Below are 142,885 nucleotides of genomic sequence, written 5' to 3' on the forward strand. Positions count from 1 at the left end.
ATGACAGCAGACATTTAGTACAGAGTAATATATGACGGCCACAGTAAACGGGCGTAAAGTGCTGTGTGCACGCAAGAGCAACTGGCTATGATTGGAGGTGGTCAGAGCTGATCAGAGTGCAGAGATGGCACCCACTATCACCGTTAAATGAAGAGTTCACCTAGGAGAGGATGGGAAAAGTATTCCCAGCCCTTAGGAAACAAAATCAAGCAGACTTTTCCTTATAAGCAGTAGAGACCTAGAGATTTAAAGCAAGCTATCAACAAGAGCAAATCCAGTTCTAGAAAAAGAACTCTGGTGGTATCAAGGACAACAGGACTTTATTTTGCTTGTAGGTGAGGGGAGTTAAGAAGAGACCTGAAGTAGAGACCAAACAGATGACTGACAACAAGGAACCACGAGGGTCTGACTGAGGCCAAGGATAATGAATTCAAGAAATGATTCAGGGGTGGAATTAGCAGGGCCTGTACAGTTAAGTTGGAAAAGTCCCAACAATTGATTGAATCTGGAGGAGGAAGGCCAGAGATGACCGAGAGTCTCCATCCTGAGCGCCCCTGCAGGGAAGGTAAATAGAAGGCATGTCAATGAGGCATGGAAACACCCTTGGCTGTTGAGCCAACTTACCCAGCAGAACAGATTTATGACAGACTCACAGCCTCTGCCAGGAAGAACTCATGATAAACACCAATGGTTACCTTTGGCCCACTGGACTAATTTTTACTGTCCAAGGTTTTCTTTCACTTTGTCATTATGCTAAATGCCAATGCTGCTAGGCAAAATTCTAGATCTGGATGGGATCTGATGAGGACATCTATTCCTTCACCACTGAGGGCACTGTGGTAAACCAGCCAAGGGTCCTCCTGAATTTGAGTGGAAACAGACCAAACATTGATTACAGATAGTGATGAAGGAAATAAAACAAGGCAAAATCAGGTGGGGTGAATATAGAAGAGGAGGTGACACTTGCGCTCAGGACCTGAAATTATGAGGGAGCTTCAACGATCTTGGCAGAAAGACTTCCAGGCAAAGATGACGCCAAGTACAAAGGGGTTCCCGAAAGGTAGGAAGAGAGGCCTTTGGGGACTACAATGTAGTAGACCAAAGGATGAAGGGTAAGGGATGAGGTGGGCAGGGCCCTGTGGCTTGACTATGCCACATCTCCAAGACAGATCAAGTGAATAAGCCAAGAGAACACAGGAGGTCCCAGGGAGCACAATGCTATGAAACCAAACCTTGCCTATAACTACACAGTTCCAAAGAATCCCCTCTAGCACTTAGTTCAAACACTCACTAGCCACTTTGTGTTTGAGTCATGCCCGTTAACAATCCTGTAATCCGCCCCTGCATTGAGACTGCTTTTCAGTTTCCATTTCCTAACCCTGGGTCCCTTTCTAGTTCAGCTATCCAGAGTTGCCCGTTCACGTGACAGTGCTATTTAGAAATCCTCTTCTCTTGGGCACCCTGCCACCTGCCCTTCCCCAGCTGTATTCCACTAGGTGGCAGAAAAATGTAGTCGTTCAGGACTTGGAAGTCAAATTTTCTAAAAATCCAATGCCCCAGCCAGAAATGCAGTGATGAGCATGTCTCCAAACACAAACTTACCAAGAATCAAGGAGGTAGAGCAGAAAGCAGACTGGCTGGCTGGGAGGGCACCTGCCGTGCAAGCACACAGGTCTCTCTAGTAGAGTCTTCACTGAGCACTGAACACATGGTGGAACCAGTATGACAAGTGTACAAGAGCCAGGCTTGAATCCCGGTGTGACCCCTTGCCCTCTGACCAAGGGACGGCTCACTGGCTCATAATCTCCAATGCTGCTGCTCTTCCGTTGGTCCACTCTGCTGGGTCAAGCCTCTTCATAAACCGTTAACAATAAATTCATTCACTGAATTTATTCCAACTGAGGGAACCCTGAGGATTAGGAGGGCTGATGCAAAGATTAGTCTCCAAAGCTGCCTAGACACCTCACTTTCAAAGCACACAAACTCCACCAATTTCTTAGTTCGTTCATGCCCTCTTCACTTCCCTTCTCTCCGCACAGCTTTATTCTCCCACTGCACAATTCATTTTCAAAACAACATGAACATTTGTTAGTAGTTATGTAGAAACAATTCACCAGGCCTTTGAACTGAGGACCGGGTCATGTTTCTTACTCTATTCCAGTCAGCTGAATGGAAGGCAGGAAGATGGATCCTCAGATACTGGGGACCCAGACCCAAAAGAGAAGGGGGGCTCATTTTGACAGGGGTGATCAGGCAGGGAATTACAATGGGACATGAAGGCTGGGAAGGATTGGGAATCATGGCAGGTGGAAGTGTGGGTGGAGTATGGAGAATTCTAGATGAACTGAACAGCAAGTGGGAACAGCTGGAAGCAGTAAAGAGCTCAGTGTAGCTGAAGAGGCCAGAAGCAGCCAGCAAGGCTGGGGAGCCCTTGCCAGATGCCCAACTGATCTCAACAAGCCAGTGTGCCTGAGCCTCCTCTTCTGGAAAATGAAAGCCTCTGGAAGCACCGGTGAAGAAGCTGGCCCTTGTGTGGCCCAATAAGTGTCTAAACTCTACTGTGCCCAAGGACCCGTGAGCCCAATGTCAAGGTGAGGGTCCAAGATCAATACCAAGCGATGCCAACTCTGAGAAGCAAGAAACAGGTTTTGTTTTATTTTGTTTCGGTTTCGGAGCGAGGCTCCCATTCAATGCCACTGAAAACCTCAGAGCACCTACGCCTTGCCTGCCTGCGACCTATGCTGGAGTTTCCCGCCTCTCCCTTTCCTCCTCACAAGCCGTCTGCGAGCACGATTCGGGTCCCGGAGGCTTACGCTAGGAGGAAGCAAACCCCAGAGGCACGTCGACACGCCACGCGACGCGCCCCGCCGGCCACCTGCCCAGCCCCCTCCTCAGTCAGGGCCGGCCGGCCCGCCCGCCCGACCCGCGGGCTTCCTTCGCCTTTGTTCATTTCGTGGGGCTCGGCCGTTCGCTAACTTCGGGGCTCCTCAGGACGCTCGGGCGAATTGGAGACACGACGCCTAACTCCTCTGGTCGCGGGGCTACGGCGCTGGGGAAACTTTGGCGCTTCAAAGGCTCACTTCGGGGCCTCCCTCCCCGGCGGCGGCTCACTGTCATGTGAGGGAGGGCGCCTGACAGGCCGCCGGGAACCCAGTAGGCGCTCAGGAGACAGTGGCTGTCGTCCTACTAAGGCGGGGCGGCCGGGCCGGTTACCTCGGGGTGAGCGGGCGAGAGGGCGCCCCGTCACTTCCACGGGCCTTCAGGGAGCCCCCGGAGACGCCCCTCTAGGACAGCGCTCCCGCCCCCATACGCTCCCCGTCAGGGCCTCGCCCCTCGGCTTCATCCCCCCTCTCGTCAGGCGTCCCACGACCAGGCCCGGGCCCGCCGCTTACACGTGTCCGCAGGGCACCTGCACCGGCTTCTCGTACACCTCCAAACACACGGGACACGTGAAGCGGCCCAGGGGGTCGGCCTCCGCCGTCGCCGCGGGCCCAGCCAATTGCGCACCGCCCTGAAGGTCCTGCTGCTGCGCCGCCATCTTGCTGCCACTGGGCGCCTCGAAACGGCGGCCGAGAAGGAGGAGCTGAGGGCGGGGCGGGAGGCGGGGCGGGGCGCGCGGGGGCGGAGCTAGGGTGCCAGTCCGTGCGGTGAGGGGCGGGGCTTGGGGTGGGAGGAGCCACACGGGGTGGGGCTACGGGCCGTGAGGCCCCCTCGGAGGCGGGGCTCTTAGTGGACCATCTAGAAAACCTGGGAGCTAAATCCCGAGAGTGGGCGGATTGGGACGGGCTTTGTGAGTTGACTGGCACCAGTTTAAATCGTTCACCCTCCGCGGTCCTATTCCTTAATATTTCTTTTTAAATCGCGTCACTTTTTCTTTAAATTTAGGCAAATGAACTTGAAAGGGGAAAATCGCTTTTGTCTTGCAAATAGATTATCTCTTATTCATAGATGAGGACTGTGGAGATAAACATAATGAGCCCCAAACAGTATTCATTCTAGCCGGCTGCCCTTCTCCAAGAGAAAGGCCGGCTAGCGCCACACAGATTTCCCAATGCCAGCGAAAGTCATGGGAAGGACTGGCTCCTTATTTAAAATCGTGTGCACACGATGCTCACGGGACCAGTTGCGAACCACCGACTAAAGCTCGGTGGCACCTGAAAAGAGCTCGATGCCTTTTTAACCAAGAAAGGCAATGATTAATTAACTCTCCACCCAGCCCACTGCTATTGGGTTGATTCCACTCCTGCTAGAGGATTGCCAGATTATAAACCTTTAAGGGAGTCCGTAGTCTCGTCTTTCTCCCACAGAGCAGCTGGTGAGTTTGAACTGTCGACCTTTCAGGTAGCAACCCTACACTTAACCCATTGTGCTACTCGGGCTCTTTAAACCTCCAACAGGAGGGACCAAACACACAACAGCAAAGACCCCTATCTTTATGCGTCTCCACAGGACAAATGAATGGTGTTGGATAAGCCAGGATAATTGAGTACACACTTGGCCCTGTTATCCCCAACCCCCCTCTCCCAGCTCCAGCCTTCTGGGTGGATGTTGCTTGAATCAGCAGAGGCAGCAGGAGGATTATTTTTAGCTATCTGATGTGGGCATCTTTTCACAAATAAATAACTTGGCTGTTTTGGCAGCAGTCCAAGCGGGCCGATGCTGATTCTATACCATTTCTTTCTTCTGCTCCTGTGCCAGGCACTAGGTGTCAGCTATCAGCTCTCTCCCAGGCAAATGTGCCACCTGCTCTCCGGGGATGGGTGCCTCTTTGGGAGCAGAGGTGTGTGCTGTAGGTATTTACAAGGCCGGGCTTTCTACTCCCCTAGAGTTATAGTCTTGGAAACTCACAGGGTCTCTATGAAGTCGAGTTGGCATGGACTCGATGGCAGTGAGTTTGTCTGTTTGGGTGGCACTGTTGGGTAACACTGGGCTGTTAACCTCAAGGTTGGTGGTTCAAACCCACTAGCTGCTCTGTGGGAGAAAGGTGAAGCTGTCTGTTCCTATAAAGGTTGACACCCTCAGAAACCTAATAGGGTCACTATGAATCAGAAAGGACTCATGGCAGTGGGTTTGCTTTGGCTTGGAGGTGTGCTGTCCGATTGGAGACTAGGGATGGGAATGTTGGGGGCACAGGAGCCTCAGAAGTGACCTTCAGATCCCCTGATTGCACCTGATTTAGGCTCTTGGTCTGTCCATAAAGTTGTACACTCAGTCACAGAGACAAGAGGGCAAGGTTGAATAAAATATTAACAGTGTACATTTTGGTACCTACTATCCTAAACCCTTTATGTCAGCGGTTCTCAACCTGTGGGTCTCGACCCCTCTGGGGGTTGAATGACCCTTTCATAGGGGTTGCCTAAGGCCATCGGAAAACACTGCTCCTCTATTTTCTCAAGGCGGGTCCACCCACAAGCAGATATGCCCACAGACACCATGCTTCAAGACAAAATTGCATCTATCTGTCATTAGAAATAAATGTTTCATAAGATATAATTACATATTGTTTGTGATTCATCACTATGCTTTCATTATGTTCAATTTGTAACCATGAAAAGACAGCCTGCCTATTAGATATTTACATGACGATTCATAACAGTAGCTAAATTACAGTTATGAAGTAGCAACAAAAATAATTTGATGGTTGGGGGTCACCACAACATGAGGAACTGTCTTAAAGGGTCACGGCATGAGGAAGGTTGAGAACCACTGCTTTATAGGAATAAGTACTCACCATAGCCTCTACTATGATCCCTGCTTTACCACGCTGTGCACCACGACCACCACCAACAAGCTTACTGCCAAGGACTCAGTTGCACCTCATAGTGACCCTCTAGGGCAGAGTAGAACTGCTCCTGTGGGTGTCCAGGACTGTGACTCTTTGTGGGAGTAGAAAGCCTCATCTTTCTCCCCCCGTGATTTCGAGGCACAGTGAGGCTAACTTGCCCTTTTGGCATAGACAGACAGTGAGAGGTAGAATTTGAATGTGTGCCCTCTGATTTCAGCACCTGTGAGTGGGTTAAGGGCGCCAAACCTCTCAGGCTCTAGCTTGGGTCACAATCACCGGGAGGGCTTGTGAAAGGGGTTGCCTAGATCTAGCTGCAATTTCTGACTTGGGCGGTCTGGGTGTGACTCCAGATAAGGGCAGATTACCTAGTAGAATAAGCAAGGATTTACTTCTGTTTACTAACCTGTAGTGAGTTTCTAGGAAACCAATATGAAACTGCTCACTCAAGATTAGTAAGAAAAAAGATTAAAAAAAAAAAAGATTAGAACAACATGGCTGGCCCTACTATGAGACATGATGCCCCTCAGTGACTAAGGGCGATACAGGGGACAGCACCGGAGACACAGTGTGGGAATTGCACCTGACCTGATCCCACCACACCGAGGCAAATCACTGGGTGAGTGCAGCGGAACAGCAAGGGAATGGAGTGGCAAGGTCCCCAGGGAATGCTGAAAGTGGACTTTGGGGCCAGGGCGTGGTGCCCCAACAGACTGGACTGGAAAACTCTCCTAAGGGCCAGCAAACGATCCCTGAACTAACTACAAGCTTTTCTCTTGTGAAAAAAAAAATAATAAAAAAATAAAAGATTAGTAAGGAGTCCTGGTGTCATGGTGGGCTTGCCAACTGCAAGGCCAGCAGTTCAAAACCATCACCCTCTCTTTGGGAGACAGATGAGGCTTTCCTTGTTTCCTTGGCCTTCTGGGTTCTCTGCCCCTGTTGAGGATTGTGAATTTGAAAGCAGGCTTTGTGTTACAGGGGCCATGGGGTTGTGGAGAAGCCTCTCTTAAGGTGGGAGTGGGGACCGAGTTTCAGTCTGAGACCCACAGGGGAAGTTCTACCCTGTTCTGCACGGTCACCAGGAGTCAGAATGGACTCAATGGCAGTATGTTGCTTTCTGGTTGAGTGGGGTTGGGAGTTAGATGCCAGCCGGACCTAGAAGTAGAAATCTTCAGTGTATCGAGAAAACCGTGAAATTGTTCCCTGCCAATTAGGAAATAAGCACAGGTGATGAGTTTCCAGTAGAAATCCCACCCTGGACGGAGCATTTACATTTCCCCAGGGCTGTGGAAGCTGCTGGCGGTTGGGGGCCACCCTCTGAGAGTCTCTGACCTACAGTATCTCCCACCCTCCTGCCGCCTCACCACGCAGAGACTGGTCTGAATATTCCACCCCACACCCTCGTGGTTTTCATTTGTTTTTTTTAAGCACTCTCACTGACAATGTCTGCAGAGAAAAGACCTGGTGAGCTATCAAATTACCAGCCTAGGAAACCTTATGGGGCAGGTCTACTCTGTCTGTCTGTCTGTCTGTTGTTGTTGTTGTTGTTGTTGTTAGGGGCCGTCCAGACACCACCCCGTCCCACATCCCCTTCACAATTGTTCTTATGTTTGAGCCCATTGTCCCAGAGTGTGGATCCATCCGGTGCAGGGCCTTCCTCTTTTTCCGCTGCCTCTGTACTTTCCCAAGCACGGTGTCCTTTCCCGGGACCTGGTCTCTCCTGATAACATGTCCAAAGTACATGCTATATGCTTGATGAACACGTGGTGATTTGGAATTGACCCAACTGCACACAATGGCGAGTCCCCCTTGCTTGGCTTGCAAATATATTGCCGACCCTACCCGATCCCCACATTCATGCTTGCTGTTTTTTCAGCAACAAGCCGCTTCATAATGTGTGTCCGATGAATAAACCTTTCCCTGCCCCTTTTCCACAATAGTCTCTTGATTTCTTTTAGACTCTGGCAGCTGCTTTCAGAATTGCCCACGCCAAGATCCACCTGGGATTCGGATAAGAGCATGGAGTGGAGCCAAAGCCCCGCCCAGGGGATTGGGCTCTTGATTTACACCGTCAAGGGAGAGTCGTGCTTTGGGGCAGCAAGGAGGTCCCTGGTGGGCCTACTAGGTGCCAGGCTGTGGTGCAGTGAAGTACTTGATAGGGCTTTTCTAGTCTTAGTGTTGGTCATTCCCGCCGGATGATCGAGTGTGGTTGGTTGGTATTGGGGCCATCTAATCCGTTCTGACGCACAGCGTGCAACACGAAGATACCCTGCCCGGTCCTGCGCTGTTTCCTCATCATTATGGCTGCGTTTGAGCCTGTTGCCGCAGTCACCAGGCCAACCCATCGCGTGGAAGGCCTTCCTCTTTTTCACTGGCCCTTTATCAAGCGCGGTGTCCTTGTCCAGGCACTGGCCTCTTCTGCTGACCTGTCCAAATAACTGGGTAGGGCTATGCAAATATGTTTCAGCTTTGCGAAATGTTTCAATGGGGATTTCCAAGCATTCGTGGAGGCTTGCAGTAGGTAGGGCCTGTGACGAAGAGTTGAAATGCACGAGGCACCTCCCTACCCCTCAAACCATCCCCCCTGGACCTCACACCCCTGTCTCTCTGCCTTGTTTTGTTTGCTCATTAGGTGCCTTGAGACAATTCCCACTCACAGCAATCCCATCCACAACACCAGGAAGCACTGCCCACTGCCCACTGCCCGGCCGGCCCCATCCTCACAGGCCTTGTTAGATCTGAGCCCATTGTAGAAGCCGCTGGGTCGATCCATCTCACGGAGCGCCTTCCTCCTTTCCATGGACCTTTTACTTTACCAAGTATGACATCTTTTCATTTCCTTTTTTCTTCTGATGTCCTTTTCAAGGGACTGGTCTCTCCTGATAACACGTCCAAAGTATGTATGTGCACGAAACATCGCCAACCTAGCTTCTTTTATTTTTTTCAAGTAAGAATGTAACTACACACACACACACACACACACACACACACACACACACACACACACACATAATTCTATTGGGGGCTCATACAACTCTTATCACAATCCATACATCCATCGTGTCAAGCACATTTGTACATTTGTTGCCATCTTTCTCAAAACACTGTCTTTCTACTTGAGCCCTTGGTATCAGCTCCTCATTTTTCCCCTTCCCTCCCCAGCCCTGCCCCACAAACCCTTGATAATTTATAAATTATTATTTTGTCATGTCTTACACTGTCCGACATCTCCCTTCACCCACTTTTCTGTTGTCCGTCCCCCAGGGAGGGGGTTATATGTACCCCCTTTCTACCCCACCTTCCCCTTTCCCTCCTGGTATCGCTACTCTCATTATTGGTCCTGAGGGGTTCATCTGCCCTGGATTCCCTGTTTCCAGTTCCTATCTGTATCAGTGTACATCCTCTGGTCCAGCCAGATTTGCAAGGTAGAACTGCAACACATAGTTTGATTTCTTGACTCTGCTTCCATGAGCAGCCAGCCGTCTCTCTGCTTAAGGCCTCATGTAAAATACCTGTGGACATAAAACTAATTTCAGCCTTTTTTTTTTTTAGGATGGCAAAACGAATATGAGACCCTTGAAAATTCCCACCTGCACCACTAGGGGGCAAAAGAGCCCCGTGCACACTCACCTGTTTCTTGTTAATTGTCTTGGCATCCTTTCTGACTCCTGGCAATTCCATGTGCAGAGAACTGCTGTGCACAGAGAAGCAGACGACCAGGCCTTACTTTGAAGGCATCTCTGAGTGGCTTTGAACCCTCAGGCTGGTAGTCAAGTGCTTAACAGTCTGCACCACTCAGGTCTTTATTCTTTCTCATTTCTTTCTTGTTGGCCCTGGCCTGTTAAGGCTTACAGTGTTTCAGTCTCAACTCACTGCCACCGAGTCGATGCTAACTCAGAGCCATCCTATAGGACAGGGTAGAATGGCCCCTATGGGCTTCCGAGGCCATAGCTGTTTACAGGTGTAGATAGCTCCATTTTTCTCCTGAGGGGTGGCTGGTGGTTATGAACTGCTGAACTGCAGATGTATAACCACTAAGCCACCAGCGCTCCTTTGCATTTAGCCTAGGAAGCAAAGTCTAAAAGGATGTAGTCTAGGCTTGCGACACACTTTGACAGGGGAGACACTGCCGTGTTAAGTATTCTTTCACCCTAAGCCATCTACGTGCTAGGCATTCTGCTGGGGGCTGGGGACACAGCAGCGAATGAACAGCCTGGACCAACCTTGAACGACACTGGGGGGTGATTGCATAAACACACTGGTCAGCAAATCACATTTCATTAGTTGCTCTACCAGCTTACTGCTCTCACACAGTACTTTCCAGGTGATAGTTGTTTTCTCAGAAATTAATTTTTAAATTGTGAACTAGTAATATAATATTAGTAATAGTATGTAGTATTATACTAGTAATATATCAAGCAAGGGTCAGCTGCATAACCAATACAAAAACCAATAAAGGTCTAATAAGAGCTGAAGAATGGATATAAAGAAGCCTACCATTAATCAAAGCAGGTAGTCAAATCCACGATCAAGGACACATCAGAACCCATATGTATACTGCGCCTTGAGATGTTGGCTAACAATAGCATGCAGCCTTCCCACTTAGCAAGACATTTCGAAACTAAACATCCACAGGGAAGTGGAATGGTTGGGTCATTCAGTCAGTGCATGCCTACTTTTTTTTAGAAACTACCAAACCAAATCCTTCCCGCCTCATTTTCCATGGCCACCACCCACGTGAGGCGGTGCTCCATGTGGTCACCAGTGTTTGCTCTTCATTCATTGCTAGTACACTGCATTGGAATTGACTGGATGGTTTTGAGTATTTGTGTGGGCATGCAAGGAGCCCGGTGGTGCAGTGGGGTAAGTGCTGAAGGCAAGGTGGGCAGTTTGAACCCACCTTCTTCCCTAAAGTCTTGGGAATCGAGTCGATGGGAATGGACTTGGATTCTTTTGGCCAGTGGCTGTGCCGTGTGTCTGTGTATAATGGGATCTTATGGCTTTCATTTTCATCATGATTAACACTTTGAGCACTTACCTTTTTAATGTGAATCAGGTGGGAGGAGTTAGATATCATTTTTGCATTCAATAACTTAAACGTCTTCGCAAACCTCCAAATTGCTGCCCCATCATTGCCCCACCTCCACCCTCTCATACAGGATATTACCTACTCTTTCACCCAAGTTAACCCCTTCTACCCTCTAGTCTGACATCAAATGAGGAAGACCAGACAAAAGGCGATGCATTTGAACTATGGTGTCGGAGAAGAATTTTGAAAATATCATGGACTGCCAAAGCCAAGAAGATCTGTCTTGGAAGAAGTACAGTCTGGATGCTCCTTAAAAATCAAGGATGGTAAGGGTTCATGAGGGAGAAGGGAGTGGGGAGCGAGAGGGGAAATTGAGGAGCTGATATTAAGAGCTTGAGTAGAAAGCAAATGTTTGAAGAATGATGATGGCAACAAATGTACAAATATGCTTGACACGATGGATGGATGGATGGATTGTGATAAGAATTGTGCGAGGCCCCAATAAAATGATTTTTTTTAAGCGAGTATGGCATGGCCCTGCTCAATCATCAACTTCATGAGATGATTACTGAAGGCAAGGGTGCTACAGCAAAGTGTGGTGAAGAGAGCAGATGGTGTCTGGCTGTCACTTGAAAGTGCCTGGGGTCTTGGGGGGCTGCATTCAAACAGCCATCCAAGCAAGGAGCCAGATAAGTCCACCCAGAAGAAGCACTCCAGCCGGTGTGATCCAAAGATGACAATTACAAAATTCGAATATGGTGAAAAGTATCAGAGCTAAAATTATGAACGCCTAATTTGTAGAAGGCTGTGGAGGACAGTGGGAGCCCAGAACCCATCTGCAGAGGACCTAGTCAGAGGGAGCAGATCCACTCTAGCCAAGAGTCCTGAACAGCCTTACTATCAGGTAGAGACCACTGTAATCCCAATTACGCAGGATCGAGCTCGGTACCGGGCCAGTTGTCCTCCTTATAGAGACGTCTTGAATGAGTACTGGGTGTATCTCTTAGCTATCCCATGACAGAAATTTCTCTCTGGTGTTTTGGATGTTGATGGGGGTCTTCTCCCTCTTACACATCATTTGTATTTTTTCCTTTTCACGAATATGAGACTCATCAATTTGTCCTGCACTGTTTTCTTTTGGGTTTCCCAGCTGTGAGGCACAGGAGACATGGCTGAGTGATGATAACTGATACAAGGAGTTGTAGGGAATGCACGGGTGGGGGTGGGCGATGGGGAGGGGATGGTGGGAGGTGGGAGGGAGCCCTGGAACGGACCTGTTCTATTGGGCTGCATATCTAACATCGTCTCAGTACCAGGCTGTGTTAGCAATCATGGCTATGGAGTAGGTTTGAGGTGGGAAGTTAGAGAGAGCTCTTCTACTTTTGTCGTCTTCTTTAGTAGTGCTTTGCTTATCCAGGGTTGTTTTTAACTGGAAGGTCAGCAGTTTGAAGTCATCAGTGGCTCAGAAGGAGAAAGACAGGATGTTGGACCTCCGTAAAGAGTTACCGTCTCTGAAACCCCCGGGGGCAGTCCCCCCCTGCCCTGTAAGGTCGCTATGAGTTGGCCTCGACTCGATGCGGTGAGGTTTTATTTGTTGCTGACATGTTTTCCTTTGTGAAGTGTCAGCTCAAGCCTTTTTGTTTGTTTTTTTAATGGGGTTGTCTTTTTAGTCTTCAACTGAGAAACGTTTAATATTTTATTTTTGTTGAGAATATATAAAGCTGGACACTGACTCAGGGACCTGATGACGTCAATGGAGTTGCACACCCACCTCGTGTGTGTCCTTCTTCCCCCAAGAGCATAAAGTCCCTCACAAAATCCCCAAACCAAACTCACTCTCATCGAGTCGGTGCTGACTCATAGCAACCCCCTGTGGGTTTCCAAGGCTGTAACCATTGATGGGTATAGGAAGTTCCATCTTTCTCTTGCAGAGCTGCTGGTGGTTTTGAACTGCTGCCCGTGAGAATCGACTCGTGACCACTACACCACCTGGGCTTCCAATTCACAGCTAAAAGGTTTTCTTTAGTAACAATGGCTCTGTCTCCCATAGCACTGTTGCTGTTGCTGTCTCTCTCTAACGGCACGCTTGACTTTTGTGACTGGGTTCGAGAATTCACTGCGATGGCCGCACACAAGTCACAGACCATGGTCACGATGATGGGGTTCATTAGCGAAGGTCACAGGTTGCAGTTCAGGTGAGAAATGCTTAGGATACAGTTGCTCAGTCAGGACACTTTTTCTCTGCTATACGTGCAGGCAGGTCACTCACTGGCCCTCAGCCTCTTGGCCTGGCCTTTGTCCTGCTTGGTCAATGTTACAAAGATCTTGTAGAGCTGCCAAAAATGCCCAGAGGGCATGGCACTCTGCTATAAGCTTCATCCTGTAGGCACTCAGCTCCAGCTCCGTGAATCAGCAAGCCCAGCTCCCCCAATGAAGTGCTCAGAGGCACCTAATCCACATGCCAGCCTCCTGCCCCAGAGCACTCCGCTTTACTTACTGTGGGGGCTGGGAAGTTCTCCACTCTGTTCACGCTGCCTCCTGGTTCTGCTGCTGTTCCTGCTCCTGCTCTGCTCCTACCTACCAAACTCACTGCTGCTGGGTCACTTCTGACTCATGGTGGCTCTATAACACAGGGTAGAACCTTGTCTGTGAGTTTCTGAGGCTGTCACTCTTTACAGCAGTAGAAAGCTTCATCTTTCCTCCGCTGAGCGGCTGGTGGTTCCGAAACGCTAACCTTGAGGTTAACAGCCCAACTCATAATCCCCTAAAGACACCAGGGGTCTTCGGGATCAAGAGCGTTCAATCTACAGGGATCTCAGGGCTTAAAGGGTGCATTCCACTCCTGGCTCTTCCCTCTGACTTCTCACGAGATCCTCATTTTCTGCTTCTGAGATGATTCCTTTCTTTTCTAGTTAATTGATTGTTTAAAAGTCATTGTCTTGGGGGCTCTTACAGTTCTTATCACAATCCATCGTGTCAAGCACGTTTGTACCTAGGTTAGAGATGGCTCCTTTCATACCCACCTGGCATAAAGGCAGGGTGAGCAGGTTGGTAATAGGAACCCTGTTTACCAGTCACTCACAGCTGAATCCTATCATCCACTCGGTGCCGCTTCCCCACACCTTCCAGCCATTTGGTGGGAGTAGCACAGGCTATGGCTTGTTGAGGCACAGCAAATCATCCTCTGCCTTGCAGCAACATAATTCGTGCAATGCTTTAAGAACACTGCTGCTATAAGAGGGTTTCCACAGGTGAGCGTTTTTAACAATCAGACGCTTATTTTCTCACAGCTTAGGTATCGGCTAGAAGCTCAGATTCAGGGCACTTGCTCAAGGAGAAAGCTTCCTTGGTCGGCTGGTTCGGGAGAAAGGTCGTCTCTTTTGAGCTTCTGTTCCTGGATGATCTACGTGCGGCCCGACATCTCTCTTCCTGGTCTCTGCCCCTGCTTGTTTGATGAGTCTCCTTTTGATCTCAAGATGGCTGTGAAACACACCTTACACTAACATGGGGCTCGTTCATATAACGAAGACCCCCACCCTTCAAATGAACCCATCTCTCGCTCACCGCCATCGAGTGGGTTCCGACTCAGCAACCCTGAGTCGAGAGCCTCAGGACAGTGCATACTTTTGGGGACACAAGGCAAACCATACCACCCCTACGTGTTCTGACCCCAAGTCCTCTTCCACACACTTCTAGCACAAATACTTTTTCAACTTCTGTGGTTTCCCGATTGATATGATCAATAGCGGTTCTTTCGATGGCACACTGTAAACCTTGTTACTGTGGAAAACACTGAGCATGCACAAATGTCACGAGCGGAGATGGATGAATGCACCTGTACCGATGCCCGGCTTTCACACTTCCAGCTCACCAACTGAGTTTTCGATGCTTGAAGTCATCTCTCCAGCTGCCACCAGTATTACTTTGAAGCAAACTTGATATCTTTTGATGAACAGACATTTAAAATCTTGGTGTGGAGGTACCATCAAGGCTACCAGACCAGCACATCCTTCTGAGGTGCAAGCCCCCCTCCCCCCACCAAACTCATGCTATGTGCTTCAAGTGCCCAGGTCACTGCCAAATGGACCAAGGACCAGAGTCAAGTCCACCCAGATTACTGTAACATCCTCTTCTCTGCCTCCCACAGTCCCTCCTTGGTCTGGCCTCTTTCTCTCAGCTGCCGCTATCCTATCCGACTGTCTCATCCTGTCACACAGACCTCTCTCCTCCACAAGCTCACTTCTGCCTCAGGCCCTTTGCACCTACTGCCCCTTCTCTCAGATTTGTATGTGACATCTTCCGGAATCACCCACCTGGTCACCTTCCAAGGACACTGTCAGGCAACCCACATCCAACTCGGAAAGGACCTCTTTACTTTTTATTTGTCCCCTCATTTACCACCGCTCTCCCCCTCATTAGCCTGCCCACATTCCCCTGGTTGCTGCCCAGCTGCAGTGCTTGGCATAATGATTGGCTGGGTGACTGGATGGATCAGGAATGGCTAGGGAGTCTGGGGAGCAACTCAGCCCTCTTATGAAGAGTCTGCCCATCCCAGTCCAACTTCACTCTTTGGAGTAGTGCAAAGGCAAGGTGTCCAGAATTGACCAGAGTCAAGTCCCAGGCAAGTTCCCCCTCGCTTGAGACTCCTTCAAGACCCCAGCCAGGCAAGCCTCTAGAGCAGAGGTTCTCAGCCTTCCTCATGCTGCGACCCTTTCACACAGCTCCTCCTGTGGTGCTGACCCCCAACCATCACATTATTTTCGTTGCTACTTCATGACTGTCATTTTGCTACTGTTATGAATCATCATGTAAATATTTGATATGCAGGATGCTTTTTCATTGTTAGAAATTGAACATAATTAAAGCATAGTGACTAATCATAAAAACAATATGTAATTATATATTGTGAAATATTTCTTTTTTAATCACTTTATTAGGGGCTGATACAACTCTTATCATAATCCATACATACATCAATTGTGCAAAGCATATCTGTATATTGATTGCCCTCATCATTCTCAAAACATTTGCTCTCCACTTAAGCCCTTGGCATCAGGTCCTCATTTTTACCCCTCCCTTCCCACTTCCCCCTCCCTCATGAACCCTTGATAATTTATAAATTATTATTTTGTCATATCTTGCCCTGTCCGATGTCTCCCTTCACCCCCTTTTCTGTTGTCCACCCCCCAGGGAAGAGGTCACATGTAGATCTTTGTAATCAGTTCCCTCTTTCCAACCCACTCTCCCTCTACCTTCCCAGTATCGCCACTCACACCGCAGATAGATCTGCCCTGGATTATCCTGAAGATATCATCTGCCCTGGATTCCCTGTGTTTCCAGTTCCTATTTGTACCAGTGTACATCCTCTGGTCTAGCCAGACTTGCAAGGTAGAATTCAGATCATAATAGTGCGGGGGGGGGGGGGTAAAGAAGCATTTAGGAACTAGAGGAAAGTTGTATTTTTCATCGGTGCTACATCACACCTTGACTGGCTCATCTCCTCCCGTAAACCCCTCTGCAAGGGGATTTCCAGTGGCTGACAAATGGACTTTGGGTCTCCACTCTGCACTCCCGCCCTCATTCACTATGGTAAGATTTTTTTGTTCTGATAATGCCTTATACCTGGTCCCTTTGACACCTTGTGATCACACAGGCTGATGTGTTCTTCCATGTGGGCTTTGCTGCTTCTGAGCTAGAGGGCCGCTTGTTTACCCTCAAGCTTTTAAGACCCCAGACACTATATCTTTTGATAGCCGGGCACCATCAGCTTTCTTCACCACATTTGCTTATTCACTTGCTTTGTCTCCAGCGGTTTTGTCGGGAAGGTGAGCATCATAGAATGCCAATTAAATAGAAGAAAGTATTTTTGCATTGAGGGAGTACTTGAGTGGAGGCCCAGTGTTCTTCTGCTACCTTAATACTAAACCTAAAAATATATGCACATAGATCCATTTCCCCATCCTAATATAAAAATATATTTGCATATGTATATGTCTTTATCTAGACCTCTATAGATGCCCTTTGCCTCCCAGCTCTTTTCTCTATTTCCCTGTCTTTCCTCCTGTCCCATTATCATGTTCAGTCCCCACCAGGGTTTCAGCAATACCTCTTCGCTACATTACCCTTGATCATGCCCTACCAGGCCTCCCACACCCACCTCACCACCAATTTGGATCAATTGTTGTTCCCTTGTCCCTGGGTTTGTTAACTCCACTTCCTTTCCCCACACCTCCCCCTATCCCCTCTCCCCCCCGGAACTGTCGGTCTCGTTGTTTTCTCCTCCAGATTGTTCGAAATATTTATTTCTAATGACAAATAAATGCAAATTTGTCTTCAAGCATGGTGTAGCATGGCTATCAGTCTTCAGGCTGGCTGGGTACTCCTCTGTGGGCGTGTCTGCATGTGGACAGACCTGCCTGGAGAGAGAGAGGAGCCATGTCTTGGTTCCTAAGACCATCGGAAATCTGTTTTCCGATGGTCTTCGGTGACCCCTGTGAAAGGTTCTTTCGACCCCCAAGGGGTCAAGACCCTGAGGTTGAGAACCACTGCTCTAGAGGATGGGCCAAGAGCAATCACACATTGTGTTGGGCGCTGCCTGGGGTGTGTCCCAGGCTCTGTGGATTCGCTCATTTAACCCCTGCATTCACCCTCCCTGGTAGTTAGTCCTATCCCTCCCATTTTATTGACGAGGAAACAGGCCAACAAGGAAAAGAGTAATAGTTTGTGCAAAGCCACTTCCCTTTCTTGCCTACTGGGAAGGTCCTGTTGGGAAGTAACCCAGGACTTGGGTGGAGCTGTCCCTGGTAAGCATCAAGGAAGTGGGAACCTTCTTGGGAGGGCCAGCACTGTAAGAGACTGGAGCCTGTGACCTCAGGTTACTCTTTCAGGGGCAATTAAGAATTATGCAGACAGAAGCTGGGCTCTGTTATATCCCGCCCCACCTGCTGTGTCTTCTTGGAACCGGGTGGGGCAGATCCCGCTAATCACAGCCTTCTGCCAGCCAGGTGACCTGCCCACTCCTAGCTGGCTCCCACTGCACAGCGGAGGCATTGCAAGGCCTGGTTGCTGGGTTTCTATTTAGGGAGGAGAGAGGAAGAAAACCTTTTTTTGACTGATGGTGGAGAAACCTGACAGCGGCAGCCTGCATTTTAAGACCTGCCTTCTCTGGGGTTCTAAAGCTCCTTGCAGTCCGCGCCCGTGGGAGGTTGGCATGGAGAGCCAGACAGAATCCTCAGCTCCCAGCAAACCCGCACTGAACTGTGGCAGCAATCACCCGTGCCTCCAGCAGAGCCTCCAGCAGGTTTGCGCCCTTCCAGGCCCCGGACGGCTGGTTAGTCCCTTTCATATGCCTTTCCAAGAAGCTGCCGTCATGGACTGAGATACATACCGGGGGAACTGAGGCTGAGAGAGGCCGGGTACCACATGCGGTCTGTCTCTAGTCTGTGGGCATTCACTAGAAGAACAAACTGTCTGACAATGCGATTCAAAAGATGCTCTTGGATCAGACTGAGGATCCTGGAAATAAATCAATATCAGGAAGTAAGAGCCGGTGGTCAAAGACATTGTAACATTTCATTCAAACCAAGGGAAATCCAATAAGCAAGTCTCTGGCAAAGTGCCTCTGGGGGTCATACGAGGCCTGAGTAGGAGGGAGTGCTAGTGCCCGTGTCCCACATCCCAACAGGGGACAATTGCTAGCTCCCCTTTCACAGAGAATCAGGCACAGAGGTCAGGTTGCCCAAGGTTAAGAGTGATGCCCAACGATGCCCAAGGTTAAGAGTGATGGTAAGAAGCAAAGCTAGAATTTGAACCCAGACATTCTGGCTCCAGAGTCCACGTTCTTTTTTCTCCAAAAACAAACAAACCTAATTGAGTGGGGAGCTTAACATCTCAGACCACCAACTTTGCATTCAACTGTTCAATCCCCCCCATCATTACCCCTATCCCACCCCTCTCCAACCTCCTCTAATTTCTCTTCTCCCTCTGTGGTCCTCCACCCTCCCTTTCACGGAGCCCTGGTGGTGTAGTGGTTATATCTCGGGCTGCGATCCACATGGTTGGCAGTTCAAAACCACCAGCAGGTTGGAGGGAGAAAGACTGGGCTGTCTATAATCAGTCTTGGAAACCCACAGGGGACGGCTGAGTCAGCACTGACTCGATGGCAGGGAGTTTTCCTCCTTTTCCCCCAAGGAAACCCCTGTGGGCCCTCTAGTCCGTTGCTTCAGCTTCCCTCCTGATAACCTCCCCAGACAGTTCCCTTTGGCACGCAAGTCTTTGTCCTGGTGTTTATCCGTATCGCAGAGGTCCCATGCAACGCTTGTCCTTTGGTGATCCACCAGCCTCACTCAGCAGGATGAGCTCCAGGCCCCTCCACGTCCTGAGGTGCTTCGTGGTGTCCTCGTTTGCTAGTGATGTGTGTGTGGGCCAAAGCTGCCCTGTCCGTTCCTCTGCTGGTGGGCATTGGGCTGTTTCCAAGAAGAGAGTACACATCTGTTCATGAGATGGCTCTTATTCCCTGAGGGGATGTACCCAGCAGAGGTATTGCTGACTCCTACGGAATTTCTAGTCCCAGTTCTCTGAGGGCGTGCCATATTGTTTTCCCACCATGGTCGCACAGAGTCCACGTTCTTAACCACTCTACCATGCCATGCCGCTGTCGCTAGCTGCCATGAAGTCAGCTCCCACTTCCCCAGCTGTGCAACCCAACAAAAGATTGCCTCCCCGTTGTTGTCTGTGCAGCCCATTGTCGCAGCCACTGCTGTGTCTTTGCCGGCCTCCCAACCCGGGTGGGGGTGGTGGTGGTATCTTCTAGTACTAGAGCTGATGATATTCTATGGGATCCAGAGGGTTTTCAATGTGAAAGCAGATGCCTACACTTTATCCTGGATTATAGGCTACAGTACCATTTTTCTTTTTAATTGCCAGGGAGCACTGAGTAATTTATTTTCTGAAAAGGGGGCAGGAGGCCAAGTAAATTTGGGAACCTATGCTGTCAATCTTTAAAATATATATTTTTAAACTTCGATTAGCTTTTATTTTAAGCTTAATTTTCCCCCCAAACCATACGTTTTTGCTTCTTCACTTTCTTCTGGGGCGTCTTTTCCTTCTGTGCAACCTCCTCTGGCTTTGGAACAGTTTGTCCCTTGTTGGTAAGGGTCATCTCAAGGTGGCAGGGGAGCGCGTGTATGGGTTGACCCCACCATGAGCTCTAGTTTAAGTCCCTGGGCGCATCTTGGGGGCTTTGTTCACCTGGGTGTGCTCAATGACCAGAGAATCCATATCTAGACCCGTAAGGTCAGCATCACTCTCTGCATCCTCAAGCACATGCAGCAAAACTGCAGCACTCGTTTTGGGCCACCAACCCTGGGTCCGACCCCACTGTTTGGCCTGGACACCCTCACCAACTCCACCCTTGTGTCGTCAAAAGGGCGCACGTGGTTGCTGCAAAGGAGCATGGTTCAAATACTTGGTGGCTTCCTGGATAGGCACATGCTTGATGGCCTGGGCAGTCTCACGGGTGTTCTTACAGTGGTACCCAAGAGTCAACCCTCTTGGTTTGATGATGTTTCCATGACGTTGTGGGGTTTTGTGGGTCAAGTGAGTAGCGAACCTTTTTGGCAGATCACCTCACTGTGGGAAGAGGAAGAGCGATCCTAGATCCCCTAGAAATGGATCTTAGAAGAGCACAGTGCCCACAGAAACTGTTTTTACTACTTAGCTAAGTATTGTTTGGATTTAAGGAGGCTTTTGGATGTGCTCAATGATTTGGTTTATGTGACAAATATTTTTTGGCTTAAGGGTTAAAGTTTATCTGAGGACAATAGTTTCAGAGGTTCATCCAGAAAGTGTGGAGTCCATGAGAATTTGAAATTCTGTTCTGCATTTCCCCACCACCCACCCCGCACCCCCCGTTTTGAACAAGATTCTGCTATAGGATCTTCGAGCAGAATGGTCAGTAATGGGCGCACCATCCAGCCCTTCTGCTCTTGGCGATGGAGGCCGCAGGCCACGGAGGCGACCAGTCACACGTGCCATAGCCACCTCCCCACCGCGTCTCTTTCCTTTGTTACTCAGGCAAGCTGTTATACCTTGGCTGGCTGCTTGCACGCTTTTAATATCCCAGGCACTACTCAGTGAACGAGGAGTTTGACCAGAAACAAGAAAGACATCATTAGGTCAATTCACTGTGATGTTCCATGAAGCCATGACCCCAAATCCCCAAACCCAGAAATCAAATCCCATGCGTGAGGTGCTTGATGTGGTGGCACAGCGGTAAAGCACTCTGCTGTCAGTGCTTGGACCCAGTGGTTGCTGTGCAGGAGAAAGTGGGGGTGGTCGGCCTCTGTAAGGACATGCACAGCTTGGGAGCCTCTCTGGGCCCTAGAGGGTACCTGTGGGTTACAATCAACTCAGTGGCAGTGGGTTTGGTTTTTGGTTTTAAGCAGCCTCAGTAGATACTTTTTTTCCCTTTGTAAAAATATTTACCGTGAGTTTTGGCAATTCAGTATTTTACAGGTGTGCACCTTATCGACAATTATGTTAATCAACCGTCCCGTCTTCCCCTAATCAATGTGGTTTTCCCATCATTGTAAACAGAAACTCAGTACTCCATAAGCACTAGAAGCCCCCTCTTTCTTCTCCCCTCCTACCCCTAGTCACCATTAACCAACGTTGGTCTTTATAGACATTTGCCTGCTCCTGTCTCTCTATATAAGTGAGGCCATACAGCATCTGTCCTCTTGTGATTGACCTTGTCCACTCGACATAATGTCTTCAAACTCCATCTGTGTCGGAAAGGATTGGTTGCTGGGAACACGCAGCAGAACACACACCCCTTCAACAGTTCCTACCTGTACAACTCAGTGACACGGTGGCATCCTGAGTTATGCCACCCTGCTCCCCCTCACGCACATAAACTCACTGCCCCCAAAGTCTCTGATTCAATCTTTTGAGTTGTGGTTGTCACTTGGGTCCCACAGACACGGGTCTTAAAAGAGCATAATGCTCAAGGTCTGGAAGGGCTTGGATTGGCAGTCTCCAGGCAAAGGCAAAGTCTCCTAACGGTTGCCAAAGGAGAACTTTGAGTTGTTGCAAACACAGACGTGGTTGGGGTGCGGCCGTTTTCCTCAGCTGGAATTCCTGTAAACATCTTCACCTTGCAGGTGATTACAAGAGAGCAGCCTAAATAAGGGCTGACCAATGGCCGACAAAGACCAGGAAAGGGGGGGGGGCAGGTGAAACAGATAAATATAGTAATTACTCGTTTGAAAAGCAGGCTGATGACTCCCTCTCTGACTCCTCACACAAGGCCTTGCCCACCACCCTGTTCCTCATCCTGGCTCAGAGTGAATTTTGCAAGCAAGCCTATTGGCCCCTTCTGGCCAGCATGTTCCACGGTCAGCGGGGAGAGGGGAGAGTAAGGCGTTCTGGACCCAGTGGGGATGTCAGGTTAAAAAAGAGATACTCTACCATGAAAGAGGTGAGAAGATGATGAAAGGCAGTGTTGTGGGGGTGGCCTTTTCCTGGAGAAATCAGAGGCAGCTTCAGAAAGGAAGTGAGGACTGAGCTGGGCCTTGCAGCCAGGAAGGCACGGAAGAAAGAGGGGAGGGGAAGGACATTCAGACAGAGGCTGAGGGATGCTTGTGAAGGGAGTCAGGATCATGTTGCAAGGAAAGAACCTGGCATAGAGTGGGCGTAGGCCTTCAATAATTCGTAGGTAAATCAGAGAGTGGGTGGTTCGATTGTAAATAAATCCAGCAGAATCTGATTTTGTGCTGGGCACTGTGCGAGTGCTGTAGATTCGGTGGGGAACTGGCAACAGCTGGGTCCTGGGGAGGGTCATTCACAGGCTAGGTGCTGGGTGGGCGTACAGACAAACCTATTAACAGCTAAGGGACAGACTGCCAGGGCTGCTGCTGGTTGCCTATGCAAACAAGGCAGGTGCCCTCAGTCCAAGGAAGTGGCCTGGGAGCGCTCTTCTGGGCTGGAGCTGCCACATGGGGAAGTTGAGGGTACAGAGCGGTCATTTCCTTTGAGAACCCAATTTTAACATGAGGTGGTTACTATATGCTGCCTGCAGCATCAAGCGGTTTACATACACTCGCATTGACTCCTAGGTGATGCAAATGGTTAGCGTTTGGTTCTCGACTGGTGGCTAAGGGAAAGGTTGGAGGTTCCAGAGTTAGTTCACAATAAAGACCTGGTGATCAACTTGCCGCCATTAAACCACCATTGAAAACACAGGCCGCACAGTTCTTTCTACGTGGAGGCATACAGGGTCGCCAGGAGTTGCAGTAACCACTGGACAGCAGTTTTTTGTTTTGAAGCTATTAACTCACTTAATTCTCATAAAGGTCCTATGAGGCAAGCACTGTAACAGCAAAACCGTGACTCGGGACTGACCAGGTGGCACTCTTGGAAAAACCTGAATAAGGGCACATTTATTAGCCCAGAGGAAGTAGTGTTCAGGAAGGTCTGGGTCCCGAATGTGGGGTGAGCCTAGCTTTTATACTTTACACCAGAAAGCAAGCAGGGTTACATAAGCAGAAGAGGCGGGGTTCTCTAGTGCAGAAGTGGCCGCTAGGGCCCGAGGAAGTGGGGTTGAGGGATGGGTGGACTTCAGGATTGAGGAAGTACATGGGGAGAGGCAGTGCGTTGGGTTTCTTTTCCCGCGGTTAAAAATTCCCCGAGGGTTTTCCTTACAGTGTGCTGATTCCATTTTACAGCCGCGCAAACTGAGGCTCAGCGATGGAAAGGCGCTTGCCCAAGGTCACACAGAGTGTGAGACAGAACGGGGACCCGCATTCTTAATCCAGGTGTACCCTCCAAGGGTTCCGTGATCTTAGTGGGTTCACGGGCTCTTGGAGCCTCGGCGTTTGCGTCTGTCAAATGGGGTTAAGGCGTCCGTCCAAAGCTCCCGCTCAGACGCAGGAGGAAGCCGAGTTCGGGGATCTCAAAAAAAGAGTGCGGGAAGCGTACGAGTCTGCCGCCCTCTCCCCCTCCCCTGCCCCCCACCCCCAACTCGGAATCCGTTTCCATGACAACCCGGCCAGCCACCGTGGCCCGGCCTCCCAGCGTGCGTCACTTCCGCCCGTTTATTTCCGGGTGCCGGCTCCAGTCGTGCCCCCTGGGGCCCGAGAGCAGCCTCCGGGCTTCTTGGCCGGGCCGTGTTACTCCATCTCCTTCCCCCGCCGGCCGGACCGCGCCTCCGCCGGGCTCCTGCGCCGGCCTCTGCCCAGGCCCAGCGCGCAGCCGCGGCCCCGCCTCCTTTAGGCCCGCCTCCGCGAAACGTCACCGCCGCGACGAGTGCTTCCGGGTCACTACTGGCCCCCGGGTACTGGGCTCGGTCCTCCGCAGCCAGCCGGAGCGGGGAGAGCCCAGCCGGGCCGGGCTCCGGCGGCGGCGGCGGCGGCAGCTCTCTCCGTCTTCCTCCCCTCGTCCCTACACCTGGCGGCCTCGGCGGCAGTGTCTGAGGTGAGTGCGGGGCGGCCGCAGCGGAAACTCCCTCCGGGGCTTTCCCGGCCTGGGGGTGCCCGGCGCGACCGGGCTCGGCGGGCTCGGGGTCCCAGCGGCTGGAAGGGGCGTGTGGCAGCTCCGCGCTCTCGGCGCCTTTGGGGCCCCCAGCGGTCCCCTTCCTCCGGGGGGCTGTGTCGCCGGCACTTGGGACGGCCGCGGGTGGCCACTCCTGGATCGAGGCGTCCAGGAGGAGGACACCCCGCTTCCAGCGTGAGGCAGCGACGACCGCACTGTGGCCCCTCGCCGAGGCGCTGGGGCCGACCTGGGTTTGTGCTCACCGTGTGACCTTGGACAAGGCACTTCATCTTCCAATCCTAGGTTGCTTCATTTGTCACTGACTTGGAGGTGATTCTACCCTCTAGGATCGGAGCGGAGGTGAAATGGGGAAATGCAGGTGAAACGCGGTACCTGGCCGCCAGTAAAGGTCGCAGCTGTTGCTTGATTCACAAGCTGGCTTGGCGATTGCGCCCTCCGAGGCTATAGGCATGAACCCAAGATGGGACGCCGCCCGCAGCTTCTGCCCTTGTAGGGAAACCGCTTTTCCCCTTCAGAACCCCTCCAGGGCAGACGGCTCCCGGCTCCGCGGAGGTTGGTTTCCGAGGTCTGGAAGGGCCCTGGAGCCTAACTGGGGTGCGCTCAACCTGGACCCACTCGCGTCCTGCAGGTAGTTGAAGGTGCCCTGGACGTGTATGCCCAGCTGTGGGGCACAGAGGGGCTGATGTTCGGAGGCAGAGGGGACTTCTGAGCTGCCTGGTTTGGGACAGTTCTGCCGCCAAGACGGCATCCTCTGTGCAGGGGGCAAGGAAGATGGCTTCAGAAGCTGATGGAGGAACCTCGTCCGCTTGAATGGGTTTACTGAGAGCAAGCCAAATCATTGTTCATACAATTCAGTGGAAACACACTGCTCTGAGGGCTTTAAAATGTCAGTCCCATAGAAGCCACCCCTCCCCCTCCCTCCTAGGCTGTGCAATCTCTCAGCCTCTTCCTTGACCTGCTGTCCAACAGGGCCCAGATTGCCCACACAGGAGGTGGCCAACAGGGCCGTGGGCTCTGGGCACCTGCCTGATGCTGGATTAGGAATGTTCACAGTGCTGTGTGTATGTGTGTGCGTGTGCGCACGCTGCTGCCAGACTGGCACGCCTTGGTGTTCCAATCTTGGGTTGCTTGGAGAAATTAACAGCTTCTGTCACTGGGCTGTCTTGGTCTGTGTTTTTTTTGCAGAGAGTATGTGTTTTGTTGTTCTTGCAGAGTGCTGCGAATAAATTGCTGCCTCTGCGCAGAAAAGGCAACAGCTCTGACCAGCTACAAGGCAGGCTGTGTTTTCAGAAAATGTATTCAGCAGGGATGATGTCAGCTGCTTCTCCACTGGCCGTTCTCGGGCCAGCCTCTTCCCTTGGCCCGTGCACTTACATCATAGAGAGATTTGTGGCTCTTCCAGCCCCAGTCTGTGTGGGAAGCTGTGAATTTTGCTACTATAGGGCTTTTTAACACTTGGCTGCATTTGCCGTGCCGTAGAGCAGTCCCCCACAGCAGAGCCCGTCTGGTGGAGCGGCCCAGCAGATGCAGCAGGGCTGCCAGGTTGAAGCAGCAGGCAGTTGAAGAGTCCACTCTGCTTCTTTGAGCCTGTGACTTGGGGGGAGGGGCATAGACTGTCTGCCCCCCTGTCTCCTTCTCCATCTGTGAATGAAAGTGAATTTTCTAAGTAGGTAGCAGAGGGCCCTGGCATTCTGATCCCTTGCTCCATGGTACTGATTGTAACAACACAGGTATACCTTGTTTTATTGTCCCCCAAAGAGACGGCATCTTTTACCTTTGACAGTTTGTGGAATCCAGTGTAAAGCAAGTCTATGGGCACCAGCAGCATGTGCTTGCCTCGTGACTCCGGGTCACATTTTGGTCATCCTCACAACACTTCAAGCTTTCTCATAATGCTCTTGCATGCTTAATAAAATCCAAAACCAAACTCACTGCCATTGAGTTGATGCTGGCTCATAGCTATAGGACAGGCTAGAACTGTGCCTGTGAATTTCTGAGACGGTAACTTAGGGAGCAGAAAGCCCCATCTGTCTGCTACAAAGCCGCTGGTGGGTTCGAACTGCTGATCTTGTAGATTGCAGCCCATTGTGTAACCACCACGCCTCCAGGGCTCCTTAATAGATGACAGTGTGGCAAAAATCATAAAACTTTCTACCCACTGGGAAACCACACACTTCCCGTGGCTCATTTTATTGAGGTACTTGCTTTTGATTGTAGTGGTCTGGACTTGGACCCTTCACATCTGCGGGATCTGTGTAAACCAGTGAGTGAGCCCAGTAACACAAAGCCTTGCTCCAAACCCAGCTCCGGCCCTTCCAGGCTCTGTCTCCGGGCAGCTTGCTGGTGCAAGTGGCAAGTCCTGTGCTTAGCACAGAGGGGACCTAAGGGAACTGCTCTTTTCTGGCTCCCCTTCCTTTACTTCATCATCAGCCAGCATTCACTTCCTGTCTCTCCTTACCTGCCGACATTGGTTCAGTGCTGTTTTAGGCGAGTTTCTCATCCTTCACCTCGAAATGTGTTGGGAGTTTGAGCCTCCGCTGGGCTGGTGGTGCCCTCTCAGTGTTACCAGCAGCAGATGAGACTGGGGGCTCTGGCTCTCTCCAGAGGCACTGACGCATGGTGGTGAACTTTGTAAAGTTCCGGTGCCTTAGGTTCCAGGGTGAGCCTTTCTTTCTTTCTTTTTTAAAATTGTTTTATTAGGGGATCATACAACTCTTATCACAATCCATACATACATTAGTTGTGTAAAGCACATTTGTACATTCATTGCCCTCATCTTTCCCAAAACATTTGCCCCTGGCATCAGCTCCTCATTTTCCCCCCTCCCTCCCCTCTCGCCCCTGCCTTATGAGCCCTTGATAATTTACAAATTATTATTTTGTCATATCGTTCCCTCTCCGACATCTCCCTTCACCCACTTTTCTGTTGTCTGTCCCCCAGGGAGGAGGTCACATGTAGATCCTTTTAATTGGTTCCCTCTTTCCAACCCACCCGCCCTCCACCCTCCCAGTATCGCCACTCACACCACTGGTTCTGAAGGGATCATCTGCCCTGGATTCCCTGTGTTTCCAGTTCCTATCTGTACCAGTGTACATCCTCTGGTCTAGCCAGACTTGTAGAGTTGGGATCGTGATAGTGGGGGAGGAGGAAGCATTTAGGAACTAGAGGAAAGTTGTATGTTTCATTGTTGCTACATCGCAAGGGTGAGCCTTTGTTAGAGAGAAGTTGCAGCCCTGTTTAGGAGGCTGGGCCCCATCCCTCTGTTTAAATGGCTCTCAGAGGCAGGAGGGTGGCGGGTCCAGTGGGTCCTCCTTTGGCAGGGTTGTCTAGGAGTGGCGTCTTCTGGGTGGCAGTGCATTGTTATTTGTGTTTTCTGTACTGAGCACACTCCATTGGGTCCCAGCTGCTTTTACAAGCACTGAGAACAGGATTTCGTCATCTTGACCATAGCCCCTCCTCCCCTTCTCGTCCTTCCCCTGCTGCCCGCAGCCAAGGCAAAGAATAGACACTGCAGCCTACCTAGGTGCCCACACAGGCCTGGCTAGGGCACTAGCAGGAGCATGAACTTAAAATCTGAAGGCCAGGCTTGGACTTGGGGTCCATGGCCTAACCCTGAGCTCCATACCTCACAAGGACATCAATGAGACACTGAAGGGCCCAGGTCATTCACTTGCCTGTTTCTCCAGCACCTGCTACGTGGAGCTTACTGGGTAACGGGAGACCTAGCACAGGCTTACGTAGGACTTCCCTTTGAAACTGGGGAATTAACTCTTCCTCACACTTTCTCCTCCACACTTACCTTCACTTGCTGTTTGTGCAGTTTCACGTGCAGCTAAAGTAAAGCTAAATTAAGCATCCGCACCTGTTCTGACTTACCTCCATGTGCCACTGAAGGACACACTGGGGAACAATCTCCTGCCTTGGGGTGATCAGATCATGAGTCCCAGGATGGTGGCTCTCGAGGGCCTGGGAAGGTGTGAGTCCTTTTAGCTGACTTAAGTGGCCGTGGAGCGCCTGATGAGAGAGAACCCGAGAAAGAAGTCCAGCAGCATGTGTTAGGGGGGGACTGACTTCAACTTGGGGCTCCCTGGCGGGAAGACTGCACTGAGACAGGAGTACAGAGCCCAGCCGTGTTGATTGAGGCCTTGGCCTTGGTCGGGAGGAAGGACCTTTGGCTGCATGGGTTTGTGTTTCCTTCATGCTGCTGCTCACCTGTGTGTGTGCCTGAAGCTCTGGGCTGCCATAGCAGAACCCCGTAGGGTCAGAGAAGGTGACGTCACTGTTCCTGGGCCTGCATATCTCTCCCCTCTTCCATCATAGGACCCTGGGGTCTTCTAGGCACTGTGGAGAAGCTGCGAATGTGCTGGATGAACTCTGAACTGAAAGTGCTGTTACTGACCTTGTACCACGTCAGCATCAGGAGCCTTCACGATGCCCTGAGCTGCCTGCCCTCAGCTCTGGTAGAGCCACAGCCAGCAGGTCTCTGAGAAGCACCTGAATGGCCCAGGCACCGTGCTCACTTTGCTGAGTAAGATGGTTCCTGAGCTGCGCCCACGGGGCTGTGGTTTGGGAACAGGTGGGTGTGGAGGTGCTGTGTCTGCCTCCCGGTGGGGGCACTTGCCCGTTCTGCGCACTTCCTTGTACATTCTTCCCATCTTGGGGCTTAGCACCCTCCAAACAATGCGCTGCTTCGAGAACTCCGAGCCACACTCTGTGAGGCCTCTTTACCTGGTCACCTGTGGTCCTCTAGCCAGCCCTGGACTAGACAGCATGTCTTTAACTTCACCTCCATTGTTCAGAGGCAGAAGGCAGGCCCAGAGGGCTGAGTCGTTGACTCAGTAACCTGGGGATGCAGAGCCTGGCTGCTCCCCGGGCAGTCTGGCTGCCAGTCTTGTGCTCGGCACCCTCTTCCTAGTGCTGGGCCGAGCGCTTCGGCATCATGACGCGCTGCTCCATTCATGCTGCTAACCAGTGCCTCCACAGACAGCGAGATGGTTTCAGCCCCAAGTGCCCCAGTTCTGAGTGCCATCCCTCCTCACCGTGAGCCGGCGTCTAAGGTCAGGGGAAATGCAGTCCTTGCAGGTGTTCCAAGACAGGTCCGTGTACATGGCTGTGGAGTAAAAGATGAACGCCCGAACCTGCTCTGAGGCCTCTGGGCTCAGGATGTCATGGTGGCTGTAGCTTCACCTCTTGCCCCTCCCTCTGTGCTCACTCTACCACCCCAGTTTCTGCCTTGGGAAGGCAGAGTGCCAGGTTAAGCGCTTACCTTACCAGCGGTTCTCAACCTTCCTCATGCTGCAACCCTTTCATACAGCTCCTCCTGTGGTGGTGACCCCCCCAACATAACATTATTTTCATTGCTACTTCATCACTGTCTTTTTGTTACTGTGATGAATTGGGTGACCCCTGTGAAAAGGTCGTTCGAGACCCACAGGTTGAGAACCGCTGGCTTAGACCTTGGTGCCCGGCTACCTGGGCTCAGCCTCTTAATGGCTCTGTGACCTTGACCGTGTTTCTTGCTGTCTTCATGTTTTAGTTTTTACATCTGTAAGAAAAGGGATTCATTTGATGGCAGTGGGCTTGGTTTTGTTTTGGAATGGGCCTGTTAGGAGCGGCACATGCGCATGCATGTGAGGTGTGAGGGGAGGCTTCCTGTCTACAGGAAGTGCTCTGAAAGTCCTGGCTCAGGGCCTTGCTCCCCGTAGATGCTTCAGCTGGTGCACCCTCCGCCCACCTATCTCCTGACCAGCTCCTCGTCCTTGGGGGCTGACTGGACATCACCACCTCCCCTCCCCCCCCACTCTGAATGTTCCTTCAGGAGCATCTGTCCCTTTTTATCTGAGTGCGACACTGAGGCTGCCCTTGTCTGGGGAGCTTGCTGAATGGCTGGGCAGCAAGAGGCCGGGTCTGCTGGCTGGTGAGCCTCTGCAGGCAGGAGCTGCGAGCCCTGCGGATGACGCCTCTCGATGCCTCTCATTTCTGCCCTTTCAGAGTGCGCCGCGGGCCCAGGCAGGCAGCATGGCAGTGCCCTCCACCCTGGCCCCGCCCCGGCCCCAGAAGCCATGGAGGACATAGGGTAGCCCATTCCGCAGACCGGATGGGGAAGCCCAGTTCAATGGATACAAAATACAAGGATGACTTATTTCGGAAGTACGTGCAGTTCCACGAGGGCAAAGTGGACGCCCCCCCCAGCAAGCAGCGGCCAGGCGGCGATGAGTTCCTGCGGGTGGCGGCCTCCACTCTGCTCAGCCTGCACAAGATCGACCCCTTCTATCGGTTCCGGCTGATCCAGTTCTACGAGGTGGTGGAGCGTTCCCTGCGCTCTCTCGGCTCATCCAGCCTGCGGGCCCTGCACTGCGCCTTCAGCCTTCTGGAGACAGTGGCCGTCAACCTCTTCCTCTTCCCCTGGAAGAAGGAGTTCAGAAACATCAAGGTAAGGAAGGTCGAGTGGAAGCTGAGCAGTGCTGCACGCTGCGTGTGATTGTGGGCTCCTGTCTCTTCACCCAGATCCCTGGCCGTGCGGTTGGGAAAGTGGGCAGCCCTGAGGCTGTAGGGCCAGAGCCCAGGGCTGGGCTTGAGTCAGGCTGTGGCAGTGCCTGGTTGGCATCTGGAGGGGGGTGGGGGGGGGCGCGGGCAGGGGTCAGGCAGGCCTGTGTGGGAGGCAGGCAGCTTTGAGAGGGGTGAATTTTGCCTCATTTCGCTGGCTCAGCAGAGGGCCCTCCAATCAGGCTCGGGAGTCTAACGTATTACCAGACCCTTGTGGGAATGCCAGGAGGAAATAGCCTCATGTTCTTCGGGCATTTGACCAACAATCTGATCTTCAGAGGGAGCAGGACTTGCACGCCCCTGTGACCTCTGACCTCAAGGAAGCCACTGGAGCTCTCCTTCCCCCCAGCCCGTGTGCTCCCTCACAGCAGTGCTCCTTGCTCTCAGGAGACGTCAGCTCTGCCTTCTGCACGGGGAGCTGGGAGGTCACCCCCTCCCTCCTCGCCCATGTCCTAGCACAGCCCAGAGGGAAAACCCTGCCCCCTCTCCCTTCCTCCTCCTAGACCTACACAGGCCCCTTCGTGTATCACCTGAAGTCGGCGCTGCTCGAGGAAGACATCCGGGCCATCCTGAAGATCATGGGCTACGTGCCCGAGTTGGGGACTGCGTATAAGCTCATGGAGCTGGTGGAGACCCTCCCGGTGAAGATGGTCTCCTTCGAGCTCTTTCTGGCCAGGGTGGAGTGTGAGCAGATGCTGGAAATTCACTCACAAGTGAAGGACAAGGGCTACTCTGAGCTGGACGTTGTGAGCGAGCGCAAGACCAGCACTGAGGACGTGCGTGGATGCTCCGATGCCCTGCGCTGGCGCGCCGAGGGCAGGGAGCACCTGACAACCTCAATGGCCCGGGTGGTGCTCCAGAAGTCGGCCAGCGAGAGGGCAGCCAAGGACTACTACAAGCCCCGCGTGACCAAGCCCTCGAGGTCGGTGGACGCCTACGACAGCTACTGGGAGAGCAGGAAGCCGCCCTTGAAGGCTTCCCTGAGCCTGCGCAAGGAGCCCCCCCTGGCAGCAGACTCGGGGGATGACTTCAGGGACGAGATCATCCGCCCGTCCCCCTCGCTCCTGACCATGTCCAGCTCCCCCCACGGCAGCCCGGATGACCTGCCGTCCCATTCCCCCAGCAACGGCCTGCTGCGTGGCACATACTTCTCCACTCAGGATGACGTGGACCTGTACACAGACTCGGAGCCCAGGGCTGCGTACCGTCGGCAGGATGCCCTGCGGCCAGACGTGTGGCTGGCCCGAAATGATGCCCACCCCCTCTACCACAAGCGTCCGCCCCCCGCCAAAGAGCCCGCCCTCTCCAAGTGCTCGAACTGCGGGCTGGCGAGCAGCGCCTCCCTCTGCCAGCGCTGTGATAGCCTGCTCGCTGGTCCCCCACCTGTCAAGCCTGGCTCCGGCTCCAGCAAGGCCTCTGCCCACGAGGGACTGGCCCACACATCGCTGCGGGAAAAATACTCGGGCCAGACTCAGGGCCTTGACCGGCTGCTGCCCCTCCACTCCAAGTCCAAGCCCCCTGCCACGGCCACCTCCCGCTGTGGCTTCTGTAACCGCCCAGGCGCCACCCACACCTGCACGCAGTGCTCAAAAGTTTCCTGTGACGCCTGCCTCAGCGCCTACCATTACGACCCCTGCTGCAAGCAGAGCGAGTTGCACAAGTTCATGCCCAACCACCAGCTGAACTACAAGTCCGCCTCGTTCTCCCACCTCGTGTACAGATAGACCTGACCCAGCCCCTTCCTGCCACAAGGGCTACACCACTGACCTGCTTTCCCAGTGACCAGGGCCTACCCTTGCACACACATGTAGGGGCCAGGGGCACACGGGGGTGCCACGCCACGTCATGTCATGCCACGCCATGTAGTTCACTCAGCTACCGGTGACTTCAACTGAGGCTGCTTTGTCATTTGACAAGGGAGAGAAGAGAGGGTGGCACTTCCGTTCAGAGTCATTTTTTTTTGGCTTATTACTCCTTACTCAGATTTTGTGTGTGGTTGTTGCTTTTTGTTTAAGAAGAGGATTTTGATCTCTGGGCCTCTCTGCCCCTCCCCGTCTCTCCGTGAAGCTACCTTGGACTGAGAAGGGCCCTTCAGGTCACTTCTGAGTGACCACCTGGGGAGTCGAGTTAGCTAGAGGCCTGCTGGCTTGTGAAATGAGCCCTCCTGCCACACTGGGGCCTCTTCAATGGCTCACCCCTTCTCCGCCCAGTCCTGAGCCCAGCACCCTGACCTGGCCTCCCCGCCCCGGGCTTGAGAGGCCGCACAGAGCTCAGTGTTACCGAAGGTCCTGCTGTGGCCCGCTCAGCTGGTAGGTGCCCCACATCATCAGGTGGACTTTCCACCACAGGATGAGCTCGCCTCCTCCCATTGTTTGCACATCCTAGTCTTACTGTACTGTAAATAGAGGTTTTTGAAATTTATTTTTAAATAAATATTCAACTTGCCGCGTGTTTCAAAGTGGTTAAGAAAATTAATGATGTAGCTATTTATAAAGATGCCCTGGGTTCTTCTGTCTTCCGAGCGAGGGTCTCCGCCCTCTCGTATCATAGCCTCCACTCACTGCAGCCCGAGAGTCAAGGTGAATAATGGTTTGGGGCTGGGGAGGACCTGAGAAGATGTCCCTTTTTCTTGAGCTGGTGGAGCCACTCCGTCTCCCTTCCAGTAACTATACACCTACCTCCAGTGTGCATGGACCCTCAGCCTCGGTCCCAGCCTCTCCAGAGTCCTGGAGTCTTGTCAGAAGAATCATTCGAGATTCCCTCCACCCCTCCACTCAGCCCTCCTCTCGCCATGCCCGGGACTCACCTGCAGCAAGCTTTACCATCGTTTTGCACCAAAAGTCAGGAGTTGGCGTGCGTCCTTTAGTGAGACGTCTCAGACACAGAACGGAGTCTCAGACACAGAGCGGAGCGTAAGCATTTCCCGGCCACCACCTCGGGTGAATGAGTGACCCGGGTTCCCTCCTGGGGGTGCAGAACAGAAGTGAGGCAAGAGCTTGAAAAGAGAACGGCTCCCTGTAGACTAAGAAGAACCGTGTTCCAGCACTCGGTGCTCGTGACGGACAGCATGTCAGCGGAACTCATGGGCAGAGGGTTTGCCAGTGGGATGCGGCTGTTTCATTCTGGAGCAAGTTCCAATCGGAGGTCACTGCTCATTTGCCCATGTCCTCCCAACTCAGCCGAATGATTTTAAGATTTCTCAGCTCTTCTATGGCTCTTTTAACTCTCATCTTGTAGAACATAACATGGGAGCCCTGGTGGCACAGTCTTTAAAACATTTGGTGGCTGGCCTAAAGGTTGCCAGTTCCAACCCATCAGCCGCCCTCCGGGAGAAAGATGGCAGTCTGCTCCTGTTACGGTGACCGCCTTGGAAATCCTGTGGGGCAGTTCCACTCTGTCCTAGAGGGCCATGCTAAGTTGGCCTCCACTCGGCTCGACAGCACCAGCCCAGGTCGAGTACCTATAGACACACAAGGTGTACACACAGCTGAGTTTCAGCCAACTTGATCACGAAGACCAGCTCATTGCAGGGGACTCATCTTCGATGGTCGCACTTTCCATGTTCTTGGAGTGCCCATGCCTGTCCCGCTCCTGAGAGCTCTAGTGCCCTGGTTTTCCACTTTGTTTGTTCCTGCAGCACCCCTCCGACTCTCCCTCCCACCTGGAAGCCACGTAGCTCACAGTGACCAGCGCAGGAGTGAGGAGAGAACTCCAGCTGGGAGCGAGCAGAGTGCCCCATGCCCACGGAATGCTCTGACCACCTCCCTCTGGGTGTTTAGCTTGTTGAAGAGGTCGCTGTGATCGAGATAGTTAAATGTATGCTCATTTTAAAATGCACATGTTTTACATTTGGTTTATACCAATAGTTGCAGTGTTGAGATGATTTAAAAAACAATAAAAATGTCTTCCATTGTTCAACACTGGGTTTGGGCATTCTGTTCCTGCTTCTCCGTCGTGCTTCCTGGTTAGCGTCGTGCCAGCCTGCTCTCGTTCCTGAGTTGCACGACGCACGTCTCCTACCGGGTGGGACAGAGTAACCTACCAGCCAGTGTGGACGGCTGACTCCGCGCCAGGCTCCGTGCACACTGCGGATCAGCCTCATCCCCTGTCCCTGATTCGGTCATCCTGGGAAGCAGGAGGGGCTCTGGTGGCACAAGGGTGAAGCGCTTGACTCCTAACCAAACGCCACACTCCTAGCGGCTCCACCACTCGAGCAGCCTGCTGCCATCGGCTCCCATAAAGATCCCAGAACCAGAGAAACCACCCTCTCTGCGCTCCATTCACTTCCGGCTCCGAGCCACCCTCGAGGCCCAGGGAAACTGCCCCTGCGGGTTTCTGAGGCGGTGAATCCTTACCAGAGCAGAGGCCTCATCTTTCCTATGGCAGTTCTGCTGGGTGCCACGGAGTCTCTGGGACGGCAGGCGGGCCGGGATGACAAAGAAGCAGGTCTTTCCCTGCCTTAGCTAGTCTCCTTTTCCCAGTCCTCCCTCCCCCCCACCCCCGCTGGCTGGCATGAGAGGTGGGTCCTAAGTCATGCTGAATGACAGTTGGCGCTATAGAAAGATGGATTCCATCTGTAGTTCCGATCCACTTCACGGTCTCCCGAAGATGCCTCTGTTTACAGTGCTTTAATGTGGAGAGCGTGGCCTCAGGCCCCCCCACTTTGGACAGAAGGTTCGCCAGCACCTTGATTCACGTCTCCTCAGGGCAGGCCAGCCTGCATTTCCCAGCCCCACAGCGCCAGGGATGACTTTGGAGAACCAGTGTAAGGTGAAGGTTCACTAAAAGCGAATGAGGGGCAGGTGTCCCCTGGCTGGCAGCAAGGGACCCAGTCTCTTCCTCCAACTCCTGTCGTGACAGACCCAATGTCCAGGCCTGGGCCCACCAAGGCCAGGTGCTGGGTTTGGCTGACACTGGCATAGGAAATGGTGTCTGTGCTCTCCACTGCTGACCCCAGGGCGTCTGCTCAGACAGGAGCCTCCTAGTGATGAACCCAAGCTGAGAGCATATGGTCTCATTTGCATGTGTAAATGACACATATTTAAACATCATCAGGCCCACCAGCTTACTGCGCTGGCACTGGCCCTGCAGACTGCTCTGAGCCCCAGCCCATGTACCAGCAGGCTGTGTCTGAGGGTGGGGCGGGGGAGTTGAGAGCTGGGGCGGACACTGCATCCCGATCTCACTTAGCCCTGCTTCCTTGGGCAATAGGAAGCCTGAGCTTTGGTCGGAGACAGGCACCCCGACTCAAGACTGCATTTCCCAGCCTCTGTGCACCCGACCCAGCTTGTCAGTCTCCCCCAGGATGCACAGGGGGAGGGCAGGCTCCCTTCCTGGCTGTGAGGAGGGTGGAGCCACTGTCTGAAACCTGAGGGAGAGCCAGGTGAAGAGGATGTGGGGGCTCTGGGGCTTCAGAATGTTCTTCACTAAAGAAAAAGCATATATGAGCAACGAGGTGTTAAAATGACCCATCTTCAAAGAGAACCCAAGTTAAAACATGACACCTGTCCTTCCAGTCAGTTCTTCTTCCCTGTCTGTGAAAACGTGCCACTCAGCCAGTCAGACGCAAAAGCCTGCCACTCAGCCAGTCAGACGCAGTGACCGGTGTAGGGCCCGGGCTGTCAGTCTTTACCGACTCAGGCAGCCTCATCCGTCCACTGTGGGGCCCAGTGCATATCTCCGAGCCTGGGAGGCCGGCACGGGGTTTTGAAGTCTGCTCCTCTGACTCCATGTGGATATGTCAGACTCACTGTTGTCAGAAGGTAAAAGCCAACTTCTGGAGACTGCTTGTTTTCATTTGTTGGGGTATGAAAACCAGGGCAGATGACCTTATGAGTCATCAAGTGGCGTAAGGGCTTGGGGGGAGGGGCCACAGAGGTGAAGGAGATGATGCCAAGGGGTCCATGTAGAAAAAGAATGGAAACCGATTGTGGCAGCAAATGTACAATTCTGCTGGACGTGATTGAACTATGGGATGATTTATGTATTAACCCCAATTCATTAAAAATAAAGTGTAAAATGTGAAAGAAAAAAGCCAACCTCAAAAACTGAAAACTCACCGCCAATTCTGACTCGTAGCTAGAACGAGGGTAAAACTGCCCCTGTGGATTTCTGAGGCTCAGTCTTTACAGGAGTGGAAAGCCTTAGTTTTTGCTCATGGAGAGGCTGGTGGTTTCAAACTGTTGACCTTGCAGCTCAACATGTAACCCAGTATGACACCAAAAAACCCAAAACCAAATTCATTGCCATCAAGTTGATTGATGTCAGCTCACAGCACCCCTTAGGACAGGGCAGAACTGTGGCTTTCCGCGATGAGCTGTTTACAGTAGTAGAAAGCCCTGACTTTTCCTTATGGAGGGGCTGGTGGTTTTGAACTGCTGACCTTGCAGTTAGCAACCCAATGTGTAACCACTGTACCACCAGGGAGTTTTTTTAAAAACCCAACTGGAAACAAACCCAACTGGAAGTGGTGTGAACAATAAGGGCGTTTATTGCCTCACATGTGAACTCAGGAGGAAGGCAGTTCTGGGATTGGTTAATGCATTGGTGCTACCCCTGGGACAATCTATTTCTGCAAAGTTGGCCATGGGAGCACAGCCGTCCTGACACACACAGGGCCCGGGAATTGGCCTTGGGGGTCGTTTTTTAGCCTTCAAGACCAGAGGCAGGAGCGTGGAGAAGGTGGCATGTGGTGCTGATGGGTGCCCCGGTCAGTGACCTGTGTACACTAGGAGGAAGCAGCCCGGTCCCGTGCCGTCAGCACAGCTGCTCTCCCGTGGGAGCCATGGGAGCAGGGGAGTGTCCAGGGCCAGCCAGGACGTTGAAAGGACCTGCTACACAGCGTGGGTTCTCTGAGCGAAGGCGATGACCGGCACAGGGAGAAATATGGCCGGTGGACAAGTAGCAGGTCTGCCACATTAGGGACTCATGGGCGCGTGTCTGGGGAGAGCTGTGTGAAGGCTGAAAAGCCACCAAACTCACTGCCGTCAAGTTGGTTCTGACGCACCGCGACTGGATAGGGGAGGGTAGACCTGCCCGTGGGTTTGCGAGACTCTAAGTGGTCACGGGCCAAGAGGGTAAGCACTGTGCCACCGTTTGATTGCTCAGCCTTTCAGAGGGTGAAGTTCTTGTCTGCCAATAAGGTGGTGTGGAGCTGGCCTGATCTAGATGGAACCTCGTTAATAGCCAGCCCATGCTCTGCCCTTCCTTATCTGTCACCGATCCTGTGGACGGGCAGAGATGCTCTCTATTTTCCACCGTTTCCATGGGCTGCCAGGGTAACCATTTTGGAGTCAGGCTTTACATACCTGTCATCTTGCCCTCAGAGTCGGCTCCCGAGTGGGACTGCTACACCCAAACGGGTCCCAGCATTTGATAGGCTGTCAGGTCACCATGCCGACCTCTGGAAAGTTTGAACACGTGGACCCTGCCATAGTCAACCCAGGGTGTATTTGTGTGTGCACGTTTGGTTGATAACCAATGACCCAGTGTCTTCCCGACTCATGTTTGGATGAAGAGAACCAGGTCTGTCTAGACTGAGGGCAAAATCCAGGGTTTCCTGTGTGGCCTCCCTGAGCAGGGAGGGTTGGCAGAGGCCAGCCTGCTCTCCGGCAGGCCCATGAATAGCCATTAAGAGGACCCTCCCACTGCCCACCAGCTGGCCCTCTACCGTTGAGATTGCCTTTGATCAACAAGAAAGGCTGTTGAGGCCAGAGAAGGGAGGTACCTGCTGAGCGGGGTAACAGTCTGAGCTGGACCAGGACTCAGGTGGCCTGGGTTCTGGCTTTTCAGTGGCCTCACAGTGACAGGAGGAGGTCACATAGTACATCTCAGAAAGGGGTCTGAGGCAAATGCTGGCTGGGAATTCTCCCCAGCTGCCTCTGCAGAAAGCCCATCAGGGTGGGAAGACAATTTCGTGGACCCCCGTTTTGCCATCTTTAAAATGGGGCCTTGACTAGCATGCCTCCTGTGAACCACCCCTGAAAGATTCTGGCGGACCCCTACTGCCAGGCCCTGCTGGCCTGGGCATAAACCCTGGCAAACTGCTGCTCAGAGCAGTGTGGTCCAGCCGCCCCGCCTCTAGGGCAAGCATGGCAGCACTCGGTGCTCCGAGGGCCTCACAGCATCACTTGGAAAGCAGGAGCCTGGAGACAGGTGCCCGCCGTGTCCCCCAAGGACGGCCCTGTAGCTGCTGGCTATGGGGAATGACCCCAGAAAGACCGTTAAAAGGAAAACCATGCCGGGGGGCAGCTGCTGGAGGGGTGGGGAGGGAACTGGCTGGAGGGGGTGGGCAGACTTTACATGGCACACCCTGTTCTAGGTGTTTCAGGGGACAAAAGACCCCAAATCTCAAATAGGATTTAAGGAAGATATTAAATCTTAACAGGGCAAAGGCACGAAAGACTATCCCCTGGAGGAGGGAGACCATTGGCACGGGGTCTTCATTGTGTCCCAGGATTTCCAGAAAGTCGGCCCCAGGTGGAAGGCAATAAACTGCCACGAAAGCATGACTGACAGCTGAACAAGAGGTCATGTGGCAGGCGAGACCGCCACAACCCGGGAATGAGACCATGACTGGGACACACGCATGATGTTAGACAAGAGCTTAGAAGATTGGTCCAAGGCCCTCTGACCAGTCAGGAGTGACGACCATGGGACCCTAGCACCCTTCTCACTAGGGGAACTCTCTGGCAAGTCCCCAGACCCTGGTGGTTTTCCCCTGGCAGTAGTCCACTGTCTGAGAGCAGAGCCATTGAGACTGCTGGTTCAGGGTCAGAAGGAATTCAACGGAGGCTTGAACGTATGCGGAGACTTGAAAATGGATGAAATGTAAGCCACAGTGACCTGCAAACTGAGTGCTCACAAATTCAGCCCTAATTCAAGGGCACCCATTGCTTCTTACCTATTGAAAACGGAGAGCCTACAGCCCTGGTCTCAGCCCCAGGCTGTGTCTTTCTGGGCTCTGAAGGAAGGTCTTAGGTTTTTAATTTTTAGAAAAATGAATTAATTTACTTAAGTGTTTGCGTGCGCGTGCGTGTGTAGACGGGGTGTCCCAGAGGGCCTGCTCCACCAGCCAGACTAAGGTCAAGGATCACGTGGCCATTTTCCCCCTAGCTCCCCTATGGGCTGACTCATCAGTGACCCTCTCCAGACTTCCTGGCCTTAGGAAAACCCTCCTCCCTCGCTAGCACTTTCCACGAGGCTCTCGGAGCTGGGAAGATGGATGTGTGTGAAAGTACCCAGTTCCCTCTGTGGCAGGCCAACTTCCATCATCCCTGACCCTAGCCTCCCTCGTTGCCAGCACCCCCAACACCCCCTCAAGTCTGTGTCATTGTCCTGCAGTTTCTTGGAGCCCTGGCCTCTCAAGTGAACATGGGCCACTGGCTCCCGTGGGCAGTGTGTTCTCCTGAAGAACCTGTGATGTGGCATCAAAGTAAACTAGGAAGGCAGACCAGACATGGACGGAGCTATTTGGGAATTGTTGGTTAATGAACATGCACACCACACACGGCGCTGGAAGCAGAGTGGCCCATCTTCACCCAGCCCTGGGTCCCCTCCTCCTGCTCCTACTGACCCACCTGTGGAAAGGCAGGCAGGCAAGCAGGCTGTGCGCTTCCTGCGTTGGCTGTGGAAGGGGAGGCAGCCCTGGAGGGTGCCTGGGGCAGGATGGGGCCTTGCTGCTTTTACTTTGACTGCCTGTGCCTTTTCTGTGTTACTGCGAGCAGCTCCAGACATCTTCTGGGAGCATGGGCTCTCAACAAATCAATGCCCCGGTCATTGGATGGTGCAGCCCTGTGGGTCCAGTGGGCAGGTCCCCAGGGGCTGAGGGCTGGCCCTTCCAGCAGGGGCCAGACACAGGTGGGTACTGCCCCGAGCCCCTCTGCTTGATCTCAAGTGCTCCTCCCAAGCCTGCTGACCCACAGCCGGGCTTCTCGTCAATGCATGTTGCTGGGGTTGCCCTCTCAGCTGGCCTGTGCAAGGTGCCCTGGGAACTCGTCAGCGCTCGTGCCTCACGGGCACTGCAGCTCTTACCAGTGAGAAGATAGAGACGGGCGGTTCTGAACGTTCACTTTTATTCCTAAATAAATACATAAATACCCAGTGGCACGACTGTTCCTTCCAGTTCTGAAAGCTCTCCAGATTCAGAGTGACTGTGTCCGCAGTCATGTCCCGACTCCAGCTCACAGGCCAAGGGGGGCACGCCTGCTTACAGGTCCGTAAAACAGTACTGTAAACAATCCTCTCCTCTGACAAACAAACAAAATACCCAGAAAGGTTCTGACTGACCTTGTGGACAGGTCAAGTTCTGCGGGAGCCATGTCGGCAGGAAGTGACAAGTCCTTTGGTATAACTGAGGACAGTCACCTGCCCGGTAAGGAGCTGCCTCAGGGCTAACGGCTTTCCTGAGGGCCCATCTACATGCATCTGCATTGTCCACAACCTCCACCCCCAGCAGACCTGAGACCTGCACACAGGCACCTGCAGCGGTGTCCCCTGCAGGGGATGATGGGGAGTGGGTGAGATGATGGTGGGGGGCAGGAAAGGCTGCAAACATCGGGCGAGGTCATGTTTGCCTCAGCCAGCTGCCTGGGCTATGGAGACTGGGTTCTTGGCGGGCTCTGTCAGATTCCCTTTGCCTTTCCTGCCAGCAGAGAGCCTGAGGCGCAGGGGGAGAGGCAGGGGTGGGGGTGGCAGCTGGGCCTCCCTACTGCCTTTGAAGACCTCCTAGGCAGAACTAGGGCTCTCAGAGCCCCTGCTGGGGACCAGCTTAGAGCAGGTGCCTCGCCAGTCCCACTGCACTCAGGCTGTGCCAGGTGCCAAACCCCACGGAAGCGTGGGCCTGGATTCTGATTCTGTGTGGTCAAACCCTGCTGATGGTACCCTGATGTAGGTGGAGGAGGAACCCCATGCCCCAGCCCTGCATTCTGCTTGGCACACAGGACCTGCCTGCCACCTGCCAGCCAGTCAGGGCCAGCTGGCGCGGGTAGCACTCCCAAATGCAGAGCCTGGCAGGTTTGGGGGAGAGTTGGGTGTTGTTTTGCCCCTGGGCTGGGTGTCTGAGCTACCCAGCCTGGCCCTGTGGGCAGTCAGTGTGAGGCCACACACCTTCAACAGCCAGACGACAGAATGCTACTCCAGGGGTTCCAAGTCACAGGACTGCTGTGGTAAAGAGGCCAGCTTTCCCAAAGGCCGAGTGGCTTCTCCACGCCCTTCAGCTCCCCAGCAGGCTGCCTCACCCTTACTGTGCGCTAGAACCCCTCCCACGGCCTAGCCTGAGTCGATGGCGGCCCTCACATGACAGATTTCCTGGGCATGCTGACGGTGGATGGCAACCAGTTTGGATCTGCAGTCAGATTTTAGAAATCCACCAGCAAAATAAGTTGCTGAGGCCTTTCCTTGCAAACCTTTAAAGAAACCCTCCTACCTGCTGCTGAGTCCGCACTTGGCCAGCAGAGGGCAGAAGAGGCCTCTAGGAAGGTGCCCACAGCAAAGCCCAGCCCACAGTGACACCTGGCAGCACCCCAGACCCTGGCCAAGATATAAGGGGGACACAAACCTAACAAGCTAGTGAATTTTCAAGGCCACTTCCATCTCTGAGATCATCCCAACAGCAAGTGGCTCCTGAACTGGCCTGTGGGAGAACAATCCCGAGGACAGGCCTCCTACCGGGCAGACTCTGCCCCTGCCCCCAAACCCACCTGGATCCCCTGCGATGGGGTTCTTCCCCCACTTCTTTCTTCTGAGAGGACCTGGTGGAGACCCAATTATGACTTCAGGTCCCTGAGGCGCGGGGTTGGGGATGGGGTGTACACGTGGGAGGGAGGGGGGCAGCAGGCATGGCCACTGTCCCAGGGCTGACCTCTGCCCAGCGCCTTGTTGAGCTGGGCTCCAGTCTGCAGATGGCCGGGTACCAGACAGCAGCTAATGGGGCAGAGGAGGACGATGAAGGAAACCCCAATGAACCGAGGCGGTGGCGGCAGGCCAATGGTAGACAGCTGAATAATCAAGAACACTTGGACAGGGGACAATCGTGTGTGTGTGTGTTTAGGGGGCAGTGGTAGAGGTGTGTGATGGCTGGGCACGGGCACGCACTACCACATAAACGTGCAAGAATGTGAACTGGATTGAGAGCAGCTCAGACCTGCAGGAGTGCTGTAGCGCTGGCATTTCCCTCTAGAGGGCGCTCTGACCCCACGGGCCAGGCGCTCTCCTCCAGTAGGTTCTAGAAAATGCCAGTCTGCCATGCGCCCTGGGTTAAGCCAGGATGAGCCTTCACAGATTCACAGAGAAAGGCTGCCACTTGGCGAGCCAGTCCGACAGAGTTGGAAAAGCCACTCTGTTGTCGTCCTTGGGAGTGTGAGGGCTCGAGGTTTCTGCGCCCCTCCCAGCTTGTTCCCACAGGGAGGTGCCCTGGTGGCACTGCGGAGGGACTCTTCCTCTCTGCACCCCAGCACCCACACAGAAGCCGAAGGCAGCGTCTGACCTGGGTCGGGGTCGCCCCAATCTGTGGGCTGCGTGCGAGGTGATGCTGAGAGCAGAGACCAACCTGACCTGGTAAGGATGGGGAGGGGGCGCTGGCATCAGAAGCCCCTGACTCCACAGGCCTGGGGGCCCGTGGCCTTCCCTCACTGGTGCTGTCCCTCTGGGCAGAGGCTGCCTCCCGTGGTCCTTGCAGGCTGGCTGTCCAAGGGCAGCACGCACCCCTCTTGGGAGCGGGAGGGTGGTGGGGGGCAGCCTGTGGCCCCGGCGACCGTGGGTCAGAGCAGCTCCTGCTCGTCGTCCTCAGAGCCCGAGGGGCCCTGGCGCACCTCCTCGTACCACTTGTTGGTGAGGGTTTTCATCTGGATGCGTCCATGGTGGAGGTCCTGGGGCAAGAGACACAATTAGTGTCCGGGGGGCAGTGCCTAGGCAGGGGGGAGGCCTGGAGAGGGAGGGTGTGTGGGTGTGGTGTAAGAGTGCGAGTGTGAGAGACAGATCTATGAGGTGCCGGGGGTCGTTAAGAAGTTGAGCCTGGGCGGCAGGGTGGTGTGGCCTCAGGAGCACGCTTCTAGTACCAGAAGGGCTCAGCCTCAGTTTGGCAGTGTGACCTCGGGGGACTCCCTCACCTCTCTGGGTAGCATGGGCTGTTGGGAGAATTAATGGAAGCCACCAGTGGGTGGGGAGATGGCAGCTGGGATAGTGCTGACAATGTGCTCTGACTGCCAGCAGCCAGGGAGGCAACGTTACCCCCTTGCTTCCACCCAAGGTAGGCTAAGCATCTGAGCTAAGCTTGCCCTAGTTTGGCCCTGTCCCTGCAAGGGACATCAGTCACTGACACCCAGAGGGACAGACCACCAGGCCCAGGGCCCTGGCTAGGCTGGAGAGCCCTGGGACCCACATCCTAGTGGGTCACCAGGAGAAGCACGCTGTGCCTCGAGAGCAGGCGCCCTTTCCCCAGCACTGAACAGGGCAGTCAGGGAAAGCACCCACCTCCTGGGTGAGCCTCCGGGTGAAGAAGGGGTTCAGGTACTTCACGTCCAGCCACATGAAGCCTTTGAGGTCCTGCCGCCGGATGTAGTGGGCCTCGTACTCCTCCTCCGTGAGCTCTGACAGGTGCTCCGCCTCCACAGTGTTGCCCTGAGGGGGGTTGGCAGGTGTCAGGCATCAGCCGCCAGTGCTCTGGCCTCTGCCTCCCCACTTCTGCTGCTCAGAGGAGGCAGTCTCCTGGCAGGCACCATGCTCCTGGAATTGGGAATTGGCCCCGCCATCAACCCCACCCCCCATGCTTCGTTTGGGTGCCGCCGACGGCAGAGTTCTGCAGGGCCTCTAGCTCGAAGCCAGGCCTGGCCACTTTCTACCAGCCCTTTCCCAGGGGCAGGCCTCTCAGACCCTTGGCTCAACCAGCACTGGTGTCCCCTCTGAGCGGGGTGTTTGAAGATCAAGGCCCTGCAGGGGTGGAAGCAGGCAGGGGTGAGATGACTGGGTGTGAAGACTGGGCCCAGGCCTCCACGCCCCACCTCTCTGCTGTGAATGCTTGCTGTAGTCCTTTCTAGGTGGCTCTCCACTGGGGGGCGGGGGGCGGGGCGGTGTTGAGGTGGGCAGGGGAGGCAGGGTGACTTCTGGCCTATGCCAGGCTCATCATGGGAACAGACTGTGGGGCCCACCCACAAGGTCTGATTCTGTCGGTGGGGCGGGGCCCACTGCATTTCTGGCCAGTTTCCTGGGATGCTGTTGGCCCAGGGGCCTCACTCAGCAACCACTGACACAGGACACGGCTGGTGCGGGGCTCAGCAGCCTTGTTCTGACTGCCACCGGTCAGCTCTCTGGTCTGCAAAACTGGGGATGGAGGGACCCCTACTTGCAGCAGGTTGTTGGGGTGACTGGAGGCAGTCCAAGTGCCAGCAGCCCAGAAGACAGCTAACAGTAGCCACTCGTTCAGAGTGACAGCAGGGCTCAACAGAGCCTCCTTGCTCTGCCTGACGGGACTGCAAGACCCACAGCAGACGGAGGCAGCACCTGGCGACTCAGAAGCCAGGTCCTACTGGCGGCCAGCTGGTCACTGTGGTGGCCCAGCAGTCAGGTGGGCCAGATGACCCAACCGGGGGCTTGAGGCTCGAGCTATGGTACAGCAGGGTTTGGGGGCTGCTCTCTGTGTGTGTGTGTGTGCGCGTGCGCGCACATATGCTTCCGACAGGAGGCAGATCTGTGGGGACAGGCCTGGAGGGTGAGCCTAGGGCTCTGTCCAGCCACCGCTGCGCTGCCCGTGGGCCGGGCTGGCTGAGTGTCAGCAGTGTCTCTTGTCAGAAAGCTCACACCCCTTCCTCTCAGCCTCTTCTGGCTGAGGAGCTCTGTGCTCTCAATCACGACCGACACCACCAATGATCTCGAGTGACTGAGATGCACTGTGGGAGTGCCCAGGTGTGCAGCAGGCAGGCAGGTGAGGGCCTGGCCCAGCACGTGGGGGCTGCAGGTGGCAGGGCAGCTGGGAGAAATGGGTGGGACGACAAGCCTCAACTCCAATCAGTCCCAGCTAGGCCCTAATCATGCCCTTGCCTGTGTTCAATGGAAGGCACTTCTTGGGGACCCCAGTCACTACAGGTCCTGTCCCCTCAGACCTTCTACTCCTGGGGCCTGAGGGCTCCCGGCAGGGGAAGAGTTGGCTCTGAGCCCCCCGAGCCCCAGATGAACTGGGTGCCCACCACCCATGGCTTTCTTGGCTCCAGCCCTACCCCCCACCCCCACCCCCACTCGCCATCTTCTCTGTCTTGCTGAGGTTGACGTCCTTCCTGTTCCTGCGGCGCGCCTTGGTGTCCTCGATGTCCACGAGGCGGATGAGCGGCATGGTGCTGCCGCCCAGCAGCAGGATGGTGAAGAGTACGATGACGATGGTGGTGGTGCCGATGAGCTGCCGCTTCTCCAGCGGCTCCAGGTCCAAGTGCAGGCTCAGCGCATAGGGAATGGCTCCCCGCAGGCCTGCGGGCACACGGGGCCCCACTGTGAGCCTGGACTCACCCACGAGGCTCTAGGCTGGGAGAAAGGCTGGCTGCAGAGAAGTGGGGCTGGCTGCAACTCACCTCAGCACTTGTGTGCGTGTGCTAACTAACCCCACCCTCCCATGTTAGAAGTAGCAGTGGGGTGTGTGTGTGTGCACCAACCCCACCCTCCCATGTGAGGGGCAGAAGGGGTGTAGGCATGTGTGTGTGTGCCTGTGAGCAGCAGCAGTGGCAGCAATGCTGTAGCAGACCCCATGCTGAATGCTTTACATGCCTAATCGCACACGACCTTCACAGGTGATCTTACAAAGCAGGCATGATGATTCTCCACTTGAGTACACCTGAGGCACTGAGGCTGGGTGGATCCAGCACCCGGCCAGAGCCAAGCAGCTCACCCAGGGAAGTGGGTGCCTCCCCAGGATTGACTGTACCCTGGCAGGGCAAGAGGCTTCGAATGCACCATCAACTCTCACTGCACAGTGCTGCTGGGCTCAGAACAGCAGCAGGGCAGTCCCAGCCCTGCCCTCTTGGTGCTCCCAGGGAGCCTGGGAGACTGCGTTGGCATCTGTTTGGAAAGGCCAGGCTGGCTGGCTGGCCGGCCGAAAAATACATGCTGGGCATCTCAGCTGAAGCCTCAGTTCAGCCTGGGAGTGGGGTGGGGGCAGGAGACCAGCATTCCAACCAGGAGCCCTTGCTGCTCTTCACAGAAGAAAAACAATTTAGGAATTGGGAAACACACACAATTTTTTTCTTCATTGGCAAAGAAAATAAAAAGCTTTCAAAGAGAAGATACATTGGAGACAAATTTACAGATCTGCTGCTGGAGAGAACAGCTTTAGAAAGCATGCTCTTATACCCCAACCCATGTGGAAATACTTTAAATTATAATACTGAAACGGAAAGCCTGGAGAACTGTCGCATATTGCTCACAAGTAAAGTTACCTACGGATGCGGGTCTCCAAGCGCCAAAGCTTTCAGCAACCCTTCCCACCCGGAAACTCCCACACAGGCAGCGGCCTTCAGAGCGGCAGAGCTGCCTGACGGGTCAAATCGGCCCTGTCCAGCACGGAGCAGGAAAGGGTCACACGCACACATGCCCCTGGCTGCTCTGAGCAGTCCAGGCTACACCCTCAGACCACGGAGACAGCCAGGGCTCAAAGCAAGCCCGCTCCCTTTGGAAGCCGGGGTCCATCCCCCTGGAAGAGGCCTGCTGTGAGGGTTGTTGCCTGCCAGGCCTAGCCCAGGGCCTGCTGGATGGGGGCCAAGCAGGCGAGTACCCCTCACACTGCTGTGAGGGTTGTTGCCTGCCAGGCCTAGCCCAGGGCCTGCTGGATGGGGACCAAGCAGGCGAGTACCCCTCACAGTGGTCCCGCAGGACAGCCTAGAACTGCCCCCCTGGGCGGCCACGACTGTACATCTTCCTGCCTCTGCGTGGCTGGTGGTGGGTTCAAACCACTGACCCCGTGGTCAGCAGCCCAGTGCTTCACCTCTGTGCTACCAGGGCAGCTTTGCTTATCATGAACCAGCCCACACAAAGCCCGCTCCTTAGGTTTCTGAGACTTCACATCTGGATACGGGAGCGGCTGGGGAAGGAGGCGTCCTCGCTGTTTGGGGTTCATGTGCGAATCTGTTGTGGAAGGGCTCCTCCAGAAGGCGTGTGGAATGCGGTGGAGTGTGTATCCCTTCCCGGGCTCTATGTGTTTATTTGAGATGGCACTTACCACTAAACCACATGATGAACATCATCTTCGGAGTGATTTTATGATCCCGGAAGAAATTCAGGAGGTAGGAAAGAGGGAAAATGTTCACCGCTCTGCCAAACAGGACGAGCACCTGGGGACAGCGACACAGCCAGCCTCAGACGGAAAGCTCTTCAAGCTGCAGCCGGTACAGGGGCTGGACCACACCAGCGTGGGTTTCCCAGTGCACGCGGCGGTAAATGCGGGCTCACTTACTACTCTGTCCTGGACAGCTGCACTTGAAGTGGCAGAAACACATGAAACTGCCCAACAAAAATTACTAGGGAAGCACAAGTCAGCCTATTCTTATCTGGCTGACTGGGGATGCCACCCCTGTCGGACTGTGCGTCTGAAAGAAGGCTTTGATTCAATCTACAGGGAGGGACTGTGAGGTCAGGGGGGAGAGAGATGCCAGCAGACCGGGAAGCAGAACCTGGGTGTGGAGAAGCACCATGAGACTGATCTTGGCAGATGCACGAGTCAGTCTGTGCTTCACGTTACTGGGTCGCCCGACAGTGCTAAAAGTACTCACTGAGTGCTCTGGCGATGGCAGGAAACGAAGGCCAAGGCCAAGCGGCCCACACTCCTGAGACTAATTCACAGTCCACCTGCTTCACCCTGGGATGGGGCTGTGCTAATCATCCTCAAGGGGCCAGCTCTGAAGGGACAGGGCAGGTGTTACTGCTCCGCCGGGGCTCTCTGTGCACTGGTAGACGCTGCTCACTGAGCACATGGCACATGCCAGATGGGGGCTAAAAGGCCCCATCCTTGCCTTGCCAGTGGCTGGCCATGGCCTTGGTGACTTAAATAGGCGACTGTGGTCAATACGTGCAACTCGTAACCCCTCTCCCAGGGGCTATGGCTCTAGTCCGGAAGCCTGTCTGCTGTCACGCTGTGGGACAGCATGAGTGTAGGGGTGTGTGTTTTAAGCCAACCACCTTTGAGCTATTAGGTAGAGAGAAGGCAGCAGAGATGGGGAAAAAGGGCACGCTCCAGGGAGCAGGGATCACAAGAGGCGAGGGCTTTCCCCCAGAGCCAACGGAGAGAAAGCTTTCCAAGGTTGGTGCCCTGGTTTCAGACGTCTGGTCCCTCCAGGGAGGGACGGCGTCTGTCTGAGGCCCCACTGTGGAGATTCTGCGAGAGCAGCCCCTGAGGACGACCGAGAAAGGCTTAGCAAGAGAAGGCTTCAGGTCAAGTTTCATGCAGATGATCCAAGGGGATTCTTAAGGACCATTAAATTAATCCTCCTTCGTTTCTCTGACGGGGACCATTTGAGAAGCCTCATGTGCCTGTGCGCGCTCTCTGGGCATGGATGGAGCGGGCTTGGCTGCCTGGGGAGACCTAGTGAGTAACAATCTGTGACGTCTCTGCCTGCGGCTGTGCGGAGCGCTGTGCAGACACCATCTTGTGAATTTCAATCCCCGCAGCGCTCTCAGGAAGCTATGTATGCTTGTCCCCAGTTGATAGACAAAGACTGGAGATGGACGTGAAGTTTCCTTTCAGGACGGCCCAGGCAGGAAGTGGCTCAGACCCAGAGCCCACACTGCTGCCCGCGGTGCCACTGGTGCGACGAGGAGTGGACGAGTCACTGTTGGGTTTACTTTCCTCCCAGCCCCAGGCTGAGACGCCCTGGAACCCAAGCCCACACCCAAGTTTCTGGAATGGCTACCTGGGGCTCCTCCCACCCTGGGACCCCTCTGAAGACCATGACACTTGCTGCGGGTGGCTCATCCCGAAACCTGAGTTTGGAGGACAGACAGAGAATGGGGACAACTGACAAGGAGCTGTTGGGGACTGAGGGGGGGATGTGTCCAGATTTTCCTCAGGATTTCTTGCTTTTCCCTGCTTCAGGCTGCCCACACCCCCACAGGTCGGCCTCGCTGTCTGTTGTGGTCGGTACAACACGGTTCCTTCCAAGAGTCGGGTCTGCTCACGGGGCCGGGGCCCTAAGAGCCGACTGAGGATGAATGACGATATCTTGGCAAGACAAGGTGCGCCTCTGAGCCACTGTCACCCAGGCAGTTCTCACTCACAGCCGCCTGCCCTGCCAGCACCTGCAATCTGCAGAGGGTCTGAAGGGAAAGTAGATCCCAAGGAGATCCAGGAGAAAGGGAGGCTCTGCAGCCATGTGTCAACAGCAGGGACAGAGCTGGGAGGCAGTAAAAAGGAGGCTGAGGGAGGAACGCAGACCAGAGGCCTGCGCACACCACAATCAACAGCCATTCCGGGGGGCCTCGGGCCAATAAGATGCCAGAGAGCCCAGGCAGGGCCTCATTCATTTTCTCTCCATCCCAGTCCCCAGACACGTTTCTCTACTGCCAATGCGACTCCTTGTCCCTTCTCAAAGGTCTACTTTAATCCTGTCTGTTCCCGCACCCCCCAGTCCACTTAGAACACTGTCTCCCAGACTTTGATCATGAGAGGCATCTGAGCAGAGATTCCAGGGGGTCCTTCTGGCTCGACCCCCTGCCAACAATTTGCCTTTCCACCCCAGAGAGAGGGAGCCAGAAGCAACACTTTAACAAGGCCCCCAGGTGGTTCTGACGTGTGTGTGTGTGTGTGTGTGTGTTCAGTTACAATGATCATTCCGATTCAGTCTTTCCGGAGTGGGAAGGTCTGTCTCTGGGATGAGTCCCCTGGGTGGGTCTGGGGTGCAGGCAAGGGCCTGCCAGTCTTCACTGTCAACACGTGCCCAAGGTCACATGGAGACGCACTGAGGGGGGCAGGGGAGCAGAGCAGTGAAAACCAAGCGAGCTCATTATGAGTTGTCCCAAAGGGTGGGAAAGCGCGATCTGTCCCACAGTTGGCGGTTTTGCGCAGACGCATTATCTTTGTTTCTGTGCATGATTCTCTGACATGAGATGACCCATGACAAGACTCATCTAACATGAAAACACAGGAGGCGTGCACACATCAAAGCAGATCCCAACGTACCAGCACACTGGAAAATTAAAAGCCAACAAGAATCCTTTCCGAGGGCTCTCCGTTCACTCATTCCCTTCTTCCCCTCCCCTCCACGTTTATATGTGTATGATCCCCCCCAACAAACTCAGGTTGAGCAGAAGGTCTATGTATCTGTTGACTCTGAACAGGAAGCAGTTACAGAAATGAATCAAGAACATGTGATTATCAACCTACAAGTAAGTAATTTAAATAAAAAAAAACAAGGCAAATACTTACTATGCACCAGATGACAAAGGAAATTTCAAACTTGTGAGGGAAACTGAAAATGGACAGGCCAAGAAAGGCGAACACACACGTTTCTGAAACAAAGAATATGTATTATGCAGACCCTGCCACCTGTGCCACCCCCCCACCCCCCAAATAGGGCATGACGTTGTTAAGCAGGTAAGCATTCCGAAGGAAGTTGGAATCCACCACAACACTTGGCTTATTTTCTGAAAATCTTGCAACCAGTGTACTGGGACCCTCTCCTCTGCTCTTTAGAACCTCCTGGCTGAAGGCGACTTAGGTAAGCAAATGCCAGCTGCCCAGGGAAGATGGCGGCGACAGCGATCTGCCCATTGAGGGCTGTTACCAGCTTTCTTGCCAGTCGGAGTGCGCAGTGAGGGAAGACACACGCCTGCCAGGCTCAGAGCGGGGCTCCCGCCCAGGAGTGACATGAATGTAACTTTCTGGAGGAGCGAACATGTCCAGTTCTTGGCTCGGGCTGCAAGCGACAGTCTGGTGGATTCCACTTTGCTGTAGGAGTCACAGGTGGATTTTAAGAAGCGCACCTTGTACGTTTCTGATGCCACGCTCCCTGCTCAAATGGTGACATCCTAAGTAACTAGAGAGGGGCAAAGATCGCATTTTAAAGTAGGCCATCACCATAAAACGGTAAAGCGGCTGTTTTGCAAATGTCTGTCTTTTTAACGAGGAGCCGTGATGGCACTGTTAATTAGGGTCACGGGTTGGGCTAACTGTGACCAAGGTCAGCAGTCAGAAACTACCAGGCGCTCTGCGGTGCAAACAGGCGGCTTTCTGTTCCCACACCGAGTCACAGTCTCGGAACCTGTCCCACCGGGTGCCTGGGAGTCCGACTGACTGGACAGCAGTGAGTCCTTTGAACCAAAGTGCAGACGCTGGACCACGAACTCCCGTCTCTCCCTGAGCTTGTCTCTTAGCTAATACATGTGTCTGAGCACTGTCAGAGGGGCCGTAGGGGTTTCCCAGGAGGCGTCTCTACGCCCTGGACAATTTACCCATCCTCAGTGAAAGGACTTTCAGCTTGTGCCTGGTTCTGCTATCACCACCACAAGTAGCTCAGACCAAGGGAAGATTCCTGATGGGGGGAGTTGGGGTGAAAGAGCCAGTTCAGACAGATGGTACCAAGAACCTCCCACCTGCCCGATTCGGGATGGTGCCAGCACACACTCCCATCCGCACGACCCGCTGTGCACACACCCTGGCGGGAGGGGATATCGTCAAACTCAGACTGCGCCAATCTGGTGGGTAAATGTCTGATGCACCTTTTGCTTTACATTCTTTTCATGGTGAGGGTCAGAATCGCTAGGCCTGGTTTGTTTCCTTCGTTCGTAATGTGTTTGCTGTGTTGAGATGCCCCACAGAACATGTCTGTGTGCAGAATCCAGTGGCCACGATGACATCTTCACCCATGCTCCTCGTCTGAGCGGTCTAAACCTCTCTCCTCCCAAGTGTCCTAGCTCGTCTTGCCAGTCGGATGTGGTCAATTTGATCCCCGAGAGACGTTCCTCAGAGAGCACAGTGCTCAAGGCAGACTTTGTTTAACTAGTTAGGCCAGACTTGTCTGGTTTACAAAGACACTGTCAAGGTTTCAGGTTTGGGGGCACCCTCCAGCTTCTGTGGCGCCAGAAAGTCTGAGTTCCATTAGCTGTGGCTTTCTGAGGGCCGTGCTCTGACGAGATACCCACGTGACCAGGCATGAAGAGACGGCTTCCAGCGGTGTCCCTTGGTTAGGGGACCGTGGGTAGGCAATTCGACTCCAACGCCTCAGCTTCCCTGTCTGCAGGTGGGGCCGAAACCTCTGTGTGGCCTGCCCCCTGGACACAACAGCAGGGAGCTAGCGCTTCAGAACTGGGCAGATCCCCCTGCGATGCCAGGGGACACTGATGCCCATAGCGAGGACCTAGTCACTTTGGGACCAGCTTAAAGAGACAGTGTGCGGGTGGCTCCTCCACGCCCAGGTCTGAACGAGGGAACAAGTGCCTGTGCACACGTGTGCGCAGGAGGGGAGTGCGCTCAGGTAACGGGGGTTCTCCAAGCTAGGCCCTTCAAGATGCTCTTGTGAACACAGGTAGGGCCTGTAGACAGGTTTGGGAAATGGTCTCACCAAGTCCTCAGAAAGGCACACGCACAACCTTCCCGCTGATAAACTCATTCCGCTTCAGTTAACCCAACGTTCCCCAGGCTTCTTTCTACCCCCACCCATAGACTACATTTTTTGGGATTGTTACTCTACCACTCGAAAAATGCACGCACCTCAAATGTTCCTAACTTGTCGTTCTTCTTGGCTCTGGTCTTAGAACTGGAGGCGTCTGTCTACAGCCTCAGGGGTCACGGTTAAGAGGAGCAGACAGAGGACGAGAGTGAGGATTTCAGGTGCCTGCTAGAAGCCCTGGCTGACTCCTACGGGAGGCGAGGAGGGAAGGTGAGCCCCGCCGGGGCAGCACTCACCACACATGAAGGCCACACTCCGCAGGGTCTGCTGCATCAGGATCTGGGTGACCGGGGAGAGGTTGTGGTGTGTGTAGTGGGACATGACGATGCCGGAGAACAGGATGGCCATAATGCCTGGGGGGGACATGGGGACCAAGAGCACAGATGTGAACAGTAGGCCAGCACCATCACGAGGCACCAACTAACACCTCACCCTTCTTCACTCGGGGAGCAAGTGTTTTACAAACGTGAAGAAGGGACTGCGGCCTGTGGTTCTCCCGGGGGCTTCAGAGGAAGGTCCAGGGCCTCTCTCTGGCAGCTTCCTGGACGGCTGGGTGGCCCTGAACCGACCGACTGCCCCTCTCCAGTCCTGTCCTGTACTTCGCCAGAGAGGCTGGCACAGAGGGACGGACTGGCCACTTGCTCTGCTGCCCTAGGTGGTGGACGGGGATGAAGGCTCCTTGGTGGGCAGCCACCTGTGGGATTGGAGGCCTAAGGCTGACCAGTCTTATTTCTGTTTTTTTAAGAGATGCCAGAGTACGTTTCTCATGGGCCACCTCCCAGCTCTCAATGATAGCAGCCAGCTCAAGTGCTGGGATGTTCCTGGATAGATGCACACCCCCTCTGGGTGCTGAGTTGGGACCACGCTCTCACTTGTGCCCTGGACCTACTGGTGCTAGAAATGAACATCTAGCCAAGCACACACTATCACGCCCCCCAGGCCTGTCTGGAGGTTAGGGCACCTCTCAAGTTCTGGGGGTCAAAGGAGAGAGTCAGGGGCAGTCGTGGGTCCAGAAGTCTGAGGAACAGCTCCAGGGTCTGCCCTCCATGCCCTCCCCGAGCAGAGAAAACATCTCCATCCCCAATCCACCTTCTTCCACTGCAGCTGCCATGGAATAGGCCACCGACACCACAGAAGGGTCCCCGGGCAACCTGGGCATTTAAAAACTGTCCTGTTAGGAGGCATTCCTGACGTGTCTAGCTTTTGAAGAAGGCACAGTCACTCGGGCAAGCAGGCAACAACAGAGTCAAATGTTCAGCCTTCTGGAGGGGAGGAGGGTGGGAGTGCATCCTTGTCTCTAAAATAAACACACCCACCGACTCGGGCGACCCTGGACTCGGGCCCAGGGGGTTCCCAGACCAACTCTTTACGAGAATAGAAAGCCTTGTCTCTCTCTTTAGGGGTGACTGGTGGTTTAGAACTGCTGGCCCATCAGTTATCGGCCCAACCTGCAACCACTATGCCACCTTGTAACTTCTTTAACTTTATGTGTAAACTTATCTAAAGTCCCCTTCTAGTTGCCGTGTCACGACAGAAGCAGATGCCAACCACGACACGGTGTGCTTACCACTGCCTGCGCCACTCCCCGGGGGACCTGCCAGTCTCGTCCCAAGCTTCTGATGTCATGCACACTCATCCTCTGTCCCCACACGTCCTGTCCTCTGTCCTCCACTCGATAGCCACTGCCCGCCGGCCCCTGTGTTTATAAAGCGGTGTCTGCACAGGGCCAGGATGGAGTGGGGACACAGCGAGTCCTCTGAGCCAGGGGCAAAGTGGCCCTCACAGCCCCTTTATAAAGGACTCAGCCGGTACAACCTGAACAATGATTCTGAGAAGAGGCAACGCCTGCTGGGCAAGAATTCGGGAGATGATCGAGAATTTTCTGTTTTCTAAAATCGGGACATTTTCAGGGTGAAAGGCAGTGTTGCTAAGTTACTAAGCTAGAACGAAAGGGGCAACCAGGGCAGGTGCCCGAGGGGATGTGGTCACCCTGGTGGCACGCCAGGCACTGCTGCCCCTGCCGAGTCTTCCCCACACCAGTGCCTGTGCGCCTGCACACTAGGCTGGCACTTTCACGGGCTCTACTGTATAGGAAGAAGTGGTTAGGTCTGTTGCCGGAGGTCCTGTAGCCAAAGAGGCGGGGCTGGGACCCAGACCTGCGTCTGTCCGGTTCCACAGCCTCAGTTCATCACCACGGTGTCTCGAGCATGTGGTTTCAGGTGAGTGAGTCACAGGGAGGGGGTGCCCAGCCTCCTGTGACCATCAGAAGACGGGGGCAGGGGACACACAAAGGCAGCAAGAGCACCATGCTCTCCCATCTTTGTCCTCGTCCCTCTGGGAGCCTGCGTGCCTGTGTGCACTCCGGGGCGCCCCCAGCAGGTACAGCCACGGTCCCCAAGGAAAGGGACAGTCTCAGGACAGGACCAGCAACATGCTCTCGGTGGGCCTTCGCCACCAGATGTAGCTTCACCTCAGAGTTCAGAAAAACATGAAGTGACAAAAGTGAGGCTAGCCCAGTGACTCACAAGTAGATATATATGTGAGCACCACAACTCAGTACAGACAAAAGGGAACTGGATGCAGCTACTGAATGAAACTGCCCTGGCGATGACCTGGTTTGGGATTTAAGCCCAACAAAACCCTGAGGTGTACAGAGGGTGCTCACTTGCTTACTCACTCGCTCAGGGAGCGGAGACTGGCCAGCTGCCCTGGGCTCCCTGCGAGCGGGATCTGCCCACAGCGCCCCTGACGTGACGGAGGTGGTGAGACGTGGGAAGAGAACACCCAACCCCGTCATCTGAGCACCAGCTGGGCCTTCCACTTGGCCCATGAAGGACCCCATCCTGCCACAAGCAACAACAAAACCGGAAGAAGCGATGGAACAAGACAGTTTCCCCACACTAGCCACCACGCAGGGTTGCCTGGAGATGCCCAACAGAAGGGGACCCACCGGAACCCTGGAGGCTGAGGCTCAGGGAAGGGAAACCAACACAGAGCTGGGCGGTCTGTCTTGCTGAGACAGACTGAGGGATGGGTTCCAGCTGCAGGAGGCCAAGGCTGAGAAGAGCAAGCGAATCTCCCTGAACCTGTGAGCACTGAGTCCACACACGTGTGGGATAAAAATCCTGAGGAAGAGCCACTCAAAAGGAAATTGGCCAAGCAATTCCCCACACTCTGGTCTGGCAAAGGGAGTTTGTGTTCCCACAGCCTGTAATGACCTCGCAGGACACTGGGGCCAGGGGAGGGTCATCGGAAGGGCACAGTCACCGAGCAAGTCGGTGTAGAAGTCTTGGACTACTCTGGGCATGCCCAACAAAGCTAATAAATGAGCCCGGAGAGGATTCAACAGCTTCTAACAACAGAGACCAGAGCTCTCCAAAGGAACACAAGCAAATCTCGTGCTTAACAATCTAAAACTCCCAATCCAGTCTCTTCCAGGCACAGCACGGGGCCAGAGGATTTCCACGCACAAAAGCGCCAGGCTGGCCTCCTAGCTCACTTCATACACAAAAGTTGACTTGGAATGTTGTAAGAGCGACAGCCCTAAAAACCCCAGGAGAAAACATCGGAGGAAGTCTTTGTCGATGGGTCCCTAGAAACAGCACCAAGAGCCCGAGCCACACAAGAAAAACATGGGTGCGCTGGACGCCATCACATTTACAAACCAACCAACCTGTGAATCCAAGAGCATTATTGTCAAGCAATGAAAGGGGAGCCCACCGAAGAGGAGGACTCGTACAGGAGAGTACTTTCCAGAACTCTCAGGGCCCCACACCACAAAGCTCCAACATGGCCATTTAGAGCTGATGAAGCACTTGCACAGCCACTTCCACCAGGGAGGTGCACGAAGGGCCCACAAGCACAGGAGAAAAAGGCTCGACACCATCTGCGCTCAGGGAGACGTGAAACAAGCCCCCAGGGCAAGGCACTTCCCTCCCCCAGGGTGGCCCTTAGACAACAAAACTGAACACCAGTGCTGGCGCGGATGTGGAGAAACTGGGGACTGAGTATGCTGTGGAGCGCTAGGGTGCGACTGCAATGGGAGGACCTAGAGTGTCCACAGGAGAGGAGGGAGCAAACGACGGCGGCAGCAGTTTCAGGACTGGGCAAGAATGTATTCCATTTGACGAGAACTCCGTACAAGCATCAGCCGTCCACCCACCCAAGCAGCTCAACAAACCACCAACCGACCGTAACGAGAGGCACTCGGAAGCACAGTATCACGGCATTCCATCAGGACAGCTGGCTTACACAGAGGGGAAAAGCAGCGCCGGGAGGATGAGGAACATCGGCACTCCCTCGGACATTCCGGCCGGGGGGGATGAATGCCAAACGGCATAGGCCCTTTGGACCAGAGCTGGCAGTTTTTCCTTATCCTATGACCTAGCTACCTCACGCCTAGCATTTACTCCAGGCTACGGAAAACAAATGCACACATGTTCACAGCTGAAATCCGGAAATAACCCGAAGTCCACTGACTGGTGAAGGGGCGAGTGTCGCGGTATTTGAAAAATGTCTGTAACTAGAGGTACGTGCAAGAATACAAGTGAGTGAGAGGGATCAGATGCTGAGGCTGTGTGCTACAAGATTGCCATTTATCCGGCTTTGGGGAACGTGCAAACTACAGTAACTGAACACCGAGAAGTGGGGGTCAGGGCAGGTAGGGCTGAGATGCAGCACAGGGACAAGGGAATGTTTAGGGGAGGGAAATGTTTACCTCTTGACTGTGGTGGCAGTCACATGACTGTACCTGTGTCAGAAGTGCAACTTAGGATGAGTGCACTGACTGTAGGTAGATTAGCCCTCAACCAACTTTATATAAAATCGCATAGCAGAGATCAAAATCTCACTGCCCAGAACAAGGTTCTGCCCTGTGGTGTAGTAGGTTACGAGCCCACAAGGTAACCCCACTCAGCAGTGTGGGCCCTCCAGCTTGCTCTGCAGAGGAGGCTTTTCGCTCCGGTAAAGATTTACAGTCTTGGCAACCCACAGGGGCAGTTCTACCCCGTGACTGCACAGACTCACAGGAGTCACACTGACTCGATGGCAGTGAGTTTGGTTTCTTTTGTTGCTGTTCTTCACCGACGGGAAGGGGTCAAACATGGAAGGTCAGCTCCCTGTTCAGCGCGGCTCCCTCCCTCCCTGTTGGAGAAGAGTCCAAGCTCCACATCCCTTCTGTTTCAGGCCGCTGCCCTCACCACTCAACAAACCAGAGAAACTGTCGACTGTGGGCAGGAAGACTGAAGACCAGCTGAGCCAAGGCTGGCAAACAAGGGTGGGGTGAATGATTGGGGTGGGGTACCCAGGAACCATGACTCTTTGAGTGGCCCCTCCCTCCCCAGCCCCGATTTGGGTATCTTCGCTTGTCCTGTGCAAGGCCCTCAGTCCGCTGGGGAGCGGCGGCACTGGAGGGTGGAGTGGGGAAGCATGAACTAGCTGGAATGCCAGGTCCATCCCTTGCAGCTGTGACCACGGACCACTGACTTGGTCTCCCTGAACTTTGGGTTCCTCACTAGTAAAATAAGGACCTTCCCAGTCCCTCCCTCCTCAGACTGATGGGCGGGGGTGGGAGTGTCGTCAATGACAGACACGGTTTTGAATGTCTGGACCCCACCAGGCCTGAATCCAGATGCTTCCTTAAAGAGCCAACAGAGCCCCCTAAGGCTTAAGCTCTTCTGGGTCTCTGCTTCCTGGGACTAGAAACGGCCTGATAGAACCTCCTTCACCAGGCAGGACAACACCCCCCACCCCCCAACTGCCACTTACCCGAGAGGGAGATCCCTTCTGCGAGGCCATACGGAAGATACGCAAAAATGATCATCATGCCAAACTCCAAGGAGGGCGTCTTCCTCAGGTCAATGTGCTTCAACACGTGAATGCCGTGGTCAAGGAGAGAGACGCTAGGGACAGCTGACGAGAGACTACGGAGGGCACAGGACTGCTGCCTTCTGGTCTCCAGGGGAAACAGTGGGGACAGGAGGTGTCAGGACCCAAGATGATGGCTGAAAACGCGTCACCACCAGCTCTTCTTTGTTGGGAGCCTGACGCCACTCGGCAGGGACTCTGCTCTGGAGATGTCACCTCCTCAGTTAAAAATGGGGAGGGGGGATCAACTCCTTAGAAATGCTGGCTTGGAAACCGGGAGTGGACAGTCCCCCTGCCAGGCACCTGGCTTTCCTCAGCAGGAAGTCACTAGTGGGCACCCGCCAACCTGTTTCTAGAACTCTGGGGCTGGGGGCAGGGCACAAGGCCCCATCAAAGAGCCCTTTCCTGTTCTTGGAGACGGCCGCACGCAAGCCCTTGAAAGGAGAGAACAAGCCACTCGTTCAAGTGTCTTCTTCGCCTGCCCGCTGAATTCGCTTCATTCAAATAGGTGATCCTTTCCCTTCCTTTGAAAAGGGCAAGTAAAATAGGGTGGCAAATGCTGAACTGGAAACTGTCCTTTCCCCCCACCCCCCATTCTCCCATTCTGTTGATCGGTACTGTAAGAGAAGCTGTGAGCCAATTCAATAGCACCATTAGGCTTCTGGACAGCAAGGTTTTTGGGAAACGGAGCAGGATGGCACAGAGCCTCTTTTGGCCAAAGGCGGTGGCTCCCAGTTCCTATTGTAAGTGCGGGTCTGTCTCAGTGGGGTTGGCCTTAAGAGGGAGCCTCTCCCCTGCTCTAGCTGGGAAAGCTCCCAGGTTTGTTCAGTATCAAACTCGGCAAGTCAGTGGGAAGGAGCTGCCTTTCCAAAGTTCCTTCTCCAGCCCTGCCAGATACCCACTTTGGTGTGATCACCATTTTCTCAACTTGACATTTTCGGAGAAAACTAACTCCCAATTTTCAGAGTGTGAAAGGGAGGGGCTGCCGTGGCCGTCGCATGACCGAGGTTCTCGGTCTGGGAACTGAGAGCCCCTCAGAACCAAGGTTGACAGCCAACAAGGCACACACTTTTAAAGCCGGGGAGAGTCCTTCACGTTAAACGAAGAAACTTTGAGTTTCCACTAACGTGTTCCAAAGCCAAAACCGAGCATACCACTCCCACTCTTCTCCGAGGAAAGCCCTGACCAGTCAGCCGGTCCAGGGACTGAAGGTGGCGAGTGGGGCACATGGGTCAAGGACCATCTACGCTGCCAGGCCTGTGTCCTGGTGGTTCTGTCACATGAAAAGGATATTAATGCGGAAATTAAGCCCGTGAGAGTGCCGAGAGCTGCCGAGCCGAAGAACATTTTGAGGAAGTAGCCAAGGGCTTGTAAAAACGTCTGCCACCCACTGACATCTGACATGTTTTTCCTGGTTAAGCCTTCAGCTGTGCTAGGAAGTCAAAAAGAGACAGGAGTTATGATGTTACAGAGATTGAGACCATTTCCTGTGAGTGTGTGTGTTCATTTATTTGTCCTGCCGGCCGGCTGGCTAGCCAGCCCCACAAGTAACTGCTCACCGACTGCACACAGCCACCGCCATTCCTGTTTGCTGGCTCAGAGACAGGCGCGCTGTGACTGCCCTCAGGGAGCGTCCCAGAGCCTCATTTGGGTGCCTAACAAGGCATGCACTGATGGCCACTGGGTGGCAGGCAAAGGGCTGTGCAGACACTGGTTCTCCCTCAAGCTGAAAGGGCGTCTTGATGGGCTAGGGGCTGGGTTTCAGCTCACGACAAGGCGGAGTGCCCCAGGCGATGAAATGAGGCGGCCAGGTAGAGGGCCCATCACATGCAGAGGAGAGCGGGCAGGGCCCCGCACATGGGGTGCACTCTGGAGCCCGTCAAGGACACGGGTCAGAGAAGTGGGGGTGGGTGGGGAGCGGGAGTCACAGCCGAGACAGTGGCAGGACACAGCTAGAGAAGCAGGCAGGGAGCAGCGGGTGTCTGGTGAACCAAGGTGAGGAGCAGGCCTTTCCTCTGCTGGCCCTGGGGAGTCCGTGCGTGTGCTCCGTGGAAGACACCTGGGAGAAAACCTGAAACAGAGGCTACAGCCTGAGGTCAGGTCTGAAGTGAGCTACTTGGAGAGGAGGGAGCTGGGACCCCAGCTAAGGGTGGCTCCGGGAGGCAGAAGAATGGACAGGACTTCCTTTTCATGACAGCAGAACACCTCTGAAAGGTCAGATGCCATTATGTTCCGTGGCTAGTTTTATCCTCAAAGAGAAAACCAGGACACCGTTCACATCAGGGGCTATGCTCATTAAATCTCCTCCGATCCAAGTCCCACCATGTTGCTTCCTCCAGTCCTGAGCTCTCTCCAGACACACATTTAGGCTTCTTAGAAACAGCCCTGGTAGTGCAGTGGTTTAGTGCTCTGCCACGAACCAAGAGGTCAGTGGTTCAAACCGCCAGCAGCACTGTGGGAAAGATTACAGCCTAGGGAACCCCGCTGGGGCAGTTCTACTCTGCCTATGGGATCTCTGTGAATCGGAAGGGATGCCATGCCAACCAACAGGTTAGTCTTCCTGTACGAGTAAGAAAATAAGGTGGGAAACACTGAACTGAAAGTTCCCCCCGCCACCCCAATTCTCTAAGAGAAGCTGTGAACCACTTCAATAGCACCTTTAGACTTTTAGGCAGAAAGGATGGGAAACAGACAGGACGGCACAAGGCCTCTTTTGGCCATCTTTACAACTAGCGGCTGGAGGCCGCGGCGTGCCCAGAAGCACCGGTGCCTGTTCCTACTGTGAGTGTGGGTACGTCTCGGTGGGGTTGGCCTTATGAGAGAGCCTCTCCCCTGCTCTGGCTGGGAAAGCTTCCAGGTTTTGTTTCAGCACCAACTGGGGCAGTTGTTAGAAGGAGCTGCATTTTCCAGTTTTGTCTGCGACCCTGCCAGATAGCCCCTCTGTACCCGAAAATACCCCCTCACCTTTTCCTCACAGTTCAGTCAATGCCACTTCCTCAGAAACCCCTGCCTGGACCCCTTTACACAGGCCGACCCCTTTCAGAGGGTCTGCTGCCCACTTTGCCCCTGCAGTGCCGCTGCTACAGAGCCCTTTGTGCTGGGCCAGCAGGGGCAGCATGCGGCCATCTGAGGGCAGGGGGCTAGGCCAGCCACAGGCAGCTGTCAAAGCAGCACACCATTGTCATCACGGTCCTGAGAAGTCCCGCCCAGAGCAAAACTGACCTTTCTGTACAATCTCCTCCTCTAGCCCTGGGACGACGTGCCGCACCATGAGGAATGCTGGCAGTCAGCATTCCAACTCTTAGGGAAAAATGCTTTCTTTTACTGGACCAGATCACCGTAGCACACAGGAATGCGGGCACAAGCCGGGGCTGGAGCTAGCAGTCTGAAAGTCAAGGTAGTGAAAGCAGAATCCAGCCTGAGCCGGGTCTGTGTCATTTTCCCACATTTTTCCCTCTGGGGTCTTGTTTGCTGCGCTTCCATCACCGCTCTTATTATGCCGGTCAATGGTCACAGTGACAAATCTAAGCTGGAAAGACTTTCTTTCACAAGTGAATGAAGACACAGGACAGGGCACTGTCCGCCACTTGGGATGGTGAAAACATGAAACTGGGATAGTGCACACACTCAGCTGCCAAAAAGGGGGAAACAATTTTTTATGAACTCTCAAGACCATGGCGGACTTGACCTTCTAACCAAGGAGAGCTGACACAGCTCCTCCCAGGGCTCCCTCTCTGCTGCTCAAGGCAAAAGGGAGACAGGTTCACACTCCCCCCACCCCACCGACCCTCAAGGCCCAGCTCAGGGGCCAACTGGTCTGTCCTTCACAGGGGTGTCTTTGCGTTGCAGCGTGTGTCTCAGCACTTGATTTCCTAGAGGCTGGGGTTCACAGTAGGAAAGCCTAACTCACTCCTTTTTGAGCCGTAATGTAAAATCAGTCTCCACTGAGTTCACTCTGACCTTTGAGCGGGCAGTGTGGAAAGCTTTGTCCACAGATCTCTGGGACCCCCTGGCCAGCCCAGATAGGGGCACGCTCACCTTCGGGGACTTGCCTGGGTGTTCGCTTGGCACCTCACCACCTTGTTTAGAGGACCCCAAACAAATCCTGTGTTTCTCTTCAGCAACAGTAGATGAATCTGCTGCTAATCACGATCTTGTCACAAATGTTCCTTGTTTTCTCTGCTCTATAATCAGCCATGTGGCCACCAACCCTCTGGACACCATGGTGGCTTCAGGCTGATGGCCTCCCTCATCAGGTGATCTCTCTCCCCCTTGTTTAAGACTTAGGACAAGGGGTATCTGTAAAATCCACTTGAAATTGGGTCTTTCTCTCTAAGAGTACAGCACCCAGCTCTTGCTTACTTCTCAATCAGCATCTTTCTCCAGCTTCAGTTTCTGTTCAAATCCACGTGGGGCTGAGTCCACGCCCTGTCCCCACCCTACTCCCACCCCCAGCAATATCTGGCACAACAAATGCATTGCCTTCACAAGTCACTTCTGACTCACAAGACCCCACAGGACAAGCTGAACTGCCCCTGGGGAGGGGTTCCAAGATGACAACACCTTTCTCCCTCAGAGCAGCTGGTGGACTGGAACTGCAGACCTTGAGGTCAGCAGCCAGACGCCTCGCCCACTACACCACCAGGTCTCGGAAGTCTGGCACACACACAGGGCCAAATGTTGATGGCTTGATGGCAGGCTGAGTGGCCTGGCTCATGGAGAGTTCAGGAGGCTGGGCTGGGTCTTAGGTTAGTGACATCCAACCCACTCTGTTACTAGCAGCAGTGATGGGAGTGGGGACTGGTCTTCAAAACCCAAACTAGCAATGACTCCTCCATTTTCACTGAAAAATATCTCCTAATCTCTAGCCTTTTTTTGTAGCAAAGGAGACCTGGGAAAATGTAGACATCCTCCTACCTCAGACAGATTTTTTTCTTTAAATAACTCAGAGACAAAGCAGCTGAGTTTCACTCTTAATATATAAAAATAGCTCAAGATGTCACCCCCAAATTGGGCAAAGTTCACAAATGTTCACTACGTGGAGCCAGGATGCGAGATGCAAGAGAAAAGCAGAAAGGGAAGCAGCCTTCAGCACGGACCTTAAATGAGAGAGACCAGCGCCGTGCAGCTTGGGCGAGGTTGGACGTGCACCGGGTGTGTTCACTTCTCAATGAAGGTACAGAAAAGACAATAATGGGGAACTGATTAAGTCAATCCACGAGAGGGAAATTTCAACAGCGGAATGGTGCCACCGACGAGCATTTTATCAATTCTGTGCAGCAGAAAAGAAAGTTACAGTCTGCTGTACGAGTGAGGTGGGGGGGGGGTGGATCCGCGGAGCTGATTCTGGCTCCGAGCAGCCTCATGTAACCTTAGGCTGTAAGCCTGACCCCGTTATTTGGAAGCTTCTCAGTTAGTTCACTTTAGGATAATACGCATTGAAAAAAAAAGAAGATGGAGAGGTCCCTGGGTTGGCATGTATATGTGTGTACATATTCTTATTCTGTACCATGTTCTGAGCCCAACAAAGGTAGAGATTTGAGAGATGAAGCATGTTTGTTGAGGAATCAAAAGTGCAGACCTGTGATTTCCTATGATGGGCAAGGAAGGCCCAGACAGACTGCGGCCTCCTGTGTCGCCTCACGGCTGGGACCAGTGTCCTCTGTGCGCATGAGATCTGTGCACAGGCTTGCTAGGAGTCAGCATCTCACAGCATCATACCGCCAGCCCTTTCCTCCCCACGGGAGCCACAGGTGGGTTGGAACCACAGACCTTTTGGTTAATTAACCACTGCCCTACCAGGGTGTGGGGGGAGGTCAGGTGCTTGCAGGCATCCTCTGTGAGGGCGGATCAGTTGCCAGACTGCAGTGAGCCCGCTCCTTGCAGTTAAGGAAATGGACAAGCCTGCTATCATCGATTTGGTTCCTGTAGGTAGGGCTTACATCCTACTGATAAATGGTTGCTATGGAGATCCAGGAAACAGATCAAACCGGCTCCCTGACATCCAGTTATGCTGCCATCCTGAATCTAGGATCCACCTATCTTGTCACATGTATACCCCCAATCCCTCCTCTTCCTATTAAGTGTATATCCCTAGATTGTCCCCCTCTGATTGCTGCATAACCTATAGTACAGCCCCTTCCTGTGACGTAAGTCTGTACCTGTAATTAATGAGCTTGCACGCCCCCAAAGGTATATAGGCCTGGGTTAGCAATAGAGACCTCTCTCTCGGCCCCTCCCTTGTCCTCTTTTCCCCTGTTCCCTTTCCCCTTGTCCTCCTCCTCTTCCCCCTCTCTCCATGTGGACCACCAAGTGGGGCTGAGGTGAGCATGCTACCATGAAATGTGTCTGACTCCATTATTTTAACATCTCTTTTCTCTCTCATGCTCTCTATGACTTTATTATATCTCAACCGCACAATTGTGCCTATCGGACCCGTGATTAGTGGTGGGGGGCTGGCACCCACACCTCAAACTACACCAGGGCTGAAGCATACATCTGCTTCAACCACACATGTATTTAAATAGATTCTCTGTGTAAATATGCCTTCTAGTAATGGATGATCTCTGGGTAGTGTGATTTTTAATTCCTGTTAATTTGCTTCTGAAGTTTGTTTTCTAAATTGTATGTGCAGAAAATACGTATTCCTTTCAGGATAACAAATGCCATTTCTGTACGTGTGACCATCAGGTTGGTGCTTCCGACCTGGCTTGGGTGGGTGAGTGGTGCCCCTACCCTGGTCTGCACAACTGCCGAGCACCCCTGGAAACGCAGCAACATTGGACAGGCTTTGGCCACAAGGGTGTAGTGTTCACAAAAGGCCACCAGGGGAAACAGAACCTGGGGCCACCACAGAAGAGGGCGGGGTGTCCAGCTGACTGCTGCTGGGGCCTTTTCACATAGTGTCATCCTTGACAATTCCTGCCTCACCTCTAATCCTCGGGAAGGAGACCCCTGTTTCCATTCTGGCCAAGGAGCTGGCCCAGGGCACACAGCTGTGAGACAGCACTGGACTCAGGTCAGTCTACTCTGAAGCTCGGGCCCTCAGCCGAAGGCCGCTGTGTGTCCCACAGTCCAGCTTTGAGGAGGTCACCAGTTCCCACAGGGTGAGTGTGCTCAACAGCGATCCCAGCACAGAGGCATCACAGTGGCACGGAGCGAGAGAGCAACTGTGGAAATGCGCTTCTCCAGCAGAAGCCCCTACCCCGGGCTCCGTGCCCCAACCATTGCCATCTCCGTTTGTTGGCATGGCTCTCTAGGTTGCTTGCCCACACAGGGCAGCAAGCAGTGCAAACAGAGTGCCAGAGAGTGGCTCTGTACCGCATAACCGCCCTTGAGAGGATCTCTGTCATTGAAGGTGAGTCATCAAACGGTCAGCGTTGGTCGGAAAAGGAAGCACATTTCTGATCCTGAAGGTTTACCATTTCCAGAGTCTCCTGAGAAGGTCCACACTAGTGGATATTAAGGCGGGGACACCTATTTACCCCCACTCTGTATGGTGCAGCTGTGACAACAGAGGCAGAGGCCAGAGCCAGGTGCTGGGTGGGGGGTGGGGTGGGCTGACTCCTGCTTTGGGCTACAACAGCGTTTCGTGTGGATTCCAACTCCTGGCGGCCTCGTGCGTGTCAGAGGAGGACTGTGCTCCAGGGGTGTTCAGTGGAGGGTTTCCCAGGAGCCGAGCACCAGGCCTTTCTTCTGCGACACCTCTGGGTGGACTAGAACCTCCAACTTCTAGGTCAGCAGCTGAGCACACCCACCGTCTGTCTGACCAAACTCTGATCCCTCAACCGGCTGCTGCTGCCCAGCGTCTGAGGAGCTGAAGAAAAACACCCCTTTCTGGGGCTCCCCCTAGACCATGCATCGGAGGCTCTCAGGGTGGACCTGGGAATGGTGCCCTCAACAAGCAGCCCAGGGAGTGCCAGTGAGAAGCCAGGTCCAGAAACCACAGCAACAAGGGACATCTCTCAAGGTGGCCTCTGCTCTCCTAATCACCCCTGGTCCCTGACAGCATTACTGGGGCAGGTCATGGCTCGGCAGGACAGGAGATCACAGACAGTAGTAGGTACATACTCTATCAATTTGAGCAAAGGGGTGGAGTCTAGCCTGTTAATCAGGTCGCAACCGGATGACCTCATTTGGGATAAATAACTCACGGGAGGTCAGACCCACTCTCCGCCGTCCCTTTCCTCTTACTGAGTCACTCGGAGAGCTGGTGGAGAGCTGTGCCCGTGCTGGGATGCTTCCACCGCCACCAGACCCACGAGACTGTCCACCCACCGGCCTGTGATCATCCTGCACTCGGCATCACTGCATGGCTGCGTGAGTCTAGAGGAATTTACGGGCTAGTATCAGACTTATGGCTAATATCAGACTCATCGACTTGATCTGGAGTGGGCTGGGATGTTTTCTCAACACACAATTGTTATTTTATAAAACTCTTTCTTATACATATATGAGTGTCCATGAAGTTGTTTCTCTAGTCACCCCAGATGAACACGCGGACAGACGGCGATAAACCAGTCCCCCAGGGGACAAGCTTTATCTTCTGGGAAGTATTTGCCCCTTTGTTTGAGACCCCACACTCACTTAGTCAGGACAATTGACACGGCATCGTTGAGAATGCTCTCCCCAAAAACCAGCATGTTGAGCACTGGGTCCACGTGAAGGGCGTTGAAAATCGCAATCGTAGCCACGGGATCGACAGCAGATATCAGGGAGCCAAACGCAAAGCTGGGGGCACAGAAAAGGCAGGGGGAGTTCTGTAGCCTGCATCACTTGGTCTAACTATCGAGAACAGTAAGGCCAGACACCGTGGTTATAAAACATAGCTGAAGAAGCTACAGAATAAGGTGTCCTTCTCTATGTGCAGTGCCCGCTCACTGACACTGTGGGTGAGATTGAACTGGGCCAACGGTGGGCTGGTGACCCCAGGCCGATTTCTCTGCTGCAGCCTGACCAACTGTGCACAACCACCGTCTATTAGGGAAGGCAGGGCCTGCACAGGGGCAGAGAAATGCTAGCTGGCTCACTCTCCCCTCGTCCAAGGCAAGTAATTCCTAGTTACGTGAGCCCTGAACATCTCCACCGTGGGCTCAACTCAATCTCACAGGAACAGGTCAAGCATGTGCTGTGTCGCCAGCCACCTGCTCCTGGATGATGCCCGGATGCCGGGGTGCCGCTACCCTCCATGGGGCTAGGAGCTCTCTTTTCCCCACAAGCTAGGCCCAGATATGCTCGGCTGCCTTTGGCTTTCCTTCCGGTCAATTTGTTCATATGTCAAAACAATCTCCCAGCACAAGCTCCAAAATTTATGTCCTTGGGAAAACAGAAATGGGATTATCAGAGGCTCATCCATCTCTTCAGGAAAGGGCACTAAGAATCTAGTTTCCAAGGGGCTGCTAGAGACTACGGAAAGACTTAAGGAAAGACCCCGGGGCTGAGCCCTGGGCCTTACCACCCAGCACTGTCCCAGCAGATAGACAGACAGAGATCGATAGGTATCAAGAGAATAGAGAAGTATGATTCTCCCCACCCCCTCGGTCCTCCCTCCACCCCCACCCAAGAGGCAGTACAGAGAAAATGCCCCAGTCTGAGAAGTAGGCACATGATCATGAAGACTTTACCTGTCAGTCATGTTGAGTTTAGAGATTACATCGGCCTGTAAAATAAAACACACGAACACGCACATTCAAAAAAACCCCAAAACTTCTTGGAGAACAGCCAAGAATATTAAAATACCCATTAGTGCCTTATTTCAAACTAATAAGGACATTAATCTTCAGTCCCCAGACCAGTTGGAAAATGAAGTCCCCAGGCTTATGCGTTTAAACGTGCGTTTCATCATCATCATCTGTCAAAAGGAGGGGAAAGAGTGCTACATTGTTTAAGCCCAATCAGCTGCCGTTTTCTTCTCTAACGTTTACTCCTATTTGCTACAAGGAGATGAGCAATGAAGAGGCCAGTTCCTTTTGTAGCCATATATCGAGGCACCAATAAAGGTGACAATCACAGGAATGGGCTTCAGGGGATACAACGCCAGGCCTGACGCACATAAGAAAAGCCTGCCGGCTGCCCAGATGCCAGAACCTCCGAGTCAGCGAATTTCCTGTCCTCGATGGTGAAGCTGAACCACCAGGCCTGGAGTCCCTTCAGGCACATTTGGTTACAGTGAGTTCAGACTCACTTGAATCCATGTACTGGGCATTTAGCGGACTGTGCTGGGAAGCGGCTTAGGAATGGCAGAAACCCTCAGAATCAAATCACACAGGTGGCCCGCCTAGCACCGAGTGGGCAGATTCAGAATCTTCTTTGGCTTTAAGAACATTTTACTACACTTGATCTCTGCCAAAAGGACGAGAAGCGATAATATACATTTTAATGAAAAAATTACAACAACAAAAAAGCCACATTTAACCCTGATTTGTTAACCTGACAAGTGATGTCCTAGTTTGAGAGGGTTTGTGATATACATTTGATTTCCAGCTTTTCCAACACTTTTGATACCACTGGTTTTCAATGAAGGTAAGAGATTTTTAGATAACAGAAAAGATTCCCTCAATTCCAGATGCCATAGTTCTGGTGGGAGCCTGAGAATCCATTCCCTTGTCTCTACTGTGGCTGGATCGCCTTCCAGGAGGGTATTTTAGCCCGACAGTGCAGCTCAGGCCCTGTGGCCAGCCAGCCTCTCCAGTAGGTGGACAACGCAGGATTGCTGAAGTTATTCAAAGCTGGCTTTCTTACCTGACCCAGGAAATAAATGCCCCCACCAACGACAAATGCAGAAATCGCTGTGCCAAAAACAGCAAACAGGGTGATGGAGCCAATGTTTTGGAAGAAGTTACCCTGTTTGAAAGAGAATAAAAAAAATCGTTGAAGAAGCTGGTTCAGTCGGCAAGATGAATGAACTGCTTCATGTCTGAGCACGGTGCAAATCCTCACCACAGTGTACATGTCAGTTAATTAACATGATGCCCCGTTAAAGAGCGTGTCAAGGGACGAAGGTTAGAGTGTACTGGAGACTTCTTTTTGCTGTCTAGGTGTTCGAATCGGTCTTCTGTTACACCGTTAGTATCACCATCAAATAGAATGGATGACAGTACTCTACACCTCACAACACGTAAGAGGAAACAGCTCCACACCTCTGACCCCGGCCCCTCCTCCCTCTGCATGGTGAACTTCAATCATTGTGGGCTTTGGGATCATTTTCAACTTTCCTTGGAATCAGCGGACATTAGGCTGTTCACTAGTGTCCTGGGGACTCCATTGGGAATAGCTGTCAAGGAGCCTGGGTGATGGTAGGTGATGGGTGCTGCCACGGATGCCTGTCTTTTGCTCAGAGTTGCTCAGAGTTGCAGACACGCAGGGTTGGTAGTCAGCTGCCTTCCACTCACAGCCCCACGTGCCTCGCTCCTTTGCAAGTTCCTTTGCCGCGGCCTTTACCCTTCTGACTGAGCTGCCCACAGTCTGACATCCTGGCCTTTCCTTTGGCCACAAGGAACGTCAGCAGAAAGCAAGGTCAACAGAGTGAGCTGTGATTTTTTTTAACCAAATGACTTTCATGTATTCTTTTCTTTAAAAGCATGGCCTTCATTTTGTGGCTGTACTGTGGTGGAAGCCGCTGTTCGCGTGCGCTGCAGTTGACCCCACTCGCGGTGACCCTGGGGGACTGGGGAGGACGGTCTCCAGAGGCTCCCAGGGCAGAAGCAGCGGGCTGCATTGTTCTCCACAGCGCAGCTGGTGGGTTTGAACCAGGTGCCTTTTAGTGAGCAGCTGGACACTTACCTACTGTGCTACCAGAACCCGTTTCGGTCTCCGCATGGGATCTAAGGTTGATGTCTGCTAGCAAGCCTGGGAGAAAGCTGGGCGGGCTTTCTACTCCCGTGAAGAGGTTGTCTCAGAAATGTGCAAGGGCAGTTCTACCTTGTCCCACAGGTCACTATGAGCAGCAATGAGTGTCCCACAAGTCACTATGAAGGCAGTGAGAGAGTGAGTGAGTGAGAGTGAGTGAACGAGTGAGAGTGAGAGAGTGAGTGGGAGTGAGTGTGTGAGAGTAAGAGAGTGAGTGAGAGAGAATAAGTGAGTGAGTGAGAATGAGAGTGAGAGAGAGAATGAGTGACTGAATGAGTGAGTGAGAGTGAGAGAGTGAGAGAGAATAAGTGAGAGTGAGTGAGAGTGAGTGAGTGGGAGTGAGTGTGTGAGAGAGTGAGTGAGAGAATAGGTGAGTGAGAGAGAGTGAATGAGTGAGTGAGTGAGTGAGTGAGAGTGAGAGAGTGAGTGGGAGTGAGTGAGTGTGTGAGTGAGTGAGAGAATAAGTGAGAAAGTGAGTGAGTTAGAGAGAGTGAGTGTGTGAGAGTGAGTGAGAGAGAATAAGTGAGAGAGTGAGTGAGTTAGAGAGAGAGTGAGTGAGTGTGTGACAGAGTAAGAGAGTGAGTGAGTGAGTGAGAGAGTGAGTAGTGAGTGAGTGAGTGGGTGGGTGAGTGAGTGAGAGAGTGAGTGAGTGAGAGAGTGAGAGAGTGAGAGTGTGAGTGAGTGTGAGAGTGAGTGAGAATGAGAGAATGAGTGAGAGTGAGTGAGAGTGAGTGAGTGGGAGTGAGTGAGTGAGTGAGAGAGTGAGTGAGTGAGAGAGTGAGTGAGAGTGAGAGAGTGGGTGCGTGAGTGGGTGAGTGAGTGGGTGGGTGAGTGAGCGGGTGAGTGAGTGGGTGGGTGAGTGAGTGGGTGAGTGAGTGAGCGGGTGAGTGAGTGGGTGGGTGAATGGGTGAGTGAGTGGGTAAGTGGGTGCATGAGTGGGTGGGTGAGTGGGTAGGTGAGTGAGTGGGTGAGTGAGTAAGTGGGTAAGTGGGTGAGTGAGTGGGTGAGTGGGTGGGTGGGTAAGTGGGTGGGTGAGTGAATGAGTGAGTGGGTGGGTGAGTGGGTGGGTGAGTGAGTGAGCGGGTGAGTGAGTGGGTTGGGTGGGTGAGTGGGTGAGTGGGTGAGCGAGTGAGTGGGTGGGCGAGTGGGTGAGTGAATGGGTGGGTGAGTGGGCGAGTGGGCGGGTGAGTGAATACAGAGCCCTAGTGGCCCTGCTGTGGGGTAAGTGCTGGACTGCTAACCACTCATCAAACTTACAGCTACTCTGAGAGAAAGGAGGCTGGCTGACCCCCTGAAGACCCACAGCCTGGGAAACCCTCTACAGGGTTGCTATAGAGGTGCCATCTACTCCTACTCCGTGACAGTGCGTCAATGTTAACATAATGTACGTAGCTGGCTAATATTAATCTAGATCCTGAATTTGCATACAAATTAGTTACATAAAGCAACTGCTACACAGAGCACAGCAACATCTTGCTGGAGACAGAGAACAAGTGGTTGCCTCCCTGCTATGCGCCTATTGATGCGAATCTGACCCATGTTTGCACTCCACACCCAAATACACACAAGCAAACACAGCAGTATGAAACAAGCTAAACATTCAAAGTCAACTACTGATCCCCTCTGGAGGGAAGGAAGTAGGAAAGGCCTCTGAATTGGTATTTCCCAACATGATCCTATTTTTTGCTGGAAGGTCATCTTCAAAGATCCCCCCCCCCCCCCAAGAACCGGTTGTTTTCCTCAAACGTTGAAGAACTTTCTCTCTACCTCCTTCCAGAAAAAAACAAAGTGTAAAAACATTACCGGTCCTGACATAATATTCCAAACATCCAATACATTTAGGTAAAAATCGAATCGATGAGCTCCACATTGTTGCAAAATATCTGCATAATTTTCTGTTTACTGCTCTAAGCCCAGGAGACGTCCATTCCATTCAGTTTGACCTGTTCCCTCTAAGGCTTAGCTGAAGCCGTGTGGTCTGTAAGACCTGGAGGGTCTTTGTTTTGGTTTTAATGTTAAACTTCCTTTTCATTATCACGTAATAAAAGAAGCACTTCAAAAAAACTGGATTCAACATCTCAGAATAATTTCTGCTTTAAGACCCAGGCAGACAATGAAAAATTTAATGTGTGTGCTTTTAACCAGCGCTCTCTTGACACATTTAATTCGCAAGTTTAATAAGCGGTGATGTCATTTTTAAGCAAAGCAACAAGACAATGTTCTCCAGTATGCGCCATGTGGCGGTGCTGCTCAGTCCGTTCTACCTTCACAAGCAGCTTGCCAGACCCACAACACAGCTGCTGATTAATGCCTAATTTAGTTGGATCACTTTTTACTTTAAAACTTAAATACGATTACATTTAAAGAAAACTCGTAGACAAGGAAGCCCCAAGACACAAACACATCACACACACACAACCACCACCCCTCACACACACACTGTCAAATGGGACATTCTTCCACCTAAGGCCGTGGCGCCATTGGGATTGGTGGTGGGGCACCGGAGGGCCCGCGGTGCCACGTTCCAGGGCCAGGAGCAGTCGTGGGCAAGGCTACGAGCGAGGCACTGGGGGAGGAGCCACTGTAAGGGGGACGTAAGCTGGGGCAAGCAACGACCCAGGGCGCATGTCCTGCCCGCCAGCTCGCAGGGTGTCCTCTTCCTCTTCCTGTCAGCCTGTAAGGACCCTAGGCAATCTTTCTGGGCAAAGCACCCCTCTATGGAACACACTGACAGACTACACTGCCCGGCACTGTGAAAGCAGCCAACATGCTTACCTTTTCCCAAAGTCCAGCTTCTGTCACGCACCTCACAGACGATGCCCTTGTTGGAAAGAACCCAGACCCCAACACCAGCCTGTGCCCGAGCCTTACCTTGTGCAGGGAATAGCCCGACTCGAAAATAATGGGCGGCAGCAAGAGGAGAAAAAACATATTTGGACGAAACATTTCTTCTTCCTGCGAAGAGAAGACGAGCTCTCAGCCGCGGGTCTGTGCAACAGAGACCGACATGCCTCCGGGGCACTATAGAAGGTCCAGATGGAATGGGAGGACACTGGAGAATGACAATCACATTCCTACATCAGCCCAGGCCTCCTGGGCTGACAGGGCCCGGGGGAGCCCAGGAGACTCTATACTCAGAGAACCTTCGAGCTTGGGACTGAAGCGATTTCTCTGAGGTTGCCTTTTCACCAAATCACAGCTTGGTTTACAAATACTATCACCGTGAGTGATGCGCCCCCTTAAAACAATCAGCTGTAGGAGACCAAATGGTCAGCATTCACCCCAAAGCAGAGATGAGGAAGGGGCAAGAAGTGGAGGGAAGCTTGGTCAACAGGAGCAGAACAAACAGATCGGAGCCAGGCGGCGGTGGCGACCCCTTGTGAACACCACAGCGCAGCCCCTGGAGCGCAGCGATTCGTGAGAAAATCGCTAAGCGGGGACCTAATTTGCTGCATAAGCTTTCACCTAAAGTACAATAAAGAGCCCACATGGAAGAAGCACACCAGCCAGTGCGATCACGAGGTGCCAAAGGGACCAGGTATAAGGCATCATGCAAAAAAAAAAGATATATGTATGTATATGTATACGTGTGTGTGTGTACATACACACACACACACACACACCATATTGAATGAAGGGGGAAGTGCAGAGTGGAGACCCAAGGCCCAAGTGTCGGCCACTGGAGATCCCCTCATAGAGGGGTTTAGGAGAGGAGATGGGTCAGTCAGGGTGCGAGGTAGTACCGATGAAGAACACAGCTTTCCCCCAGATCCTGGATGCTTCCTCCCCCCAACTACCATGATCCGAATTCTACCTTGCAGAGCTGGATAGGGCAGAGGTTGTACACTGGTGCATATGGGAGCTGGAGGCACAGGGAATCCAGGGTGGATGATACCTTCAGTACCAGGGGTGTGAGGGACGATGCTGGGAGAGTGGAGGGTGAGTGGGTTGGAAAGGAGGAACTGATTACAAGGATCCACATGTGACCTCCTCCCTGGGAGATGGACGGCACAGAAGGGGGGGAAGGGAGACTCCGGATAGGGCAAGATATGACAAAATAATGTATAAATTACCAAGGGCACATGAGGGAGGGGGGAGCGGGGAGGGAGGGAAAAAAAAAGAGGACCTGATGCAAAGGGCTTAAGTGGAGAGCAAATGCTTTGAGAATGATTGGGGCAGGAAATGTATGGATGTGCTTTATACAATTGATGTATGTATATGTATGGATTGTGATAAGAGTTGTATGAGCCCCTAATAAAATGTTTTTTAAAAAAAAGTACAATAAAGGGTTATTTTAAAAGAAGACAGACACACACCAACAAAGATCGCACGCCACTCCTTGAGGGCTGGCCCCGTGGAGCCGAGCGCTGTTCCTATTGGCCAGCTATCTGAGAGTAAAACGGGGCAGACAAACAAGCAGCATTTTGGATTGTAGCACACGCGATTTTCACAAAGGTAACCGGCTAAAGCAATCCCTGCATGAGCAGCTTCCTCTTCTGTGAAGAAATTCGCTCCGACACAGGGACAAACAGAACATGACAGAGAGCGAGCCTTCCCACCGGGACTCTCCCAGAAGGCACGGAAGGGTAAGCTCAGTGACAACCCACTCTGCCAAGTGCCGGTGCCAGGCGCCTACGGGGCGATTCCAGGTCACGGCGACCCCACAGGTTGCCAGCGGCTGGTTTTCCAGAAGCAGATTGCCAGGCCTTTCTTCCGAGGCAACACAAGGTGAATTAGAGCTGCCCGGTACTCGGCAAGGCTTCGTAACAGAGTCCCTGCCTGCCCCCAGACAGCTCTGGTAGTCCCCTAAACCAGACAGCGATGAATGTTTCCCCACCGGTGCCACTGCCACACGTAACCCAAACACAAAGGGACCCCTCTGGCTGGCTCTCTGAGTTGAATGTGCAAGTTCCATGAGGAAACGGGCATCTGGAACATGGCCATCTCTGGGGTCAATGAAAAGGCGGGAAGTTCATTTCCCACACTAACAGAACCGACTCCATGGCGGTTGGCTGGTGTTGCTATTGCTGGTGGGATCTGGAGCAAACACGTACCGGCCCTCAAATCCAAATGACTGCCTGCAGGACGACAGAAGCAGGTCGTTTTTCATGTGAGCGTTGTCATGCCACAGTCTCGGCCGTCTGATTTCCTGTCCAAGCCCCTTTCAAAAGAACAACTAAATGTATCCTTATAAATGTACAGCTGCCACCACTAAGACTGAAATAACATTCAAAAAAGTCCTAAAATAGGAACAAATGATGACTTCTGAAAATGCCTTACTCAGTTTTAAAATAACTGCACGTGTAACAAGCACATGACTCAGACTGTGGTCCTGGGAAAGCAACGGCTCGTCTCGGCTTTGTGGGGCAACGTCGTCTCAGGATTTGTGTAGACCCCTTTGGAGCGATCTTGGGATAAGGAGAGCCAGCTGCCCCCCTCCCCCCCCCCCCCCCCGCAAGGGAACATGACTTCAGAAAGGTTCCCCTGTGGCAGTCTCTTCTGCGGTGGTTTCCGGTGGTGTTGGAGCAGTGGGTGTCCAATACTGCTGACCCCACAGATGGAGAGAGAGCCCCTCTTTCAATTCTTTTTCAGTCCCAATGAGATCCCAGGCAGGCAGGCGGTGAACACCCCTCTACTGCGCTGGCCTCCCTCTCTGAGGCGGAGAGCAGCCGCCTGGATCTACTTACGTAAGTCAGAGCTTCCAACTTAGCAGAGCATTATAATGGTTCCTCCCCAACTGCAGGCGTCAGACAAGACGCATCTTGGGAATTCGTGTGATACACAGACCACTCCTCGGATGGGCTCTCTTTTTCCTTCTGGACTCTCAAAGGCATGGTTTGCACCCTGAGTACACTCCCGTTTATCCTAGCGCCCGGCCTAGACTACAGCTGTGTGAAGTACAGGGGTGCACGCGCGTGGCTGTATGCTAGCCTCAATCTCTTACTTTTTGAAACTGGCCTTATAAGCGACTCCGATTTGTTTCCTATAAAATCAGCTTGTAATAGCCATGCTAATCTCTCTCTACTCAGTGCGACGACTCCAGTGTCAATTGATATTCAAGACCTCAGACCACACGGGCCAGTGTGTGCAGCCGCACGGCGAGGGCACACCGTGGTCTAGGGACTCGGCCAGGTGGACGGACACCGTGCTTCTGGGAGCCACGGTGTCTTCCTCTGGTAAAACAGACCAAGATGACCCCGCCGCCACGAAGACGCCCCGAGAGACAGCAGAGCAGGTGCTCCGGGACCCTGCCTGGCGGAGCACGCCCTCGCTGGCCCCAGCTGTCCAAGCAGTAAACACTGGGGAAGGTTGAGTGCTCATCAGTCTCCCTGGCCCTCCTTGAAGAAGTGGATTCGACTAGGACTGCAAACATGCAAAAATCATGCCCTTCTCTCTCTTTGAGAATATTTGAGGGCCTTATACAGGTGTGACTCGCTGGATTTCCACCTGTTTGGGGCCATCGCTGGGGGTGGGACCGGGAGTTTTCATTTGCAGAAATAGCATCTCAAACACTACATGGGACTGGATTCTCAGCATTTGACAAGCTGCGTTTAAATTTTAGATGGCTGGCCCTTCCCCTCCACATGGTAATTCCCCAACAGTCAGTGTTGCCGAGCGTGCGCGCGCACACACACACACACACACACACACACACACAAAGACAAGACCATGGAACGTGAGGCCAAGGGCCCCACGCTCACTGGACCCAGCGTGAGAGTAAGTCGCGCTTCCCGAAGCTCCGGTGTGGGCAGTGTAAAGAGAACAGGAGAGCGGGGAGTGGAGGGACGGCAGACATGGATAACTGCGCCAACAGTCAGCCGAGCCATCCCCATTACTGACATCTAGAACCAACAAGACGTGGAAATACGCTGGACGTGAATGGCTGGGCAAACCTACCTTCCAATTTGCCAGTTTCTTGAACTCTATAATCTTGATAACTGCTCCCATGAGAATTCCTAGGAGAGAAAGGAAGCCGGTGTGAAAGAAGGGAAAGACGACCCAGGTTGGGTCTTCTGGGGAAACGGAACACGCCTCGTGCCCCTGATGGCTCTCGTGGAGTTATAAAAACACAAGGAAGGGAGTGAGTGTGCCGTTTCATGAGTCATGTGGTCCTTTGCTTGTGTCCCAGGCAAACACGCTATCCTCAGTCTACAAACATCTGATGGGGCCGGGGGAGCTGTACACAGTGACCCCGGGTTAGCGCCGGCCTGTCCGGGCACCAAGGAGCTGGCTCTCACATGCAGGCCGCAGCTCCCCACAGAACTGCAACCCCCGTGCTGCCAACAACCTCAAGTGAAAATTCTGTGAAAATCCTGGAACTGAGCCGACCATCCAAGTTCAGGCATGTTTCCATAAAGCCGACAGGCTCATTATTCTCTCATAAATTATCGACCAAAAATAATTCTCCCAGAAGCACCATGGGGCCAATTTATGACTGCTCTGCTACTCACTGGATAAATGGCTTCTAACTCTGCCAGCACCGCCGGGTCGCCATGGGAAGAAGTCCAACCAGCACCCCAGACCTGCTGGGTCACCAGGGGTGGGGTGTACGTGACAAAGCACACCAGAAGGCCACCTCCACAGACCCTTTCCCCAGCCAAGGAGGAGCTTTCCTTTCCCCGTCAGCATGCAAAAAACTCCCCTCCCCAAACTCTCACTGGAATCCAGTGGATTCCAACTCATCGCCACCTCCACAGGGCTGCGGGAACGTCCTTCATTGAGACATGGGAGTTTACAAGTCAAAGGACCTGCGCATCAGCATGAGGTGTGTGTGTGTTTGGGGAGGGGGGAGAAGCCGGGTGAAGAGAGGAGATAATATTTATTTTTGCTACAAATCTCTGTACTATTTGAATGGTTCCATATTAGTAAGACAATAATACAATTTTTTTTTTCATTTTAAAGAGACCAACTTCACCTCACTGCTTGTGAGATTCCCAGAACTTGAAGGTAACACCAGGTTTGAGCACTTTTACCAAGGAGATGGGCAAGATGTGGTACTTTCGGTTTCAAACTGCACTTTCTTGAGTACTGTACTGCTAGGGAAGTGGGACCCCTTTTTATGGTTTCTGATTTCATTTTTAAGGCTAGTCTTTCTCTACTTAAAACCCCACTTTTCAGTTTCCTCTTCCTCTTGTAAATGAATAAAAGCAAACCTACTGGCAATGAGTCATAACAACCCGACAGAACAGAGTCAGACTACCCGCTTCGGGTTTCTGAGACTCTACCTTCAAGAGAACAGAAAGTCCATCTTTCTCCAGAGTAGCTGGTAGCTGCGAACTGCTGACCTTGCTGCTAGCAGCCCAAACATGTAACCTACCATGTCACCAGGCTCCTCTGGTAAATACATAACCTCCACAAAGGCAAACCCATTGCTGTGCAATCCACTTTACCCTGCAGCAGCGCTAGAGGGCTGCCATCCCACGGGAGCAAACAGCTGTCCCGCGCTTCTGTGGAGCTGCTTGCTGGTGGGTTCAAACCAAGTGCTTAACCCGGGAGGCACCTCTGGCTACTGTATCTGTCATCACAGCAGGCGCTGCCAGTTCGATGCACAACGGAACAAAACCCTGCCTGGTCCTGCCCCTTCCTCAGTCACTTCAGAGGGTGAGCACATTGCCGCAGCTACTTTGTCAATCCACTTCCTTGAGGGGCTGCTTCCTGTTGCTGACCCCTACTTTACTAGTTGGTCCCTCCTGAGAGGATGTCCACAATACACGAGATGGCGTCTTGCCATCCCTCCCTGCTGAGGAGCATTCTGGCTGTACTTCCTCCCAAAAAAATTTCTGTTCTTTTGTTAAAATTTTTACTGGGGGCTCGTACAAGTCTTATCACAATCCGTACATACATCCATTGCGTCAAGCACATTTGTACGTTTGTTACCATCATCATTCTCAAAACATTTGCTTTCTACTTGAGCCCTTGGTATCAGCTCATTCCCCCACCCCGCTCCCCACTCCCTAGATTTTTGTTCTTCTGGCATTCCATGGTATAGCTAATATCCTTGGCCGACACAGTAACTCAAGGACATCAACTCGTCATTGGTCCTCCTCATTTACTGTCTGGTTTTCACAACCCAACTTGAATGTGATGATTAAGGCTTTTGTAACTACGCATCAAGCAGTTACACTTGGACATCAGTGATCAGTCTGGGGCTTAATGTCTGTTACTATTTATGACACACAAAGAAGCTTTGCAATGCATTGTGACATTCTTATTTATTATTATTACTTGGGAAAATCTTTTGATGCCCAGCGCTGAACTATGGTGTGGCAATCAATTGGGAAACGACTCCTTTACCTTTCGAAACGGAGGTTCACTGCTAGGGCACATCAATCTGCCCACCAAGGAAATGAATTCATGCCCACACTGGCCAGCCACAGGGAATGATGGCCCACGTACAAGGGGCTCCAATTTTGTTAGAAAGCTGTACCTTCCAATCAGTCAAAGAACTGGAGCAGTTTTATATATATAATTAATAGGCAGCCAAGTCAAAAAATCTTTGTTAAGAATGGTGTGGGTACAGTGTCTGATCTCTGACTTTACAGGAGGGAAAGGAGAATCGGACTCAGCATCAGCCCAAGGTGGACTGCTGTGAGAGAGAGGGTTACACATGCTCTGCCCTCCAACCTTCTTTACCAATCCTGATGCCACTGCCCTTCCCATCGCACGCTCTCCTTGTCTGCTGGGTTCCAGAGTAATCCAATGCACGGGTCACACCGAACTCACAGGCCACACTCAGGATTGAGGAATTCATTTGGGAAGTCAGCAGGTGACAAGGCAGGGTCAGAAATGTTCAGGGTACAGCCCTTTGGTCGAGAAGGTCTTCTCAGCAGTGCCTGAAAACACCCCTCTCTCTCGGCGGTCCCTGGCCCTCCAGCCCCTTGGCCTGGGCTTCTGAGATGTAAATCTTTTCTGGCGTAGAAAGCCTCCTCGTTCTCCCATGGAGCAGCGGACACTTCTGGGAGTCCACAGTATTTTCAATATTCTTTTCCAATAACTTAATTCAAATGCATCAAGTGCTCTCTGCTCTTCCTTCTACTCGCTGTCTGGCATTCACATGAATAGGAGGTGATTGAGACACAGGGCTTGAGTCTTCAAAGTGATGCCTCTGCTCTTTAACCCTTTAAAGAGGCCTCGTGCAGCAGAGCTGCACAATGCAGTAAGTCATTTGATCTTGCCTGCTTCGATGAGCACTGATTATAGATCCAAGTAAAACAAAATTCTCAACCACTTCAATCTTTTCTCTATGAATCATGATGCTTTCTACTGCTCCAGTTGTGAGAATTTTGGTTTTCTTTTCAATGAGTTGCAATCCATACTGAGGGCCACAGTCTTTGATTTTCATCAGCAAGGGGACCACGGGCAATAAATAACTATTGAGCCCCTTCTTCCAGGATAAATCACATCACATAATTTCTAATCCTCCAAAGAAGGATGACTCGGAGTTTCTTGTTGGAGGGCACATCAAGCCTATCTGGGGTCTAGCAAGTGACCCTGGACTGATGTGAAGTGCTACTTCTTACTCCATTCCATTCGGGCCTTTGCTTGCTCTGCAATAAAGCCTGGTTAGAATAAGGTTAATCTACTCCTGGTTTTGCATATACAACAGGTAAACTGGGCAATTTGATTCTTTCTTTTCTTTCTTTTTTTCCCTTTTGCTCAGAGTTCTGTCCAAGGTAAGAGGGAGCTTCAAACGTTCATGGAAAAATGGAATTAAATGATCGTGGAATTTCCCCCAAAATGTTCGAAGCCCTCTCTTCTGTACCAATGGTGACTCAGCACTATATAGTCAATGAGAATAAATACGTGAACTTAAATAATACAGGAAAAAGCACACACCCCCAAATTCAAAGTGAACCAACCATCCAGTCATCTGCTATAAAGGTGAGTGTCTGCACAGGCTCCTGAGAGAAGAAGCATGATTAAAAGGAGTTAAAGCATGATGAAAAAAGAGCTGAGAACTGGATCTTTCTTTCTTCTGTCTAGTTCTATAGGTGTGTAAAATCATTATTTCCAGAGGAAAAATAACGGGCCCAAATTACAGAATTCCATGAAGCATATAAAGTTACTGAGAACTCTGAACAAGGGCCAAGGAACTTGATTTAGGGCTTCAAGTTAAGGTTGGGTTTGTCTAAAGGAAAATAAAAAGCATGCACATCCATTTGAAGTAACAACGCAGTAGAAAGGAAAACGGAAAGTACGTTTTCAGAGCAGACAGCCACTGTCTACATCAGCACCATCTGAGGAGCGGGGACGCTCGGCCAGCACACGGCTTGCCACTGCTGCCTTTCTGTGACTGCGGACGGAGAAGCACCTCCGGGCTGCAAGAGGAAGGCTGCGAACACGCACTCTCCCCAAAAGAATGAAAAGCCCACACTGCTCTGGCAGCTCCATCTGGGTCCCTTTTCAGCACAGAACTTGGGAATTCTTGGAACTGTGGCTCTCTCACTATTTTGTTTCAGTGTGCTCCGCGAACAGCTGGAAGTTTCTCCTTCAATTTCCAGAGCTCAGTTGAACCCAGAGCTATTTTGACAGCTCTGTCAGCATTTCAAAACTCCAATGGAATGTCCTCTAACTGAATTAAAAAATAGCTTTTGGACACCAGCTTGCTTTCCATGGAAGCACTCTTAGCTTTCCAATCCCCTGAGTTAGCAGCGATCGTATCTAAAGCAAGACCCATTTTCACTTCCAACGCCTCTCGTGGAGACTTGGCTATTTGGGCTGCAGTAGTTCCGCAAACCTATGGCCTGGGAGCTCTGGCTGCTGCCCCAACATTATCCCACCTCACCCCAATTCTGGGGTGGCCCCCACCTGACCAGAGTCGGTCCTGTGACTTCTGGTGGCGACAGAGCGAGGGAGAGGCCACTGCTCCCTCGCACTTACTACTGTAAGGAGAAGCAGCTCACAGTTGAAGGGAGCGACCTTCTGGAGAGGGATATCCGAGAGCGAAGCTGAAGCAAAGGGAGGCATTGTTGAAAATGGAGAGGCACACTTGATCCAGCTAAGCCTGGCGCTAGCCCAACCTGCAGTTTTTCAGTTATGTGAACCATGTATTAGGAATACCCAACCTTTCCTTGGACTCCATTTGAATTGGGCGTGGTCCCTAGAATGGGAAGACTCCTCCAACCGTTCAGACTTTAGGCAGCATGTAAAAGAACATGCATGTCGTTTAAACACAGATGTGCGCGTGTCATCTGAAAGTCACTGTCACGGGTAGCTCTATGGCAGATACTTCAACACAACGGCAATGCAAGCCAGAATGTGGGCTTCCCGCCTCTCCATTGGGTGAGCCGTAGCATTCTGGCTTTTGCCTTTTGAGTCAGTGGTTACTGGTGCTCGACAATCAAATCCTCACAGAAGAGCAGCACCAGGAGGGAGGGGGGATTCCTCTTTCTTGCAGGCCTCCCTAGCCCCAGGACACTTTCCTGTGCTCTTACTCCCAGAACTAGATCTCACACTGCCTTGTTGCCCTGACCTCTTCCAATCCCTAAACCAACTGGTCCCTGGCGGGGGAATTTCCATGACGGCAAAGGCCCCATGGTGTGGTGGGGTCCATCTTCTTTGAGCACACTGGGGTCAGACATTTGATCAACGTCCTACATTTTAAAATTCCACTGCCCTCGATTCCATTTCCGACGCATAACAACCCTACAGGGCAGGGCAGAGCTGCCTGGTTAATCTTTGTGGGAGGAGAAAGCCTCATTTTTCTCCCAAGGAGCGTATGGTAGGTTCCAACCGCTAACTCTTGCAGGTAGCAGCTCAATGCGTGACCCACTAAAGCCACCAGGGCTCTTTCTGGATCAACGTTAGGCGTCTAGTTCCAAGAAAGAAGAAGAACTGGCCTTTGGGGAGCCACCAAAGATGTCCTAACACATACGTACACACTGGTGTTCACTGACCTGCAGTTACCCAAGCATTCCCTCCGCATTCCAAACTAAATCGTAATTTTCATTTTCACACACTCGATACCTAAAGGCGCACTAACAATATAGCTCTCCTAGGAAATTTGAAACTGACCACAAAATGATGAACTCCTTGGGTGGGGTGTTTTAAAGCTTTTCCTGAATGCCACAGAATAATGGTGTATTAGCTACGGAGGTATTTTCAACATGCCTAAGAGCAGAAAAGGAATGTCAAGGATCCATGCTTTCTTAGAGCCAGACAGACAGCTATCTCATCAGTCAAGGTTGTTAGAACCTGTTACGTAGGAAACAGGTACTCTCAGGAGTAAAACCAGTTTCTAACTCTTGACCGAGGATCTGTAAAGCCTGGTAACCAAGCATCCTCAAAATGTGACATCACCTGGGGGTCAAGAAGCTTTAAAGCAATGCAATGGGAGAGATCAGCTGAAGGTGGCATAGAGTGGGTGGACCAATTCACGAGCCAAGTATTTACTAATGCTAGGCCGGACTGCAGGTCCTGGGCAGGCGGCAGTTGTCCTTGAAGCCTACACGTGGCTGGAACTCGGAGTGAAGCAGCCTGGAGGGCATGGCTTACCAAGCAGAGACCACAAAGCTCTGGTACTTGCTTGATTAGAGAGCCGGAGAGTCATGGCATCAGCAGGCAGGAAGGATGAGAGACTCAGGTTGGTCTGCTGCAGAGGCAGGGAAGACAGGGTGCAAGGCAAGGTTTGGCTATGCTACGGATGGGTGACTTCCAGCAGGATCTTTCTCCTCTCTGTGCCTCGTATCCCTCAAACTGCAGGGCAGCTCCCAGCTGTGCCCGAGTCACTCACTCCTAGAGCCACAACTGGCTCAGAGCAAGCATTCAGCAAATGACGACAATGACGGTGACCAGTAACTCTGAGAACAGACTGATGCTGGTGATAACCTTTCATCATTGTATTTGAGACGGCTGAGCATTCAGAATCGGGTTCTACCACTCCAAACTCTACCCCCACCCCAAAATAACAACAACAGCCAAACTCACAGCCATCAATTCATTACTGACTCACAGCAAGCCTAAAGGGCAGGGTAGAACGCCCCGTGAGGTTCCGAGGCCGTAACTCTTTATGGGAGTAGAAAGTCCGTCTTTCTCCCAAAGGACAGGGAAACTTAGAAACAGGTGCTCGACTTGGCTCTTCTCACTTCCGTTGTGGCTGCGTCCTGTGCCGGTGCGACTTTCTTTTCTACAGACGCCTGTTTTCAAACCCACTCATGTCCTATAGCTCCTCCGCCTTTCTCCTGCGGAGCCCCTGGCGGTTTCTAACTGCTGACCTTGCGGACCGCAGTCCAACGCGTAACCACTAGGCCAGGGCTCCTCCAAGCTACAGGCCCCTTCTGTAAAGAAGAGAAACTTGAGATGAAGCAGGCAGTTGAAGGAGAGGAAAAAACAGGACTTTGGACTAAAGCGGCCCAGAACGGCATCCAGCCAGCCGTGATGCCACGTCAAGGAAGGGTTGGGTTTCAGAAGCCAAGTGTGTCTGAATTGTGTGCCTCCTTACAATGGCTCAGAGAAGCAGCCCGCTGACCCCACCCTTGTGACGTCACCAGACACAGTTAGATCATCACACAAACTAACCTGCCATGACAAGGGGGCAAGTTGAGCTGGTCAGAGAGGCCCAGGGAGGCTTCTGGAGGAAGCACTAGGAGAGCTGAGATTGGAAAGCAAGTTACCGAGGTGAATGGCGGGAAGATAGGCTTCAGACAGAGAGAACGCCGAAGCAAAATCCTGGGGCCAGAGAAAAGGTGGCTCATCCAAACCACAGTACCCAACTCTAACCCCCCACCGGTGGCCTCCCCCATTCAGTGACCCTACTCACAGGTCAGTGGGTGGGAATCGATGAGGCCAGAGAGGCAGCCAGGGCTAGGGTGTGCAGGGCCCCATCGACCATAGTAGCATGGTCCTCTTCATTAGGGGGACAGCGAGAAGCCATTGTGTGTGTGGGGACTGTGACATACTAGAGCCCTGATTTGGAGGCGATGGCTCTGGCTGCTGGGTGGTGATGGACAGAGGAGATGCGACTCTCTAGAGTTCAGTTCCACCGTCACAGGGACGCTGTAACACAGGGGGCTGAGGCCTGTGCCCAGTGCCGGGGGAGAGGGCGGGCAGTCCTGTTCTTCAGCCCCATCAGCACCTACTGCGGAAGGTAGGCACGAACACTTGGGCCTGAAGGAGTACAGGTAGGCCGTCGGGACTCAGAAAGACACTGTGTGTTGGTGAGGCTGTGGAGGAATGAGAACCCTCAGAGAAGGCTAGGGTGCTGCGGGTAGGTGCGTGGAGGGGTATGACAGTGGTGAAGCCACTTTGAGAGCAGGCTGGCAGCCCCTCACCAAGTTATACACCGGGGTACCACATGCCCCAGCAATTCTATATGAAAACCTACGTGCACACAAAGCCTTCGCCGGAGCATGACTCATCAGAGCTAAAGGTTGGAATCCATCAGACGGTGGCCCTTCACTGGCCTTCATTCCTGGAGCGAAACTCACCCTGATGGCTCAACTTGAAAGCAAAGAAGAAATGAGACTATGAGGTGAACCGAAAGGGAGGCACTGGTTAGCACAAAATCCAGAGGGCCACACTTGGCCAGGGATACAGCAGCTCAGAAGGCAGGAGGGAGAGGCAGAGGGCACAGGGAATCAGACAACACACCGAGGAAGTGGAAAGAGCGCTGTCACATCAGGGGGGCTGCAGCCAGTGTCACGGATCAAAACGTGTGTGAATTGTTAAGTCAAATTCCAACCTGCTCCGTGAACTTTCATCCAAAGAAATAACATTTTTTAACTAAAATGCATTCAACAAAAAATTAAATACTACAGCATGGATGAATCTGAGAGATATTCGATAGTCACAAAAGCCATCTATTGTCTGACTCAATTAGATGAAATAGCTACAGTAGGCCAGGAGTCCTGGTAGAACTGTCCAGTCAGCAGTGGACCACTCATCGCAGACTGATAGTTCGAAACCCACCATCCACTCCGGGGAAGAGAGATGAGGCTGTCCATAACAATTTACTGCCTTAGGAACTCAATGGAGGGTCTCTCTGAGTTAACAACCGCTGACAGTGGACACCCCAGTTGGCAATTCTAGAGATGGGAAATTGATTTGCGGTTGTCTAGGGCTGTGGAGGACGAGAGGATTGGGGGTGGAGTGGATATTTGGAGAATACATAATAAAGTAAACCAGCACATGACTTTCTTCCACCAAGGGAAGAAGGTGAGCCTTGTTGGCTAGTGGTTACAAGTTGGGCTGAAGGTTGCCAGTTCAAAACCACAGTGGCTTGTGGGACAAAACTGGGCTTTCGACTGAGTTACAGTCTCAGAAACACAAGGTCGGCACTGACTGGGCGGTAGTGAGTGAGTCTGTGGAAGGGAAGGAGAGAGATGATCACTAGTGTCTATTCTGGAAGTACTAAGAGGCGTGGATTCTGATGGGGGCTCTGGAGGCTTCACCAGGGAGATGGCCTGGATAAGTCACGGGCAGGCAGAGTGGACCAGGGGCACACCAAAGGCCAGAGAACGAAAGTGCCATTGCCGCCAGGACAAGGAGCAGTCCATCGGGACTGCAGAGTGAGGCAATGCTTCCCCAACACCAGCCTTTTACCTCCTGCCACTTCATTTTTGCCATCGAACCCCCAAAGCCTACTGTTATTGACTGGATTCTGACGCATGGTGACCCTATGTCGTTTCCATGGCGGTAAATCTTTATGGGAGCAACCAGCCTCAGCTTTCTCCTGAGGAGCGGCGGGTGGGTTTGAACCTGGGGCCTCAAGGTTAGCAGTCCTACACTTAGCCAACAGCACCACCAGGGTTCCTTCATTTTGTCACGATGAATTTGACAAAACTATGCTCTACTTGAAATTTTTCTTTACATCAACATGCTGGAAAATGTTTATATAATTCCTACAAAATAGAAAACCAACGGCCCACGCCATCAAAAGGAGGCAACTAACCCTCGGCCCGCAAGCAGGACCACACTAACAAAACAATCAGGTTCACCAGGAAGTGTCTCAGGGGCCAGGTGAAACCTTCCTCTCGAAGATTAAAATAAAATAAAAACATTTCCTTACAGACAGCCCCCATGGCATTGGAATAGACTGGATGTAGCGACGTATGGGATTGGAGGCCAAAAGACCTGTCAGCGGAGGGCTGTGAAAACCAGGCAAAATCTAGGGAGGTGGTGATGTGTGTACGTGCGGGGCAGGAGGGGAAGAGTCCAAATGGTGTGTGTGTGTGTGCGCGCGCGCGCGCGCGCGCGCAGAGTCCAGATGTTCACCTCCACAGCTAACCTTCACCACAGCCAGGTGGTAAAAGGATTTCAATTCTGTTCAATAAGGTCTTGAAGGGAGAGAACATGACCTTATAAAGCATCCGTGATGAAAAGGAGAAAGTACGCCTCCCCAGTGGGCAAGTGTGGAAAAAGTACAATGAGATAAACTGAAAAGTTCTAGCCACTGCCACCGCCACCACCACCACCCGTAACAATTTACCAATGTCACCGCCACGCTCTGGCTTTGAATCTGTGCTGACGGAAAAGGCAGGCCTTGGCTTCCTCCTTCAAACACCACTTCAAAGAACTGGCCCTTGAGTTTGCATCTGCTATGATGGGCTCATGCCCTCCCGATGCAGGTGCATTACTTTAGCTGTTAATTGCCACAGGACATGAGAGAGACCTACAAGCAGAGTAGAACGGCTGCTCCTGGAAGACTCTGGATCTTGCTGTTGATTTAAGGTAGCCTCTCTTCTCAGCTGTAAAGTAGCCGTGGGGGACCCAGGGGGCGGGAGGCCTAGGAGGCATTGACAGCCTCAGAGATCTATGAGTCGGAACTAACTGGCTGCCAGTGCATCTGGGGTCTGAACTATAAAGGGAAATGCAGTCGCTCTAGGAATTAACTGCCAATGACTTGCCTTAGTTGAGCTGAATGTCAACACAGACTTAGTAGTCAAGGTCAGAGCACCTGGGTGTAGTTTTACTAGGCTGGGCAGGGTGGGCGGGGGACCCAATCCGGCCTCCACCATCAACACCAGCAGAAATCACAAGCCTCCCCAAAAAGAAGCAGTTTCAGCTATTATATTCCAACATCAAGCCCATGCCGACCCACAGCGACCCTATAGGACAGGGCAGAACTGCCCCTGTGAGTTTCCCATTCTGTAACTGTTTTTCGGGAGTAGAAAGTCTTGTCTTCCTCCCAAGGAGTGGCTGGCGGTTTTGAACCGCTGACCTTGCAGAGATAACAGCCGAATGCGTATGCCACCAGGAGCCCTGTCATCATATTAGAGGTGAGTTAATTTAACGTGTGACCCAGCATGGCCGGTGGGCGAAAGATGTTATAAAATCCAAATGGTTCTTGGCAGAAGAAAGTGTCCCCAGCCTTGGTCTAGAGTGCAGACAGAGAAAGGACCTCGGAGCTGTGTAGATGGGGTTCTCCATCACCTTTATGAGCACATCCCCCGTGCCTGAGTCCCCGTGTTCTCATCTGTAAAATGGGATCATCAGGGCCTTCTGGGAGGCTGCAGGGAGGATCCGGTAGACTCAGCTCTGGACCGCACTCAGTGTGGCTCCTGGGCCTCTGAGAGGGGCAGCTGTCATTACCAATCGGCACTTACCTAAGGAGACGACTGCAACGCTCTCCGGCAAGAAGTGTAACCTGTATCGGATGAGTAAGTGGACCAGGATGATGCAGATCGCTGTGGGAAAGAACAAGTCGCCGTCAGAGCAGCCCGCCGCTGGGAAAGTCTAATTCGGAGAAACACCTGACTCTGAGAAATGGCCTTCAATTTTTGGGGTTTTTTTTTTTGTTTTCTTGGAGGACATTTTCAACTGGAAAACACCCAATGATAAGAAGGAAGTCAAGGAAATCAACCACTTTTACAAAAACCCAAGCGCGATGGGGTATGCTGACCTGAGACGCATTCTTTTCACTCAGAAGGGAATGAGAGTAGTGGACACACAGGAAAAGGTCAGTGCTTTGGTTTGGTGACAAGAACACTGAAGAAACCTAAAACGGGGACCCCTGCTCTCCAGCCCCCAACCACTGTATCTGTGGCTGCCACTGGCTAAGGGCTTGCTGTCAGCCCGGCACTGAGCTCGGGGCACTGAGCTCGGGACGTGTACGTGCAGCTCACTGAACCCCAGCACTCTTTGGAGCTTTCCCTGCCATCGCCTCCTTTGACTACCGCCCACCCCCTTCATGGGGGACAACTTGGCTGGGCTGATTCTCAATGGTTGGACAGTTAATGTGGTGATAAAAGTCAACAGGTACGTAATGATACAGAACCCCCCCCACCCCCATTACCTGATCTGAAGCAGTCAGCCCACCAGCAGTACCAGGGTTAACTAAGTTCCGGGGGGGGGGGTTTCACTCTTACATTACAAGAGCAAAGGAGAGTGAGGGGAGTGGTTGAGAGGGACCTCAGTACCACCAAAAGAGAAGGGCCAGGAGCAGATCCTGGGGTCCCTGTGCTGAGAACCTCCTAGACTTGGGCCTGTTTGGGTGGGGTGCATGGAGGTTGTCACCAAGACACAATGGAGCTCTTCAAGAGTTGCTGGGCTCATAGATGCTGAAAAACAAAACCTTTCCATTTAAACTGGAGGGGGGAGGAGAGGGAGAGAGACAGACAAACACACAGACACAGACACACACACACACACACACACCTCTCACATGTTCAACTCACACAGTTCTTTTTAGCTTTACCAGTTACAAAGTTGAAACCTGTATCAACTGGGAGGACTAAATATCTAGTCTTTACATTGCCGACCCATCTCTCCCTGGGGGTCTGAGCTGCCAAGCTTGCTGTTGGCAGCCCAACACTTAACCCATGGCACCACCAGGGCGCCTTCCTAGCACCCCAGTGACCTTGAAACAAAGTCCGAATGACCGGGCATGTGTATGTGCATCTGTCTGAGGCACACGTGCTGTCAAGTAGACTTGGGGAAAACAAAAACAAGACAGGACACAGCAGGAAGGGATTACAGGTTCTCTGTGGTAGGCAGGGTGTGTCTGCAGGCGCGGCTAATGGGCTTCCAATTTGCTAGGCCTGAAGTAGTCATTATGACAACAATCTCAAAACACAGATATGTAAATTTTAATAATTCCATCATACTTAATGGCCCATAAAATATATGTGCCAAATGATGCTAATTGTCCCCTCTCATGTATGTCAACAGTGATTCATGGTTGTTTCTTGGGAAGGTGAAGGTCAGCGAGAGTTACATGGAAGGAAACTGCTGATTCCAAGCTCCCGAGGAGCCCGGAATGCCAGCATGGATTCCAGACCACCTGGGGCCCGGCTGTCATCAGTGACCCAGAAGGGATAGCGTGTGGGCAGATGTGTTCCCAATCGAAAGGCATTCATTCACTACCTGGCAGGAATTCAATGTTAATGTTAAATACACACAGTCATTTCTTTGAACTCTATTACATTTGTATTCTTTAAACATCTACTAGGTATCACACAAAAACAGAAAGAAATAAAATGCTTTTTACTTAAAAAAAATCCCCCAACAATAAACCAACATCAAAAATAAATAAATAAAGCAACATCAAACTCATTGCCATCAAGTGGATGCGGACTCACAACAACACTATGACAGGGTCCAACTGCCCCTTTGAAATTCCGAGACCGTAACCCCTCCCAGGGTAGAAAGCTTCATCTTTCTTGCATGGTGGTTTCAAAGTGCTGACTTTGCAGGTAGCATAACCACTATTCCCACCAGGGGTCCTTACCGTGCCCCTCCTGCTCTCCTTAGAACCTGCAGGTACTAGACACCTGAAAGGCGGACCCTGGCCCGGCCTGCTGCTCAGAAGGCAGGAAGTCCTCCACTGGGGGGCGGGGTGGGGGTGGGGGAGGTGGTGGGAAGAGTGCGGAACTGGTTGGCTGCAGTCACTTATAGGAAACAAAGGGTTGTGTCAATGGTGCACCGGGAAACCCACTTGCTCTGTAAACTTTCAGCCAAACCACAACAAAACGTTCTAAAAAAGGAAGAAAAAGATAGGCATCTCCACTGTGCTAATGCATGCTGATCTATGCAGAGAAAGCGGAACTAGCAGCTCATAAAGTGCCAAGAATCTGAGGCGGTGAAACAGGACAGAATCTGCCTGATGTTAGCATGTCTCTAGAGACTGCAGGGGGATGGGGGCACAAACTTACCGCCACTGGGTTGATTCTGACTCAGAGAGTGACCACCACAGGGCAGAGCAGAACGGCCACTGCCCCTGTGAGTTTCTGAGGCTGACAATGCAAAGCAGAAGAAAGGCGCCTTATCGGAGAGGTTGGTGGGTTCAAAGTGCTGACCTTGTAGTAAGCCAACTCGTAAGCCACTGTGCTACCAGGGCTCCGCAAGGATACGGCAGTCAAAGATGCTAGGAACTTGTGTGTGGTCACACAGGTAGACATGCTCACTCACCACCAGAGAAATGCCCATGGATTGCAGAGAGTCTAACTCTTTACAGAAGTAGAAAGTCTCATCTTTCCTCCCTCAGAGTGAACAGCTGGTGATTTGAACTGCTGACCTTGCACTTAGCAGCCCAATGTGTAACCCACTAGACCACCAGGTATGTAATTAGGAGGGAGCTCCCAAAAGTTCATGGAAAAACTTCTACAGTCTTCGTTTTCCCATGACTTTCTGCAAACCCCTCCTATGTATTTTGGAAGGCACATGTGAGCGTAGCTGTGCATGTCTCTGTAGGGATATGTACGTGCATATTAAGACGCAATGCATATACAAATTCATATTTATACATAAAATAAACCTCAAAGGGGGCACAGTTAGAGAAACTACCTAGACATAAATAGCTCACAGGACTGGTTCACTAGGTTAGAAAGCTTGGCTCATAGTCTCTTAAGGCAATGTGGTCAACTGGCATAACACGGTGCATGTAGACACTGTCTTCCCTTCAGGCTTAGGGGGCCTGCAAAGCCTCTGAACAGCTATCTAAGATACAACTACTGATCTCTACTTGTCTGAGACAAAAGAAAGAAACTAAAGATTCAAAGAAGAAACTAGTCCCTAAAACTACAGTCTACAGGACCATAGCCTCACCTAGCCTGAGACCACAATACCAATAAGGCGCCCGATTGCCACGAACGACCACTCTGACACAGTAGGAGGTCCTGGACAGAAGGAGATTAAAACGTAGAACAAAACTCAAATTCCTAAAACAAAAAGGCCAGACTGACTGGCCCGATGGAGACTTGAGGAACCCCAGAGACCATCACCCTACAGTCCCCTTCAGACATGGAACTCAAGTCCCTCCCAGTGGTCACCTTCCATCAGCAAACGACATCACCCATGTGTACCAACCACAAGGCGCTCAGGGAGAAGATGTTTTGGAAATGATGATGGCAACAAATGTACAAATAGGCTTGATACATCTGATGTCTGGAATGTTGTAAGAGCCCCCGATAAAATGATTTTTTAAAAAATCTTCCACTACATGAAGCCAAAAGGTCAACATTCACCCACCACGAAGACGAGGAGGTGGGAGGGGCAGGGAAGTCAGACGAATGGAGATCGTGAGAATACTGACACACGGAAATATGTAACCAGTGTCACGGAGCAAGCTGTATAAAAACTGCTCAATGGGAATCTAATGGGCTATGTAAACTCTCATGTCAACACAGACTATTAAAAAAAAAAGTATCACCAAAGATCAAGTTCTTGGCAGGATTAAAATTATAAAAACATTGTATTGTGGCCTTTGGAGCAAGCTAATCTTAAATGCTCCACACCCTGAAGAGTTACTTTGAAAGTTTTAATGCTTTTCATCCTCCTCTGAAAAAAGTGATTACAAAGCCAAAATGTGTTCTGGGCCTGTCTTTTACATGCTCTGGTGTCTCAAGCTGACAGCAACACCCAAACGCTTGTGCGCGCCTTGATACTGGAGGAAGAGAGCAGATGCCAGAGTTCTTCCTCGAGGCTTCTCGTCTTTCTGTAGAGTCTGGTAAGATCTCAAACGGGGGTAAAACAAAAGAAATCCATGATTGCTAAGCTAATCCCTCAAGAACAGAATTCAAAGACATTTACAGGGTAAAGAATTACCATGGTGGATGATGTGGGAATTATCAATTTCTGGTCTGTGCATTTTTTCTGTAATTATTAAAAGTTTTGGTATTTTTTGTTCTTTATTTTTTTTCCCAATCTGCAAAGGACAAGGATGGGCCCAAGGGTCTCAAATAAAACGCTCTTTGACCACTTGAGTAACATCTGAACTGTAAGTGATGTGAAAAAAGTTACCCTTTTCCTCAGCAGAGTCTTTGTAGGCGTGAGCAGAGTAGTCGACACAAGCCCACCATTCGTTCATACTTCTGAGAAGATCTTACCTAATGAGGAACATGACTTCCGCGTCAATAAAGAGGGCCAAAGTCGTGACAGTGCCAACTTAAGGCTTGGGTCAAAGGCCAACAGGGTTTCTTCCTGAGTCGGCTGCTTCACAGTGCAGGTGCAATTTCAATGACATTTTTTCCACAGAAACAACTGCCTGCTGACTACTGCATGCACGTTCTCGTCACTGGTCTCAATGACTCAATCACTTAGATCCCAGGCTCTGATCTGCCACCCAACCCGTGTGTCAATCGACCTCTTGGGCCTAAGCATCTTCTCCATGAAAGGAGGAGACTGCACTGGATCAGATTTCAAGTTTCAAAGAACCCATCATTTGTTTTTTTAATCAAATGCTTAAATGACAGATGACACACAGCAAAACTTGTGACCATGGCTGATGGTAATGACAGAACAAGAGGAAAACATGGGAGCCTCAGTGAATCAATAGCCAAAAATGCCACTCTGGTTGAACCCTCACCTCCTACCACTCCCATCACTTATACACACACACACACACTTTCTTGAAGCACAGAATGAAATCCACTGAACTAGAAGCTCAAAGGTCCCTCCAAGCCAAACATTATCCAGTTCTTTCCTTCAGAAGGTGTCTAACATATGACTTCAAGGGTACTTCATGACATAACAGTGAAATGCTTGGCTGCCAACTGCGAGGTGGGCAGTTTGAACCCACTAGGGGCTGTGTGGCAGAATAGAACTGGCCATTTGCTCCCGCTAAGAGTGCAGCCGTGGAAAACCCGTGGGGGGCAGTTCTACTCTGTCATTTAAGGTTGCTCTGAGTCTGAATCAACAGAATGATCGGTGTAAGGGACAAAGGGCACCCTGTTAGGAAACGATCATTTTCCCTCAGAGTTTCAAGTGGGAAACCCATGAGAGGCGGACTCCTCAACGTCACAGAGCTGGGAGCCTTGGCCACAGGCTGGGGTGAAGAAGTGCATTCACCTAGGACCAGGAGGCTGAAGAAAATGGTCATGCCACTGGACTGCTCTTCCTGCTGCGCCTGCTCCCCAGTCTGCACCGGGAGGATGGGCTTGGCAGGGGTCGGCAGCACCAGTTTCGTCGTGATGACCAGGGTGGTGTGGAGGGTGGCATTGAGACTCTCGTGAGTTGTGTTGGGGAACCTGTTGGGAAGACGTAAAAAAGCAGCAGCATTAGAATTAGGCTGAAGAAAAAGGGCCCAGAAGCAAGCATGTGTGCGTGTGCATGCGCACGTGCGTGCGCGCGGACGTTCTCGCGTCACAGCAGGAAGTCCCGGCAAAGAGCTTTATGGGAGGTCAACACATCCTGAACCCAACAGGCAGGTCAGAAAGACACGGGCATGAGACAATCCCTGCTGACCACAGTATGCCAATGGCTACAGTGCTTTTCCGATGGCCACCAGTGAGCGCCAACGCAAGGGGACCAGGGTCTTTGTGAAAACAAAATGCTGCCTTCTCTCTGCCACCTGTGGTGAACCCAAGGGGGTCGAACTGAAGTCTCACCACCTTCTACTTTCCACCATTACTGCCTGCCTCTATTTCTCCAGGTCAGTCTTCGTCCTGGATTATGTTCACCAGTGGAAGAGATCTGAAATATCCTCACCTCTCCTGACTACATCCTTCAGTGTTCTGAAGCCGCTAGGGTCACCTGTCTAGTTCCCAACCACCTCTCACCCCTCCCCACCATTTATCCACCCAGAGCTCTTGCCTCCCTGTGTGGGGATGGCAAGGTACTGAGGTCATAGAAACTGGGATGATCGCGCCGAGCATGTACTGAACACTTGCTTTGTTCCAGGGATTTGCTAGCAGGTAGCACCCAACCAGTTGTCAGTTAAGTCTGTCCCACCGCATGGTACGCCCATGTGTGTCAGAACAGGCCCGCTCCACTGGATTTTCTTGGGTGGTTTTCAGGAAACACACCTACTAGACCTTTCTTCCAAGGGGACTTTGGGGTTAGCTTGAACCTCTAACCTTTCAGGTCATCAGAGGAGCAGATTAACCATCAGTACTTCAACCCTGCGATTGCAAACTGACAGGCCCACACCTGGAGGTGGGTACTGGTGATTCCTTTCTCTCAGGCTCAGAGGTTACTATCCGGGCCTCTGAGTCACAGCAGTGAGAGGCACTGAGTCTCACTTCGAACTGTGAAGTCACCAGGCTAGTCCCCTTCCTTCTGCTGTGTAGGCCTGGGGACCAAGTTAGGGTCTCTGACAGTGCAGAGGGCTACTAAATAAACTGTCGACAGGAAATGACTCTCACTTGGGCTTAAGACTGCTCAGAAATGCTGTCAGGTGTGTCAAGTGTCAATCTCGTTCATTTTCACAAAGACGGACAGAGCACTTATGCAAACGTATGGTGGGAGATGGGTTCACAGTGGTCCTTGCTCAGAAGTACCTGGAAGGGGCAGCCACACCTTGCCTCCCGCCCCACTCCAGCCATTCTCTATCTGTTCCCCCCAAGCATTAAACCTTTGCCTGCTTCTTGGGGCCATTTGCTCGTGGTCCCCTTCATCCTTCCTTCTGGTCAGTCAAGTCTCAGCTCACAAGCCCGCCCCCCCCCCACTTGCTCCATCCCCTCCCCTCCCCACCCGGCGCTCCTTCACTGTTCTACTTCCTTTCGAGCATCTGTTTCCATCTGAAATCATCTCTGTCTATTTATGGGCGTCTATTCCCACTACAGCATCAGCTCCCAGGCGCAGCCTCCTTCGATGTCAAGCGTCCAGGGAGCGGAGCAGGAATGGAGCAGCTACCAGTGACCGGATCAACTACATCTCAGAAGCGAAACCAGATCTTAGGAAGGAGGGTACTGGCGAAGCAGGTGCAGTGGGTGGAGGTCTGGGGCGACCTCCTGGAGGAGGCGACGACGCGCTCTGGGGAAGTGAAGTCGGGGCTGCAGTTTGCGGGAGGCGGCTCCCCGGACCGGAGCTGGGGCAGCTGGTCCCCAGCCGCAGGGTCGAAGCTCCAGGAGGGCGCAGGGCCCAGACCCGCCCCTCCCCGCCTCCTCGCGGGCGCTGGCACGGTGCGGCCTGGTCAACGGGCAACCGGGGCTCCGCCTTCCGGGGCCAGAGGGCGCCCTGGGGCAATCACTGTCACCCGCCCGGGTGCCGCCGCCGCCGCCCGAGAAAAGCCCACTCACTCCTCTTCCGCCATCTTCTCCCGCATTCGGCGTTGCCGGCGAGACCACAGAGTTCGGAGCCGCGGGCTAGCAGGCCCCCCCCTTGCTTCCGGCTTCCGCTGCGGGCGCGGGATTACCGGCAGGGCGGGGCGGAGCCTAGGGCGCGCGGGCGGCCTTTCTGGGCCGCCGTCTCGGTGGCCGGAGGAGGGAGGGGGCGGGGCAAGGGCCCTCTGCCGGGGGCGCGGCTTCCTGGACGCCTGCCCGGGTTGGGGCACCTGTACCCTACGGGCACGTGACCAGGTTCTGGCTCCCCAGCCTCCTGACGGGAACGTTGGTAGGGGCAACTCTTGGAAGGTCCCCGTGAGTCGCCCTGTACTTCACCTGGGCAAGAGCTGTCAGCTTCAGGCCGTGGCAGTGGCGAGGAGGACACGTCCCCAACCCGAGCCTCAGTTCGCCCCAGCTGGACCCAGGAGAAAGCACCTGCGCTCTGCACAAGGGCTCCGTTCATATATTCGCTACAAACAGTGAATCTGGGGATCGAGGGGTCGGTTTTATTCCTTTAGCCAGAAAGTATTTTTTTAAGCTTCAATTATGTGCGGCGACACCCTTGGTTGTGGAACTCTTTTTTTTCCCCAATTTTTTTATTACCAATTTATTAGGGGCTCATACAACTCTTATCACACTCCATACATATACATACATCAATTGTATAAAGCACATCTGTACATTCTTTGCCCTAATCATTTTCTTTTTTTTCTCCTCTTCTTTTTTTACATTTTATTAGGGACTCATACAACTCTTATCACAATCCATACATATACATACATCAATTGTATAAAGCACATCCATACATTTCCTGCCCCAATCATTCTCACAGCATTTGCTCTCCACTTAAGCCCTTTGCATCAGGTCCTCTTTTTTTTCCCCTCCCTCCCCGCTCCCCCCTCCCTCATGTGCCCTTGGTAATTTATACATCGTTATTTTGTCATATCTTGCCCTTTCCGGAGTCTCCCTTGCCCCACTTCTCTGCCGTCCCTCTCCCAGGGAGGTCACATGTGAATCCTTGTAATCAGTTCCCCCTTTCTAACCCACTCACCCTCCACTCTCCCAGCATCGCCCCTCACACCCTTGGCCTGAAAGTATCATCCACCCTGGATTCCCTGTGCCTCCAGCCCTCATATGTACCAGTGTACAGCCTCTGCCCTATCCAGTCCTGCAAGGTAGAATTCTGATCATGGTAGTTGGGGGGAGGAAGCATCCAGGATCTGGGGGAAAGCTGTGTTCTTCATCGGTACTACCTCGTACCCTAATGAACCCATCTCCTCTCCTAAACCCCTCTATGAGGGGATCTCCATTGGCCGACACTTGGGCCTTGGGTCTCCACTCTGCACTTCCCCCTTCATTCAATATGGTATATATATATATATATATATATATATACATATATACATATATATATACACATACATACATACATACATAGACATATACAGGTTGTGGAACTCTTCATCCATTCCAATGTCATGTTTGGACACTTGAAAGTTTGAGAATCAAACAGTTTTCCCCGTAAGAAATAAGAACACCAAATAATTACACTTATTTTCCAGGACTTTAGCTGTCCGTGTGGGCTTCCTAGACTGTAAATCCTGATGGGAACAGAAACCCTCAGGTGGCTGGATCCTTGTGGGAAGGTCACAGCAGTCAGAGCAAGCTTCAAGACGCGAGTCTCTGTTCAAAAAGCCTCCAGGGGTTTTCATTATAAATCCATGAAAACAAACAGAAAATCCGTACCAGAAGCCACAGGATCCAACTCTGCTTCCTTAAACCCTCTTTGAGATCTCCCCCACTCCTGCCTCCATCTCTCTCTCTCTCTCTCTCCCAAACTCAGTCACTGAGGTGACTTCAATAATAGCAGCCCTGCCTAGACCAGCGGTTCTCAACTCTTTTACAGTTCCTCATGTGGTGGTGACCCCCCAAACATAACATTATTTTTGTTGCTACTGTCAGGCAGAAGTAGGAGTTAGCAGGGCAGGTGGGCTAGGAGATAGAGCTGGTAAAAACACTTCAAGGACTCTACAAGAGGCCAGACCCCTTTTCCCCTCCCATCCCTTTCTCTGCTCTCCTGTCCCTTTCTCTGCTCTCCCTTCCCTCCTGGGAACTCTGAAATAAACATCTGAAACTGTTTTCTACCTTTGCTTTCTTTCTTTCTGTCACCAAATCAACCTCACAGCTACTTCATAATTCTAATTTTGCTACTGTTATGAATTGGGTTAGCCCTGTGAAAAGGTCCTTTGACCCCAAAAGGGGTCACGCCCCACAGGTTAAGAACTGCTGCCCTAGATGCTAAATCTTTATGGGAGTAGAAACCCTCATCTTTCTACTGTGGAGTGATTGGTAGTTTTAAACTGCTGACCTTGCGGTTAGGAACTCAACCGCTGCACCATGAAAACTCTTGCACAGAGTGACAGTTCCCACATCAGTCACACTGTCGTCGTGAGACACAGCAGACACACTTCCACCATTGCACCAATCCCTTTGAAGGCTCTGCTCCCAGCAGCTTGGCTCTCGCCTTCCCCACCTGTGAGTTTTTCTTTACTTTGTCTGTTGGGCTATCCCTGATCACCCTGTTAAGAAGCCCAGGCTCTCCCCCATCCCCTGAATTAGTTTTCTCTATAACGCCTGACATACTATATGCTTTGCCTCATATTTGTTTATTACCCATCTCCCTCCTCGAAAGTGTAAGCTGTTTTATTCTCTGCTGTATCCCAATTGCTTAGAACAGTGCCGGGCAGTGGAGGGTGGGGGGAGGGGAGAAGAACAGTACCTGCACCTTAAAAGAAACCCCCAAATCCAGATGCCATCAAGCTGATTCTGACACATGACAATCTCACGTGTGTCAGAATAGAAGCACACTCTATAGTGTCTTTAGCGGATCATATTTTGGAATCACATCAACAGGCCTTTCTTCAGAGACACCTCTGGGTGGGTTTGAACCACCCACTTTTTAGGTAGTGGTTGAGCATTTAACTGGTTTTGACACCCAGGGCAACTTGCCACATTAACCCACTGCTATAGAGTCCGTTCTGACTGGTGGTGACCCTGTAGGACAGAATAGAATTACCGTTGGAGTTTCTGAAGCTCTCGGTCTTTTTTTTTTTTTTTTTTTGTTCCCAGTCTTTATGGGAGCAGACAACCTCATTTTTCTCAGAGTTGGCAGCCTTTTTCTGTACAGGGAGATCACACATATCTTCAGCTTTTTTAATGTTACAACCTGTCAAAGAGGAAGGAACAGTAGTTAGAAAATATGAACTTGATGATAGAAATGAAGTTGGAGATCGCATAATAGAATTTTACTAAAACAATGACTTATTCATCGCAAATACCCTTTTTCAACAACACCAAAGGCAGCTCTACACATGGAACTTCCCAGATGGAATACACAGAAATCAAATCGATTGCATCCGTTGGAAGACATGATGGAAAAGCTCACTATCAGCAGAAAAAAAAAACAAGCCAGGAGTGGACTATGGAACAGACCATCTATTGCTCATAAGTAAGTTCAGGATAAAGTAGAAGAAAATTAAAACAAGTCCACAAGAGTCAAAATGTGACCTTAAGTCTATCCCACCTGAATTTCAAGATCATCTCACAAACAGATTTGACACATCAACCACTAATGACAGAAGACCTGATGAGCTGTGGTAGGACATTAAGACCATCACGCCCCACCCCCCAATCCCCCCCTACACACACACACAATCGCTGAAGACAAAATGGGTGCACAGCAAATGTAGTGAAGACAGAGGATGGTGCCTGGCTATTGAAGATATAGTGTCTGGGGTCTTAAAGGCTTGAAGTTAAACAAGCAGCCATCCAACAGTGAAGCAACAAGTCCACATGGAAGAAGCACACCAGCCGGTGCGATCGTGATGTGTCATCAAGACCAGGCAATGGGAATCAGAAGATTCACAACAAACAGTAAACAAACAAAAATGGATTGGTGAGAATGGAAGGGGGTTAGAGCAGAGACCCAAAGCCCATCTATGGACAATGGAACATCCTCCCACAGAGGGGTTGCAGGGAGGGGATGAAGCAATCAGGGTGCAGTAGAGCATTAATGGGTCATGAAATATACCTCTGATCTCTTAAAGCCTCCTCACCACCCACCCCACCCACCCATATCATGACCCCAGTGCTGCTTCCCTAGCTACACTAGACGATAAAGAGAGAAAACTCACAACACATGGAACCCAAGAACAAAAATGGGAATAGAGATACCAAAAGGGTAGAGGGAAGCAGGGAAAGAGGTGGAAAGGGAAGGGGCACTGATCACAATGAATGGCACATAACCACACACCCCCATCCAGGGGGAAGAACAGAAACCAGAGGGGAAGGGAGATAGCGATCGGTGTGAGATTTGAAAATAATTAACAATCTACAATCTATCAAGGGATCACTAAGGTTGGAGTGGGGGGAGGAGGGGGGAGGGAAGGGAAAAAAGGGGCTGATCCCAAGGGCTCAATGGAAAGTAAATGTCTAGAAAAGATATGTACTAATATCAGATACAAGTGATGTATGGATTGTAACGCGTTGTAAGAGCCCCCCCCAAAAAAGGACCATCATTCCTGAAGAAAGGAAAAGATCATTAAAAAGATAGGAAAGAAAGAAAAGATGAACTTGGATGTCAGAAGAGACTCTGAAACTTGCTCTCAATTGTAGAGTAGCTAAAGCACATGGAAGCACCTTTCTTGATGAAGTCAAGGGGCCGAATAGACCTTTTCAAGGGCAGGTGGGGAGGACAGCGCCCCATATTATAATGAAATGTGCAGAGAACTAGAATTAGAAAACCAAAGGGAAGAACACGCTCAGCATATCTTAAATTGAAAAAGCTCAAATAAAAATTTAAGCCTCAAGTTGCAATTTTGAAAGACTCTGTAGGCAAAATATTGAATAATGCAGGAAGCATCAAGAGAAGATGGAAAGAACACACAGTCACCGTACCAGAAAGAACTAGTCAACATTTCGCCATCACAGTCAGTAGCATGCGAACAAGAACCAATGGTGCTGAAGGAAGAAGTTCAAGCGGCACTGAGTGCATTAGCCGTAAACAAGGCTCCAGGGATTAATGCAACACGCATTGAAATGTTTCCGCAAGCTGAAGAAGCACTTGAAGCACTTACTTGTCTATGCCAGGAAATTTAGAAGATAGCTACCTGGCCAATTTATTGGAAGAGATCTGTATGTGTATCCATTCTAAAGAAAGGTGACCCAACAAAACGCTGAAACTATAGAACAATAGCATTGATATTGCATCCAAGTACAATTTTGCAGCACTACATTGATAGGAAACTGCCAGAAGTTTAGGCTGGATTCAGAAGAGGATGTGGAACAAGGGATATCATTGCTGATGTCAGGTGGATCTTGGCTGAAAGCAGAGATTACCAGAAAGATGTTTACTGTTGTTTCATGGACTACACAAAGGTATTTGACTGTGTGGACCGTAATAAACCAAAACCAAACTCATGCCATCAAGTCAACGTTGAGCCATATGGACTCCCTGTGGGTTTCCAAGATCATAACTGTTTTCGTTTGGTTTGTTTTTGAGACTGTACCTGTTTATGGGAGTAGAAAGCCCAGTCTTTCTCCCAAGGAGCTGCTGGTAGTTTCAAACTGCTGACTATTCAGATCATAGCCCGATGTGTAAGTTATTGTGCTAGTCCGGGTAGACTAGAGAAACAAATCCATAAACACTCGTGTATAAGAGAGTTTTATATAAAGGGCAATTGTACCTTAAGAAAGCATCCCAACCTAGTCCAGTCCAAGCCCATAAGTCCGATATTAGCTCATATGTCCGATAACAAGCTATAAAGTCCTCTTCAGACTCACGAAACACATGCAATGATGCTGAATGCAGCATGATCACAGACCAGTGGGTAGAAAGTCTTTGGACCCAGTGGTGTTGTAAGCATCTCAGTGCTGGCTTATGTCGCCACATGGCTTCTCCAGTTCCCAGGGCACGGGATCTATCAGTGTAATGCCAAGTGTCTTGTCAGTAGGTTGTCTCTCAGGGAGTAAGCCGAGAGAAGTCTCTTGCCTCCAAAGAGGAAAATACAGGCTTTCCCAGAATTCTCAGGAGAAGGCCATGCTCACACAGAGACCTCATTGGTTATATCTTGATTGACAGGCCAAACTCCACCCCGTCACTTGCAATCCTCTCAAATTGACACCAGAGTATGTAACTGCCACAGTAGTGCACCAAATAAACCATGGATAACCCTGAGAAGAATGGGAATTTCAGAACGTGCACATGGATCCAGATGCAGTTGTATGAATAGTAGTACAAGGATTTGAAATCAAGAAAGGTGTGTGGCAGGGTGTAGCCTCTCACCATACTTGCTCAGTCAGTTTGCTGAGCACATCATCCGAGAAGCGGGCTTATATGAAGAAGAATGGCATTAGGATAGGAGGAAGAGGTATTAACCACCTACTGTATGCAGATAACACAACCTTGCTTGCAGAAAATGAGGATTTGAAGCACTTGCTAATAAAGATAAAGGATTATAGCCTTACTAGGGATTACAACTCAATGTAAAGAAGACCAAAATCCTCACACAACTGGACCAATTGGTAACATCATGATAAATGGAGAAAAGGTTGAAGTTGTCAAAGATTTTGTCTTAGATTCACAATCTATGCTCATGGAAGCAGTAGTCAAGAGATCAAAAGATGAGTATATCCGATGCACAAGATCTCTTTAGAGTACTGAAAAGCAAGGATGTTATTTTGAGGACTAAGTTGCTCCTGACCCAAGCCATGGTATTCTCCATTCCATCATATGCTTGTGAAAGTTGGACACCGAATAAGACAGACTGTAAAAGAATCAATGCATTTGAATTGTGGTGCTTGTTGAAAGTACCATGGACTGCTAAAAGGACAAACAGATCTGTGCTGGAAGAAGTTTAAGACCAGAGTGCTCCTGAGAGGCAAAGACGGTAAGACTTTGACTTCACATACTTTGGACATATTGTTGGGAGAAACCAGTCAGGAGAAGGACATTGTGTCTGGTAGAGTGGAAAGGCAGCGAAAAAGAGGAAGGCCCCCATTGTGATGGATGGACACAGTGGCTGCATCAATGGGCTCAGGCTCAGGAATAATCGCGAGGATGGCACAGGACTGGGCAGTGCTTCTTTCTGGTGTGCACAGGGTCACTATGGGTGGAAGCAGACTTGATGGCACCTAACAACAACAACAACATCTCTTTATTCTGTTCCAATGACTGCTTCTTGGTCTACGTGCAGGTGCGCATGAGCACAACGAAGTCTTCTGGAATTCTCATTGTCTTGCACCACTGTTCATAGTTTCTTATGATCCACACAGTTGAAGATCTTTGCATGAAAACACATGTAAACATTTTCCTGGGCCTGTCTTTCAGCCAATTCAATCTGACCTCTCAATGATAGCCCTCTTCCACATCCTCTTCTGAATTCAGCTTGGATTTCTGGCTCCTTGTTGTATTACTGCAAGCATTAAAAAATTATCTCCACCAAAAGTTTGTCTTTGACAAGTTTGTGTGTGACAATTTCTGCATCCTCTTTAGTCACCTTTAATTGGAATGGGCACAAGTGTGGGTCTCTTCCAGTTGCTCAGCCAAGTCTTTCAAATTTCTTGGCATAGATGAATGAGTCAGTGCCTCTGGCGTTGGATCGGCTTGTTGAAACATTTCAATTGGTCCACGACCAGTTCCTGGAGCCTTAATGTTCTCTAATGCCTTTGGTGCTGCTTGGAATGCTACCATCACTTCCTGATCATCTGTCCCCTCTTAAAATGACTGAATGTCGACCAATTCTTTATTCCTTTCTTTTCTTTTTGTATTCTTCCTTCCTATCATCAGGCAGCATTTATTTTCATTTTCTTGTCATCATTAAAAACTTCCACAGCAGAGACTCTCCTGTCCTCTCTGCCCATGCTGTGCGTGGACCTGGCTGGTGGGATCATGGTCATCCAGGGAATGAAAAATGGAGGCCCAGACAGGTCAAATGGCTTGTCCAAGGGTTAGAAAGTGACACAAGAGGATTTGAACACCAGCCAAAACACAGAGAGGACCACTGATCTGTAGCACTGGACACAGGGACAACACTGGAGACGCAGTTCTGGAATTGTGCCCGATCTGACCCCATCACACTAAGGCGAAATACTAAAGGTGTGGAACAGAACAGCAAGGGGAACAGAGCAATGAAGTCCCCAGGAATACCAAAAATAGAATTTGGGGCCAGGCCATGGCACCCCATCAGACTCAACCAGAAAACACTCCTAAAGGTCAACAAACAGACCTTGAACTATTTACTGACTTTTTTTGTCGTTGGTTTTTTTTTTATTCATTGTTTTGTTGGTTTGTTTTGTTCTGTCTTGTTTTTTTGTGCTTATTATTATTTATGCAAGTCTATCTAGATAAGATGGGATAAACAAGCTGGAGAAAATGGGACCTATGGTTCTAGGGGGAACATGAGAAATGGGGAGGCAGGGGAAAGGAAGTAGGTGCTAACAACTCCAGAGACAAAGGAACAAGTGATCTAAAATTGATGGTGAGGAGGGTGTAGGAGGTTTGGTAGCGCTTGATAAGGGCAATGTAACTGAGAGAATTACTGAAACCCAAATGAAGGCTGAACATGATAATGGGATAAGAGGAAAGTAAAAGGAAATAGAAGGAGGAACAAGGAGGCAAAGGACATTTATAGAGGTCTAAATACAGACATGTACATATGTAAATATATGTATACATGACGATGGAAAATAGATCTATGTGCATATATTTATAGGTTTAGTATTAAGGTAGCAGAAGGACATTGGGCCTCTACTCAAGTACTCCCTCAATGAAAGAACACTTTGTTCTATGAAACTGGTATTCCATGATGCTCACAAAGCAGGTACATAAGCAAATGTGGTGAAGAAAGCTGATGGTGCCCAGCTATCAAAAGATATAGCATCTGGGGTCTTAAAGGCTTGAAGGTAAACAAGCAGCCATCTAGCTGAGAAGCAACAAAGCCCACATGGAAGAAGCACACCAGCCTGTGTGATCATGAGGTGTCAATGGGATCAGGTATCAGGAAACAAAGAAGAAAAAAAACATATTATTGTGAATGAGGGGGAGTGCAGAGTGGGACTCCAAAGCCCATCTGTAGGCATCTGTACATCCCCTTACAGAAGGGTCTTGGGGAGGAGACCAGCCAATCAGTGGACAGTATAGCAACGATAAAACATACAACTTTAGTTCTTTAATGCTTTCTCCCCCCACTATCATGATCCCAATTCTACCTTACAAATCCAGCTAGACCAGAGGATGTACAGTGGTACAGATAGGAACTGGAAACACAGGGAATCCAGGACAGATGAACCCCTCAGGACTAGTGGTGAGAGTGGCGATACTGGGAGGATGGAGGGAAGGTGGGGTAGAAAAGGGGAACCAATTACAAGGATCTACGTATAACCCCCTCCCTGAGAGACGGACTACAGAAAAGTGGGAGAACTGAGACATCAGACAGTGTAAAACATTACAGTAATAATTTATAAATTATCAAGTCTTCATGAAGGAAGGGGTGGGGCAGGGAGGGGAAAATGAGGAGCTGATAGCAAGGGCTCAAGTAGAAAGCAAATATTTTGAGAATGATGATGGCAACAAATGTACACATGTGCTTGACATACGAGGGATGTATGTGTGGATCGTGATAAAAGTTGTATGAGCCCCCAATAAAATGATTAAAAAGAAAAAGGGGAGCTGATACCAAGGGCTCAAATACAAAGTAAATGTTTAGAAAATGATGATGACAACATATGTACACATATTCTGATACAATCGGTATATGGAATGTTATATGAATTGTAAGAGCCCCCCAATAAAATTATTTAAAAATAAATAAATGAAAAAGAAAATAAAAATTAAAAAAAATTTTAAAAAATGAATGAATGAATAAATAAACGAAGCAGACTGAAGGCCACAGCAAAGCTGTTGGGGAAAAGGAGGGAGGAATGGGAGCGGACTGTAGGGAATGGAAAACACTAGAAAAATTTAAAAGTACTGCTACAAACCCTAGACATCTTTATTAAACAAAATATCAAAATGTGAAGCTATCATTTCTCAACATAACCTCCACCTAGGTTTATATACTTATCTATTCACTGTACACAGAATACATCTCCTATAAAACATACATGTAAATTCCTACAAAGTAAGTGTGGTGAAGATTTTCTCAATTACAGAATATACTAAATCATTTGGGATAACAGCTCTGCCTCAAAATAATTGACTCTTAGCACCCACAACCTCTTCTTTACGTTTTATGCAAAGTTAAGTACTTACATTAGGGTCTATCTCCTAATGTGTCCAAGGAGGCAGAGTTACCAATTTAACATAACTCTAGTATATCACAGTCACTGCACAATGTATCAGCTTATTATAAATTACACATCATTTTTCTCATTATTTGTATTAATGCGGTGCAAGCAGTGTGTCAGGTCGTTCTATTATGGTGGCTTGTGGGATGCTGTGATGGAAGCTATGTCACTGGTATTTCCAATATCAACAAGGTCACCCAAAGTGAACAGGGGTCAGCCGAGCTTCCAGACTAAGAACAAATCATGAAAAATATATAGGCCATCCACATCAGAGGACTTATGAATAGCAAGGGGACATTGTCAGATACTGGAAACCGTATGGCTGGAATCAGAACATTGTCAGAGAGAGTGCCGGACAATGAGTCCCTCTGGTCAGAAGGCAGTCAAAATATGACCGAGGAAGGGCTGCCTTCTCAAAACAGAGTCGAACAAAATGATGAGGATGGATTACAACCTGTGGGAGTAACGCCTTCCGGACCTTCATTTGCTGATAGAAGAAACAGCTGCAAGCATCAATTAATAATTGGAACTTGGAATGTACGAAGTATCAATCTAGGGAAATTGTAAGTTGTAAAAATGAAATGGAACTGACAAAGTTCAATATTCTAGGCTTTAGTGAGCTGGAATGGACTGGCATTGGCCATGTTGAATCAGAAGATCATCCAGTTTACGCTGCCAGGAATGACAGATTCAAGAGGAATGGTGACAAAAAGGACATTTCAAGATCGACCATGAAGTTCAGTGCTGTCTGTAATGCGATAATAGTTATCTGTATCCAAGGAAATCCAAGCAACACAACTATGATTCAAATTTATGCCCCAACCACTCAAGCTAGTGATGAAGACATTGAAGAGTTTCACCTACATCTTCAGTTTGACCAGACTGATCAAACGTGCATTCAAGATGCATTAACTGGTGTGGTTGGATTGCAAAAGTTAGAGGCAAAGAGAAAGGAAACAGTAGTTGGTCTGGTGATAGAAATGAAACTGGAGATCAAGTGATAGAATTTTGCAAGTCCAATGAGTTCTTCATAACAAATGCCTTTTTTTTCAACAACAGCAAAGGCGACTGACTGTACACATGGACTTCTCCAGATAGAATACACAGATATCCAACTGACTACACCTGTGGGAAGAGATGATGGAGAAGCTCAGTATCAGCAGCTGAAATCAGTCCAGGGACAGACAGACCATCAGTTGCTCATATGTAAATCCAGGTTGAAGCTGAAGAAAATGAAGAGTCCATAGGAACCAAAATATGATCTTGAGCCTATCCCACCTGAATTTGGAGAACAGGTTTGACAAATCGAACACTAATGACAGAAGACTTGAGGAGGGGTGTGTGTGTGTGTGTGTGTGTGTTGGGGTGTGTGTGTGTTAGGGTGTGGGGGAGAGTGGGCATTAAGAACATCATTCATGAAGAAAGCAAAGGGTGGTTAAAAAGACAAGAAAGAAAGAAAAGTTCAACTTGGATGTCAGAAGAGACTCAAACTTTCTCTTAATTGTAGAGTAGCGAGGGCAAATGGAAGCCATGATGAAGTCAACCAGCCGAATAAACCTTTCAAAGGGCAGATTGAGAAGACAAAGTATCGTAATGAAATGTGCAAGCACCCAGAGTTAGACAACCAAACAGGAAGAACATGCCCGGCATATCTTAAACGGAAACAACTGAAGGGAAAAAAATCAAGCCTCAAACTGTGATATTGAAAGACTCTGTAGGCAAAATATTGAAGCATCAAGAGAAGATGGAAAGAACACAGAGTCGCCGTACCAGAAAGAACTAGTCAACATTTCGCCATCGCAGTCAGTAGCATATGGGCAAGAACCAATGGTGCTGAAGGAAGAAGTTCACTGAGTGCATTAGCCATAAACAAGGCTCCGGGACTTCATGGATACCCAGTAAAATGAGACAACAAGCCGATGAAGTACCGGGAACATTCCTCTTCTATGCCAGGAAATTTGGAAGATGGCTACCTGGCCAACTGACTAGAAGAGATCCAGATCTGTGCCCATTCTAGACAAAGGTGACCCCACAGAATGCTCAAATCATAGAACATGATCATTGATATCACATGCAAGTAAATTTTTACTGAAGATTATCTAACAATGGTCGCAGCAATACATTGACAGGGAACTGCCAGAAGTTCAGGCTAGATTCAGAAGATGATGTGGAGCAAGGATACCATTGCTGATACTAGGTGGATCTTGATTCAAAGCAGGGACTACCAGAAAAAAATATTTACTTGTGTTTCATTGACAATGCAAAGACATTTGACTATGTGGATCGTAAGCCACTATGGATAACATTGAGAAGAGTGGTAATTCTAGAACACTTCATTGTTCTCATCAATGGAAGAAACACTCCAGCCTGTGTGATTCCAAGGTGACAGTAACAAAATCCAAATATGATCAAGGAAAGTATCAGAGCTTAACTTGTGAACAGTCAATTTATAAAATGCTATGGACAGCAGCAGGAGTTCAAAATCCATCTGCAGGGGATCTAGTCAGATCAAGCCTCTGGCAGATCCCCTCTGGCCACAGTCGAGGACAGCTTTGCTTTCAGACAGAGATTAATTGTCAATTTGACAATGGTGGATGGAACGACCGTATAATAAGTATAGTAATGTGATTCCGGGTCAGTTGACTTCCCTCCTGACCCAACCTGAATTTGCTTGAGGTTTAAATATTCCTGGCTTATTCCATGAGAGAAATTTCCGCTCTGGTTTATTTTAATATTACTGGTGTTCTTTTCTTTCATATTTGTTATTTTTATATTATTATTTTCTTCTTCTTGTTTCATTATGTTTTGTTCTTTATTGTTTCTTTTAGGTTTCCCAGTTCACGAAGCACAGAAGGAATGGCTGCATAGAGACAATCACTGATGCCATGGTTTAGCAGCGATTGGGGAGGGGGGATCAAAGAGCAAATAATTAATTCAAGGAGGAGGGAATCCTAGAACTGATTGTAATGGTATTTGTACAACTATCTAAAAAGGCAATTTAACTATGAAAGCGTATGATATGTGAGCAGTTTTCCGTCAATCAAACTATTGTTTTGGTTTTTTTTTAAAGGAGAGAGGATGGAGAGACTTCATCTCATGTACCTTGGACAGGTTATCAGGAGGGACCAGTCTCTGGAGAACACCATCACATCTGGTGAAGTAGAGGCCAATGGAAAGGAGGCAGAGCCTCAACCAGAAGGATGGACACGGCGGCTGCAACAAAGGCCCCAAAGAGAACAATTGTGAGCACGGTGCAGGGCCGGGCAGTGTTCTGCTCTGCTGTACGGAGTCCCCGTGAGTTGGCGTAGATTCGACAGCCCTTCCTCCGGAGAATCAGGCACTCTTCCACTTACGCCACGTCCAAGCGGCAGTCTTCTTGGCGGATTCAAATTGTGCTTTTTTAAAGTGCCCTTTGAGTCTGAGGGACAGAAAGTCGTCTGGAGAGGCAAGATCAGTGCTCTTGAACGGACGGAGTAAAGTTTCCCAACCCAATTCTCCTAGGAGAGCCCCTGTTACCTCAATAACGGAGCAGGTCCATTGTCACGATGGAAAAGAGTCCCTTCTGCAGCCGTTCTGGCCTTGCTCACCAATGTAGTCTTTCGTTTTCTTCAAATGTCTTCCTGCTAAGGTCCCGGGCCCGTCCTGTGTCCTTTGAGAAAAGCTATCAAGATGACCAGTTTGGAATTCCAAGAACCAGTTTCCATTACCGTCTGAGCTGACCTTTCTGCCTGGCCTTGAGCTGGCCCAGCAGGTCCCCCTGGAAGCCACTGGGCCTTTGTGTTTTGAGGCCCCCCGAAAGAGACTCAGTGGTGACACCTTGGGTTGCTAACCGCAAGCTCAGCGGTTTGAAACCACCAGCCACCACTCCTCAAGAGAAAAAGGAGGCTTTCTTTCTGTCAAGTGTTACATCTTGGAAAGCCCCGGGGGCAGTTCTGCCCTGTCTTATAGGGTCGCTCTGAGTGAGAGCAACTCCATGGTGGAGGCTTTGATTTGGCTGGAAGACACCTAAGTGCATGGCTGATAAAGCGTGTCTGCAACCTTCCACGGATCCCAGAGACGTGTGTGAGGACATCTGGTTTGGAATAAACCTGTACAGGTAGCAATACTTTAAATAAATTTTTAATCGTTTTATTAGGGGCTCATACAACTCTTATCATAATCCATACATACATCAATTGTGTAAAGCACATTTGTACATTCATTGCCCTCATCATTCGCAAAACATTTGCTCGCCACCTAAGCCCCTGGCATCAGCTCCTCATTTTACCCCTCCCTCCCCACTCCCCACTCGCTCATGAACCCTTGATAATTTATAAATTATTATTTTGTCATATCTTGCCCTGTCCGACGTCTCCCTTCACCCACTTTTCTGTTGTTCATCCCCAGGGAGGAGGTCACATGTAGATCCTTGTAATTGGCTACCCCTTTCAACCCACCCTCCCTCTACCCTCCCAGTATCGCCACTCACACTGCTGATCCTGAAGGGATCATCTGCCCTGGATTCCCTGTGTTTCCGGTTCCTATCTGTATCAGTGTACATCCGTACATCCTCTGGTCTAGCCAGACTTGCAAGGTAGAATTGGGATCGTGATAGTGTGTGTGTGTGGGGGGGGGGAGTATTTAGGAGCTAGAGGAAAGTTGGATTTTTCATAGTTGCTATATCACAAACTGACTGGCTGGTTTCTTCCCCAAAACCCTTCTGTAAGGGAATGTCCAGTGGCCTACAAATGGGCTTTGGGTCTCCACTCCACACTCCCCCACCTCATTCACTATGGTAAGATTTTTTTGTTCTGATGATGCCTGATCCCTGATCCCTTCAGCACCTCGTGATCACACAGGCCGGTGTGCTTCTTCCATGTGGGCTTTGCTGCTTCTGACTAGATGGCTGCTTGTTTACCTTCAAGCCTTTAAGACTCCAGATGCTATATCTTTTGATAGCTGGGCACCATTAGCTTTCTTCACCTCATTTGCTTATTCACCCGCTTTGTCTTCAGCGGTTGTGTCAGGAAGGTGAGCATCATAGAATGCCAGTTTAATAGAAGAAAGTATTCTTGCATCCAGGGAGTACTTGAGTGGAGGCCCAATGTCCTTCTGCTACCTTAATACAAACCTATAAATATATACAGAGATCTATTTCCCCATCCTCATATATAAATATATTTGCCTATGTACATGTCTTTATCTAGACCTCTATAAATGCCCTTTGCCTCCCAGCTCTTTCCTCTATTTCCTTTGACTTTCCTCCTGTCCCATTATCATGCTCAGTCACCACCTGGGTTTCAGCAATTCCTCTTGGTTACATTACCCTTGATCATGCCCTACCAGGCCTCCCACACCCTGCTCACCACAGATTTTGGTCACTTGTTGTTCCCTTGTCCCTGGGTTTGTTAACACCACTACCTTTCCTCCCACCTCCCCCTCTTCCATGTCCCCCGGGAACTGTCGGTCCCTTTGTTTTCTCCTCCAGATTGTTCATCTAGCCTATCTTATTTAGACAGACCTGCAGAGATAATAACATGCACAAAAACAAGACAGAGCAAAACCAGTCAACAACCTACAACAAAACAATAACAACAAACCAATGACAAAGAAAAACACAACAAGAAAGAAAAGCTTATAGTTTATTCAAGGATTGTTTGTTGACCTTTAGGAGTGTTTTCCAGTCCAGTCTGTTGGGGCACCATGCCCTGACCCCAAAGTCCACCATCAGCATTCCCTAAGGACCTCGCCACTCCATTCCCTTGCTGTCCTGTTGCATGCATTCCCTTAGTGTTTTGCCTCGGTGTGGGGGGATCAGATGGGTACAATTCCCATACTGTGTCCCCGGTGTTGTCCCCTGTAAGACTATGGGTCAGTGAGGGGCATCATGTCTTATAGTGGGGCCGGCCATGTGGTCCTCTCTGTGGACTGGCTGCTGTAATTGGGAACACTGTCCTCACAGCCTGATGGGCCAGGATGTGCTCCACTCTCTCCTCCTCCCCCTTCATCTGCTCCCATGTGCTCCCATCAGATATGTCCCTCTCCCAGAGCTGCAGATTCAATGCCATCATTTGAAATAAATTTTTCTGAGGGGAGGGGCAGGTGTCCACTTAGTAGTTGGGGTTGGGGCCAGCCCCCCAGACCTCTCCAGTGGTTCCCTGTAGCAATACTTTTTAACTTAGCCTCCAGTGTACTGAATAGTTGACCAAAATCTATTCAAGATGCTGGGCACACACAGTGACAAACAGGAGTCCCTGCCCTCATGCAGCCAACAGTCTCATAGAAGAGCAGGTCATCAAAAATCAAAGGAGATGACTTCTGGCAGTGCTCGGTGTACCTGTGGCAGAGAGGTTGATGGAGCAGAGACACCTTAGACGGGTGATCAGGGACGGCCTCCTGAAGGAGGTGGAAGTTAGCCTACTTAGTGTGACTATTGTCATGAGTCTACAGCAGGTACTTCCATGTCACTCAACACCCCTCCCCAGCCCCTTCCAGTGTGTCTTTCTGAGTTGTAAAAGCAGAAAAACTACGTCCCCCAAACTCCCATACATCAGGAGTGCCTCCTGGGGCCTAGATATCCCCATGGGAGCGTCAGAGGAGGAAGGGCGAAGCAGTATGCCAAGTGATGGGATCGTCTAGTGAGCACTGTGGTGGAGGTACCTGGTTCTCCTGGGGAGCGACGAGGGAGTTGGAGGAGCCAGGGCCTAGCTTCTTAAGTCCCGGGCAGAGGTGGCATGGCAGTGAGTGATGTTCGTGTGGGAAAGCCGGTGTTTCTCCCAACTGATTTTCCCAGCTGCACACACCGTCAGTGGATAAAAGGTACCATCCAATCCCTCAATAAATCCCTTTCGACTTTAACTGGCTCTAGTTGCTTCTTCACCTATAAGATCCTGATGCCTGGCTTGAGTGGGCAGCACCTACTGGTCTATCAGGAGCAGGAGTGGAGCAGGAGTGTCCTATTGGCATGGCTTTTGTCCTTGAGACATCCTTTCACAGAATGAGTCACTTCTTCCAAAGGTCAGGACCAGGAAGGCAGTGTGGGGCTGTTCTTATCACTGGCCAGCGGGCCGGAACACTGAGGCCAGGTGGATGAAAGAGTCCAAGGACAGAGCCAAAGGGTTGGGAGTAAGGCATCCCCTCCCCCACTGGCTCGATTCCAGGAAGAAAGAAAAAAGCAGGCAGGGTGGGGCCAGCAGTCCCAGCATCCTCTGGGGTGATGGGGTGGGGGGCATTCTGTCTTCTAGCCCCCTCTGCTAGCACATTAACCAGCAGGTTGGGTGGGGAAGGCGGGGGAATCCAGTTAAGAGGGAAACACTAACTCAGAGCGTGCCCACGTCACTTTCAGCTGTGAGTCACTGGAAACCCGGATAGGAAGTGCTTGGTTGGGTTCCCACGACCTGAGGCAGGCACTTGTGTGCCAGTAATTCTGTTTGGGAGGGGACACCAGGAAGTGCTGCGGGGGGTGGAGGGGGGCGAGGGAGCGGGAAGGGAGACCGAGTAGGGGAGGAAGCATTACTCTGTGGGCACTGGGCAGCTGAAGCCTGCTGGAGTGACCGGCTGGAGGGAAACCAGCAAAGTGACTTATTTTCGGGGGCCTGATCTCACTGATGGAGCCTTGGCCTAGTGGTTACTCTCGGGGCTGCGATCCTCAAGGTCGGCAGTTCGAAACCAGCTCTGCGAGAGAACGATGGGGCTTTCTACTCTTGTCAACAGTTACAGTTTGGAACCACCACCACCCCCCGGGGAAGTTCTGCCCTGTGCTATAGGATCACCACAAGTCCATCCTGACTCCATGGCAGTGATTCTCACTGACAAGGATGGCAGACTGCACGGGCGGCTGTTCAAACCTACCAGAAGCTTCAAGAGACAAAGATGAAGCTGGCTGCTCTGTAACAATGTACAGTCTCAGAACCCCTCAGGACTAGTTCGACTCCGCCCCATCCCCTCACTAGGGAAAGAAGGCCTGGTGACCTGCTTCTGTAAGGAGTGCCAGCCCTGGAAACTTGATGGGGCAGCTCTTCCCTGGCTCTGCAGGGTCCCTCTGAGTCGGAGTTGACTTTACAAGATGGGATGGGATTCTGTTTGTGAGCTTGTGGGGGAGGAGACAAGGTCAGAGGCGCCGATGCTGCAAATGTAATGTTGAACAAAGATGTCATTCGCGCCAGTGAGGTGTCATTACGTAAAACTCAAAACCAGGCAAAGGTAGACAAAGGTGCTGCAAATCAGCCAAGAGGGTGGCAGCGTGGGAAGGGATGCTGGGTGGGGGTGGGGGTGGGGTGGGCTTCCTGTGTTTGGATCTGGGGTTGGTGACACAGCGTGTTGCCTTTGTGAAAACTGACTGACCTGTTTTGTGGTCACTTCTCTGTGTGTTGTGCTTCAAAAAAGTCTCCCTCCAACTACTGAGGCTGTGGGCCATTAGCAGCTGGCAGTGGCTGATGGGGAACCGGAGGGGAGAGCCTTCCTTGCCAGCCACCGCAGTCTCTGTTTCAGCCCAAGGTGGAGGCGCCAGCTTCCTCTCAGCGCCACCCCTGCACCCTCTGGCTACACAGCACCCTTTGCCCCTGCGATGTGGCCTCATTGCCCCAGCCAGGATCCATTTGGTGCCAGCCAGCCTGACCGCCCATGTTATCAGCTCTGATCCGGGAGAGAGGGGTGTTTAGACAAGGAGTTACCTGGAAGAGCAGCTTCAGGTGACTGAACCTGCACGTGGGGCTGGTAGCACCTTCTCATGTTCATTCATTGAAGCAAAGCACGTTGGGTGCTGCTAAGGAGGCAGTGGGGTCCGGTGGCAGCGTTCTTGCCTTCCATGTGGGAGACCCGGCTTTGATTCCGGCCAACCCACCCGTCTGTCAGTGGGCGCTTGCGTGTTGCTGTGATGGTGAAGAGGTGCCAGCAGAGCTTCCAGACTAACACGAGGAAGAGAGGGCTGGTGATCAGCTTCTAAAAATCAGCCCTTTGGGCTTAACCTTGGATGTCCCTGAGTTCTCTCTAAGGGAACAATTAATTGGTAATCAGTATCAGGAGGGAGTGGTAAGGCAGGCAATAGGGTCTGATTGTTCTCCACAGCAGATAAACTTCAAGTGTGTAATAAGCAGCCTTGAACTTGAAAGAAGCATATTATTATGGGGGGAGAGGGTATCATTGGGATGATTTTTAATCAGGAGAATGTGATGGATTCTTCTCCAACTCACAATTGTGAAGGCCTTCCTCCACCAGAGTCTGCCCCCCAGACTCCTTAAATAGGAGCGTAGAGAATGTGTCCGCATACATGCTCTTCCCAGTCCCCAGTGTCCCACAAACATGTCCAAAATAAGCGAGATGAAGGTTTGATCTTCTTGCTTCTAAAGAACATTCTGGCTAGACTTCTCCCAAGACCGGTTTGCTCATTCTGCTGGCAGTCCGTAGTATGTGTGGTAGAATAGATTGCTTTCATATGTGGCCTTGCAAGCCAAGGTCTTTTTTTTAAAATAGTTTTATTAGGGGCTCATACAACTCTTATCACAATCCATACATACATCAATTGTGTAAAGCACATCTGTACATTCATTGCCCTCCTCATTCTGAAAACATTTGCTCTCCCCTTAAGCCCCTGGCATCAGGTCAAGCCCCGGTCTTGGAACTCCCACTGAAGACCCATGAGACCGTGTAAAGGAGGTGTTTGTGGCCCACCAGTGGGACTGGACGGCTTGCTTGTAAGAGGAACCAGGGGGCTGGCGCCCTAGAAATGCTGGGGCTTTGCAAAGCCAGTGTGTGGAACCCCATGAGATAAATGAGATCCTAAAAAGAAACAGAAAATGGTTTTTGCACCAAAGGCTAAGACTTTAAAGATGAGGAGGAGGCTTGAAGAGGGAAGGAAGAGGGAAGGGACAGGAAACTCCATAGGTCTCCCAGGCTGTGAGGCTGTAAATCTTTCTGGCAGCAGTTAACGTCTTTCTCACGCAGAGCAGCTGGTGGCTTTGAATCCTCAGCTCGCAATTAGAAGCTCAACAATGCTTGTCCAGTCATGACACTCAGGTTTCCCTATGCTCAATGAAGGGATTATTGTGAAATGTTTGAATTTGGGGCATTTCCCGCCTAGAACAAGATCCAGGGACATGTTTGTCTCCTCAGAGCAGTGTCAGACTACCCAACAAGCAAAGGCTTCCCTGTGCTTACTCAGTAATCTATAGAGAACACTTTCACATTTTGTTCACCACATCTGAGATTCTGCTTCTGGGACTGGCTGCCATCTGCCTGCCTCCCGACCTCGCAGAACCACAGCCTCTTTAAAAACTTACATTCCACGACAAGGACGGAGTGGCAGGTAAGCAAGGTCAACCTGAGTGGACTTGTGCCTACTTCCTGATCTGTGAACATTTCCCCTACCTGGACTGGAGTCCAGTGGCCGAGTGGGAAATCCTTTAAAGGTCTTGCTATGCTACTACTTCATGAGACTCAGAGCAAGGAAACGAACGCCTCCTTCAATATTCTTCACCAACATTGAACTTCAAGTGCATCGATTCTTCTATGATCTTCCTTCGTCATTGTCCAGTTCTTGTATGCAGATGAGGTGACTGAAAAGGCTATGACTCCAGATGGGTACACCTTAGTCCTCACAGATGCTTCCAATAGATCATTTGTAACAGATTTATCCGATACAATATGCCCTTTGATTTCTTGACTGCTGGTGTTCACTGAGGTCCAAATAAAATAACATCTTTGACCACATCAATATATTTTTGACAAATATATATGCATCTTGGCATTTACCATGGTATTGCTTATTGGTCCAGTCGTAATGATTAAAAAAAATGTTACTGTGTAATCCAAACTTTGATCTTCATCAGCAAGGGCTCCAAGCCCTCTTCACTCCTAGCCCGCAAGGCTGTGCCAGCTGCAGATCACACACACACACACACACACACACACACACACACACACACACGTTGTCAACCAGGCTTTCCCCCAATCCTGGTGCTCTAGTCTGGCTTCTCCGAGTCCGTGCTCAGCCTCAGATGGAATCACACTGTGGCAGACAGCACTGTTTTGAAGATGATGCTGTGTCCCTATGTAACTCACACCAAATGCTCTTCTGACAGTGTGACGTCGGTGGGTCTCACTGAGAGTCCAGTCTGTGTTCTCTCCCCTGGAAACGAGGCACAACTTGGTCACCTTCTAAGTTAATACAATGCAACAAATGTGCCATGTGTGACCTTTCAGAAAGGCTATGTGGCTTCTGCCTGACCCTTCTCTCCTAGTTACCTTGTCATGAGAATGCTTAGGATACATCAGGAAGCCGTGTGTGAATGCTCTGCCTAACAGGCCTGGCTAGGTCTCAGCCAGCATGCACTGCCAGGCCGGTGAGTAAGTGAGTGAACCTTTAGATCAGTGGTTCTCAACCTTCCTGATGCCGTGACCCTTGAATACAGTTCCTCATGTTGTGGTGACCCCCAACCATAAAATTATTTTCGTTGCTACTTCATCTCTGTCATGTTACTACTCTTAGGAATCATCATGTAAATATCTGATATGCAGGATGTATTTTCATGGTTACAAACTGAACATCATGTAAGCATCGTGATTTATCACAAAACAATATGTAATTCTATATTGTGAAATATTTATTTCTAATGACAAATACATGAAATTTTATCTTGAAGCATGGTGTAGCCTGGGTAACAGTTTTCACTCTGGGTACTCATAAGTGGGCATATCTACATGTGGGTGGACCAGAGACAGATAGAGGAGTGGTGTCTAGGTTCCTAAGACCATCGGTATACGTGTGAAAGGGTCGTTCAACCACCAAAGGGGTTGCGACCCACAAGCTGAGAACCTTTGTGATATATGATTGTAGACCCTAGCCTTTGGATTTTCCAGTGGAGCTCAATATCTTGGAGCAGATTGATCCTCTTAGCATCACACGAGATTCTCTGGAGTGCTAGTGGCGTAGTGGTTACGAGTTGGGCTGGGATCCCAAAGGTCAGTAGTTTAAAAACAGCAGCTGCTCCACAGGAGAAAGTCGGGGCTTTCTACTCCTGTCAACAGTTACCCTCTCCTCACGGGGAGTTGTACCCTGTCCTATAGGGTTGCTATGAGTTGGCATTACTTGATGGCAGTGAGATAGGGGTTTATTTGTTTTGCTTTTTTTGGTTTGTTTTTTAAACTCATGTTCTTTCTGGATTTCTGACTTTTCCAGAAAGCATAAGAGAGAGTAAATGATTATTCCTGCTTCAAGCCACTAACTTTTGGAGTCATGTGTTATGCAGCAATGCTAAGCAGACAAGTCCAAATGAGGAATATGCTATGAAATAACTGGCTTATATTCTTCAAAAAATATCTCAATGTCATAAAAGGAAAAATCATTCATTGGAGGGTCATTCTATATTACAGAAGTCTAAAGAACTATCACATCTTCAAATGGATCATGGACCACGGAGAGAGAAAAAAATGCTATCGAGGACATTATTGAGATGAGAATGGAAAATTCTCTTATCAATGTCAATTTTATTAATTTGGTAACAGTGCTACAGTCACATAAAATGATATCCTTGTTCTTAGGAGATAGATGCTGAAATATTAAGGCATCAAAAGGCATGATAATGATGCATGTAGCCAATTCTCAAACGAATCAGGTCCATAATTATGAAGAAGAATATATGCACATGAAGAAGCAGCGAAGATGAGAAAACAAATAAGGTAACAATGCAAATATTGCTCAGGGGCGATCCTGGGTAAAGCGTAAGTCCTCATTCTCTGGAGCTTTTCTGTACGTTTTAAAACATTTTGAAGCGAGTCCCCAGGGCTGCTTCAGGGAAGAGGGGCTGGAGCAGGGAGGTGGGGCGGGGTGGAGGGAGGGAGACTGCATTTCATCTTTTTGGAAACTTTTGGAAAGGATAGCGTGCTCAAAAACAAATGAGTAAAAAAATCGAAATGAACAGAAGTTCACTTATTGGACACTTGCATGAGAGGACTCTCATGGATGCTTCTGCCCTCTACCCGGTGGGTGGCGGAGGAGACTGAGGCTCAGAGAACAAAGGCGTTTTGCTCAAAGTAGAGCTCAATTAATCCGGTCAGTTTCACCCCAGAGGCCTTGGCCCTCTTTAAGGAGGAAAGAGTTTGTCAGGAAAACCCCTTTCTGTGTTTAAAGAACACAAAAACAACAACAACAAAAAATTAGGCAGACTCTTAGCTGTGGGGTGTGGGCTGTTCATGTTGAGAATGACTCTCCATGAGCTGTTTATTCAGTCCTTTGTAACACATGGATCCAGTCTCTGGGTTGGGCCCTGTCTTGGTTCATGAATGCTGCTCTAGTAGAAATCCCAGATGGGTGGCTTTCTTGTTAACCAAACTCACTGCCATTGAGTTGATTCCAATTCATAATAGGCCTGGACTGGTGAGTTTCTGAGGCAGTTAATCTTTACAGGAACAGAGAGCCTCATTTTCCTCCCCCGGAGTGGCTGGTGGTTTCAAACTGATGACCTGGCGGCTTGCAGCCCAACTCCTAATACACTCTGCCACAGGGCTCCCTTTAACAAGCAAATCCATTCTCTCACAGTTTAGGAGGCTGACGTGCAAATTCAGAGAGCCAGCCCTAGGGGAAGGCTTGCTCTGTCAGACAGTTCTGGGAAATGTCCTGCCTCAGCATGTGTAGGCCCACTCAGCTTTCAGTGCGCTCTTCCTGTATCTTGGCATCCGTCTTCCCCTGGGTCTAGGAGCCCCACAGCGCAGGGACCCCGGGTTCCAAAGATGTACTCTAGGTTCTTACCACCACCACCACCACCCCCCCAGGGCAGTAGGCTCCACTCTGTCTGCTCACCTCTTTCTCTGGTAGATGAAAGGTGTTAGAAGCTCCATCCCAGGAAGACCCCTTTACGTGGAATCAGGACCGTGATGAGATGAAGGGTTGCATCCCATCATCGATCCTTTGATTGGTTTCTTTTTTTTTTCTTTCATCGAAGACATGCCGAGGGACCATCTCATAGCTGCCATATTACAAAATGACACAGCTGCCATGTCACCGCATCATACATGGCCCAGTCAAGTTGACACAGTTTAATCTCAGTTGACAATCTCAAAGGCAAGTGTACCATGAAAGTTCATCCCCAGCGCCCCTTTCCCTACTAGAAGTTCTAATGTTCCAGGTGGCGAGCGGGGCAGCCCAGGAGCAATGGGAAAGCTTTGTCCTCTGTTGGCATTTCTGGTAAATCTCAGCAGAGAGGGTCCTGAGTCTCAAGAGGGATGGCTTTTTTTCTCCTTATTAATAGATACCCACTTTCTTACCCATTTCATGTCTATGGTTTGAATTCGTTTTCTAAAATCGCATGAGCCCAGATAGCCTGGAAGGGGCCGTGGTGGCGTAGTGGGTTACGAGTTAGGCTGTTAACGAGAAAGTCAGCAGTTTGGGATCACTAGATGAGGCTTTTTGCTCCTAAAGATTTACAACCTCGGGTAACCCCAGGGGCAGTTAGTTGCACTCTGGCTTAGGGGTTGCTATGAGTCATGATGGGCCCAACAACAGGGAGTTGGGAAGCCTGGACGGGCACCTGCTGGGTCATGCCCTCCATCGGGCATCAAGAGTCAAAGAGGAAGCTTGCAGTTGGGTTGGTGGAGCAGTTACAACATAGTGACGTGGACTCTGGTAGGGGGGCACAGTCTAGGCCCCATCACTGGTGTGGTCCCTGCCTTTCCCCCTTTCTCCCTTGCACTCAAAACTCCTATTTGATCAGCAATGTGTTTGTGTTCAGTTTGCTTTCCTGCTGCCTCTGTTACTGGTAGGTAGCCTCTTTCAACTCATAGGAGCACTCGTGACGGAATAGAACTGCCCCCGGGCGCTGTCTCGCTGTAACCTTTACAGGAGCTGACCACCAGCTCTTTCTCCTGTGGAGCGACCACCAACCTTTCAGTTAGCTGCTGGGCACAACAGTTGGTCCCAAACAGCTTACCTTTCTAGATCACACATACAGGATCATATGAGCCCATTTGCTCCGTTCCAGGCTCCCTATTGCAGTAATCTCCTTTAAGCTTCAGAAGAGCCTGAGGCGGGAAGTAGCATTCAGATTTCCTTGTTAGAGCTGGTGCCAACGAAGCACAGAGAGGTTGTCTAACTTGCCGGGGTCACACAGCCGGCACGTGGATGACGCAGGAGATATATGGGTTAAGTGAGACGGCCCAGACACACAGGACAGCTATTGTATGTTATCCTCCTTATCTCAGATACCCAGACTAGGCAAATGTGTGGAAGCAGAAATAGGCTGCAGTCATCAGGAGCTGAGGGAGAGAGGGGTGATGGAGGCATTGTTGAATGGGTGCAGGGTTTCTGCTTGGCGTGATGACAAGTTAAGTTCCGGGAACCTGATGATTACACAACCTTGTGGTTATAATTAATGCCACTGAGTTGTACACTGAAAATGGCAAATTTTGTTATGTCTTTTTAATTAGGATTTTATAAAATGAAGCAGGATTCAAATCTGGGCAGTGGGCTATGAACCCCCTCTTTCTCACTGATATGATGGATCCCTGTGGCTCCAGCCCACCCTGCACCCCAATTGTTATTTGAGGAGGCACCCTCCCCACTTTCAGACCAGGTGCTTTAGGTGGAGCTGACTACACCCCCCTGCCTCCTGGATGGGTTGTGTCACCCAATTCTGGTCCATCAGAACATCAAATGCCTGGCCCAGAGTGACGCAAGTCAGGTCAATGGGAGCCTTCCATCAGCCACAAACTATGAGGAAGAAAGCCCTCTTCTCATTGGGGTCACGAAGGTAAGAGTTCACCAGCTGGACCTGCCTGAGAAGGAAGGCAGCACAGGCGGGCTGTGTCCTGCTGACATTGCCCGGTGCCTAGACCCAGCCATGCCCGAGGGACTCCTCCAGGTCTCCAGTAGATAAGCTGTTCCATATGCCCATCTCCTTGCCCGCTTTTTGGCACTGGCTGGTGAGCACGGAGTTCAACCGTTGGTAACAGTTTAGGTCACTCCCTGCAGCCCCCATCCTTTTAACTTTTTCTTAAACAACTTTATTGCAATATAGACGACATGCCATATGATAGAGGAGTCCCTGGGGGCGTAGTGGCTAGGCATTGGGCTGTGAGCCTCAAGTTTCAAAACCACCAGCTGTTCTGTCGGAGAGATGGGGCTTTCTACTCCTGTAAAGAGGTACAGTCTCTGAAGCTCAAGTTTCCAGGTGGTTCTACCCTGCCCTGGGGTCACTCTGAGTGAGACCGTAGGATATGCCTTTTGAACGTGCGCATGTCAATGGTTTTGTAGTCTACTCCGTGTTGGACAGCCACTACTACCGTCGATTCTAAAACATGTCCCTCACTCCTATAGAAGCCCTGCATGCATTAGGAATCTCCATTTTCCTTTAAACCCCCCAGCCCCAGGCATCTGCTGATTTATTCTGTTTTCATGGATTCGCCTATTCTGCGCATTTGCTAAAGCCCTGATGGCGGAGTGGTTACTCGCTGGGCCGCTAACGGCAAGGTCAGCAGTTCAAAACCACCAGCTGCTCCTGGGAAGAAAGACAGGGCTTTCTACTCCCATAGAGAGTTGCAACTCTGAGAAACTCGGAGGGGCAGTGCTGCCCTGTTCTATAGGGGTGCTGTGAGTCGGCATTGGGCTTTTGGTTCGGGGCATGTACTGTAACCGGAAGCATGTACCATGTGCTCCTTCCTGCGCGGCTAGCTTCTTTAACTCCGCGTGGTCTTTCCACGGCTCTTCCCTGGGGCATCAGGTTTCAGTGCCTCTTTCCTTTTTATTGCCCAAATAGAATTCCATTATAAGGATATGCGGCCTATTTCCCCAATCACCTCTTAAAGGACAGGACTGTTTCCACTGTCTATCTCTGATGAAGAACGCTGCTATGCACTTTTTTTGGGTACAGCTTTTAATGTGGATGTGTGTTTTCAGTCCTCTCAGGTATATGTATTGGGCCATTCCATAGCTCTTAGGGGCTAGATAGGCAAGTGGTTGGCTGCTGCTAGCCAACGGTTGATGGTTCAAATGTACCCAGGAGCACACAGGGAGAAAGACTTGACCATCTGCTTCCTTAAACATTTTGGCCTAGAAACCCCGCTGGCTTTCTGTTGCAAGTTTCTGTTGGATGGAGTGGCTAGGAGTTGAACTTGACTTGACGGTCTCTACCACACAGTAATGTGGCAGCTCTAGGTTTGACTTTTTTTTTTTGGTTTTGTTTAGTTTTAATAAATCTTTTTATTGGGGCTCATACAACTCTTATCACAATCCATACATACATCAATTGAGCAAAGCACCCTTATACATTCATTGCCCTCGTCATTCTCAAAATTCGTTTTCCACTTGGGTTCCTGGAATCAGCTCGGCTTCCTTCTTTTTAGCTTTGACATTTTATGGAGCTGCCAGGCTGCTTTCCAAAACAGCAACACCACTTCACATTCCTGCACACAGGATCTGAACCAATTCCTTACTTTGGCTGTGTGACTTGGGCCACTGGCTTCACCTCTCTGTCCTTCCGACTTCCCCTCGATGAGATGGGAACACACCATATGGTGAGGCTTAGAGAAGATCAAGCATCCCCGTGGGGTGTGAGGCACAGCTCTTAGCATTCCAGGCCTCTGGTTTCCTCCAGGAAATGAGGACAGCCAAAGCAATGACTCACGGAGTTCTTCTGGGGAGGAAATGAAACTTGGCAGCTAGGGAAAAGCTCAGATTCCCTAAGTCGTGCTGTGGGTTCGGCATTGGGCTGGCCACCTGAAAGTCAGGAGTTCAAACTTACCAGCCACTCTGTGGGAAGAAGACGAGGCTATCTGATCACATGAAGATTTATAAACGAAGCCTTGGGAATGCTGCATAGGGTCGCTATGAGTTGGAATTGAGTCCGTGGCAGTGGGCTTTCTTACAGTCTGAGGTAGGAGCCCTGGTGGTATAACGGTTACACGCTCAGCTGCTGATGGGGAGGTTATTGGTTCATATTCACCCACTGGCTCTATGGGAGAAAGCCCTGCCAATCTACTCCATAAAGATTATAGCCAAGAAAATACTATGGGACGACCCTATTCAGTTATATGGTGCTGTCTGGTAAGCATTGGGCTGCTAACCGCAAGGTCGTTAGTTCAAATCTACCAGCCACTCTGAGGGAGAATGATAACTGTTTCCATAAAGGTTGGCAACGCCGTGGGAACCCTGCAAAGTACCTACCCAAAATTGACCCGTGACACCCAAAATCAACCCGTGACACCCAAAATCGACCCATGACGCCCAACAACCAAGACCTGATTGCGTGCAGTCCTACTCTCTCCAACTGAGCCCCTTGTAGCGGCGGTGAGTTATTTCATGTGGCTCGCCTGCAAGTCTCTAACTCCCACCCTACGCCCTTCCCCTGCATGGGTCTGAAAAGAAGGTGGGGAAGACACTGATAGGATTCGCCTGTGAGTAACTGCAAACCCAGGATTCCCTGGAGCACCATCCTGCTGTGAATAAACGAGCCCCCTGAGAGACAGGAGTGGGGATCTCACTCCCAACAAGAGCCAGGCGTGGAGCGTGTCCTCTGGACCCCAGATCCATGTGCAGTCAATCTCCCAGATCCAGAAGATGCACTATGTCATCAGAAGAGCAGCGTCAGCACCAGGGGCCAGAGCATGGACCAGAGAGATGGACTTCCCACCCCACCGAGCAGGTCAAGCTGGGCTTTTGTGCAGGAGGCTGCCTTGAGGAGTGGGGTGCCTCTGGTCCTTGGGCTCGTTGACCGAGTGAACTTAAGCTGAATGTCTTTGGACTGAGGTTGCTAGCAGAGTGTATGCTCTTCATTAGCAGACTTGACGGAACTTTATAACCTGCCCTGTTAAACAACTTAGTCCTGAGTGCTTTACACTGGCATCACAGCGTGTTATCTTCCTCACTAAACCCTTTGATCGTGATCTTGGTGAAGTTCTCTGTTGCCATGGCCACAAATAGTCGGACCTCAAGTTCAAGTAGACACGATCACGAAGACCGCACGAATCCCTCCGGGACACCCACTGTGCTATGCACCCACTTGTGTGCGTTTGGCTACAGCTCTAGTTAGAGTTTCTTCCACTTGTGCAATTCCGGAGGCTTTGTGGTCCGACCCATGATGGTCAGCTGACATGAGAAACCCCCAGCCTGGAGCTGTGGGACGACAAGAGCAGTTGATGAATTACGCGCTGAGCAACGGTGCCAGACTAGGGGGGCGGGGGGGGGACTCCAGAAAACCCATGACTGAGTCATGGTCTGGGGGTGGGGACAAGACAAGTTCATCATTCTCTAAAGTCAACTTCCCGCCCTTGTCTCTGACCTCATCGCTTCCTCAGCCTCCGGACACAGAGCCGGTTACTCCAATGAAATCCCTCCCATTTTCTGGAGCAAGCCATCCCCTCCAGGTGGTATTCCTTCCTCCAGTCACATCCCTGAGGACCACCCTTGGTGCGTCGTTCCTCCCGTCGCCTGTGATGTCCGGTTCATCCTTGAGCTTTCCGCGTGCAGGCCAGCTTCTCCAGGAAGCTTTCTGTAGCGGGCTCTTCCGTCTGCTCTGGGTTTCCTGGGGGTCAGCAGACGGCAGCTCTGTTGCCCGTTGGGAAACTGCCCCTCCCTCATTCTTCTGCGTGGGGATCGAGTGCGAGACGAACCACTCAGCAGGGCCCATCCCCCTGGCGGCAGGGGAGGTTGGTACCTGGATGGGCAGGTCCTGTCACCCAGGCCAGTGAAACGTATCCCCGGGACTTCGGTGGGAATGATGGGGAAGGAGCAGCTTCGTCCCCCTGGAGGGACTGGTGATAGGAAGAGAGCCAGCTTGGTGATCGCCTTTGTCACCAGGGGAGAACACCTGTCCGAGTGAGTCCATCACAGAGGGACTTAGAACTGAAAGACCCTCAGAGAATGCACCTGTTGACAGATTTTTAAAAGCCCCCTCCCCCCTCTCTCTCGCACACACAAATCAGTAGATGTACCTGAGCCTGTTGTGATTGGCAGGGGCCGTGGGGTGGGGTCTGACCCATAGCAATCCTATGGCCAACAGAAGGAAACCCTGCCTGGCCCCGAGCCATCCTCACAATGGTTCCCGGGCTTGAGCCCATTGTACTAGCCACTGTGTCAACCCATCTCACTGAGGGACTTCCTCTTTTTAAAAATAATCATTTTATTAGGGGGTCATACAACTCTTATCATAATCCATAGATCCATCAATTGTGTAAAGCACATTTGTACATTCATTGCCCTCATCATTCTCAAAACATTTGCTCTCTACTTAAGCCCCTGGCATGAGGTCCTCATTTTCCCCCTCCCTCCCCACACCCCTTCCCTCATGAACCCTTGATAATTTATAAATTATTATTCTGTCATATCTTGCTCTGTCCCATGTCTCCCTTCACCCACTTTTCTGTTGTCTGTCCCCCAGGGAGGAGGTCGCATGCAGATCCTTGAAATCGGTTCCCCGGCCTTCCTCTTTCTGTGCTGCCCCTCTATTTTACGAAGCATGAGGTCCTTCTCCAGAGACTGGTTTCTCCTGACAATAGCTCCAAAGTAGGTAAGAGCAAGTCTCAACATCCTTGCCTCTAAGGAGCTCTCTGGCTGTACTTCTTCCAAGACCAATCAGTTTGTCCCTTTAGCAGTCCATCTACTTTCAATATTCTTCTCCAGCACCACCATTCCAATGCACCGATTCTTCTTCGGTCTTCCTTAGTCAATGTCCGACTTTCACATGCCTCAGAGGCCACTGGCAAAACCATGGCTTGAGTTAGGAGTGCCTTAGTTCTCAAAGTTAAATCCTTGTTTTTCTATGTGTTTACAACACAGACACTTTCAAAGCACTTTCTTTCTACTTCAGCCCTTGATATCAGTTCCTCGTTTTCCCCTCTCTCCTACCTTCTCGCTCTTGAACCTTGAAAATTTATAAATTTAGAGTCCCCCAACCCACCATGTCTTATACCAACCACTGTCTCCCTTCACCCATTTTTCTGTTGTCCAGCCCCCTAGGCGAACACATACACTTTCAAAAGTTTGTGGGAAATTTTCATTATCTTTTCATTCAAATTTTCTTTTTTTTTTCTCGCTCTCCGACCAGAGGCAGGAATACCTCATTCAAATTTTCTATCAGTTTTTTGAAGCCCATTCCATGAACCTTTTTTAAGCCCCCATACATACAATGAAGGGGCTTAAAAAGGTTCATGGAAAGGGCTTACACATACACATACATTGTGCATATATATGCACACACACATGGGCTCATAGCAAAGTTTTATAATTGGTTTGTGCTCTTACAAAAACATATACACTGTATATGTGTGTGTGTGTGTGTGTGTGTGTGTGTATATATTTAACTGTGCTTGAAGGCAGTTGACCAGCCTGCTAACTGAAAGGTCAGCACCTGGAGCCCACTCCTCTGGAGGAAGAGGAGGACCTTGGAAACCCCGTGGGGCCGTTCTGCTCTGGGCTGCAGGGTTGGTGTGAGTCAGGATTGACTGGATGACTGTTTTCACAGAGAAGTTCACTGTGCCTCTGCCTTTCTCAGTATGTAAGCCCATGAGCCATCCCCGCCCCCCCTAATTTTGACTTGTTCCAATAAAGTGATTGATATTCTGCCCCTTACAACTTAAATGAATGCTCCACGTCCTCCTTGACCCCACAGCTAACCTGGCCTAGTGTTGAGTGCCCTTTGGGGCTCTCTCACACAGCGCCCTTTCCTCCTTTAAGAATGCATCTATTATTAGGTTGTAGTAGAATGATTTCTTTGCTTGGTTGGTTGTATCTCCCATTAGACTCAAGGAGCAATTGAACTTTGGTTGTTTTAGTTCCTATCAGCTAGGAGTAAGTACAATGAACATCTTTCTGCTATCCTCTGCTTTCAGTCAAGATCCAAGACATCAGCAATGATGGATCGTAACAAAGTAGGGATAACTGGGGAAGAATGGGAGTTTGAGAACGCGTCGCTGTGCTTCCGCAGGACTGCACACAGGTGGAGAGGCGGTTGTGTGAACAGAACGAGGGACTATTGCACGGTTTAAAACTAGGGAAGGTGTGCATGAAGGTTGTATCCTCTCACCGTACTTGTTCAATCTTTATGCTGGGGAAATCATCAGAGAAGCTAGCTTGGATGAAGAAGATGTGGCATCAGAACTAAAGGAAGGCTTATTAACCACCTGATATACCCGGAGGACTGAAAAGTGAGGGGGACTTGAAGCACTTACTGATGAAGATCAAGGGTTGCAATCTTCAAGATGCATCACAGCTCAATGTAAAGATAACCTAAAGCCTCACAACTGGACCAATAGGTAACATCATGATCAATGGAGGAAAGGTTGAAATTGTCAAGGATTTTATTTTGCTTGGGTCCACAATCAATGGTCATGGAAGCAGCAGTCAAGATATCAAAAGACACAATGCCTTAGGTAAATCAGCTGCGCAAGACCTCTTTAGAATATTAAAAACCAAGTATGTTACTTTGAGGACTAAGGTGCTCCCTGACCCCAGGCAGGGTTTTTTCAACGGCCTCAGATGCATGTGAAAGTTGGATATTGAATAAAGAAGACCGAAGAAGAACCCAAGCATTAACATTGTGGTGCTGGAGAAGAACACAGAAAGGATCATGGATTGCTAAAAGGACAAATTGATCTGTCTTGGTACAGCCAGAATGCTCCTTAGAAGCAAGGATGTTGAGACTTGGTCTTATACATTTGGACAAACTGTCAGGAGACCAGTCCCCGGAGAAGGAGGTCGTGCTTGGTAAAGTAGAGGGGCAGCCAAAAGAGGAAGGCCCTCAAGAGATGAATGAACGTATGAGAATAGCTCAGGGCCGGGCAGTGTCTTGTTCTGTTGTGCATAAGGTCACTTTGGGTCGGAACCACCTGGATGGCACCAGTACTGCCACAGAACTTTTAGAGTTGCCTGTCACAACATACTAGGATCTCCATGCACTCATTTAAAAAAAAATCTCCATAGCAGGCTTGGTGGCATAGTGGGTTACAGGTTGGGCTGCTTGCCCCAAGGTCAGCGGTTTGAATCCCCCAGCTTCTTAGGGGGAAAAAAGATGAGGCTTTAAAAAAAAAAATCTCCAAATTAATCTGAACATGATAGTGGGACAAGAGGAAAGTAAAAGGATATAGAGGAAAGAACTAGGAGGCAAAGGGCATTTATAGAGGTCTAAATACAGGCATGTACGTATGTAAATATATTTATATATGATGATGGGGAAGTAGATCTATGTGCCTATATTTGTAGGTTTAATATTAAGGTAGCAGAGGGATATTGGGCCTCTACTCAAGTACTCCCTCAATGAAAGAACACTTTGTTCTATTAACCTGGAATTCGATGATGCTCACCTTCCCAACACAATTGCTGAAGACAAAGCAGGTGCATAAGCAAATGTGGTGAGGAAAGCTGATGGTGCCCAGTGATCAAAAGATATAGTGTCTTGGATCTTAAAGAATTGAAGATAAACAAGCAGCCATCTAGCTAAGAAGCAACAAAGCCCACATGGAAGAAGCACACCAGCCTGTGTGATCATGAGGTGTCAATGGGATCAGGTATCAGGCAACAAAGAAGAAAAAAATCATATCACTGTGAATGAGGGGGAGTGAGGAGTGGAGACCCAAAGCCCATCTGTAGGCAACTGGACGTCCCTTTACAGAAGGGTCGCAGGGAAGAGACGAGCCAGTCAGGGTACAGTATAGCACTGATGAAACATACAACTTTCCTCTAGTTCTTTAATGCTTCCTCCCTCCACCTTACAAATCTGGCTAGACCAGAGGATGTACACTGGTACAGATAAGAGCTGGAAACACAGGGAATCCAGGACAGATAAACCCCTCAGGACCAGTAATTAGAATAGCGATACCAGGAGGGTAGGGTAAAGGTGGGGGAAGGAAAGGGGAACCAATGACAATGACCTACCTATAACCCCCTCCCTGGGGGATGGACAACAGAAAAGTGGGTGAAGAGAGACATCAGACAATGTAAGACATGAAAAAATAATAATAATTTATAAAATATCAAGGGTTTGTGAGGGAAGGTGGAGGAGAAAGGGGACAAAATGAGGAGCTGATACCAAGGGCTGAAGTAGAAAGAAAATGTTTTGAGAATGATGAAGGTAACAAATGTACAAATGTGCTTGACACAATGGATGGATGTATGGATTGTGATAAAATTGTACGAGCCCCGAATAAAATGATTTTAAAAAATCAAAAAGAAATTCCTAATAGCATTTATGTAAAAACACAAACCCAGTCTAAAACGTCTCCCTGGGCCCATATGTAGATGTCAGAAAAATATCTGGAAAGATATAATTTGGGTGTCATAAGAGAAGCTACCTTGAGTTACAGGGGTCCTATAGGAAACATACATGTTATCTTAATTACAAAGCAAACAAAAGCCTGAAGTAACGTTTGCAAACAATTCCAATTGTATGGTTGAAAGTGAGAATTGCCTTGCCCTTTTCAGCAAATATTTGTTTGAATGAATGACTAAATATTGATGAATGAATAATTGAATCATGAAAGTTCTGGTCAGGGAGACCTTGCCTCAAAATGACCTCTGAGTGTGCCAACTGGTTTCCCTGAAAGTCTGGGCCTTGGGCCAATGTTTAATTTCTCTCTGTGTGGACCCTCCTCTGGGAGACCTTTCCCTTGGCACCTCAGAGAGTGACTCACCGTGTGCTCTGTGCACCGTGAGAACGTTATCAAGCAGAGGTCACTGCCCTTACTCAGGCAGGCGGGTTCTGGGGAGAATCCCGTGGACCTCCCACACCCCGTAATAAAAGGCAACCTGGAGAAACTGCTGGTCCAGAGGGTGGGTTCAAGGACTTTCTTGGAGGCCTTGGGCCGGGTCTTTTGTCAGGACCTCAGATTTCCTAGCTCGAAGAGTAGGTGAGCTATGTGGTAGGCTTGCAGGTTTGGTGGTAAAATGATCAAGCACTTAGCCTGTTGAACGAGGGGAGGAGACAAGCCAGTCAAGGTACAGTGCAGCAACAACAAAGCAAATTTCCTCTAGTTTCTAAATGCTTCCTCCCTCCACTATCAAGATCCCAATTCTGCCTTACAAATCCGGGTAGATCAGAGGATCTACACTGGTACAGATAGGAACTGGAAACACGGGGAATCCAGGACAGATGATCCCTTCAGGACCAGTGGTGTGAGTGGCGATACCGGGAGGTTGGGGTAGAAAGGGGGAGGGAACCGATTACAGTGAACTCCAGATAACCTCTTCTTTGTGGGATGGACAACAGAAAAGTGGGTGAAGGAGATGTTGAACAGTGTAAGACATGACAAAATAATAAATTATCAAGAGTTCATGAGGGAGGGAGTGAGGAAGGGAGGGAAGGGAAAAAATGAGCTGATACCAAGGGCTCAAGTAGAAAGCAAATGTTTTGAGAACGACGAAGGTAACAAATGTACGGATGTGCTTGACACAGTGGATGAATGGATGGATGGATGGATGGATGGATGGATGGATGGATGGATGGATGGATTGTGATAAGAGTTGTATGAGCCCCCAATAAAATGATTTTTAAAAACCCCAAAACAGTGGCCCATTGAAAGCCATCCTGCAGCTCTGTGGCCATGCGCTCCCATGGAAACCAGAGCCTGGGACACCCGGGGGGAGGGGGCAGCTCTTCTTCCTCGAAGTGTCACCGGAGGTGTTTCCTTCCCACGGTTAGAAAAGCTCCCTTTCCAAAATGCAGCTAGTCTGCTGAATGCATCCCTATGGATGCTTCCTAACTCATTCTAGTGCTCCCAGGCACACAGGAGGATGGGATGTCTGTCACCCACAAGGGCCAGATCACCCCGAGAGTCTTCTCTCATTGATCTGTTAGGGGTGAGAAGCTGGGCCCTGCGATCTATTAGTCAACATGGACATGGTGAGACTGGCCTGAGACTCAAAGATGCTGACTGTGCTGCTTGCTGGCTCACGGTCCATAGTTATTCCCCACACTCACCCTGACACCCAAGTTCATGTAAAACATCCATACGTGACACTCTCATGTGTCGATGCCAAAGCCGAAGGTGTATTTTTCTCTATGTTCTGACTTCACGCAGGACACCACCAAACCAGTCTGTGTTGCGCTGCTGTGGCCCCCTCACTGGTAGACCTTCTCAAGAAAATCCTCTCTCTCTGCCCCTGACTTGGAGCGGGTAAATAGGCCGCCCTCTGAGCAAGTACCTGTAGTTCAGATGATGCAAGGAGCCATGTGGTGAAATAGGGAAACACTCAACTGCTAACCAGAGAGTTGGTGGTTCAAATCCACCCAGCAACTCTCTGGGAAGCAGCCCCAGCCATCTGTTCCTGTAAAGGTGACAATCTCTGGGGACAGTTCTCTGTCACATGGAGTTGAAAATCAACTTGATGTCACCTAACAGCAACATGCGGCACACGCTGGTGGTTGTTTGTCCAATCAGTGGTTGGCCCTTCTTTCTTGTTATCAGAACTCTGACTGGGGCAGTACTGATGAGCACATGTCTAAGGGGAGGCTGGATTCATCCCCAGCTGTCATATTCGTGCACCTGTGTGTACAGGCATGTATTTGTTTGTATGCATGTGTACACATGTCCGTGGACATCTTGTTTAATGATGTGGATCATGGTGACGTTGCTCCTCTTGCTAAGGATGGACGTAGGGAGCAGGTGACATTCTTCTCCCTTTCTGTGTGCCTTTGGACAAAAATATCATTCAGTCTCCTTTCAGCTCGGTGTTTCCTCCCAAATGGGGAGGATGCTTTGGGCATCTGTGAAACTCAGCAAGAAGGCATCTCAAGGGCCCAACACCTGGCAGGTGTTAGAGTAGCAGATCTTGGACAAACACAGACTGCTTGAGCCTCAGACTAAGGTCAACTTCTTTTCATGGGACTCACTGAATGCCCATTATCTTGCTAACTGGCTTTGCTTAATCCAAACTGATCCCATTAAGAAAACTGTAGGGGGAAAAAAAGAAAGAAAACTGTAGGAATGTTTTTACATTAAAGGCAGGTTTTGTTCAATAAGCAAGATCATTTCAAAATGTTTGAGGTGCATCTAGGAGAAGAGCTACAGGAACCGAGGCTGTGGGCTGTGAAATATGGGGAGTTGCTGGGTGTCCTGGAAGATCTATTTGTAGGAAATTCAGAACCTCAGGCTCCCTTTCCTGAAGGTTCTAATGCAGCAGGGCTGGGTACAGGCTGGGCATCTATGGCTAAGGGCCTGGTGGCACAACCATGGGCTCAAGCAGGAACGATTGTGAGATTGGCACAGGACGGGCAGGGCTCTGTTCTGTTTGAGACAGGGTTGCTTTGCATCTGCATGAATTCAGTGACACCTAACAACAGTGGACTCTTATCTGCTATCAAACTGGCTAATCAGTAGTTTAGGAGATAAATTCTAACCATCTGAGCAAGCCACTCTCCTTTCTTAATCCCCAATTTCCTTCTCTGTAAAATGTGGTAATATTATTGCCAAGTCCAAGGTCTGTATAACCAGCTGACAATGCTCTTAACCAGGGGTGATCTGGCCTTCGGAGATGTTTGGGTTGTTACAGTTTGGGTGGGTGGTGGGATGGTTTGGTGTGCTATTGGCACTTGATGGGTAGAAGCCAAGGATGCTTCTAAACATCTTGTAAATGCACAACACAGCAACCCCTCTAACACACACACACACACACACACACACACACGATCTGGATCCATGGTGCTGCGGCTTGAGAAACCGTGGGTGAAATGTATAAACATGTTATGTGCTCAAGGCGGGTAGAGGCCAAGGAGCATTTTCTATTGACTTAGCACAAAGTTGCCAACAGCGTGAGGGCCTTTCCCAGCTCAGGAAACTTTCCCAGTTAAGTAGCTGGCTGGGAGAAGTGGGGAGAGTAAGAGAGAGCTCCATTGTTCAATGCTAGAGGGGGATGGGAGAGTGGCGGTGGAATCTCTGTCTGTGATCCAGCTGGCTAGCAGGGGCTGCCAGGCCGCCTTTGCTCTACAATGGGGTGGCTAGGCACAGGCCATGACATTGAGCATGTTTAACTCAGTCGAGGTGGCTAAAGTTGCTTGCTGCTACCCTTTACATAAGATTAAGAAATATCATCAGTCTACACCAGCAGCTGTACAACCAGGGGCAATTTGCCCCCCTAAGGGACATATGGAAAGGTCTGGAGAGATTTTTGGTGGTCACAGTTTTCAGGGGAGGTGTGCTCTGCTGGCATCTAGTGGGTAGAAGCCAGGGCTGCTGTTAATCGGCCTACAATGCACAGGACAACCAACCACAACCAGACCCCAATGCCGATAGAACAGGTGTTGAGAAGCTCTGGTCTGTATAAAAGACCATTGTTGACATTGGGGCCTACAGTTACTCCCAGTCATTCTCGGTGCTCTGTAATAGAAAGCCACTTCTACTCAGGGGGTGGGGACAGGACAGAGCTTGGGGAGGGGGGAGGCCACAATAATTCTATTTGAAGAAATGGTCCCTGAGAGCATTTTGGAGCCAGCGGGGTCCCTATGGGCATCCACAGTGTGGCCTGAGGTCCTGCTACAGGCCATGTTGTCTGCTGAGCCCCAGGATCTCTTAGCAGGAGCGCCGCTCAGCTCTGGGAAGTACCTAATCCGCTGCATGAGCTGGAGAAAGGACCAGGAGGGGTACAGACAGTGTCATCACTAGGTGGGTGCAGGGGGTGCCGACCACACTGGGGGACACTCAGAGGGGATGACCTCAACATTGTTTACAAAGTTTTTGTGCAGGGTTACAACAGAAATACATTATTATTTATAAAAATAGTTACTTATATCAACAGCAAAAAACCCACACATTTATTTGTAAGCCCTCCTTACATGCATCCATAGACCTACTAGGCTAAACTCTGATAATCTACTTTCTGAACCTTCTTTTTTTTTTTTTCTGAACCTTCTAATGCACTCAGATCAAAGTTGTCATTGTTACACAATTGCAATCATGCTTCCAGCCACGTGGTTTTGTCTGCCTCTGGTACAAACCCTCACTGTTGTTTTTGTTACCAATGTGTTTATGTTGCTGACTGTGTCACAAAGTATCATTAAAGGAAAAGGCCAAAAAAATTTTTTTCAGGCTTCTGCTCAATTCCTGATAATGGTGTGTGACTAATAATCTAATTCAATAGAGAACGATTTCACAAAATAACTTTGTGGTGAGCAATCATATCATCCAAGAAGTGCTACATTTAAGCAGTTTATAACTGTTTTGATCACACATGGTATCAAGAGAGATCAGTCCCCAGAGAAGCACATCACCTTTGATAAAGTATCAGAGCAGTGAGGAAGAGCGAGAAGCTCAACAAGATGGATTGACACGGTGGTGGAAACAGCGGGCTGAGACACGCCGACTGTGAAGCCAGCACAGGACCGGGCGGTGTTTGGTTCTCTTGCATCGTGGATGGTTTAGGGTTGGCACTGCCTTGACGGCCCCTAACCATGACAGCATCATTGTTTGATTCAAGTGGGTAGTCAGCGACCAAGGATTGGGTGTGATCCCATATGAGAGGAGGTTTATGGGAAGGGGGCTGACACGATGAGCTGCCGCACATCCACTGAAATGATGCCACTGCATGAAGCTCTGGGCTCAGCGTCTGAGCCCCAACTGCTTCTGGAATGGGACCTGGACCTCCGTTAACCAGAAAATGCCTTCTCTCCTCTGGTCTTCTGATTCCAGTTCCGAAAGGCCTGGCCCCAGGGAGGCTAAGGCGATCAGGAAACAAGGGGGCAAAGAATCGAGTGGTCTGAGAGCGAAAGAGAGCTTCCCGCATCACTAGGGTGCCAGGAGATGGAGCCCAGTGAAGGGCCAAGGAGATCCCATAGGGAGGCCTTGGTACTCAACTGCGCTCTCCACTAGACTTACACTGCTGTCCCTTGGCCACAGGGAAAGTGAAAAAGGGAAAGAGAAGATGGTGGGTGGGTGGGTGGGGGGGGCGGATGCAGGACAGTGGGGACACTTATTAAACTAGAGTTAGGTTCTGAAGTCAACACAGGGCATGGGGCTGAGCCTGTAGGTTGGCACAAAACGAGAGTGATCAGCTCATTCAAATTAGCCTCATATTAGCACTGTAGTGTTATCTTTGTACTTCCTTAAGTTCAGGCAAACAGCTGTTGCCACCCCACTCAAATGCCCATTCTCAACCCCTCCTCTTCCTCTTGCTAAATACTTGAGCTCACTAGGGACACCAGACCGAGTCTGGGTCAACGACATGGAGGCGGAAATCCATAGTGAAGCTTTTATTCTGGGACATGAAAATAAAGCTTTTCAAAGAGAAGACATATGTTCTTCTCCTTTTTTTCTATTAAAAACTTTTAATAATGTTTTTAATGTAAATTAGGTAGGAGATTGCCTTTTTCATCATCAACTTTGTATTCCACAGTTTAAACCAACAATCCATGCCCCCCCACCAATAGTTTACTCTCCCCTTTCTTTGAATAACACAAACCCCCTGCCTCTGTATCGAGTTCAACTCATAGCAACCTTGCAGAACAGAGAATATCTTCTTTGTAGTGTTTCCAAAATTGTCAATCTTTACAGGCGTGGACAGCCTCATCGTTCTCCCATGAGTAGTTGCTAGGCTAGAACCACCAGCCTTGAGGTTAGCAGCCCAATATCTAATCCACTAAACCAACAGGGCTCCTTTAAGAACTAACTTCCATTAAGTCCATGCTAACCCTTAAGAACCCTTGTAGGGCAGAGTAGAACAGTCACCATAGGTTTCCAAGGATGTAATATTTTTAAGGCAGAAGATAGCTTCATTTTTCTCTCTCAGAGTAGCTGGTAGGTTTGAACCGATGACCTTGCATTTAACACCCTTACTCATAACCCTTTACACTTCCAGGACTCCTTTCTTTAAATGACAAAATCCTTGAAATTTAGCTGGACAGCCCAAGATTGCATTTCCCAGCACGGCTTGGAGCTGGACGTGGCCACCTGACTAAATCATGGTGACAGGATGTGAGCAGGAGCAACACGCCCAGCTTCCACACCATGTGCTAGAGAAATGGTGCCGACCCTTCACTGTGCCTTTAGTCATTGACTAAAAGCCGCCTGGGTCCTTGACATGGCAGAGCTTACCTTAGCCCTGGATTGCCAAACTCAAGACTATTATGTAAGGGAGAAAAGCTAATGTCTTATTTAAGCTACAGTTATTTTGGGGACCTTTAATATTAAAGGAGCCAAGCCTATATCTTAACCAATATATTAGGGTATTTAACGTGGTACATGAAGTGAAAATCACGTATAGTCAAATGATCCATTTCTGAAATCACGATAAAATCAAATAGGCATGCAAAGCGAATATCATTATAACAGAGCACTGATCGTCTCCTACTCCCTGCTGCCAACCCTGGAACCTCACAACCATTTGAACTCCAAACGAAGAATGGATTGAAAAAGGACGCATGACTCACACCGTGAGAGAGAGGCCCAGGTGAACTGAGATCAGCTGAAGAATTAGCAGAACCATGTCTCCCAGCTCAGCCAGCTGAGCCAAGTGACACTGGCGGCAACATTGTTACTATTTAAAGTCCCCATCACCCTCCTCATGAAGTCTTCCTTTCATGGCCCAAGACGTTGCCTTGAGCCCCTGCCGTCACATTCATCTTGCTGCCAGGAGTTAGAAGATGGCTCACAACTGTCTCTCAGGTCATGTAGAGAATGTCCCACGCATATCAAAATCTCTACTCACATTTCATTGACCAGACCACAATCACATGACCATACTGTGTCCTAGGAGACTGTGAAGTGTAGTCCTTATTTCAGGTGACCATGTCCCCATGGAGACAACAGGAGTGGGGGGAGATCAATAATACCCCTGCTGTGTACCAGTGCTTGACACACTTGGTCCATGCTCACAAGCTCACCACTGCTCACCACACCCTTGCCAGATGGGAGTTATCGGATCCACTTTACAGATGAGGGAAACAAAGCTTGCAGAGAAGAGTCTAGTGCAGTGGTCCTCAACCTTCCTAATGCCGTGACCCTTTCATACAGTTCCTCATATCGTGGTGACCTCCCAACCATAAAATTATTTTTGTTGCTACTTCATAACTGTAAGTTTGCCACTGTTATGAATCGGCCAACCCCTGTGAAAGGGTCACGTGCCCCACAGGTTGAGAACCGCTGGTCTAGTTCAAAGTAAGACAGCCACATGGTAATTCAGGGCCCCTATTGGGCTGGTGAACTCAGGTTGAATGAGCCAACCACTCAGCCTCTTGGTGCTTGATCTTCCCATTATCAGGGCCTTTTGCTGATCACAACACCAGATTTTCCTTAGGAGAATGTCGCCATTGCCCATACCCTTCAATGCATGTTGGCCCAAACCTTCATCTCTTTGAGCCGGATCTCACTCTACCAGAGACCTCTTTGCCCTTACATGTGGAAAGTTCTGGGCAATTAAGACTTCCTGGGAGCAACTCTTGATCAAAAGCCGAGACAGCTTATGTGACCACCTGGAAGAGATCCATTTTCGTGCCCATTTCAAAGGGACTCCTCAACATGAAGACATTAATGAACAATGCCTTTACTATCACATGCAAATAAACTTTGACCGAAGATAATTAAAAAAACATTGCAACGGTACACTGACAGGGAACTGCCAGTAATTAAAGCTGGATTCAGAAAGCCGTGGGCCTCACGAGATAGCGTTGCTGAGGTCAACTTGATCTTGGCTCAAAGCTGAGAATACCAGAAAGAGGCTTACTTGTGCTGTGTTGGTTATGCAAAGGCCTTTGACTTTATGGATCGTAACAAATTGTGGGTAACTGAAAGAATGGGGATTTCAGAACACTTAGTTATGCTCAGGCAGAACCTGTACTACCAAGAGGTAGTCATCAGAACAGAGCAAGGAATACTGTTGGGTGTAAAATCAGGACGAGTGTGCATCAACATTGTATCCTTTCATTATTTCCATTCAATCTGTCTCCCTTCACTTGCATCACATACCTCTTCAACTGCAGTGTTGGGTTCTGGCATAACCAGTTGACTCCAGTCAGCCCAATCATATCCCTCTGGATTTGTACTAGAATAATTAAGAAAGAAAAGCTCTTTTTTGGTGGCAGTTCTTAGAATTCCAGGATGTTGGCCTGGGTACGCCCAGCCCTTGGTGAAGAAGGCTAAGTCAGCGCTGCCTGAGATGAAATCATGGCGATGTGCCTCTCTGGGTCCAAGGCCGAGCACACAAGCTTTAGGCTTCATCTCTTGGGGTGAGTCACGAGCTCCCACTGCTCCTGGGCTTGGGCTCCCTGCCCAGCGCCTGCGGAAGGCATCAGCGTTGCAGTGTCTGGGTTTGGCTGGGCACCAGTTTTCAGGGGATATGGTGAGCAGAGGGACTGGCAGGGCATACTGTAGCAGATTCACTGATCTGAAAAAGCCACTGCTGGGCATTTCCTCAACTCCAGGGTCATTGGGTAAGAATGACAGATATTTCCTCTACTCTTGGCCAAGAAGCCACTCAAGGCTTTGGGTTGTAAAGGCCAGTGTTGGTGGTTTGTTTTTAAAAAAACAAAAAACCCAGGGCAGAATTAGAAGGCATCCCCTGTCCAATTCAAGGCCAAAGGATCTCAGATGGTGGTGAGCAGGACCACTTACATGGGGGCCCTAATGGGTCTTGTTCCCCAAAGTGGAGGCTCAGGCTCCAGCCCAGGTGCCTGGACCACAATCTCTGGGGATGGGGTCTGGGGATTTGCCTGCAGATCACACTCCCCATAAGGTCCAGAAGCTTAGGATTCCTTCTTTGATCTTGAAGTAACGATGTGTTGCCTGAACTGAGGGGCAGGTGGCCCCATCAGGCTCTTCCTCTCCTGAGGACAGACAGTCGCGTGCTCTCTGGGGAGTGTCCCTGGCCGAGCCAAGGCCTTTATAGCCTCGCTGTGAGGTCATGATGGAGGATGGCAAGCCTTTGAGGTTTAGTCAGCACTGAGTCTCCAGGACAACCCTCTCGGTCTAGTCACTTCCCATTCCTTGGCCTCATGTGCTTCCGTTCTGAGGAACCAAGGCCAAAGGTCAATTGTTCACTGCAAGGGGTTCCACCACTAGTAGTAGGCAGGACAAAACAACCCCCCACCTTTTTTTTTTTCAGAGATGATTCTGGTTTGGGCAAAAGTGCGACGAAGGATCTCTTGTCAGTAGTAAAGAGCAAAGGGGTCACTTTGACGACTAAGATGTACTTGACCCCAGCTGTGTGTGATGAGTTGCCTCCTACGTGCATGCAAGCTGGACAGTGGATAAGAAAGACTGAGGAACTGAGGTCTTTGAATTATGTTATGGGTGAAGGACATTGGCTATTCCACGGACAGCCAGCAGAAGGAACACATCTGTCCCGGAAGCAATAGAGTCTGAATGCTCCTTAGACATGGGGACGGTGAGACCTCGGCTCCCGTGCTTGGGACGTGGTCTCAGGAGAGTCCCGTTCCTGGAGAAGGATTCGTGCTTGGTAAAGGGTCAGCCAGAAAAGAGGAAGACTCTCGACTAGACGGACTGGCACAGTGGCTGCAGCCCTGGGCTCAGCCGCAGCAATGGTGAGCATGGTGCAGGAGCGAGCAGTGCTTCATTCTGTCGCACACAGGTGGTCAGGAGGCAGAGCCCCTTGATGGCACCTGAGAAGGGCAACAGCGGTGCTGCTGTGTGCTACCCGCGGGGCTGCCAACTGAAAGGTCAGCTCTGTTGACCTCTAGCTGCCCTGTAGGAGAAAGATGTGGCAGTCTGTGTGTAAAGATTGTAGCCTGGAAAACTATATAGTTTTACCCTGTCCCTCTGGGCCATGATCAGTCAGAATTGACTTCCTAGCCGGCACTCAACGACAACAACAACAACAACAACAACATGTGTTTGTGCACATTTTTCAACCATTGAGAAGAAGTTGTACACACCATGGCCTCTTGCCCTTAAATACCTCCGGGTGTATTTGCTAAGAATTAGCGTATTCTCTTACAAATGAGCAATACAGGAATATCAACCCTGGCATCCT

General features: G+C 50.8%; 3 protein-coding genes across 3 annotated transcripts in view; 1 reads left to right on the plus strand and 2 right to left on the minus strand.

Moving 5' to 3' along the window:
* The window catches only part of RNF114 (ring finger protein 114), an 18,883-nt gene extending 15,322 nt beyond the window's left edge, over positions 1–3,561 (minus strand). The window contains exon 1 of the mRNA XM_075528572.1: positions 3,393–3,561. Within this exon, the coding sequence (XP_075384687.1) occupies positions 3,393–3,538 (146 nt within the window). The 5' untranslated portion in view covers positions 3,539–3,561. The remainder of the gene's footprint in view (positions 1–3,392) is intronic.
* A 20,546-nt stretch (positions 3,562–24,107) lies between these two features.
* SPATA2 (spermatogenesis associated 2) lies at positions 24,108–34,811 on the plus strand. The gene is made up of 3 exons (XM_075528573.1): positions 24,108–24,284; positions 30,354–30,795; positions 31,412–34,811. Exons 2-3 carry the CDS (start codon positions 30,460–30,462, stop codon positions 32,630–32,632), a joined length of 1,557 nt encoding a protein of 518 aa, XP_075384688.1. The 5' UTR covers positions 24,108–24,284; positions 30,354–30,459; the 3' UTR covers positions 32,633–34,811.
* A 6,159-nt stretch (positions 34,812–40,970) lies between these two features.
* SLC9A8 (solute carrier family 9 member A8) lies at positions 40,971–97,742 on the minus strand. Its single transcript, XM_075528576.1, has 16 exons — positions 97,648–97,742; positions 95,477–95,655; positions 89,797–89,877; positions 78,152–78,210; positions 74,126–74,209; positions 70,148–70,249; positions 69,031–69,065; positions 67,994–68,137; positions 60,701–60,839; positions 59,309–59,414; positions 53,779–53,895; positions 51,301–51,383; positions 48,103–48,214; positions 46,141–46,361; positions 44,379–44,525; positions 40,971–43,774 (listed from the first exon to the last, which is right to left on the minus strand). The coding sequence occupies exons 1-16, from the start codon at positions 97,671–97,673 to the stop codon at positions 43,667–43,669; spliced, it is 1,743 nt and encodes a 580-aa protein (XP_075384691.1). The 5' UTR covers positions 97,674–97,742; the 3' UTR covers positions 40,971–43,666.
* Positions 97,743–142,885: the final 45,143 nt, after the last annotated feature.

This window comes from Tenrec ecaudatus, chromosome 12 (genome assembly GCF_050624435.1).
Source record: "Tenrec ecaudatus isolate mTenEca1 chromosome 12, mTenEca1.hap1, whole genome shotgun sequence".
NCBI lineage: Eukaryota > Metazoa > Chordata > Mammalia > Afrosoricida > Tenrecidae > Tenrec > Tenrec ecaudatus.

Excerpts from the sequence above, each read along its gene's own strand:
- SPATA2 (XM_075528573.1), top strand. The coding sequence starts at position 30,460 with ATGGGGAAGCCCAGTTCAATGGATACAAAATACAAGGATGACTTATTT. Across the intron at positions 30,796-31,411 it reads AGGAGTTCAGAAACATCAAG|ACCTACACAGGCCCCTTCGT; the intron begins GTAAGGAAGGTC and ends TCCTCCTCCTAG.
- SLC9A8 (XM_075528576.1), bottom strand. The coding sequence starts at position 97,673 with ATGCGGGAGAAGATGGCGGAAGAGGA. Across the intron at positions 69,066-70,147 it reads GCATTTATTTCCTGGGTCAG|GCCGATGTAATCTCTAAACT; the intron begins GTAAGAAAGCCA and ends TTTATTTTACAG. Across the intron at positions 48,215-51,300 it reads CCTTTGTCATCTGGTGCATA|GTGCTCGTCCTGTTTGGCAG; the intron begins GTAAGTATTTGC and ends CGCTGTCCCCAG.